This window comes from Vigna umbellata, chromosome 4 (assembly GCF_029865625.1).
Source record: "Vigna umbellata cultivar VRB3 chromosome 4, Vumbellata_1.0, whole genome shotgun sequence".
NCBI classification, from domain to species: Eukaryota; Viridiplantae; Streptophyta; class Magnoliopsida; order Fabales; family Fabaceae; genus Vigna; species Vigna umbellata.
The window spans coordinates 11375870-11494211 of record NC_142168.1 but is presented as its reverse complement, the minus strand read 5'-3'; the positions used below and the strand labels follow the sequence as shown (position 1 = coordinate 11494211).

General features: G+C 34.6%; 8 protein-coding genes and 3 pseudogenes across 16 annotated transcripts; 6 read left to right on the top strand and 5 right to left on the bottom strand.

The window, feature by feature from the left end:
• Positions 1-4366: 4366 nt before the first annotated feature.
• Positions 4367-5704, bottom strand: LOC124841559 (MYB-like transcription factor EOBI). Its single transcript, XM_047317849.2, has 3 exons — positions 5184-5704; positions 4958-5087; positions 4367-4865 (listed from the first exon to the last, which is right to left on the bottom strand). Exons 1-3 carry the CDS (start codon positions 5320-5322, stop codon positions 4382-4384), a joined length of 753 nt encoding a protein of 250 aa, XP_047173805.1. The 5' UTR covers positions 5323-5704; the 3' UTR covers positions 4367-4381.
• Positions 5705-12917: 7213 nt separating this feature from the next.
• Positions 12918-15502, top strand: LOC148199229 (hyoscyamine 6-beta-hydroxylase-like). Its single transcript, XM_088114074.1, has 4 exons — positions 12918-13156; positions 13474-13724; positions 14488-14806; positions 15013-15502. Exons 1-4 carry the CDS (start codon positions 12959-12961, stop codon positions 15244-15246), a joined length of 1002 nt encoding a protein of 333 aa, XP_087970200.1. The 5' UTR covers positions 12918-12958; the 3' UTR covers positions 15247-15502.
• Positions 15503-17856: 2354 nt separating this feature from the next.
• LOC148199228 (receptor-like protein kinase FERONIA) lies at positions 17857-19213 on the top strand. The gene is made up of 3 exons (XM_088112606.1): positions 17857-17933; positions 18384-18700; positions 18789-19213. The coding sequence occupies exons 1-3, from the start codon at positions 17857-17859 to the stop codon at positions 19211-19213; spliced, it is 819 nt and encodes a 272-aa protein (XP_087968732.1).
• Positions 19214-27508: 8295 nt separating this feature from the next.
• On the bottom strand, positions 27509-94418 carry LOC148199227 (importin beta-like SAD2). 7 transcript variants are annotated; one of them, XM_088111762.1, is made up of 17 exons: positions 94092-94418; positions 93565-93697; positions 93388-93475; positions 93023-93166; positions 92159-92321; positions 90451-90635; positions 90183-90356; positions 88029-88174; positions 87830-87953; positions 87581-87761; positions 86803-86962; positions 86674-86715; positions 86434-86567; positions 86124-86310; positions 78147-78283; positions 77973-78074; positions 77548-77886 (listed from the first exon to the last, which is right to left on the bottom strand). In XM_088111762.1, the coding sequence occupies exons 1-17, from the start codon at positions 94179-94181 to the stop codon at positions 77647-77649; spliced, it is 2430 nt and encodes an 809-aa protein (XP_087967888.1). In that variant the 5' UTR covers positions 94182-94418; the 3' UTR covers positions 77548-77646. The 7 variants fall into 7 exon arrangements, 5 of the variants coding, with proteins under 5 accessions (XP_087967890.1, XP_087967891.1, XP_087967888.1 ...); XR_015785615.1 differs by lacking the exons at positions 77548-77886; positions 77973-78074; positions 78147-78283 and adding exons at positions 79555-80072; positions 80165-81398 and having other exon boundaries at positions 94092-94412; XR_015785616.1 differs by lacking the exons at positions 77548-77886; positions 77973-78074; positions 78147-78283 and adding exons at positions 79559-80072; positions 80165-80510 and having other exon boundaries at positions 94092-94411.
• Positions 33213-35779, top strand: LOC124841557 (hyoscyamine 6-beta-hydroxylase-like). The gene is made up of 4 exons (XM_088114105.1): positions 33213-33451; positions 33764-34014; positions 34762-35083; positions 35290-35779. Exons 1-4 carry the CDS (start codon positions 33254-33256, stop codon positions 35521-35523), a joined length of 1005 nt encoding a protein of 334 aa, XP_087970231.1. The 5' UTR covers positions 33213-33253; the 3' UTR covers positions 35524-35779.
• On the top strand, positions 39434-41062 carry LOC124841549 (receptor-like protein kinase FERONIA). Its single transcript, XM_047317837.2, has 2 exons — positions 39434-40064; positions 40156-41062. Exons 1-2 carry the CDS (start codon positions 39458-39460, stop codon positions 40578-40580), a joined length of 1032 nt encoding a protein of 343 aa, XP_047173793.1. The 5' UTR covers positions 39434-39457; the 3' UTR covers positions 40581-41062.
• Positions 43029-57690, bottom strand: LOC124842466 (uncharacterized). 3 transcript variants are annotated; one of them, XR_015785614.1, is made up of 3 exons: positions 57543-57690; positions 43606-46910; positions 43029-43304 (listed from the first exon to the last, which is right to left on the bottom strand). XR_015785614.1 is itself a non-coding variant. In XM_088111761.1 (3 exons), the coding sequence occupies exon 1, from the start codon at positions 52209-52211 to the stop codon at positions 49143-49145; it is 3069 nt and encodes a 1022-aa protein (XP_087967887.1). In that variant the 5' UTR covers positions 52212-52558; the 3' UTR covers positions 43029-43304; positions 43606-43932; positions 44008-49142. The 3 variants fall into 3 exon arrangements, 2 of the variants coding, with proteins under 2 accessions (XP_087967887.1, XP_087967886.1); XM_088111761.1 differs by lacking the exon at positions 57543-57690 and having other exon boundaries at positions 43606-43932; positions 44008-52558; XM_088111760.1 differs by lacking the exon at positions 57543-57690 and having other exon boundaries at positions 43606-52558.
• LOC124830543 (putative late blight resistance protein homolog R1B-16) lies at positions 60006-65863 on the bottom strand (annotated as a pseudogene).
• On the top strand, positions 66347-67522 carry LOC124830542 (receptor-like protein kinase FERONIA; annotated as a pseudogene).
• A 3441-nt stretch (positions 94419-97859) lies between the features above and the next one.
• Positions 97860-99598, top strand: LOC124847046 (receptor-like protein kinase FERONIA). The gene is made up of 2 exons (XM_047324432.2): positions 97860-98741; positions 98823-99598. Exons 1-2 carry the CDS (start codon positions 98111-98113, stop codon positions 99362-99364), a joined length of 1173 nt encoding a protein of 390 aa, XP_047180388.2. The 5' UTR covers positions 97860-98110; the 3' UTR covers positions 99365-99598.
• A 7547-nt stretch (positions 99599-107145) lies between these two features.
• On the bottom strand, positions 107146-110217 carry LOC124847047 (protein DOWNY MILDEW RESISTANCE 6-like; annotated as a pseudogene).
• Between the last annotated feature and the right edge of the window lie 8125 nt (positions 110218-118342).

Sequence of the window (118342 nt, the reverse complement as noted above, 5' to 3'; positions counted from 1 at the left end):
ACAGAAGGGTGTTATTGGTTAGGTGTAATTTGATCTTGACATCTCTGTATTCATAACAAAAAGCCAACTAAAAGAACTCTTCCCTTCTTCATTTTTTCTTCTATGTTCCCAATACGAGACTTGAACTTCCTTTCCACGTTGGTATACTTTCTCTCCATGAAAATGGAACATGCTTATTTATAACCCTGCGTCAAACCATATAAGGAATTAACATCACTTTTTACTCAAAACCTTAAAACAATAGGTTAATGAGTTTTTCAGTTTTATAGTGTTTTACTTTCTTATTTCTATCCGGACTTGGATTCACACTTGCATTTTCAACACTTATATCTTAAAATGGAACTTAAGTAATTTTATATTGTTGCTTCGTTCTCATGAAATGCCCAGATAAAAATTAAATAGATGATTATTTCACAAAGGAAAGTAAATATAATATAACTTTTGTCATTCTTTTTTTATATACAATATTTTTTCTGTTCTTATCTCTATACATGAAAGAGTTGGATTAGGGTCGTGTAAGAATTGATAGATTCATAGGCTATTGCATTCCAAACAAGGAAGATAAACATGTTACATCTTGTTTTTGTTTTCGTGGCCGAAGAAATTGCTCCACTTTATTACTTTCTTTCTTCTTTGACAATGATTTGAAATTCAGGTACCGTTTTCGCATTTTGAGACCAATACAAAAGAAAAAAACAAACTCGTACGTTATTATATCATGCTACACGTGCTCATAAAATCAATTTATAAAATAAAAAAATTACATTTATTTATGTATTATAACTTTTTCTTATATCTAACTAATGTAAAATTTTAAAAAAATTTAATTCATTGTAGGAAGTATAAAAATATATTTAGTTCTTGAATTTAGGAATGATTTGGGAGTATGTAGTTATTGCATTAAAAAAAGGAATTTTGATAATATAAAAATGGTCTGATTGGATGTGCAACTGTAACGAAAGAAAGAAGAAGATGGATTGATTGTGATGAATTTGCAACGGTAAAGGAGAGTGGGGGAGAGTGAAGAAGAAGAGTAGTAGCAGGTGACAGAAAGTTGATTGATGGAAAAGCCTGGTACATGGCAACGACGTCGTACGTGATACGTGTCGTGAGGGGAGAAGAGGAGCACCGAGTCATGGGATTTTGTGTGGGTGAGCGTGAAGAAGACGCGTGCCGTGAAAAGAAAACCATTTCTGGACTTGCACATTCCATCACTAACACTCATTCCATCCAATCATCATCTTCAATCTCACTTCAATAAATAAATAAATAATAAACATTTCTATCTTTTACCTTCTTTTTAAATTCCAAAATGCCATTTCCATACCCTAAAACAGTATGCATTAAAGTGAACAGAAAACATTTAAAAAAGGAGAAAGGATTCATGTTAGAAAAGTGAAGTAAATAATATGATATAGATGATTATGCAGTAGTTTTTAGGATCAAAACATGGATGATATTACTAATGAAAGATGAAGAAGAAAAAAATTTAACTTGTGAAAATAAATAAGTTACTAAATTACATTAGATTAAATTTGTGTAGCAGTATGAGAGTAAGTGGGATATGATTAGACGGAACAAAGGAAAAGTTGAGATGCAGAAAAATGTATTGAGGTTCTCCAAGCGTGGCAAGGCATGACATTTTGGATCTGTGGTAGAGCTTTCTACAAATGCACCTAAAAATGTGGCTGAATTTGCTCAACTAAATCTCTGTCATGGATGTAACAGGTTCTTTTCTAAAAGATATATCAACAAAAGAATACTCTGTTCTCAAAGCTATTTATCCAAGTTAGCTTTGAATTAAAAGGAGGAATGAATAAATGATTGCTTGCAAAATTGGAATTGGTAAAAGCTTGTTGAAGGAGCGAGTGAAAGACTGAACCCAGAATGTGGCAGAGAATGGTTACGATCCAGTAGTCATTAAGGTGCATGCAGTAGAATTTTCAATTTTCATGCACTCGATTCTGAAAGATTGATCTAATAATGTGTACTTTGTATTAATTTCAGAAAGCATCTCGGAAACATCTTCCATTCACATGTTTTGGAATATAACATTTAACCATTTGGAAATGATGCTTGCTTCATTTTTGTAAAGTATTTGGTCTGAACTTGATTGAACAGCCTAGACTACAAAGCATCAAGCTATCACTCATTTTCGTAACGAATATATCATAGCTTATGGTCCCATTCCAAAAGCTTTCCATGCCTTTCGCACTTTGCCACCATTGTAATATAAAATGCAGAAAGACAAAAACATTATCCCTCTTTATTCTTTACAAAGATGGACGCATATATACCACCAAAAAACCATAGTTCAGCAAGTGCCCATGGAATATTGAACAAATTCTACCCTCTGGAAATGGATGATTAATGCTTCTGTTTTTCTTAAGAGAGAGGATACTGCTTTCTTCATCTTATGACGTGACATCAGAAAAGAGTTTATGTTTTATTATATGATGAAATTTATCCTCTTTTTTTTTTTTATCTGAATTCTTGAAGGTTGAAAGTACAAGTGACTGTAAGTCTCATATAAATTAAAAATTAAAAATAAATAAAATAATACATAAGGATGAAAATCCATTAATTCAGTTTATTACTGAATGAATTTAAATATACTTATAAAGCATTAAGTCAAATTTTATAATAGTTGAAAGTTACAAAAAAATCACTATTTTTCTTTCATGGAATATCATTTCTTGGGCCTTCCTGTTTTCTGAGAAGGGTGTTGCTCCCTCCACCACCACAGCCTTCTCCTTCCACCTCCCCTTTATTATTTTGCCCCTTAGTAAAATTTTATTTTTAGAATTATTGTTTTTTAATTTTACTCATTTATAACATATTTCACTGATAACCTACGTAGTTCCTTGTATGAGTAAAATATTTTTCTGCAAAGCTCGTGAAAAGAATTATCAAGCAATCTTCCTCTTGCTTTCGGTGCAGTACGTGGTGCAGTGCGTTTGTGGTGTAATGTGCTTGTCGTGGTTCCTCTCCAGGTACGTAGTCATAATCCTTCCAATAATCCTAAACCCTAAACCCTAAACCCTTCCAATAATCCTTCCAATAATCTTTCCAATAATCCTTTAACCCTAAAACGTAAAATGAAACGGATGTCGACATCCGTTTTGCCTTAAACGGATATTGACATCCGTTGAAGGATGTCATCCGTTTAAGCTTTGTTTTAATTTTATGTTTCTGTTATTATTTTATTAGATATTTTAATATTTTGATTTATTATTTTTGAATATCTTTTTAATGTATTTTAATAATGTATATTTATATTAATTTATATTTAAATATTAAAATATTAAAATATTAAAATAATAAAATAATAAAAATAAAAAATTTTAACTTTAAGGATATAATTGGAATTAAAGATAATTGGGGAGGTGGAGGGAGAAGGCTGTGGAGGTGGAGGGAGCAACACCCTTCTGAGAAAATTACAGGTATTCGATACACAGTTGGGCCATACGATGTGGCTGGCTATTTCGGACTGGGCTTCATCTTCTTTAGGAACGTGGGCTTCAAGGGTTGCTCGTGTTACGAAGGAGAACTTTAGCACTTTACTTCCATAAATTCTTCCGGCATCCTTTTAAATTCTTATATTTTAAATTGTGTAATTTAAAATATTTTAAAATTTTAAAATATATATTTTATTTTGTATTTCAGAATATATAATATAAAATATTATTTTTGTATTCTAAAAAATAAAATAAAATAAAATAAAATATATTTTGGATTGTATTGTATTTCAAATTATATACTTTGAAATGTATTTTTTGTTTTGTATTCTGAAATTTCATGTATTTTTAAAGCAGGTATATTCTAAAATATAAAATTTTGTGAGTAGTAACTATTTTACTAATGAGTAGTAACTGTTATACTAATATATTTTCATCAATGAGTAGTAACTATTATACTAATATATTTTCATAAAATTGAAAGTAAATAGTGAAAAATATCTGAAAATGAGATATTGTTGTTAAGGAAAAATGAAGTTATTAATGTATTTCTTACAGAATGTTAGAAAGAGTAGTGGTGGTATTATTTACAGTGAACTAACATTAAAAGACAACTTTTCACACTGCATGTATTTTTTTATTATTTTATATACTCATTCTTTAACAAATTTACTAATGTTTTTCTTGGCATTTTCTATCCATTGAATTTATTTATTTCTTCTCTTTCTAATATTTTACTCAAATTAAGTAAAATGCAAGTGATGGCAGGCAACCAGTGAGAGAGAAAATAATTAATCTTATTGTTAATTCCTTAATAACAAGTTTACCCTTCAAAGGATCCATTGAAGTAGGTGACATTCATCCAAAAAAAAGATACTAAGATGAGGTTATTTAATCAACAAGCTGCATAATCATACAAAAGTTCATCCAAATATATCATCAAAACAAACATGACTTTGCGTGGAATCCTCTCCAGCAGAAAATATGCCTTCATCTGGCATGACACATTTGCTAAACTGGTTAACATAATCTGCAAAACTCATCAGTGGTTCATCAAAGTCCCATAAACCAAACCATAAGCCATCATCCTCCGGCCACGTGGATGAGAAACCCTCGTGCATGGAAGGAACGGTATTATTGTATTGGTTATCTATTGTTGGGTTCATCAATCCAATTTCTTGTATCTTACTATTTTGTGTCTCAAACGATTTTGTTCCGTTCATGGTATCCTTGTGGCACATGATGCTTTTGAAATCACACTTCTCAGGTTGTTGTTGTTGTTGTTCCTTCTGTCGCCTTTGTAGCTTCTTGTGTTTGGATTTCTCCCTCTTCCCGAAGTGGGTTCTCCAGTAGTTCTTGATCTCGTTATCTGTTCTACCTGGCAAGTACTTTGCTATTGTAGACCACCTGTGTTATTTTGAAATTCCCATTAAAATAATAACGAGTTTGAGTATTTGAGAAAAAGGAGAATATATATATATATATGGTGTTCTAATTACTTGTTACCCAAAATTGCATGTAGTTCCATAATGGTTCCTTCCTCGAAAGGTGTTAATTGACCTTTCTTCAGACCAGGCTTCAAATAATTTACCCATCTTAACCTGCAGCTTTTGCCACTCCTATTTAATCCTAAAATTCAATTAAGTTATAAATGAATCAGGTGAAAAAAGGTAGAACGTGGTGCAAGTAATGATATATAAATGAAAGTGTAATAGTTAATTATACCTGTAAACTTTGCCACTGAACTCCACCTTCCTTCCCCATACAAGCTAACATATTCACTTAGCAACTTGTCTTCTTCACCAGTCCAAGGGCCTTTCTTCCACCCTTTTTCTCTAGCCAGGCAACCCATCATAGCTACCATTATTTCACACGATCCTACGTATACATCTGCGATTTCTATTACTGATATATGCTTCACTTTTATACCATATCGTAGCGGGCCATCTTAATAATTATCATTGAGAACTTTGGAATTGATTTTTCCTATTGTGATGTCAGCTTTTGAGTCTTAAACATGGTTGTTCACAGGTTCATACCTTCCCAGTGAGAATGGGGCAAGTGGATCAATGAAATCTTAAGCACAGAATATATATAATAATCAAGTACAAGTGTTCCAGCTAGCTAAAGTAGAATTCATCATATGCACAACATAATCTTTAATCAAGACAAAACAAATGAAATAAAAACAAACTGGAGTGCGTCGTGTTCCCTTGAAAGTGGCTTTTGATGCAATGCTACTCTAACAGGTGTATGATTGATTACCTGTTAATCCTTATTTAAGGATATAGATTACATGTAGATTGATTATTTATTTTGAAGACATGCTTTATTTTGTTTTGTTTTGGTTGTTTTTAGCAACCTTGTTGTTGTGTGCTTTAAAGTTGTTCAATGAAACTAACCAAAATTTTGAGCATAGGATTCCAATTAAGGTATAATGGGGAACATAAGTTTGTGAAAGGGCAAGTCAGTTAGGCAACACGTGGGCTGACTACTGTATTTAGTAGCATATTTGTTTAGTTCCTTAATCCATATGATAATGAAAGGAGTTTTGCGCGTAAATAGGTATTGATAGCAACTGAAACAATTGAAAAATGTAAAGGTGTTGGCGAAAAGACTGAAGGAAATTTCAAGATCTTCTAAAGTTTCTTAGATTTGATAGTGCTGAAAAGATAATGGAAAGATTAATGAATCTTGTTTGCTTAAGAATTTTACCACTTTTAAACTACACCATAACAGTGGCGTTTACGTGCACGTGTTATGAAAGAAAAGATTACGATCTTCTTCACAAAATCTAATTTGGAATGTTGATGCAATCTGACTTCAACGTTTTAACCATACAAATGTTTGGTCGAGTTTATTTAGTGATTTTTTATTCTGTAGGATGGTATGCCCACCCTTATGTACAGGGGTTCAGGATCTATACTCGGTGCTAAAGAAGAAAAAAAAGACATTTATCTTTCTGTGAAATTATATAAAAAAATTTAAAAATATTTTTAATCAATTTAATTGTAAATTAATTTTGATCAAATTTTTAAAATTAATTTTAAATTTATAATTTTGAAAATAACGTCAATAAGTTTTAAATTGATTTTTTAATTAAAATAATTTTGATGACAATATATTTTTCTAAAAATAATTAACACTAAATAAAATTTATATTTAATATTAGTTTGATTTGTGTCAGTTTTGGCTAATACTAATAACACTAACTACCTATTTGTGTAGAATTATCTCAAATAGGTCATCGTATTTTGTTTGATCCCAATTAGGTCCATTTCTCTATAAAATTGAATCAATTTTGATTTTGCCGTTAAATTCAGTGGACGACGTTAAAATTTGTGTGTCTTGGCTTGCTAACTGTGCAATTTTTAATGACGTGGCAAAGTTATGTGGAATTTAATTATTTTAAATTTTGAACTCCATGGATTGACCAACTAGCACCATGAGTAACCCCAAGCCACCGCCAACCTCGTCGTTGCACCACCCAAACTGCCCAATCCCCGACGCAGAACCAGCCACCACAATGTCTCAACCACCTAACACCAACATAGCGCCACAACATCAGCATCTCGCCGCCACAGCCTAACTGTCACCGTCGTCCAGCAAACCCAAATCGCGTCGCCCACGCTTACAATCAGCCACTAGAAACCAACCCCAAATCGCATCGTGATCTCCTCCATAGCCAACCCATAAACGCAAAGCTTCCTCCATTGACGTGCCATCACGAAGCTTCATCCATCACCACCTGCAAATCAGACGTAGAGAAACCTAACATAAAATCGCATTGCCAATAGCCAAGGCAAAACCACCATCTCCCTCGTGCTTTCATCAACCTGCAAAGAGGGAACCACAATTGCGAAAAGCGAAAACAGAGATCCTAACCAGCGTGTTTGTCCATTCTAGAATCATCAACCTATCTTCGTTCTTGCGCCTTGTTAGGAAGGTAGAGAAGAGAAATTGAACGAACTGTGTGACCGAGACTGAGTGAGTGCATGAATGAAGTGATCGACCGAATGGTGTGAGTGACCGAACAATGTGAGAGAAAGAACGAGTGAAAGACCGAACGGCTTGAGTTATATACTCATAACACGCCTCACCACCAACAACAATCCAAAACCTGCGAATCATTTCCAAAATCACAGAAACTATAGCGCCTTCATCTTCCATCAATCAATGCTTATTTCTGATTGCGTAAAATCCCAAATCGAACCTGTAAGAAGCACCAACATCCAACGCGCCACCATGGGAGGAATTTCTAGCGCCTTCGTTCTTCTTTGTGTGCGACGCGTCGCAAGCTCCTTTGCCTCATCTGCAGAACCCTAATTTGGGAGAAAGGGGGTTGCCACATGGCAGTCCCTCATCGGCTACGTCCATCTAGTCAAAGTTGGTCAATCCTAGTCATTTTAATCTTTTACTTTTTCATTTGTAAATTACACATTCATTAAAATTTGCGCAGTCAGCAAGCTAAGATACACAAATTTTAACGTCGTCCACTAAATTTAAAGACAAAGTAAAAATTGACTCAATTTTACAGAAAAAGATACTTAATTGGGATCAAACAAAATATGAGGACCTATTTGAGACGATTCTGCACAAATAAGGACCCCCGAAATAATTAAACAAAAAATAAAAGTTATTATACGACACCTTCATATTCAATAAATATAAATGAAAATAATTATAATTAATGGATGGAGAAGATAAACGTAGATGAATGTGTGTGACGGAGAAATTTGGAAAAGAAATGTGTATTAAAAATGAAGAGAAATATATGAATGAAGAAAATGTGAGAGAAATATATAAATGAAGAAAATGTGCATGCATGCAACAATAACATGTATATAAAGTGAGATTTTTTATACTTAGTAATAACTGATATGAAAATTGAAACTTTTATATCAAATTTGAACTAAATATAAATAAGATTAATAGTAGTTAAACAACATTAACCTTATTTATTAATATTTATTTTAGTAAGTGTTTGCTTAATCCACGTTAACTTTATTATTTTTAATTATTTGGTTAGTTACTAAGTTGATGTTAACTTGTTTATTTTATTATTTATTTAACATCTCTTTAACAGTTTATTATAAATGTTTTATTTTATCTCCATCTATGAAAGCTCAAGCAAGCTGATACAATATGCAATTCAAAAAATTTATTCAGAAAAATAGAGGGAACATGTATCTCATATGTAAAATGAGAGAAAAATACCATATAAATATTCTACCATAGTATTGAAGAATTAGTAAATTTTTCTTAAATTTTTTTAAAAAATTGTATTAAAAGGTCATATAGGGTCCCTGGTTAAGAGGAAAAGTAGATGTATAAATGTAATAGATGTAGATAAAAGCAATATTGTCTATGAATTATTTTTCTTGCTTGCAATCTCTCGTTTTCCATAGCAACCAAACCTTTCGTATTTTTCTCCCGGACTAAGGACCACCATCTCTAACATTCACGTCCCACGTGAAGATTCCACCTCATTATTCTAACAAATATAAATAGAAATAAAACAAATATAAAACATATTTTGGAAACTAAAATATCAAAAGTAAAAACATAAATCATTATAAATTGTATAAATTAAAAAAAAAACATTTAAATAATTAAATATGTGGTATACTAGCCTTCAACTGACCTACATATTTTTAGGTTAAACATGCATGTCGGAGACGATGCTTCTGATTCAACCTTTTTATTAAAAGAAGTTATTAAAGTGTGTATGAAAGCATTTTGTGATGTATAGGAATCTCCCAGGTCAAATTTTCACGCGTTTACTACATTCAATGATTCAGCACAACGTGGATGACTTGATGACTGTAAATTCATCTATTTCTTTATTTTTATGGTCTATTATTCTTTATGTTCAACCACATTATTAATTTATACACTATAATCTATCTACTTCTACCATGAATCTATACGCTAAGTGGGTCTATAGATTTGATCGTATAAATTTATTTTGCTAATGTGTAGTATATAAAGGGTTCATTTGGTTCACCATTAATTATGGTTTGTGAACTATACTAATACTAATTGGAAAATAAATTCAATAATGAAAGGTGAACTAATTTCAAAGTGCTAGTTGAGTTGAGAAAGATATGATGTTTCGTAGCATATCATAGCTGTAAGTGAAAGTTCTACTTAATTATCTTGAGTTGGAACAAATATATATATTTTTTTAAATTATTCTTTACTTCTTTCTCCTAAATAATTTTTTAGTTCCTTTCTCCTTTTGGAATAGAACATTATGGTTTAGATATTACTGCTGAAAATCAATAGAACATTAGGGTTTGGACGTTATGGTTAAAAATTCAAATATTAATCTAAGTTTTACATTAAATTTTTAATAAAAAAGTTAAACATCATATATAATAATAAAGATATTAGAAAGTGGTTTTAAGCCTAACTCAACCCCACAAAATCGGCTTATAAGGTTAGGTTTGCATGCCACTTATATATTATAATTTGACTTTATCTCTAGTTGATGTGGGACTTCAAACACACCCCTTCACGCCGAGATATAAACATCTTGAGCGTGATAGTAGAAATGGGTGGTCCGATAGTGGCCCAGCAATGGATGAAATAGAAATGTTCAAAAAATAAGAAATATCGTTAAGATATGCTCTAGCCATGACTCTGATATCACATTAAAAAGTGATTTTAAACCTAACTCAACCCCATAAAACCGGCTTGTAGGGTGAGGTTTGCATCCCTTGGAAGATAAGTTACAATGTATGAAATGTATATTTCTTAATCTTATAACAATACAATTTAGAAAGTTAATTATTATTTTCACATTTTGTTTGTTTTTTCTTCTCAATGACTTTTCAATCACGCTATATATATATATATATATATATATGGTTTGGATTTTGATAACACGTTTTGAAAAAGAATTAATTAATGAGTTTGTTCCTGATTCATAAATTAATAGAGGACCACACATTTTAAATGCATTTTAATGAAGTTAAATTTATGGAATTGACTACCTATGCATGCTAATTACGAATTGATTAATTTTAATTTTAAATGTTTTTGATGTAATGTGAAAAGCTAACCAAAGTCACATATTCAACATCCTACTTTTGTCCTTTGAAACATAAAAATATTGAAATAAGTTTTATTCCAACTAACATTTTTTATACTTTAAATAAAATTAAGGTAGAAGAAATTATGAAACCTAATTGATAGGCTTAATCGGTTAGTATATTGCACGGAAAGAGCCGCGTTAAAAGTTTTTGAAATTTAAATAAATGTTATATTGACTTATATAAAATCATTTACAATTTTCACTTATTTTTATTTACATTTAAAGAATTTTATAATTAAATAATTTCACCTATCTCACTTGATAGCATTTCATTTAATTACTACTTTGCTATAAGCTAAACTGAAAATTTCTTTTGACGATGACAAAAAGATAATTATAAGCTAGTTTATAAAAACATTATATAAAAAATAAATATATTTATATCATAAAAGTATGAAAACATTCAACATTTTATATGTACCTAACTAACTATAGGGTCCACATTAATTCCAGTATTAAATGTGCATTAAAAATAAATGGCATGTCAGATGAAGATTACTTTAAAACAGCTAAGTTAAAAAATTGCATTTATTTAGAAGCATAAGCAAAAAAGCATCCAAGTTCATGAACTGTTGCTCAAAATAGTATGAACAGCAACATGCTCTCTTTCAACCCATTCCCTCTGACTCATCATGTGACATTTTTCTTAGCTTTTCATCGAATTAATCTATAACTTTTCAACGATGAATTCAATTAAAAAGTGTCATAATTTATAATTAATTACCGACTTAAACATATAGTATTGTGTTCTAATCTAGCTGGCTGGGCTCCATATCCCAAAAAATAAAAAGAAAAATAATGACTGTTATATTTTTTTAATCAATATGTTCATGCATTAAAATAACTCTAATAAATAATTTTCTACAATTTAATTATATGAATTAACCTAATGTTCTTTCATGGTATCACAATATATATATATATATATATATATATATATATATATATATATATATATATATATATATAGAGAGAGAGAGAGAGAGAGAGAGAATTCATATATATTAAAAAGCATGATTAATGATAATTGAGCATCAGTTTTTTAATGTTTTTCTATAACCAAAACTGAATCTAAAATTATATAAATAAGTTAACATTTTTTTTCCATCATTGAAAAATATCAATTAACTTTAATGAGGATTAATATTCATAAAAATTGATTAACTGTACATTCGATTTGGTCGAACTTTAAAAAGAATGATGCAGATGAAAAATGGTTTTGTTATAATTATTTTTGTTTGCTTTTAAAATAATTTGCTAGAATAAATAAAAATAAGTTATTTTTTAAGGTTTCGTTTTTTATAAATAAAATAATTTTGATTTAATCACAAACAAAGTGCATTTGTTAATATTATTATAAAAAAATAAAATTTAATAATTCTTTTTTAAAAAATTTCTCAATTATTTAGTAATGAAAAAAATTAGTTTAGATTTTAGTTTTGAGAAAAAAAATTATATCTATATCATTTTAATATTTCGCACATAACATCAAATATGAATTTTTCGGTATTTTAATCTCAACATGAGAAATATTTCTTAACAGGAGATAAAAAAGAGAGAGTAAACATTTATAATTGCCTTTATTACCCTTGTATTTTATCATTAAAAAGGCGTATGTAATAGTTAAGTAGTAGTTGAATTAAACTACTTTTTAAAAAGTGATACCAATGGTTTTTTTTTAAATAGAACCAACAAAAAATAAATTTGCGTTGTATAAATTCTGATATAAATTATTTAAAATTAAAAATAAATATATTTTTCATTCTCAGACTATTTTTAAAAACTTTAGTTTCTCTAAATTAAACTATATATTTATCTATTTTGTCTGTATATTTTATGAAAATTATGCGAAACTTCATTTTCATCAAATGGTATTTGGAGTCCACACCTTAACTCTACATACTGTCATATTTTCATAAAATGGAGAGACATAACCAGGGACGAAATATAATTAAGTTTGAAAACAATTTATAGATAAAAGAAATATATATTTAACCCTTAAAATCAATATATATTTTCTGTCTTTATATGCTCACTTTTACTTTTTTTCTTTCTTTCTGGGATAATATATATATATATACTTCATAATTGCAACAAGTAACTATAATTTAATGAGTATGATTAAAATAGTATTATCTAATAATTATATATGGTGAGGTGTCAATATAAGTTTATGATCGTACACGAGTATTTTAGTAGACTAGAGAAGTCAAATTTGTGAATTCCGTAATACTAAATTCTCCATCACATGACACTTATACATTTATTAATTTGCTTACAAAGTCAAAAGTTCACTAATCAGAGTTCAGACATAGCTTTGTTATGTTTTCTTCTCTATATATATAATTATGAATTTATGTTATCAAACTTCATTAGGAGTAGAAGTTAATCAACAACATATATGGATCAGAAGCTTGTCTCAAGCTGGTTCCATCTTCATTCCTCAGTGCCCTTATCCTACGTGCAACCACCGGAAAGCCAACCTGGCATGGTTTTTGCTTCCGGCAACAAAATCCCGGTGGTAGATCTCGGGCTGCATGATCGTCATGAAATCTTGAAGCACATTTTGAAAGCCTCCGAGGAATATGGATTTTTCCAGGTTCTTTCCCATCAATTTTCTTTCCCTTTGTTGTAGTTAATTTCACTGCATATATATTGGCTTTCTGCATAATAGCAGTCATAGTAAAAATAAATTCCAGATAGCAAAGTGCTTCCATTTCTTTCTTGCACTAAAAAGAGAATGAAAAATCAATTTCATCGTCATTTTGATAAGCACTACAATGTTATTAGTTCTTGATATTACGATAGTGTCAGTGTTTAAACTTAGCTGTTTACAATAATTTTAGTCCAGAATATATGCTAATATTATGAATAGTCTTGTATATGTGTGGTTATGCATGAAAAACCGTGGTGTAGGTTATCAACCATGGAGTTTCGAAAGAGTTAATGGACGAGACACTGAATATTTTCAAGGAATTTCATGCCATGCCTGCTGAAGAAAAGATAAGGGAAAGCTCCAGAGATCCAAATGGAGGTTGCAGGCTCTACACAAGCCGTGAGATTAACAACAAAGATATCGTTCAGTTCTGGAGGGACACATTAAGACACTTGTGTCCATCTTCCCAAGATTCCATGCAATTTTTGCCTCAAAAACCTGCAAAATATCGGTAAAAGATCATCTTCATCTGATGTATTTTTTGAGTAAAAAATATTCAACACGAGCTATCGTTTCCTCTGCAACTTATTTAAATGAGTTCACGCAATCCAATTTAAGTGGCTTCATCTTTGAGTCTGCATTTATATAAACTATAAACCCTTCTGGACAATGGTAGATATACATATATATATACTATAAATTTCAGCTTGTGTCAGATGTTTTGACTGTGGAAGTTGATGTGTTCTCGGGTTGACAATGATGTCTTAGAAAATAACAAGTCACTATCAAGTTTTTATATTCCATAATTCCGTTTCATTCTTTGAATAATAATTGAATATAGTCCATAAATATTCTTTTAGATTATTCATTTTCTTCTATTTTTTTTAAATGGTCGATAATGAGATTTTAACCATTGCACTTGGTTTAATCTGAACCTTAATGAGTCATCATTGATTGTTCTGAAAGATGAATAGACATTATTTATACCACATGGGCAACTAAAGGTCTAATTAAGACCACTTCTTTCTTTACCATTAATTAAGTTTTCCTTCATTGGAAACCACTACTACTACCCAATGTTACTACTTTTGCATCTGGTCTTAATTATCACAAAGTCACAATTAACAGCACATATCCACCATGTAATCACGTTTAACATAAGTACCACTATAGCCGTCACTTCACAACGAACAAAACTCCAGCTCAATGTACAGGTTAGCACAATACAATTATTAAGCATACATGATTGTCGGTGATGATTCCTTTAATTGCAGTGAAGTTGTTGCAAAATACACACAAGAAATAAGAAGAATGGGACTAGAAATTCTGGAGCTGCTATGTGAAGGTTTAGGACTTGACCCAAAATACTGTAGTGGTGGACTCAGTGAGAGTCCATTACTGCTAGCTCATCACTACCCGCCATGCCCAGAACCAAGTTTAATGGGAGCTCCCAAGCACAGAGATCCTAACCTTGTCACCATTCTGCTTCAAGAAAAAGATATAAATTCACTTCAAGTCTTCAAGGATGGAGAATGGATAGTGGTTGAACCAATTCCTTATGCTTTTGTGGTTAACATTGGCCTTATGTTGCAGGTATATATATGTTTCTCCATTTATAAAAGTAGCTCAGAAATTTGACATTAATTAGCATAATATTTGTACACTTTTTTCTGACACATAAACTCAACACTAAAAGTTACTGAAATATATAGGTTGGTTTGATTCTTAATTCTGGGTCATGATGATATGGTTTTGCATGATGAAATTGAACTGAAATTCTGTGACTGATGAATGTGCAGGTGATCAGTAATGGAAGGTTAATCGGTGCCGAACACCGTGTGGTCACAAATTCAGAATTTGCAAGGACCACGGTTGCATATTTCATCCGTCCAACTAGCAAACAGATTATAGAACCTGCAAAGTCATTGATAAGTTCTGGTGCTGGACCCATCTACAGGTCCATTGCATTTGAAGAGTTCTTGAAAAATTTCATGATCAAGGGTGCTGACATTGAACAAGAATTGCTCTTGTAACCTAAACAGAAACCTATGCAGAACGCTGCACTGTAGACACATTAATGCCCCTTTCAAATTTCTTACAACCTTATCTTGTTTGCACATGATATAGTCTTCGGCGAATTATCTCAAGAATTGAATATGTTTTCAATATTAAAGTATTACTACTATTATTATTATTAAAGTGTTTGTTATGTAATTATGTACTATTAGAGACTAGCGGTATTGTACCTATTGTTCACAAGTTAATAAAGTTGAAAGCTTTATTTATTTATTACTACTCGCTTATTTATTTTCAAAATATAATTTATGAAACAAGCTATAGTTAGTTAAGTTTTTTTTTGTTAATGGAAAATGCTAGCCTCGATATTGTTTTTATTAATTAACTTTTTTCTGTGGACAAAATATATATGTATATATATTAACATATTTAGGATGTTCCAATCTGTGAACAAACTTTATTAATTAACAATCCAAAAATATAAAGGAATATTATTTTCTTATTACACTTTAAAATAAAATAAAAAAACCATGTAAGTAGAGTTGATATGTAAGAAAAAAAACAAAAATTTTGTTTAACAAGACACCTTTTTATTTAATTTAATGTGTTTTCAATTAACAAAGAATACCTGATTTTGTCCATCGTATTTTGTTTATTCAATTTACCTTGACACTTCTATATAACAAATATAATAAACAATACGAGACGAAATTCATATTAAAATTAAGAATACTTAGTTTTGTTATTTAGTTTCCCTCTCTCTTAGCCGTAACGGAAAACACGTCTTGATTGATTATAGTGCTCATATTTTACTAACTAAAATTCATTTTATGAAATTTCGTATGAATCTCGTCCAAAATGACACCTATCTATAATGAAAATACTAAACAACTCAAGATGAAATTTCTTATTGCAACACTTGCTTGGTTATTTAATTTCCTCTCTCTGTCTGACCATTCAAACTCTCCTTGATTAATATGTTATTAAGTATAACTTATATGGAGCAATTTCCTATGAAAAATCATGTACTAAATTTCACTTCTCAATGTATAAAACACTCAATCAATCTTATCTTATGATGTCAAATTCTGAATATATTTATCACATATAAGTGACATTATTAGTAAAATAAACAGTTAGTGGAAGACTTTTGCAATGACCGTGTAAGCAACTACAATTTTGCTATTTAAAATGGCCTCCACGTACGGTTGTTTTTATCTACTACTATTAAAACAAACCAACTACTAAAAAACTATCAATAGGAAAAATAGTTTAAGCAGATAGCTCCCTCATTTGGTAGTAGCTATACGAGACTATAGTCTCGTTGAACGATTTTTGGGGAAGATCTAAGTTTGTAAATTTTAATGATAATTTCGTTGAACGAGCTATTTGGTTACTAGACAAGTAGACCTTATATATGTATTCTTTTAGTATGTTTAATGTAAGATTATGTAATGTTAAAATAATAGTTGGTTTATGATTTTTATATAAGAATGATTGATAGATTTAGGTATAAATATGTATGCATGAAATTATGATGATGATGAACTTGTTAATGGATATGATGATTATACGTGTTTGGCGTAATTCCAGATATCTCATGGGTCGATTCTATGATGACGTTTCTTTAGTGTATGTATTGATATATAGATTCATTATTAAGAGTTATCTTGTTGCTCTAATAATCACTCAATCTCAAGTAGAGAATGGTGGGTATGTGGTGAGAGGTGCAGGTCCTAGTCTAGAGGCTTTAACTTGGCTAGAGATGCTAATGTACTAACCTTGTGTGTGGTAGGATAAAATTCATTGACAATGACTCTGTAGAGCAATAAAGACCACCATAAGTGCATAACTCATCAGATTTTGATATCAATACATGTATCCAGATAATTGAGTCTACTATGAGTCTTTATATATGATATGATTTCTTTATGAATGAGTGATGTATGATAATATCTCTATGTTTATTTTATGAAAACTCTTTTGCACATTAGTTTATCTTATTGTTTCTTTTGGTGTTTTTTATGTGTTTGTTTGTTCCTTTTGCGATGGTCACCTTATTAGTGTGAGCATATAAGGGGTAGGTGTTGAAGAATCTCTAGTGGAGGAGAAGGATGCTACAAAGTATTCTTTCTTGTAGTCTAGTAGTTTTTCTTAGTTGCTTTAGATATATTTTATTATTTCAGTTATTTTTTTAGATAATTGTATTAAAACCATATATTTATATGCTGAGACAATTTCTTTGTTTTATTAATCTTATAATGTCTTATTGTATCAATTGTAAGTTACTAAAATTGGAATGTTAAAAGAAAAACTATATAGATGACAATCGTATAGTATAACTTAAAAGTATAGTAAAATTTATAAAAGTATAAATTCAAATGTTAAGTATGTTTCTACTTGATGTTGTAAGCTTATTTAATATTTCTCCATGTCAAGTCTAAATTGTATAACTTTTGACTATATTGAGTATGAACAAGTGATCACGAGTTTCACCCAAATTTTGATGTATTTGATTCAAACAACGACACAAGAATAATAACATGTCTCACCTACAGTTTTTGTGTATTCTTGAACATATTGCAAGAACTCAACAATCCATTTTTCATAGTGTTCTCTAATACGACATGTATTCATCCACCTTCGATCCATGTACATTATTGGTAACAAACTCCATCATTCTCACATTTGTAATTATCATAAGGTGAGGTCCAACCCATTCAGAATTTTTTTTTTCATAATTCACTAACATGTACACGGGGAAATCTATCATCATAAATTTGATATAATTTCAACTGAATTTTGCATCGATCACTGAAATACACGAAATAAAAGTGGTCACTCATTATCAAAGTCAAGTATGCATCCATAAATGAAAAAACGGTATGAATCAAAATTGGACAATTCAAAATATAATACAAATAAGTAATCTTTAAAGTCTCAAACAAAAATTAAGATTCGCTCAAGGTCTACATCTAAAATTATGCATTAAATAATTAATAAATCTTAGCATAAACTAATAAATTAATTTCAATATATTTCCATGAATTTTAAAATAAAAAAAAATAAAATTCTTATTAAACACAACCAACCTAAACCCTTAATGATGAAAATTTCAAAAAATACATATACAAATCCATAAACACAATTAAAGGGACATTCAAGGATACTGCAACCACAAGAAAGAGAAGATTGTTGTGTACGAATACATGTCCAATGAATCTCTAGATCGACACCTACAACGTGGGGAGCTGTCATGGAAGCAAAGGTTGGAGATTTGCACAGGAGCAGCGCGTGGACTACACTACCTTCATGCAGGAGCTAAGCGCACCATCATCCACCGTATAGTCAAACCTCGAACCATCCTTTTGGACGACAACATGCACCCAAAACTCACAGGTTTCTGCATTAGCGTAAAGGGGTCACGATTGATGTCAAAACCAAAGCCAATTAAAGTTGATGTTGTGGCTGGTAAATTTTTGTTCTTTGCCTTATGAGCTTATAGTTACTTGCTAAAATGAACTTTTGTATTATATTAAGCTAATATTTTTACTTGCAGGTACTCCTGGATACATGGCTAGAGAGCTTTTCACTGACGATGCCATCACAGATAAATCTGATGTTTATTCTTTTGGTATGGTTCTGCTAGAAGTTGTGTGTGGAAGGAAATACATAACAATGCCAGCTGAAAGAGAATTTCTGGAGAAGCCTGTTGAGGAAAAAGTTGATGCGAGCATCAAGGGAAAGATTGCACCAAAGTGTTGGGAAGTCTTCATAGATATCACCAAAAGATGCGTGATGTATGAACCGGATGAGCGACCAACAATGGGTGAAGTAGAGGTACAACTAGAGTATGCTTTGTCGTTGCAGGAACAGGCTGATACAAATACTAATGGTGATTATACCTTATTTTCCACCACAGTTATTCACCCAGGAGCGGAACTGATAGACAGCACAGAAGACAGTGATACTGAAGAAATGTAACGTATTTGTAGATAATTAAACACTGCTATATAGAACAACACAAACGTATAGACAAGTTATGTTATTTAAGGTTTAAACATTTGAATAGTTAGATGGCTGCTGTGTGACTCAACATAAGCATAAAATATGTAGTTGATAAACTGTCGTGAGATTTATCTAATGTTATTATTATATACAGTCAACTTTATCCTCTCAAATTTTGTATATATTTTTGCACATCAGTGTGATCAGCGATCATTTGTATAATGTTATTGGAAAAACAACTGGTAGAAAAAATATTATAAGCCCATAACACCAACTACGACATTAATTAAAAAGCTCGATTAAAACTTTAAGTTGTAACGTACACGTTTAGAGGCAAGTTGATTTGGATGCATGTAATTTAACTAAACAAAGAACTATTCCTAATTAAATTTAAATATAATGAATAACTAAAAGCAATAAATGAGATTAAAGGATTTCTTTCTGTACCCTGTACTTCCAAACAAAAGAAACATTCATTGAATTGCGATGGGAATGTGGATATGAATTGAGTAAAGAAACATTCAAAAAAGATGATACAAAAAGAAAGATTATATGTAATCTTGAAACTACAAAAAAAAGAAAGAAATTACATGTAATCTTTCTTCAAAGATATCAAAGATTTTATTTTGAGCTCCGCCCTTTTTCCACAGACAGGTGATGGTCTTTTCAAAGACCTCAACCTTGACATCTTCAAGTGAATCTTTTTTATCCAACTGAAATTTTTCGAAATGCTCTATCAATGTTTTCTGTACACAAAAATATAAACAACTTTCAACGTTAAGAAATCAAAACTTTTTCAAAGTTAAAAAATCAAAACTTTTTTATAGGTTTCCCGTACCACTAGAGGAAAAATGACATTTTATAACGTACAAAAATGACTTTTTATAACGTAGTTATTGGGGACATAGTTCTGGGCGATATAGTAAGTCTGCGCATTAGTTTCTGAAGTCCGTCATAATATGCGCAGTGAGGTATAATCACGTAAAAAGCTGGATTAAAACTTTAAGTTGTAATTAGAGGCAAGTTGATTTGGATGCATGTAATTTAACTAAACAAAGAACTATTCCTAATTAAATTTAAATATAATGAATAACTAAAAGCAATAAATGAGATTAAAGGGTTTCTTTCTGTACCCTGTGCTTCCAAACAAAAGAAACATTCATTGAATTGCGATGGGAATGTGGATATGAATTGAGTAAAGAAACATTCAAAAAAGATGATACAAAAAAGAAAGATTATATGTAATCTTGAAACTACAAAAAAAAAATAAAGAAATTACATGTAATCTTTCTTCAAAGATATCAAAGATTTTATTTTGAGCTCCGCCCTTTTTCCACAGACAGGTGATGGTCTTTTCAAAGACCTCAACCTTGACATCTTCAAGTGAATCTTTTTTATCCAACTGAAATTTTTCGAAATGCTCTATCAATGTTCTCTGGACACAAAAATATAAACAAATTTCAACGTTAAGAAATCAAAACTTTTTCAAAGTTAAAAAATCAAAACTTTTTTATAGGTTTCCCGTACCACTAGTGGAAAAATGACATTTTATAACGTACAAAAATGACTTTTTATAACGTAGTTATTGGGGACATAGTTCTGGGCGATATAGTAAGTCTGCGCATTAGTTTCTGAAGTCCGTCATAATATGCGCAGGCAGGTATAATGACGTAAAAAGCTGGATTAATACTTTAAGTTGTAACGTACACGTTTAGAGGCAAGTTGATTTGGATGCATGTAATTTAACTAAACAAAGAACTATTCCTAATTAAATTTAAATATAATGAATAACTAAAAGCAATAAATGAGATTAAAGGGTTTCTTTCTGTACCCTGTGCTTCCAAACAAAAGAAACATTCATTGAATTGCGATGGGAATGTGGATATGAATTGAGTAAAGAAACATTCAAAAAAGATGATACAAAAAAGAAAGATTATATGTAATCTTGAAACTACAAAAAAAAAAAAGAAAGAAATTACATGTAATCTTTCTTCAAAGATATCAAAGATTTTATTTTGAGCTCCGCCCTTTTTCCACAGACAGGTGATGGTCTTTTCAAAGACCTCAACCTTGACATCTTCAAGTGAATCTTTTTTATCCAACTGAAATTTTTCGAAATGCTCTATCAATGTTCTCTGCACACAAAAATATAAACAAATTTCAACGTTAAGAAATCAAAACTTTTTCAAAGTTAAAAAATCAAAACTTTTTTATAGGTTTCCCGTACCACTAGTGGAAAAATGACATTTTATAACGTACAAAAATGACTTTTTATAACGTAGTTATTGAGGACATAGTTGTGGGCGATATAGTAAGTCTGCGCATTAGTTTCTGAAGTCCGTCATAATATGCGCAGGGAGGTATAATGACGTAAAAAGCTGGATTAAAACTTTAAGTTGTAACGTACACGTTTAGAGGCAAGTTGATTTGGATGCATGTAATTTAACTAAACAAAGAACTATTCCTAATTACATTTAAATATAATGAATAACTAAAAGCAATAAATGAGATTAAAGGGTTTCTTTCTGTACCCTGTGCTTCCAAACAAAAGAAACATTCATTGAATTGCGATGGGAATGTGGATATGAATTGAGTAAAGAAACATTCAAAAAAGATGATACAAAAAAGAAAGATTATATGTAATCTTGAAACTACAAAAAAAAAAAAAGAAAGAAATTACATGTAATCTTTCTTCAAAGATATCAAAGATTTTATTTTGAGTTCCGCCCTTTTTCCACAGACAGGTGATGGTCTTTTCAAAGACCTCAACCTTGACATCTTCAAGTGAATCTTTTTTATCCAACTGAAATTTTTCGAAATGCTCTATCAATGTTCTCTGCACACAAAAATATAAACAAATTTCAACGTTAAGAAATCAAAACTTTTTCAAAGTTAAAAAATCAAAACTTTTTTATAGGTTTCCCGTACCACTAGTGGAAAAATGACATTTTATAACGTACAAAAATGACTTTTTATAACGTAGTTATTGGGGACATAGTTCTGGGCGATATAGTAAGTCTGCGCATTAGTTTCTGAAGTCCGTCATAATATGCGCAGGGAGGTATAATGACGTAAAAAGCTGGATTAAAACTTTAAGTTGTAACGTACACGTTTAGAGGCAAGTTGATTTGGATGCATGTAATTTAACTAAACAAAGAACTATTCCTAATTACATTTAAATATAATGAATAACTAAAAGCAATAAATGAGATTAAAGGGTTTCTTTCTGTACCCTGTGCTTCCAAACAAAAGAAACATTCATTGAATTGCGATGGGAATGTGGATATGAATTGAGTAAAGAAACATTCAAAAAAGATGATACAAAAAAGAAAGATTATATGTAATCTTGAAACTACAAAAAAAAAAAAAGAAAGAAATTACATGTAATCTTTCTTCAAAGATATCAAAGATTTTATTTTGAGCTCCGCCCTTTTTCCACAGACAGGTGATGGTCTTTTCAAAGACCTCAACCTTGACATCTTCAAGTGAATCTTTTTTATCCAACTGAAATTTTTCGAAATGCTCTATCAATGTTCTCTGCACACAAAAATATAAACAAATTTCAACGTTAAGAAATCAAAACTTTTTCAAAGTTAAAAAATCAAAACTTTTTTATAGGTTTCCCGTACCACTAGTGGAAAAATGACATTTTATAACCTACAAAAATGACTTTTTATAACGTAGTTATTGGGGACATAGTTCTGGGCGATATAGTAAGTATGCGCATTAGTTTCTGAAGTCCGTCATAATATGCGCAGAGAGGTAGAATGACGTAAAAATCTGGATTAAAACTTTAAGTTGTAACGTACACGTTTAGAGGCAAGCTGATTTGGATGCATGTAATTTAACTAAACAAAGAACTATTCCTAATTAAATTTAAATATAATGAATAACTAAAAGCAATAAATGAGATTAAAGGGTTTCTTTCTGTACCCTGTGCTTCCAAACAAAAGAAACATTCATTGAATTGCGATGGGAATGTGGATATGAATTGAGTAAAGAAACATTCAAAAAAGATGATACAAAAAAGAAAGATTATATGTAATCTTGAAACTACAAAAAAAAAAGAAAGAAATTACATGTAATCTTTCTTCAAAGATATCAAAGATTTTATTTTGAGCTCCGCCCTTTTTCCACATACAGGTGATGGTCTTTTCAAAGACCTCAACCTTGACATCTTCAAGTGAATCTTTTTTATCCAACTGAAATTTTTCGAAATGCTCTATCAATGTTCTCTGTACACAAAAATATAAACAAATTTCAACGTTAAGAAATCAAACCTTTTTCAAAGTTAAAAAATCAAAACTTTTTTATAGGTTTCCCGTACCACTAGTGGAAAAATGACATTTTATAACGTACAAAAATGACTTTTTATAACGTAGTTATTGGGGACATAGTTCTGGGCGATATAGTAAGTCTGCGCATTAGTTTCTGAAGTCCGTCATAATATGCGCAGGGAGGTATAATGACGTAAAAAGCTGGATTAAAACTTTAAGTTGTAATTAGAGGCAAGTTGATTTGGATGCATGTAATTTAACTAAACAAAGAACTATTCCTAATTAAATTTAAATATAATGAATAACTAAAAGCAATAAATGAGATTAAAGGGTTTCTTTCTGTACCCTGTGCTTCCAAACAAAAGAAACATTCATTGAATTGCGATGGGAATGTGGATATGAATTGAGTAAAGAAACATTCAAAAAAGATGATACAAAAAAGAAAGATTATATGTAATCTTGAAACTACAAAAAAAAAAAAGAAATTACATGTAATCTTTCTTCAAAGATATCAAAGATTTTATTTTGAGCTCCGCCCTTTTTCCACAGACAGGTGATGGTCTTTTCAAAGACCTCAACCTTGACATCTTCAAGTGAATCTTTTTTATCCAACTGAAATTTTTCGAAATGCTCTATCAATGTTCTCTGTACACAAAAATATAAACAAATTTCAACGTTAAGAAATCAAAACTTTTTCAAAGTTAAAAAATCAAAACTTTTTTATAGGTTCCCCGTACCACTAGTGGAAAAATGACATTTTATAACGTACAAAAATGACTTTTTATAACGTAGTTATTGGGGACATAGTTCTGGGCGATATAGTAAGTCTGCGCATTAGTTTCTGAAGTCCGTCATAATATGCGCAGGGAGGTATAATGACGTAAAAAGCTGGATTAAAACTTTAAGTTGTAACGTACACGTTTAGAGGCAAGTTGATTTGGATGCATGTAATTTAACTAAACAAAGAACTATTCCTAATTAAATTTAAATATAATGAATAACTAAAAGCAATAAATGAGATTACAGGGTTTCTTTCTGTATCCTGTGCTTCCAAACAAAAGAAACATTCATTGAATTGCGATGGGAATGTGGATATGAATTGAGTAAAGAAACATTCAAAAAAGATGATACAAAAAAGAAAGATTATATGTAATCTTGAAACTACAAAAAAAAAAAGAAAGAAATTACATGTAATCTTTCTTCAAAGATATCAAAGATTTTATTTTGAGCTCCGCCCTTTTTCCACAGACAGGTGATGGTCTTTTCAAAGACCTCAACCTTGACATCTTCAAGTGAATCTTTTTTATCCAACTGAAATTTTTCGAAATGCTCTATCAATGTTCTCTGCACACAAAAATATAAACAAATTTCAACGTTAAGAAATCAAAACTTTTTCAAAGTTAAAAAATCAAAACTTTTTTATAGGTTTCCCGTACCACTAGTGGAAAAATGACATTTTATAACGTACAAAAATGACTTTTTATAACGTAGTTATTGGGGACATAGTTCTGGGCGATATAGTAAGTATGCGCATTAGTTTCTGAAGTCCGTCATAATATGCGCAGAGAGGTATAATGACGTAAAAATCTGGATTAAAACTTTAAGTTGTAACGTACACGTTTAGTGGCAAGCTGATTTGGATGCATGTAATTTAACTAAACAAAGAACTATTCCTAATTAAATTTAAATATAATGAATAACTAAAAGCAATAAATGAGATTAAAGGGTTTCTTTCTGTACCCTGTGCTTCCAAACAAAAGAAACATTCATTGAATTGCGATGGGAATGTGGATATGAATTGAGTAAAGAAACATTCAAAAAAGATGATACAAAAAAGAAAGATTATATGTAATCTTGAAACTACAAAAAAAAAAGAAAGAAATTACATGTAATCTTTCTTCAAAGATATCAAAGATTTTATTTTGAGCTCCGCCCTTTTTCCACATACAGGTGATGGTCTTTTCAAAGACCTCAACCTTGACATCTTCAAGTGAATCTTTTTTATCCAACTGAAATTTTTCGAAATGCTCTATCAATGTTCTCTGCACACAAAAATATAAACAAATTTCAACGTTAAGAAATCAAAACTTTTTCAAAGTTAAAAAATCAAAACTTTTTTATAGGTTTCCCGTACCACTAGTGGAAAAATGACATTTTATAACGTACAAAAATGACTTTTTATAACGTAGTTATTGGGGACATAGTTCTGGGCGATATAGTAAGTATGCGCATTAGTTTCTGAAGTCCGTCATAATATGCGCAGAGAGGTATAATGACGTAAAAATCTGGATTAAAACTTTAAGTTGTAACGTACACGTTTAGTGGCAAGCTGATTTGGATGCATGTAATTTAACTAAACAAAGAACTATTCCTAATTAAATTTAAATATAATGAATAACTAAAAGCAATAAATGAGATTAAAGGGTTTCTTTCTGTACCCTGTGCTTCCAAACAAAAGAAACATTCATTGAATTGCGATGGGAATGTGGATATGAATTGAGTAAAGAAACATTCAAAAAAGATGATACAAAAAAGAAAGATTATATGTAATCTTGAAACTACAAAAAAAAAGAAAGAAATTACATGTAATCTTTCTTCAAAGATATCAAAGATTTTATTTTGAGCTCCGCCCTTTTTCCACAGACAGGTGATGGTCTTTTCAAAGACCTCAACCTTGACATCTTCAAGTGAATCTTTTTTATCCAACTGAAATTTTTCGAAATGCTCTATCAATGTTCTCTGCACACAAAAATATAAACAAATTTCAACGTTAAGAAATCAAAACTTTTTCAAAGTTAAAAAATCAAAACTTTTTTATAGGTTTCCCGTACCACTAGTGGAAAAATGACATTTTATAACGTACAAAAATGACTTTTTATAACGTAGTTATTGGGGACATAGTTCTGGGCGATATAGTAAGTCTGCGCATTAGTTTCTGAAGTCCGTCATAATATGCGCAGAGAGGTATAATGACGTAAAAATCTGGATTAAAACTTTAAGTTGTAACGTACACGTTTAGAGGCAAGCTGATTTGGATGCATGTAATTTAACTAAACAAAGAACTATTCCTAATTAAATTTAAATATAATGAATAACTAAAAGCAATAAATGAGATTAAAGGGTTTCTTTCTGTACCCTGTGCTTCCAAACAAAAGAAACATTCATTGAATTGCGATGGGAATGTGGATATGAATTGAGTAAAGAAACATTCAAAAAAGATGATACAAAAAAGAAAGATTATATGTAATCTTGAAACTACAAAAAAAAATAAAGAAATTACATGTAATCTTTCTTCAAAGATATCAAAGATTTTATTTTGAGCTCCGCCCTTTTTCCACATACAGGTGATGGTCTTTTCAAAGACCTCAACCTTGACATCTTCAAGTGAATCTTTTTTATCCAACTGAAATTTTTCGAAACGCTCTATCAATGTTCTCTGTACACAAAAATATAAACAAATTTCAACGTTAAGAAATCAAAACTTTTTCAAAGTTAAAAAATCAAAACTTTTTTATAGGTTTCCCGTACCACTAGTGGAAAAATGACATTTTATAACGTACAAAAATGACTTTTTATAACGTAGTTATTGGGGACATAGTTCTGGGCGATATAGTAAGTCTGCGCATTAGTTTCTGAAGTCCGTCATAATATGCGCAGGGAGGTATAATGACGTAAAAAGCTGGATTAAAACTTTAAGTTGTAATTAGAGGCAAGTTGATTTGGATGCATGTAATTTAACTAAACAAAGAACTATTCCTAATTAAATTTAAATATAATGAATAACTAAAAGCAATAAATGAGATTAAAGGGTTTCTTTCTGTACCCTGTGCTTCCAAACAAAAGAAACATTCATTGAATTGCGATGGGAATGTGGATATGAATTGAGTAAAGAAACATTCAAAAAAGATGATACAAAAAAGAAAGATTATATGTAATCTTGAAACTACAAAAAAAAATAAAGAAATTACATGTAATCTTTCTTCAAAGATATCAAAGATTTTATTTTGAGCTCCGCCCTTTTTCCACAGACAGGTGATGGTCTTTTCAAAGACCTCAACCTTGACATCTTCAAGTGAATCTTTTTTATCCAACTGAAATTTTTCGAAATGCTCTATCAATGTTCTCTGTACACAAAAATATAAACAAATTTCAACGTTAAGAAATCAAAACTTTTTCAAAGTTAAAAAATCAAAACTTTTTTATAGGTTTCCCGTACCACTAGTGGAAAAATGACATTTTATAACGTACAAAAATGACTTTTTATAACGTAGTTATTGGGGACATAGTTCTGGGCGATATAGTAAGTCTGCGCATTAGTTTCTGAAGTCCGTCATAATATGCGCAGGGAGGTATAATGACGTAAAAAGCTGGATTAAAACTTTAAGTTGTAACGTACACGTTTAGAGGCAAGTTGATTTGGATGCATGTAATTTAACTAAACAAAGAACTATTCCTAATTAAATTTAAATATAATGAATAACTAAAAGCAATAAATGAGATTAAAGGGTTTCTTTCTGTACCCTGTGCTTCCAAACAAAAGAAACATTCATTGAATTGCGATGGGAATGTGGATATGAATTGAGTAAAGAAACATTCAAAAAAGATGATACAAAAAAGAAAGATTATATGTAATCTTGAAACTACAAAAAAAAAGAAAGAAATTACATGTAATCTTTCTTCAAAGATATCAAAGATTTTATTTTGAGCTCCGCCCTTTTTCCACAGACAGGTGATGGTCTTTTCAAAGACCTCAACCTTGACATCTTCAAGTGAATCTTTTTTATCCAACTGAAATTTTTCGAAACGCTCTATCAATGTTTTCTGTACACAAAAATATAAACAAATTTCAACGTTAAGAAATCAAAACTTTTTCAAAGTTAAAAAATCAAAACTTTTTTATAGGTTTCCCGTACCACTAGTGGAAAAATGACATTTTATAACGTACAAAAATGACTTTTTATAACGTAGTTATTGGGGACATAGTTCTGGGCGATATAGTAAGTCTGCGCATTAGTTTCTGAAGTCTGTCATAATATGCGCAGGGAGGTATAATGACGTAAAAAGCTGGATTAAAACTTTAAGTTGTAACGTACACTTTTAGAGGCAAGTTGATTTGGATGCATGTAATTTAACTAAACAAAGAACTATTCCTAATTAAATTTAAATATAATGAATAACTAAAAGCAATAAATGAGATTAAAGGGTTTCTTTTTGTACCCTGTGCTTCCAAACAAAAGAAACATTCATTGAATTGCGATGGGAATGTGGATATGAATTGAGTAAAGAAACATTCAAAAAAGATGATACAAAAAAGAAAGATTATATGTAATCTTGAAACTACAAAAAAAAATAAAGAAATTACATGTAATCTTTCTTCAAAGATATTATTTTGAGCGCCGCCCTTTTTCCAGAGACAGGTGATGGTCTTTTCAAAGACCTCAACCTTGAAGTGAATCTTTTTTATCCAACTGAAGTTTTTCGAAATGCTCTATTAATGTTCTCTGTACACAAAAATATAAACAAATTTCAACGTTAAGAAATCAAAATTTTTTCAAAGTTAAAAAATCAAAACTTTTTTATAGGTTTCCCGTACCACTGAAGTAGCGGGGAACTCGGCCGGGATGACAGCCCGGACCCTCCCTCCGCAGTGCGAGGCGCCAAAGCCGGAGGGCGGTCAGAGTCGAAAACGCCATCTCTAACATTCACGTCCCACGTGAAGATTCCACCTCATTATTCTAACAAATATAAATAAAAATAAAACAAATATAAAACATATTTTGGAAACTAAAATATCAAAAGTAAAAACATAAATCATTATAAATTGTATAAATTAAAAAAAAACATTTAAATAATTAAATATGTGGTATACTAGCCTTCAACTGACCTACATATTTTTAGGTTAAACATGCATGTCGGAGACGATGCTTCTGATTCAACCTTTTTATTAAAAGAAGTTATTAAAGTGTGTATGAAAGCATTTTGTGATGTATAGGAATCTCCCAGGTCAAATTTTCACGCGTTTACTACATTCAATGATTCAGCACAACGTGGATGACTTGATGACTGTAAATTCATCTATTTCTTTATTTTTATGGTCTATTATTCTTTATGTTCAACCACATTATTAATTTATACACTATAATCTATCTACTTCTACCATGAATCTATACGCTAAGTGGGTCTATAGATTTGATCGTATAAATTTATTTTGCTAATGTGTAGTATATAAAGGGTTCATTTGGTTCACCATTAATTATGGTTTGTGAACTATACTAATACTAATTGGAAAATAAATTCAATAATGAAAGGTGAACTAATTTCAAAGTGCTAGTTGAGTTGAGAAAGATATGATGTTTCGTAGCATATCATAGCTGTAAGTGAAAGTTCTACTTAATTATCTTGAGTTGGAACAAATATATATATTTTTTTAAATTATTCTTTACTTCTTTCTCCTAAATAATTTTTTAGTTCCTTTCTCCTTTTGGAATAGAACATTATGGTTTAGATATTACTGCTGAAAATCAATAGAACATTAGGGTTTGGACGTTATGGTTAAAAATTCAAATATTAATCTAAGTTTTACATTAAATTTTTAATAAAAAAGTTAAACATCATATATAATAATAAAGATATTAGAAAGTGGTTTTAAGCCTAACTCAACCCCACAAAATCGGCTTATAAGATTAGGTTTGCATCCCACTTATATATTATAATTTGGCTTTATCTCTAGTTGATGTGAGACTTCAAACACACCCCTTCACGCCGAGATATAAACATCTCAAGCGTGATAGTAGAAATGGGTGGTCCGATAGTGGTCCAATAACGAATGGAATAGAAATGTTCAAAAAATAAGAAATATCGTTAAGATAGACTCTAACCATGACTCTGATACCACATTAAAAAGTGATTTTAAACCTAACTCAACCCACAAAACCGGCTTGTAGGGTGAGGTTTGCATCCCACATGGAAGATAAACTACAATGTATGAAATGTATATTTCTTAATCTTATAACAATATAATTTAGAAAGTTAATTATTATTTTCACATTTTGTTTGTTTTTTCTTCTCAACGACTTTTCAATCACGCTATATATATATGGTTTGGATTTTGATAACACGTTTTGAAAAATAATTAATTAATGAGTTTGTTCCTGATTCATATATTAATAGAGGACCACACATTTTAAATACATTTTAATGAAGTTAAATTTATGGAATTGACTACCTATATATGCTAATTACGAATTGATTAATTTTAATTTTAAGTGTTTTTTATGTAATGTGAAAAGCTAAACAAAGTCACATATTCAACATCCTACTTTTGTCCTTTGAAACATAAAAATATTGAAATAAGTTTTATTCCAACTAACATTTTTTATACTTTAAATAAAATTAAGGTAGAAGAAATTATGAAACCTAATTGATAGGCTTAATCGGTTAGTATATTGCACGGAAAGAGCCGCGTTAAAAGTTTTGAAATTTAAATAAATGTTATATTGACTTATATAAAATCATTTACAATTTTCACTTATTTTTATTTACATTTAAATAATTTTATAATTAAATAATTTCACCATATCTCACTTGATAGCATTTCATTTAATTACTACTTTGCTATAAGCTAAACTGAAAATTTCTTTTGACGATGACAAAAAGATAATTATAAGCTAGTTTATAAAAACATTATATAAAAAATAAATATATTTATATCATAAAAGTATGAAAACATTCAACATTTTATATGTACCTAACTAACTATAGGGTCCACATTAATTCCAGTCTTAAATGTGCATTAAAAATAAATGGCATGTCAGATGAAGATTACTTGAAAACAGCTAAGTTAAAAAATTGCATTTATTTAGAAGCATAAGCAAAAAAGCATCCAAGTTCATGAACTGTTGCTCAAAATAGTATGAACAGCAACATGTTCTCTTTCAACCCATTCCCTCTGACTCATCATGTGACATTTTTTTAGCTTTTCATCGAATTAATCTATAACTTTTCAACGATGAATTCAATTAAAAAGTGTCATAATTTATAATTAATTACCGACTTAAACATATAGTATTGTGTTCTAATCTAGCTGGCTGGGCTCCATATCCCAAAAAATAAAAAGAAAAATAATGACTGTTATATCTTTTTAATCAATATGTTCATGCATTAAAATAACTCTAATAAATAATTTTCTACAATTTAATTAGATGAATTAACCTAATGTTCTTTCATGGTATCACAATATATATATATATATATATATATATATATATATATATATATAGAGAGAGAGAGAGAGAGAGAGAGAATTCATATATATTAAAAAGCATGATTAATGATAATTGAGCATCAGTTTTTTAATGTTTTTCTATAACCAAAACTGAATCTAAAATTATATAAATAAGTTAACATTTTTTTTCCATCATTGAAAAATATCAATTAACTTTAATGAGGATTAATATTCATAAAAATTGATTAACTGTACATTCGATTTGGTCGAACTTTAAAAAGAATGATGCAGATGAAAAATGGTTTTGTTATAATTATTTTTGTTTGCTTTTAAAATAATTTGCTAGAATAAATAAAAATAAGTTATTTTTTAAGGTTTCGTTTTTTTATAAATAAAATAATTTTGATTTAATCACAAACAAAGTGCATTTGTTAATATTATTATAAAAAATAAAATTTAATAATTCTTTTTTAAAAAATTACTCAATTATTTAGTAATGAAAAAAATTAGTTTAGATTTTAGTTCTGAGAAAAAAAAATTATATCTATATCATTTTAATATTTCGCACATAACATCACATATGAATTTTTCGGTATTTTAATCTCAACATGAGAAATATTTCTTAACAGGAGATAAAAAAGAGAGAGTAAACATTTATAATTGCCTTTATTACCCTTGTATTTTATCATTAAAAAGGCGTATGTAATAGTTAAGTAGTAGTTGAATTAAACTACTTTTTAAAAAGTGATACCAATGGTTTTTTTTTTAAATAGAACCAACAAAAAATAAATTTGCGTTGTATAAATTCTGATATAAATTATTTAAAATTAAAAATAAATATATTTTTCATTCTCAGACTATTTTTAAAAACTTTAGTTTCTCTAAATTAAACTATATATTTATCTATTTTGTCTGTATATTTTATGAAAATTATGCGAAACTTCATTTTCATCAAATGGTATTTGGAGTCCACACCTTAACTCTACATACGGTCATATTTTCATAAAATGGAGAGACATAACCAGGGACGAAATATAATTAAGTTTGAAAACAATTTATAGATAAAAGAAATATATATTTAACTCTTAAAATCAATATATATTTTCTGTCTATATATGCTCACTTTTACTTTTTTTTCTTTCTTTCTGGGATAATATACATATATATATATATATATATATACTTCATAATTGCAACAAGTAACTATAATTTAATGAGTATGATTAAAATAGTATTATCTAATAATTATCAAGTTGATGATATGGTGAGGTGGCAATATAAGTTTATGATCGTACACTAGTATTTTAGTAGACTAGAGAAGTCAAATTTGTGAATTCCGTAATACTAAATTCTCCATCACACATGACACTTATACATTTATTAATTTGCTTACAAAGTCAAAAGTTCACTAATCAGAGTTCAGACATAGCTTTGTTATGTTTTCTTCTCTATATATATAATTATGAATTTATGTTATCAAACTTCATTAGGAGTAGAAGTTAATCAACAACATATATGGATCAGAAGCTTGTCTCAAGCTGGTTCCATCTTCATTCCTCAGTGCCCTTATCCTACGTGCAACCACCGGAAAGCCAACCTGGCATGGTTTTTGCTTCCGGCAACAAAATCCCGGTGGTAGATCTCGGGCTGCATGATCGTCATGAAATCTTGAAGCACATTTTGAAAGCCTCCGAGGAATATGGATTTTTCCAGGTTCTTTCCCATCAATTTTCTTTCCCTTTGTTGTAGTTAATTTCACTGCATATATATTGGCTTTCTGCATAATAGCAGTCATAGTAAAAATAAATTCCAGATAGCAAAGTGCTTCCATTTCTTTCTTGCACTAAAAAGAGAATGAAAAATCAATTTCATCGTCATTAAGCACTACAATGTTATTAGTTCTTGATATTACGATAGTGTCAGTGTTTAAACTTAGCTGTTTACAATAATTTTAGTCCAGAATATATGCTAATATTATGATTAGTCTTGTATATGTGTGGTTATGCATGAAAAACCGTGGTGTAGGTTATCAACCATGGAGTTTCGAAAGAGTTAATGGACGAGACACTGAATATTTTCAAGGAATTTCATGCCATGCCTGCTGAAGAAAAGATAAGGGAAAGCTCCAGAGATCCAAATGGAGGTTGCAGGCTCTACACAAGCCGTGAGATTAACAACAAAGATATCGTTCAGTTCTGGAGGGACACATTAAGACACTTGTGTCCATCTTCCCAAGATTCCATGCAATTTTTGCCTCAAAAACCTGCAAAATATCGGTAAAAGATCACCTTCATCTGATGTATTTTTTGAGTAAATAATATTCAATACGAGCTATCGTTTCCTCTGCAACTTATTTAAATGAGTTCACGCAATCCAATTTAAGTGGCTTCATCTTTGAGTCTGCATTTATATAAACTATAAACCCTTCTTGACAATGGTAGATATACATATATATACTATAAATTTCAGCCTGTGTCAGATGTTTTGACTGTGGAAGTTGATGTGTTCTCGGGTTGACAATGATGTCTTAGAAAATAACAAGTCACTATCAAGTTCTTTGAATAATAATTGAATATAGTCCATAAATATTCTTTTAGATTATTCATTTTCTTCTATTTTTTTTAAATGGTTGACAATGAGATTTTAACCATTGCACTTGGTTTAATCTGAACCTTAATGAGTCATCATTGATTGTTCTGAAAGATGAATAGACATTATTTATACCACATGGGCAACTAAAGGTCTAATTAAGACCACTTCTTTCTTTACCATTAATTAAGTTTTCCTTCATTGGAAACCACTACTACTACCCAATGTTACTACTTTTGCATCTGGTCTTAATTATCACAAAGTCACAATTAACAGCACATATCCACCATGTAATCACGTTTAACATAAGTACCACTGTCATCAACACTATAGCCGTCACTTCACAACGAACAAAACTCCAGCTCAATATACAGGTTAGCACAATACAATTATTAAGCATACATGATTGTCGGTGATGATTCCTTTAATTGCAGTGAAGTTGTTGCAAAATACACACAAGAAATGAGAAGAATGGGACTAGAAATTTTGGAGCTGCTATGTGAAGGTTTAGGACTTGACCCAAAATACTGTAGTGGTGGACTTAGTGAGAGTCCATTACTGCTAGCTCATCACTACCCGCCATGCCCAGAACCAAGTTTAACCTTGGGAGCTCCCAAGCACAGAGATCCTAACCTTGTCACCATTCTGCTTCAAGAAAAAGATATAAATTCACTTCAAGTCTTCAAGGATGGAGAATGGATAGTGGTTGAACCAATTCCTTATGCTTTTGTGGTTAACATTGGCCTTATGTTGCAGGTATATATATGTTTCTCCATTTATAAAAGTAGCTCAGGAATTTGACATTAATTAGCATAATATTTGTACACTTTTTTCTGACACATAAACTCAGCACTAAAAGTTACTGAAATATATAGGTTGGTTTGATTCTTAATTCTGGGTCATGATGATATGGTTTTGCATGATGAAATTGAACTGAAATTCTGTGACTGATGAATGTGCAGGTGATCAGTAATGGAAGGTTAATCGGTGCCGAACACCGTGTGGTCACAAATTCAGAATTTGCAAGGACCACGGTTGCATATTTCATCCGTCCAACTAGCAAACAGATTATAGAACCTGCAAAGTCATTGATAAGTTCTGGTGCTGGACCCATCTACAGGTCCATTGCATTTGAAGAGTTCTTGAAAAATTTCATGATCAAGGGTGCTGACATTGAACAAGAATTGCTCTTGTAACCTAAACAGAAACCTATGCAGAACGCTGCACTGTAGACACATTAATGCCCCTTTCAAATTTCTTACAACCTTATCTTGTTTGCACATGATATAGTCTTCGGCGAATTATCTCAAGAATTGAATATGTTTTCAATATTAAAGTATTACTACTATTATTATTATTAAAGTGTTTGTTATGTAATTATGTACTATTAGAGACTAGCGGTATTGTACCTATTGTTCACAAGTTAATAAAGTTGAAAGCTTTATTTATTTATTACTACTCGCTTATTTATTTTCAAAATATAATTTATGAAACAAGCTATAGTTAGTTAAGTTTTTTTTTGTTAATGGAAAATGCTAGCCTCGATATTGTTTTTATTAATTAACTTTTTTGTGTGGACAAAATATATATGTATATATATTAACATATTTAGGATGTTCCAATCTGTGAACAAACTTTATTAATTAACAATCCAAAAATATAAAGGAATATTATTTTCTTATTACACTTTAAAATAAAATAAAAAAAACCATGTAAGTAGAGTTGATATGTAAGAAAAAAAACAAAAATTTTGTTTAACAAGACACCTTTTTATTTAATTTAATGTGTTTTCGATTAACAAAGAATACCTGATTTTGTCCATCGTATTTTGTTTATTCAATTTACCTTGACACTTCTATATAACAAATATAATAAACAATACGAGACGAAATTCATATTAAAATTAAGAATACTTAGTTTTGTTATTTAGTTTCCCTCTCTCTTAGCCGTAACGGAAAACACGTTTTGATTGATTATAGTGCTCATATTTTACTAACTACAATTCATTTTATGAAATTTCGTATGAATCTCGTCCAAAATGACACCTATCTATAATGAAAATACTAAACAACTCAAGATGAAATTTCTTATTGCAACACTTGCTTGGTTATTTAATTTCCTCTCTCTGTCTGACCATTCAAACTCTCCTTGATTAATATGTTATTAAGTATAACTTATATGGAGCAATTTCCTATGAAAAATCATGTACTAAATTTCACTTCTCAATGTATAAAACACTCAATCAATCTTATCTTATGATGTCAAATTCTGAATATATTTATCACATATAAGTGACATTATTAGTAAAATAAACAGTTAGTGGAAGACTTTTGCAATGACCGTGTAAGCAACTACAATTTTGCTATTTAAAATGGCCTCCACGTACGGTTGTTTTTATCTACTACTATTAAAACAAACCAACTACTAAAAAACTATCAATAGGAAAAATAGTTTAAGCAGATAGCTCCCTCATTTGGTAGTAGCTATACGAGACTATAGTCTCGTTGAACGATTTTTGGGGAAGATCTAAGTTTGTAAATTTTAATGATAATTTCGTTGAACGAGCTATTTGATTACTAGACAAGTAGACCTTATATATGTATTCTTTTAGTATGTTTAATGTAAGATTATGTAATGTTAAAATAATAGTTGGTTTATGATTTTTATATAAGAATGATTGATAGATTTAGGTATAAATATGTATGCATGAAATTATGATGATGATGAACTTGTTAATGGATATGATGATTATACGTGTTTGGCGTAATTCCAGATATCTCATGGGTCGATTCTATGATGACGTTTCTTTAGTGTATGTATTGATATATAGATTCATTATTAAGAGTTATCTTGTTGCTCTAATAATCACTCAATCTCAAGTAGAGAATGGTGGGTATGTGGTGAGAGGTGCAGGTCCTAGTCTAGAGGCTTTAACTTGGCTAGAGATGCTAATGTACTAACCTTGTGTGTGGTAGGATAAAATTCATTGACAATGACTCTGTAGAGCAATAAAGACCACCATAACTCATCAGATTTTGATATCAATACATGTATCCAGATAATTGAGTCTACTATGAGTCTTTATATATGATATGATTTCTTTATGAATGAGTGATGTATGATAATATCTCTATGTTTATTTTATGAAAACTCTTTTGCACATTAGTTTATCTTATTGTTTCTTTTGGTGTTTTTTATGTGTTTGTTTGTTCCTTTTGCGATGGTCACCTTGTTAGTGTGAGCATATAAGGGGTAGGTGTTGAAGAATCTCTAGTGGAGGAGAAGGATGCTACAAAGTATTCTTTCTTGTAGTCTAGTAGTTTTTCTTAGTTGCTTTAGATATATTTTATTATTTCAGTTATTTTTTTAGATAATTGTATTAAAACCATATATTTATATGCTGAGACAATTTCTTTGTTTTATTAATCTTATAATGTCTTATTGTATCAATTGTAAGTTACTAAAATTGGAATGTTAAAAAAAAAACTATATAGATGACAATCGTATAGTATAACTTAAAAGTATAGTAAAATTTATAAAAGTATAAATTCAAATGTTAAGTATGTTTCTACTTGATGTTGTAAGCTTATTTAATATTTCTCCATGTCAAGTCTAAATTGTATAACTTTTGACTATATTGAGTATGAACAAGTGATCACGAGTTTCACCCAAATTTTGATGTATTTGATTCAAACAACGACACAAGAATAATAACATGTCTCACCTACAGTTTTTGTGTATTTTTGAACATATTGCAAGAACTCAACAATCCATTTTTCATAGTGTTCTCTAATACGACATGTATTCATCCACCTTCGATCCATGTACATTATTGGTAACAAACTCCATCATTCTCACATTTGTAATTATCATAAGGTGAGGTCCAACCCATTCAGAATTTTTTTTTTCATAATTCACTAACATGTACACGGGGAAATCTATCATCATAAATTTGATATAATTTCAACTGAATTTTGCATCGATCACTGAAATACACGAAATAAAAGTGGTCACTCATTATCAAAGTCAAGTATGCATCCATAAATTAAAAAAATGGTATGAATCAAAATTGGACAATTCAAAATATAATACAAATAAGTAATCTTTAAAGTCTCAAACAAAAATTAAGATTCGCTCAAGGTCTACATCTAAAATTATGCATTAAATAATTAATAAATCTTAGCATAAACTAATAAATTAATTTCAATATATTTCCATGAATTTTAAAATAAAAAAAATAAAATTCTTATTAAACACAACCAACCTAAACCCTTAATGATGAAAATTTCAAAAAATACATATACAAATCCATAAACACAATTAAAGGGACATTCAAGGATACTCATGCCTCAGTTCTCCAAGAATAGTCATGGGTACCGTATATAGTAAGGTGTAAGTAACTGACCTCAATGCAAAAACTAAATAAATAGAGAGTTGCTTCAAGAGAAAACCACCATTGAAGATGAAAAAACCACTCGTTCTGAAATGCAATGCAGCCTTCCACAATGTAAGCCTCCATTGTCGAAGAATAAAAACTTATTCATAGAGAAAAGGAGGACTCAATTGGAATTTTAAAATCGATTTATATCATACTATAACAGTCAAAAGTAAAAGAAACTTTTTATGTCTAACTTTTATAAATTCAAACATAAATGTATGGGGATTTATGTTGAACCTATAAGGGTCAAACACAAAATGTTTTTTTTTGGCTGATATAGGTCATATGTAAATATTGTTCATTTATTTATTCATGTCAGACGTAAATGATAATGACTAGCTATTTGTGTTAATGCGTTCAAGTAATTATAAGAAAAAATATTTGATCAACATTTTGTTTCATTCTTATTTTGGTTGACTAAAATCCGAACTGGTAAACTCAATTAGTCGAATCCATCAGCCTCCAAGTTATGTTTTTAAACCTTTTTTCTGTAAACTAATTAATAATATTAGCAGTGAAGACTGGAGAAACAGCTGAAATGAAGATCAGAGTGTGAAATGTTAATTATAAATTAGAAATTATAGAGACCATGGTTAATTAGCTTAATGATGTAAGACTGAAGAGGAAAAGAGGTGAATGCTTATAGAAAGTGGAAAACAGAGGAAGAAGGGTGTCTCTCACAAATTGGAACAATGTTTATGAAATGTTTAGGCAACACAAGTTCTTCAAAGAAACAGTATCAAACAGTAATAGAAGAGTTGTGCCATCAGTTTTCTCTTGCAGAGATTAGAAAGTCAACCAACAACTTCGATAGAAAGAGACTAATTGGTCGTGGAGGATTTGGTGAAGTATATAAAGGCTATCTCCAACATTATGCTGCTTCTAATTACATAGTAGCAGTGAAACGGTTTTCTGTGGAACACAGTGAAGTGTTCAAGAATGAAATAGAGTTGCTCTGCCAGCTTCGTCACCCTAATTGTGTGTCTCTTATAGGATTCTGCAACCACAAGAAAGAGAAGATTGTTGTGTACGAATACATGTCCAATGAATCTCTAGATCGACACCTACAACGTGGGGAGCTGTCATGGAAGCAAAGGTTAGAGATTTGCACAGGAGCAGCGCGTGGACTACACTACCTTCATGCAGGAGCTAAGCGCACCATCATCCACCGTATAGTCAAACCTCGAACCATCCTTTTGGACGACAACATGCACCCAAAACTCACAGGTTTCTGCATTAGCGTAAAGGGGTCACGATTGATGTCAAAACCAAAGCCAATTAAAGTTGATGTTGTGGCTGGTAAATTTTTTTTCTTTGCTTTATGAGCTTAATTACTTGCTAAAATGAACTTTTGTTTTGTATTATATTAAGCTAATATTTTTACTTGCAGGTACTCCTGGATACATGGCTAGAGAGCTTTTCACTGACGATGCCATCACAGATAAATCTGATGTTTATTCTTTTGGTATGGTTCTGCTAGAAGTTGTGTGTGGAAGGAAATACATAACAATGCCAGCTGAAAGAGAATTTCTGGAGAAGCCTGTTGAGGAAAAAGTTGATGCGAGCATCAAGGGAAAGATTGCACCAAAGTGTTGGGAAGTCTTCATAGATATCACCAAAAGATGCGTGATGTATGAACCGGATGAGCGACCAACAATGGGTGAAGTAGAGGTACAACTAGAGTATGCTTTGTCGTTGCAGGAACAAGCTGATACAAATACTAATGGTGATTATACCTTATTTTCCACCACAGTTATTCACCCAGGAGCGGAACTGATAGACAGCACAGAAGACAGTGATACTGAAGAAATGTAACGTATTTGTAGATAATTAAACACTGCTATATAGAACAACACAAACGTATAGACAAGTTATGTTATTTAAGGTTTAAACATTTGAATAGTTAGATGGCTGCTGTGTGACTCAACATAAGCATAAAATATGTAGTTGATAAACTGTTGTGAGATTTATCTAATGTTATTATATGTATCAAGATTTCAGTTGTTAGATAGAAAAAAAAAAGCTTTAACAACTCACTCCCCTATCCCGACAGAAAAGTAGTTATGTTGGAAATCTATCTGACTTGTAAACTCTACTCTGCAACAGGTATTCCTCCAGTTTCTTCAAGCAGTCAAATATCTGTCTCAAGTATTACTGAAATGAACTATGTTGTAGTTAGCTTTAATTGCATATTCTTTAGCATCCTCTTAACATACAAAAAAAAAGTATATTGTGACATGTTTTCCAAATCTGCATGTCAAGACAAGGTTTTTCGGGCATATTTAAATTAGAAAAGTTTGAACAATAATTGTTTCCGTCAAGAATCGAATTTATCATTTGAACATAGACAGATTTGAATAAAAAGAAAACACGAGATGATTGCAGACAAAAACTTCTGAAAAAAAAAATAGTAATTAATGATTAATGAAGATAAAATGCTTATTGAATTGTCATTCATATACTTTAACATCTCCAACATTTGTTATTCCACCTATATCAGTATTTAAATTTATAATATACAGTCAACTTTATCCTCTCAAATTTTGTATATATTTTTGCACATCAGTGTGATCAGCGATTATTTGTATAATGTTATTGGAAAAACAACTGGTAGAAAAAATATTATAAGCCCATAACACCAACTACGACATTAATTAAAAAGCTGGATTAAAACTTTAAGTTGTAACGTACACGTTTAGAGGCAAGTTGATTTGGATGCATGTAATTTAACTAAACAAAGAACTATTCCTAATTAAATTTAAATATAATGAATAACTAAAAGCAATGTGCTTTCAAACAAAAGAAATATTCATTGAATTGCGATGGGAATGTGGATATGAATTGAGTTAAAGAAACATTCAAAAAAAGATGATACAAAAAAGAAAGATTATATGTAATCTTGAAACTACAAAAAAAAAAAGGAAAGAAATTACATGTAATCTTTCTTCAAAGATATCAAAGATTTTATTTTGAGCACCCCTTTTTCCACATACACAAGTAAAGGTGATGGTCTTTTCAAAGATCTCAACCTTGACATCTTCAAGTGAATCTTTTTTATCCAATTGAAGATTTTCGAAATGCTCTATCAATGTTTTCTGTACACAAAAATATAAACAAATTTCAACGTTAAGAAATCAAAACTTTTTCAAAGTTAAAAAATCAAAACTTTTTTATAGGTTTCCCGTACGTAGGAGCGGCGCTTTCCCCGCAATCGGAATTGGAACTCGGCCGGGATGACAGCCCGGACCCTCCCTCCGCAGCAGTGCGAGGCGCCGAAGCCGGAGGGCGGTCAGAGTCGAAAACGCCGCGGTGGAGGGAAGGGAAAGATATGATGGCGGAGTGCTCGTCAGAGTTTGAAACGTCGCGGTGGAGGAAAGGGAAAGAGAGGCTGGGCTGCCCGGCGGTAATGCTTCTTCGTTCAAAAATACATTTAGGAACTCCATAAAATCCTCCTCGCTTTCTGATTTGCTTTCTGATTGTGCCGATTCTTGAACTTTTTCTAGGACTTACCATTGGTGTGTTTTGCTTGAGAATGGAGTCGAGGAGGGAATAATTTAGTTTGTATATATATACAAAATATTTTGAATTTTTGGGTGTTAAATTGTTATTTGAAAAAATAAGATTGTTATTTTACCATAATACAATATTAAATTGTTATTTGAAAAAATAAGATTGTATGCTCGTGTTATTAAAAGTTATCAATAAACTTCAAAAGAAAAATTAGTTTAATTCAAGATTTTGTATATTCAAATCCAACTATACAAAAAATATATATCTAGATCATATTTATTAAAAAGAAACCAAACACTTGTTACATTCCTACCAACAATTCGAGTGACACCTAAATACATTATTATTATTATAATTAATTAACACTGTCAATGTAATTACCATTATAATTAATCACAACAAATATTATTACTACTTAATTTGTTTGAGGTTTTTTATTTATTTTTATCACTCTCACTGTTATTTTGATATTACCTTTATTATTATCTTTCATTAATTTTGTACTAGTACATTCAAGGGAAAAGACAGCGGTTATTTTCGCTTATAGACACCGGTTCTGTAACCGAGGGTAAAAAGTCTACCACTTTTTACCTCGGTTACAGAACTGAGACAAAAATGTATGTTTTTACCTCGGTTAAAATGCAACCGAGGCAGTATAGGGTATTTTTTTTACTTTTTTTTTGTGATTGGGTCTTATGCCTCGGTTTGGATTTGAACCGAGGCATTAGAATGATTTTCTTTTTGCAAATTCAATTCTACGACACCAACCATCCAACCATTTACTGCATGTAACAGAAAATTATTTTACAACTCATTATCAGAACAATTCATAAATAGAGTCTCTGAGAAAAAAATAGAATCTCTGAGAACAATTCTTTAAGTCACTATGTTTGTCAGGAATCTGCAGCATGAGAAAAAAAATAGAAGGCTTTGTGAATAAGAAGCAAGGCATAGAAATGGCGCTCACATGAATCCACAGTCTGCTTGGTATATGTTTCCAATAACTCTTTTGTGCTAAGTGGTGTGTACCTGAGAAGAACACCAAACACTAAAATTTATAACCCATTGATGAAAGTTACACACAAGTCACAGCATCAAACATTGAAGTGAATCCTTTGATATATAGTTTTGTATCCGTAAAAGCTGACTTAAGTTGTTAACATTTTTATTATATCCACAGCTGGAAAACATATTCCCAGAAATGATAACTGATTTATGTAAAACTGGAAACAAGATCTATATTTTAATGGACAAAAGATTCATATTGATCAGATAGATCTCAGTCATGAATATGTAATTCATGATGATAACATAAGGAGTAATAAATGACCTTGATATCCAAGGGAAACTTGGAGAGGGTATCAGTAAGAGCAGCATCAAGCATATCATAGGGATGCCCGTTGAAAATGTCGTGCAATCTATCTTCCCATCTATCAAGAACAGCAGAGCTCATATACGCAGCGTTAGGACCATCAACCAGCTCATCCGTCCTCCTGGGTTGATTTCTGTTGAATCACCAACAAGATATATTGATGTTCCTTGCAAGAATTGTGAAGATCCTGCAGCAAGTGATTCCCACGACTCCATGATGTCAGGCCATTTCAAATCCGGGTCCTGTTTCTTGCAGCTCAGGACAAGTTCGTCATCATCTATATACCTGTCCCAATCAGAAAAATCAACTAAGGCAAAAACTAGAAACATTTCTTTAGTACTTCCAAACACACAAACCAACCATATTGTTTCAGAGGATTTAATCCTATCAAAAAGAGGATTAGTTTCTATAAGTGTGATGGGAGCTCCTTGTCGCAACACTCTGATAGCTAAAGAAGTATTGTGTGTATCAACTGATATGTCTCTGGAGCTTCGAATATCCAAACCTCCTATTTTTAACTACACCTCTGCAGAACCATCGGAAAACTGCATTTTGAATTTGGTAACTGGCTAGTATCAAATATAACCAAACTCAAATGATGGGGATCTGTATTAGAACCCTAGGATCTGTTATCACTCCAACCGACCACCGCTTCCTCTTCACTCCAGAGGCAACGCACTCGCAGGCGAGGTGGAAGCTGCGCTCGCAACCGTCGCACACGACGAGGTTCTGGTGGCTCCCAGCGGCGGCGGGGCAGGGCTTAGAGCAAGCAGCGCAAGGAGCGAGGCCATCGCTTGGAGGGCAGCGGGGGCTCCTAGCGGCGGCCTAGGGTTTCAGCGGTCGGTGAGGACGACGTCGGTGACGGAGTCCGGTACGATTTCGACGAACAACGAGGAAGACCGGCGACGAGGCAGCGCGAGGCTTCTTCTTGAGCGAGAACACCGGCGGCGTGGTGGCGACTGAACGGCAGAGAGGTGGCGACAGAGACGGCTCTGTTTGGAGGGGGTTGGAGAACAACAGTGAGATGGAAGAGTTTGCGCGAGAAGAAGAGGAAGAAATCTGAAGGGTTACTTCGGAATATTAGAAGCTATAGTGTCTCGGTTACAAGCTTAACCGATGCCTAACCAATTAGAAAATAATTAAAAATGAAAAATATAATGGGAATTTTGTTACGTGGTAATATTTATGCCTTGGTTCTGATTGTGATCGAGGCAATATTTAATTTTCTTAACATTTGTCAGTGTATATTTAAGATAGCAGGATGAGTTGACAGTATATTATGCCTCCGTTATTGATTTAACCGTAGACTTTTTGAATTTCAGTTATTTTTAAACCGAAGCATATAACTTTCCCAAAACTACGAAAATGTCACCGCATTTTTATATATTTCGGTTTCAATAAAACCGAGCATATACAACGCGTTAAAAAAACCTTTTTTTACTAGCGTCACAACTATTATGACTATTATTATTGCAATTATTATCCTAATACCACAATTGATTAGGTCAGGTAATAAAAAACAAAACATATTTATTTTTATTCATATTTAGGACTTGTTAATACCCTTATTCAATAGTATCAAATCGGGTTCGTAAGGTTTGTTTAAATAATACCTAACAAACATTGACTAAATAAACATAACTTAGTATTTTAAAATACACTAAGAGGTAGAACGTTTCACATGTCACTGTACCAGTCATGTGTGTTTGATTTAGTTACGGAGGTAAATGATTATATTGTATAATTTTAATTTTTAAATAATTATAGTAACAAATTATGCTCACTGTAAGACCGTGAAATTAGTTGAAATTAAGATACTAGATATTTTTGAAATAAAATAATTTTATGTATAAATACTACAGTAAAATGCTATAGTAAAATACGTATAGTGCTACAGTAAAATATATATAGTATTACAGTAAAAATATCTCGTGAATCATGAGCTGCTAAGCTACAGGGAAAATGACTAAAATTCCCCTAAAAGTGGGTTGTCAATCAATGCATTGGAGTCAAAAAATCATTTTCCTCAGAGATAGGTGTTGTTAAAGTCTACAAAATTACCGTACATGGCAGTTTCTGATTGGTTGACAAGTAAAAGCCTTTTACACTGTCAGGGCATGCACTATTCTTACTTTTAGAACACAGGGTTAATGTGGTATTTTTTGGGTTCACTAAGTGCTTGTTTTGTAACAATGTAGAAATCTAAATTGACTGTATGTTCACGGTGAAATCAACATAAAAACAACTATTTGTTGCTTCAGAAAACCAATGAGTGCAAATCAACATGTTACCAATTACCAAACACACTATAAGTAGTTGGAGCCAAAAAGAATAAAGCACAGAAGGGTGCTTTTTTTCTTTGTTACATCCTCTTTAACATGCCAAACAGTTCCTTAGATGCATTCTAGGTCTGCGAGATGATCATTCTCATACCATGTATAATTTTTTATTGTGCCTTGGTAGCAACGTGTTGTCTTCTGTGTGAGTCAGTGTTGTCCTCTGGTAAATTTTCTATGTGAGTCAGTGTTGTCTTTTTCTGTCCTTACCATGTATGTTCTAGTTGTTTGCCTCCTCATGTTAACATTGATGTTTTTATTCATTTAATTTTTTTTTTGTGTATCACAGATGGACCTTACACTCTATGACATAAAGGAGTCATCCTCTGGTCAATGTGTTCCGTGTGATCAACAGTTCTGCAAAGAGGTAAATGGAGGTCTTCTCTCCGGATGCACTACTAATATTACCTGTCCATATCTGGAGATATATGGTGATGGGAGCTCAACTGCTGGTGACTTCGTAAAGGATATTGTACTTTACGAGCAAGTGTCTGGGGACCTTAAAACTGATTCAGCTAATGGAAGTATTATATTTGGGTGAGTTTTCATGTGGCAGTAATGCATGGTATTACTTTTAATCTGTTGCTGCTATTGGATATTAATTTCTCATAAGTAATGAACTCAAACCACGCATGCGTGTTTATAGTAATTTAACCTGATGCTTTAGTTGCAAACCTGAAATACCATAATTTCTCATATATAGATATTATCTTAACATAAAGTGGATGCACTGGCCTGTGTGCAGGTATTACATTTCAAAGTGTTGAGTTTGATTTTTTGTTTCACTACAAATTTGGTCTAAGCCCTCACCAAAGCCAAAATTGATGTTGGTGCCTGGGAAAATACTTGGCTTTGGTTATAATTTTCAGTTGAGAAGATTAATAGTGAGAACAATGATGACGTTTGTACTTTTTGCAGTGTTCCAACCTGGAATTTACTGTAAGTTTATTAGGTAAGTTGTGTTATGTGAACCTTAGACTGAAAATAAATTTATGCAAAAGAGTATTGAATAATTCAGCAATTTGTCCTGTCATTGATGTATCATCAGAAACTATTTTTGTGGATTATAATTTACTGTATTTTATCCTTTTTAGGTTTGGGAAATGCTAAACTTGAATTTACTATCTTTAACTGCTACATTTTCAGTTTTATCAAACATACTGTAAATAAAATGGTTTAGTAAATACCGAGGCTTTGAATAGAACACCTAAATATGTGGGACAGTCCTAGAAGTGCCTTTTCTAATACCACCTGGATGTGATTCTGGAGGCACTTAGGTTGTAATGGCTTCCTGGTGATTATTATTATGTTGGATGATTTAATGTTGTGGTGCTATTTATAATTAAAATGAATACTTTGTAGGTGTGGTGCTAGACAATCTGGAGATCTAAGTTCTTCAAATGAAGAAGCACTTGACGGAATACTTGGATTTGGAAAAGCTAATTCTTCAATGATTTCACAACTTGCTTCTTCTGGCAAAGTGAAAAAGATGTTTGCTCATTGTTTAAATGGAGTAAATGGAGGTGGTATTTTTGCTATTGGGCATGTTGTGCAACCTAAAGTGAAGATGACTCCATTATTACCAGACCAGTATGCCATTCATTTAATACATATCGGAATTAGATTACTTTTTCTTATGTTGTTATTAATAACTCTTTTGGGGATTAATTCTTTAGTTTTCTTATCATGTTTTTTGTTAGTGTCCATCCACATTATATTTTTTGCAGATATTGTAGTATGTTTTCTGATGACAGAACACCGTTTTTTTATCTTTAATTTGGGCTAATTTAACCCTAAATCTAGCTCATGAGGCAAGGATTTCCCAAACCTTTATAAGCTCTACTTTAGCCATATCTACAGTTGTGGAATCTCAATAGCTTCCATTGATTGTCACACACAAATAGTTTCTAATTCACATTTTGGCTTGTTGATTATTATCATTATTGGTTTATATTGCCTAAGATTTTTTAATCATACAAAAAGTCCTCCCAATTGTACTTAATAAAGTTTACTTTCTCGAAAACTTAAATTCCATGTGTATAGTGACTATGCAATTTCTTTTACACAACTAAGCCAGATCCTTCACATGAGTTCTGTGTTACCATAGAACCTATATGATGCGTTTGAATCACTAAACCTTGCATCTTTCTCTTTTCCGTTAGTCTTGTTTGATTTTAGCTGTCTTATCACGTGAACAACATTTATCTATAATCTAGCTTGTCCCCTCTAGATGGTGATTAGAGACTTCTGGTAAAGACATTGGTGACATCTCTCAACATCTACACTCTAAATGGTGTTTGTAGGCTTTTTCGTTTAAAAGATTATTTGATGTCTGACACTAAAGGTATCATGGGTACTTAGTATGTAAAACTGTAATTTGAATGTGAAATGAATCTGATTTTAGTTGATCATGGCTGTTAGATTTTCTAATGGTGCAAAAGGAAGTGAAGTTTCATTGTTTTTCAGCAGCTTTCTATTATAAAAGCCATAACATTCTTCCCCCATATTCTAAGCAGAAAACTAGACATCTTTGATAAACGTTCATGTCCATGCTTGATATGCTGGACTTTGCTCAATTTCTTTATGAACAGATAGTTATGTTTACTATTATTAGAATTGACATCTGATGGGCTGAATCAACCTTCGAAGCTTGCCCAAGTCATTATAACTAGTATTTAAGCCATAAATGTAGGTACTGTTTGGCCCAACTTTTCTTTTGGCTTTCCTTCCCCTTTAAAGGAAAAGTTTTGCCAAACACAAGCTCTTAAAAAGATGAGGACCTTAATTTTAATAAAGGAAAAGGGAGGAAAAATAGCTTTTAAAAAAAATGCTAAGTACAGTAGTTTTTACTAATGAGCTGCATTCCTTAGTCTCCTTCAATTCTTCCTGAACTAATTGATGATGTGGAACAATGAACCAAATCTTTTTGCTTAGGAGTTTTTAAGATATGACTACCAAACATCTTCTACTTTTTTAAACTTCTTATTTTTAGCTTTAACTTTAGAGTAGCTTGTAAGTAAATAGTAAGCCGGGTCAAACATAACCTTAACTAATGGGATCTTATAAATTTTATACTTATTGTCTCTCTTCTAAGATATTGGTTTACAGAAATCTATATTTTGAGAAAATATGACATTTAAACATTTGTTTTAGGCCACACTACAGTGTCAATTTGCGCAGGACCGGTCTTACCCTCTCGGCCAATTTGGGAATAAACCGCGACAGGGCGGTGAGGCGTCCGATGAGCCTTTGGACCTCCTTAAGGGTGGTCGGGTTTTGCATCTGCAGTATCGCCTCGCATTTGTCCGGATTAGCCTCGATTCCCCGGGACGTCAACATGAAGCCCAGGAACTTTCCGGCGGCGACCCCAAATGTGCATTTGGCGGGGTTTAAACGCATGCCGAACTTCCTTACTTGGCGAAACACCTCTTCCAGGTCCTTGATGTGCCCATGTTCATCCGAGGATCGGACGACCATGTCGTCCACATATACGTCCATGCACCGGCCTATCTGCTCCCGGAAGATCTTGTCCATTAAGCGTTGGTATGTCGCCCCTGCGTTCTTCAGGCCGAACGGCATCACTTCATAACAGAAGTTAGCCTTCTCTGTGATGAACGCCGTCTTTTCGACGTCCGGCCCATACATGGGTATCTGGTTATATCCGGAGTACGCATATAGGAAGCTTAACACTCGATGTCCGAAGGCGCCGTCCACCAAGGCATCTATGCTGGGTAGGGGATGGGAGTCCTTCGGGCACGCTTTATTCAAGTCAGTATAGTCGGTGCACATGCGCCACTTCCCACTTGCTTTCTTCACCATTACCACGTTGGCTAACCACGTAGTATAAGTGACTTCTCGGACAAAACCAGCTTCCTTCAACTTTCTCACTTCCTCTTGAACAACTTCTCGTTTTTCTTCGCCCATCCTTCGCTTCTTCTGAGCGACCGGACGGGCGTCTTTAAAAAGCGAGAGTTTATGGCACATGACCGCGGGATGGATTCCGGGCATGTCGACCGTCGTCCAGGCAAATAAATCCATGTTCTTCCATAGGAGTGCCCTCAACTCCTTCTCCAATCCAGGGTTCAGCTCCCTGGCGATGACGATCGTCTGGGTGGGATCCCTTCCTATCAAGACAGGTTGGGTTTCTCCCATTGGTTCTAGGCGGTCTTCCGTGTTCGTCCTGGGATTGAGGTCCGCCATGGCCACCTCAGAACCGACCGCCCTTCGCTTCGTTTGCCGGGTATGCAACTTTAAACCCACAGCATAGCACTCTCGGGCCGTCTTCTGGTCCGCCCGGACCGTGCATATAATTCCCTTCTTGGAGGGGTATTTCATCGTGAGGTGGGGCGTAGAGACGATCGCTCCGAACGCGTTCAAGCATGGCCGTCTGAGCAATACATTATACGAGGTGTTTGCCTCAACCAGCAGATACCGAACCCTCTTCTCCTCGCTAGAGCGGCCGGTCCCCAACCTTGTCCTCAACTCCACATACCCCCTAGTATCGACCCTTTCTCCTGCAAATCCCACAATCTGCCCATCATAGGGGACGATAACATCTTCTGAGATGTCCATCTGCAGGAAGGTTTTCCAGTACAGGATGTTGACTGAACTTCCCTGGTCAACCAGGACTTTGCTGACTCCATAACGTGCGATCTCGGCGGTTATGACCATCGGATCGTCCTGGTCGGGGTCAGGCGCGTGGAAATCTTCGTCTGAGAAGGTGATGGGTGGCATGGTGCGACGTGGTTTGTCCACCAGGTGTACAGATTGGAGGGTTCGTATGTGGCGTTTACGAGCGGAGGACGACGATCCTCCCCCCGCGAACCCTCCAGAAATTGTGTTGATGTGCCCCCGCAGGGGGCGTTCTCGACTTCGGCTGCGGCTTCGGCTATGTCGCCGCTCTGAGTGAGGTCGCTCGGTCCTTGATTTCCTCGGCCTGTCCGAACGGTAACCCGATCGTTGTGCAGGTCGTTCTGCCGGTTGTGGAGGACGCTCATCGCGTACGTACTTCTTGAGCTTTCCCGCCCGGATGAGTTCCTCTATTTTATCCTTGAGGGTCACACACTCCTCGGTGGTGTGACCCATATTTTTGTGGTAAGCGCAGTGCTTGCTCCCGTCTGCACCCTTCGGGGTTGGGCGCCTCTCCGGCTCCGGGATCAAATCTGCACTCAGCACTTCCCGAAGGATTTTCTCCCTTGGGACGTTCAGGGGGGTGTATTGCTGGAAGCGGGGTCCTCTTCTCTGCTCCTTATGTCTTGGGCCAGACGGTTTTCCTGCTGAGGCACCGGGCTTACCGCCGTCCGCCCTTTCCCCCCTCGTCTCCTGGTTCTCCCTCTTATAGGAGAGCTTCATCTCCTCTACCCTTATTTCATCTGCCGCCCGCTCTCTCAACTCTTCCATCGTCTTAGGCGCTCGTCTGCAGACGCTATCTTTGAACGGTCCCGGCTTGAGGGCCAGTAGAATGTAGTGGAGGGCGAGCTCTGGTGTCAGGCTCTTTACCCGCCGGACGGTTTTCTGGTATCTATCCATGAACGCCCATAGCGTTTCTTCCTTCCCCTGCTTGAGGGTAACCAATTCGAATACGGTCAAGTCTTGGGTACTATTGGCCGCGAATTGTTTAATGAACAGCTGTTTCAGTCCAGCGAAATTCTCTATGGAATTAGGAGGGAGGGTGTTAAACCATTCCAATGCTTCGTCCTCCAATGAAAGCGAGAACGCTCGACACCAAATGGCATCATTGCCCGTTCGGAATGCCATTGCATTCGAGAATGTCTTGATATGGGCCTCGGGGTCCGTCGTGCCATTATACATTTTAAATTGTGGAGCCACAAATTGTTCCGAGATTTGGACATCCATTATGTTTTGGGTGAAGGGAAGTAACAAAGTGGATGAGGGCTCCGATTTCACCACCATTCGTCTATCCTCGGCAGCGCTCTCTGCATGCACCGATTTAGCTTTACTTCCCTCCGCCTCTGACCCGGTAGGCCTCCAAGTTTTATCACACTCGGTATCTTGAGGCGTACGTTCTTCCGCCGTCGCCTTTCCTTTATCCGCTCGCTCCTCTCCTTCATCTTCCCTTCCAACCTCCTGGGCTATCCGGGCTTCACAGTCGGCCTTCACCGCCGCCAACTCGTCCTCATGTCGTTGCTGCATTTCATCCATTTTTTGCTGTAAAACTCTGATCATCTCCACAGGGTCGTCCATGCTCATGTTTCTCGTGGTCACCATTGGGTTTTTAAAATCACACGGCCCCACGGTGGGCGCCAAATGTTTCGGATGTGTAGGGCTGTGCTATTCCAAATCTCCGAGTTCTCCTGCTATCTTGCTCCTGTGGCTAATCTTCTCTTCAAGTCTTAGTTTCCTTCTTGATCCTGAGGGGGGGAGACTTGCAAAAGATTCTCCGATGCCAAAGTCAGTTTCAGAGCGATGGCTTTTCTCAGGGATAGTAATAAATATGCATTTAATGTCCCCTTTCTACCACTCACCCTGGACTTGTATTTATAGTTTTCGCTATGGGCTTAGGATTAGTGAAAAGTTAATCACGGCCCATGACAGCCCAACAGCTTCTAAACTCTACTTACCTTAAACCGAGTCGATTTTCATTAAGCCAAGATGATTAGTAGCATGGTCGGCCATTGTCACGGGATCTACTCATTGGGCGGCCGGCCTTGGGATGTGTTATTCATCCTGCGCGACATGGGCGCCCGTCCTGTCGTACTCAATCCTCCCTATTAGTCATTGGTGATGTAATCTCACAGGTTTCAAGTGTTGAAAAGGCGGACGGTCCTATGACTTGGATGGTGAAATGGGCGGACGGTCATATACCGCTTTGACGACGAGTGTTGAAATGGGCGTCCGCCCCCGACTAGTACACTCTGCTACCTATATTATCATCTGGAAAGGCTCCTTTTATGTCATCCCAAACTCGTGTTTCCCATATGTCATCAAGCACTATCAAATATGTCTTCCCCTTCAACCCTTTGACTACCTCCTTCTTCAAATCCTCCTCGCTTAAATTTTCAAATCCAGAAAGATTTAAGCTCCTCAGGAGACTTTGAAAAAGCTCCTTGGGCCTGTAATCGTTAGACACGTTACCCCATGCACGACAAGGAAATATCCTCTTCACATTGTCCTTGTTATAGATCTTACGGGCAAGAGTGGTTTTACCCAATCCTCCCATTCCGACTATAGAAGCAACATTAAGACGCACATCGTCTTTCTGGAGCTGTTGAATGACAATGTCGCTCTCATTCACTAAGCCCACAACATCTTCTTCCTCCACATCCATCCTCCTTTTGCGGCGCCATTCTGTTGAAACTGCTTCTTCGCTTTGGAATTCACCTTCTTTGATGCCATACCTCTCCTGGTTTTTATAAATCTCATCGATACGACTCTTGATCTTCTCTATCTCAGCATCGACTTCATGGGGCCTTTTATTCCTAACATTACTCTCCCCCTCAAAATCAACCTTGTCCTCAAGGTTGAAGTTAGGGAACTGTTATTTGCCGTAATGCTCCTCTTCCCTTCCCAGGTGATGCCCTCCAATTCAAGTCTGGAGGCTTGGGTGGTGGCAAATCCTCCTCCAATATCTTCCATTCTTCCTGGATTCTATCAACTTCCAACATTCTGCTCCTCGAATCCTCCACCGATGTCTTCCATTCTTCCTGCTCAATCTCCATGCTCAACTGCCACCAATCTACTTTCATTTTTCCCAGGGATGCCAAACAGGTAGCTCCTAAATTCCCATCCAAACCTCCCGACTCAAAGAGATAAAGTTTGTCTCTGATTTCTAATCCCTTCATCTCAACAATATATTCATTTCCAGTGCTCAATATGTCCATTTTGCTAACAGACTCACGTAGTCCACTCATCATCGCCCCCCAAACAGTATCCCAATCAGTCACCACATATGTAACATGATCTGGAACTGAATCCTGCCCAAAAAATTTTCGGAGAACCTTAATTGCATGTTTGAGATGACCCGAAGAGCTCCAGCTTTGACCATCTATGGCTACTTTACCAACTTCTAATGCAATAAGGGCAGGAACCCCAACTGCGTTCCTAACATTACAAAACATAAAGTAGTGACCAGTGTTTCTCCTCGCATTTGTTGCTGCCAAGTAGTCCCCAGCATAATCCCAAACTTCACTAGGAAATTCCAGAACCACTGTATTTAGAGTTCCATAACTAAAACGCTTCCCCGAAAAACATTTCCATTGTGGCAAAGGTGGGTACCACTGTATAGTTCCAGCCTTCAAACTGCCCAGTAAAACAGTAACAAGAACAGAATCACCAAAGAAATCGTTGTTATTTGCTGTAGAAACTTTGATTTTATAATTTTGACCAGGCTCCTTGATATCATTTGACACATTTGTTACAATGTGGTTCAAGGGAATTGTGATTCTTTCTCCCAGATACTCAACAACGAAACTGTGACCCCTTATAATCATACCATGATCTCCTCCAAAACTCCTATACACTTTATCGTGATTCCCATCGGAAAGAGAAACATTATTAAGTGAAGCAGCACAATCATGCTCCAAGTGAGTGTAGTGCCAATCCCTAACCCTCCTCACCTGAGAGCTCAAAATATCCTCATCAAGCTTTCTTTCCACCGAACTGTCCCTTTCGGAATTAAATGGTCTATTTGCCGAATTGTTTTGTTTGGTTTCTTTGTCATTGCGAAGGCAATCACTGTTCATCATTGTCGACCCAAGATTGAACGGATCACCAATCAACGAATAAGTATCTGATCTTCGCTCAATAGCCCCCACAGCCTCAACACCATTTATAATGCCAGCTCCAAGATCGACAGAAACAGAAAATGAGTGATCTGGTTTTCCCGATGCTTGTGGCACCGAATTTCCCAACTCCTGGAAGTCCTTGTTGACGCTTCCCTCCTGTCGCTCCGCTGCCAGCTCCTCACAAACGGTGTCTCGATTCAGTTCGCCGAACCTCCGCGTCAGCGCTTCCGTGAATATCTTCCAATTTGGATGTCGGGTTTTCTTCCGCCAGAAACGAATCCAATAGTAGCTCGCGCCTCTCTCCATACAGGTATATACCAACTTCATCTTCTTCCTCTCCGTCAAGTTCTGTAGATCGAAAAATTTCTCTGCCTTCGCGATCCAGCCCATGGGGTCCACTCCTTCGAATGTTGGGAGTTCAATGCGCTTCATCCCGCTACGTTGCACGTCTCCTCTGTCCTCTTCCGCTTCGTCCTCCGACTTCTCTGGTGGTCGCCGTTTGCGTTCAGCGTTGACGGAATCGCGACTCCCTTCGGAGCTCCGACGCTGGTTCCTTCTTCTCCCACGGTCGCGATTAATGTTTCGTCTTCCACGGTCACGATTTGCTTTTCGAGCCATTCCCCTCCACTCCGCTTGAATATCCTCCAACGTCGCCTCCATGGAATCAAATCTTCCTTCCCACTTTTACAACGAGTTTTTCTTTGAGGTGGAATAACCGACACAGTTTGTTTCTACGTTTGTGTTTGGCGATGTTGAGAATGTAAGTGTCCACCACATCTTCTGCTTTGTGGGCGACATCTCTTATTTGCGTCACCACTTCTTTCACCACTGCATCTTTGTACTTCCCCTCTGAGCTCTTGATGAAGATATCCATGAACTTCAATTCATTACTCAAGGACTTTATTTTCTCTTCCACACCAGAAAGGAGCTTTATTTCACTTTCAAGTAGTTGTGACAACCTCTGCACCAGGAAGCCAACAACACTGTCTTCCATTTTTGTTATCTCTGTATCTAAGTACGAGCATTCGTCAATTTACAACAGGGAGTAATAAGTAATATCCAGTTTTTACATTTATGAAAAACATTCTTATTCTCAATATGTGGGTTTGTGATTTATACCTTTGAAACTATCTCTTTAACATGCAAAGAGAGAAGACGAAAAATACAATAATGATGAATTCTTGATCACTATGTTTCGTAGACTCATTGTTTAGGTTATCCAGAGTTATTTGAAAACTTGATTTTGCCTTATTTTGTTTAATCTTATATTAAATTATACAAATTTAAATAAAGCTTGGTTAATAACGAAATCAACAACATCTTTACCAAATTATAAACTATTTAACATAATTGTTACTTTTAGACATGAAAAAAGAACTTAAGGAAACGCCATAATATTAAAGTATAATATTTTTCCTATGATGTAACGTTTAAACTGTGATTATCATGCCAGTTTATTTAAAATCCATTTTACAGTACACCTTTTAAGAAGGGGTGTCAATGTATCTTTCAATAAGTTTGGTCATTCATTAATTTTTTTTATTTGCTTTCATACAATAGCAGTAAATTATAAAAGTAAAAAATATAATAGTAATAATACTTACAAAAATTTTAATATTTACATACACACTTGAATTAGTTTATCTATTATATTTTTAAGGATATTATGACTATTGCATAACTTTTAAAAATAAGATATTATACACAAAAAATTATCTATTTTACTATTACAATTAATTAAACATCTCAACCATAGGTATAAACAACCTTAATAAAAGGAAAAGTTATTTAAATTGTGATGTCTAAGTCACTTTCTTTTATTAGGGAATAATTGGATCACTTTGTAAGTTAGTTTCAACTAAAAAGCTACTTGAATTATCATATCCTATAGTCCAAAAGATATAATTTTTCTCTCATGTTTTACTCTTCTTAATTACTACCAAACAAAATTTTAACAAATTGTTTAACATTGTTTTCTACTCACAGATCTTGTGATTATCATATATATATATATATATATATATATATATATATATATATATATATATATATATATATATATATATATATATATATATATAAGGGTTAAATATGTTTTTAGTCCATAAATTATTGGTCGTTTCTGGTTTTCGTCCCTCTTTCAAAATAAGGTACAATTTGGTTCTCATTCTTTTCGAAACATTCGTTTTAGTCCTCGAAAACTAAGACCGTTAAGTCCTCATTTAGTCAACAAAATAATGACTAAAACCAAAGTTTTGAGGACTAAAACAAACTTTTCGAAAAGAATGAGGACCAAATTGTACCTTATTTTGAAAGAGGGACGAAAATCAGAAACGACCAATAGTTTAGGGACTAAAAACATATTTAACCCTATATATAACACTACAAAAAAAAATTAAATGATGTTTATTTTTATATAATTGAAGGTTAAAATCCTTATTAAGCCATTTACCCTAATTAAAATTTTTGGCAGACAAATCATTCGTTAAAAATGCATTTTCTAATGTTTTTCCTAACTTCTAGAATCACTAACTAATATTTACTTTTAGTTTCACTAATCTATACAATTCATATCTCAAATTTGTAATGTAATCTTTTGAGTGATTTGGTCCATAATCTAAAAATTGTTCCTTCACAAGTAAACATATACTTTTGTTTACACAACAATTTTGTTCACACAACTTTTACAGTTTTCATCATTCTCAAACATTAGTTTAGTTCTTAAATCATTACTTTATGATGAACTTTACAAATCATTACTTATATAAAATGAGCTCATAATAGCATATTAGATATGAAATAACAGTGAACTTACCTCTTAGATACAGTGGTCGAGTTTCACCTTCTTCACTTTTTGTGCATAAACATAGCTCTACCTCCTTTGCCGATTCAAGTAACATTAGGGCAACAAAACTCAAGTTACGTAATGGTATAATAAATTTTTATATATGCATGTCATACCTACCTACCTTAAAATTTGTTTTCTTCTAGCAAACTTCAAACTCCATATCCTTCCAAAGATTCGAATATTATGGATGTGCCTACAAAATATACCACATAATAATCATACTTTAAAGTCACCATAGATTTAAAAGTTTCACAATAACATAATACAAGTCGACGCAACATAAACCTGATTCCAAATCATACGCCAAACAAATCTCACTTCCAGTTCTCGTGTTCTTACGGATTAAAATGGAAAATGTGAACAAAATTAATGCAGAACTGAAGAACAAACATGTATAAATAGAGAAGGAAGTGATTCTTACTTGTGGTGGAGATATGCTTACATGTTATGTTAAAGAAACATAACTTAATAATTAGGCAATTCCTTTTCTACATGTTGCAAATAACTTTAGGGAAGTATATTAGCCTTTATTAATATTGCATCAAAATGATTTTATTTTATTTTTGGATTTAAATGTGATTAAATTCATATCTATTTAATTTAGATAATATTAGTACTAAAGTTGAAGCTATCTTATTTAATAGGTTTAATTAAATTTTAAGTATATTATAAATTTAAATATTTTTAATTATATTAGAAAAAATATCTTACTAGATATTCATTATAGTTTTTTTAGTTGGGAGAGACACCTACAAGTTATCTACTCTAACATTTGCAAAAGGAATTACCTAATAGTTAATTCTCAGAAGTAGAAAAAGAAATACCAAATACATGTAACAACTACATAATCACTTATTAGGTTATTCGTTTTGTAACGACATATTTTCCTCGACAATCAAAGTGAGTAAAACAATTAGAAGAAAATTTACTTTTAAAATAAAACTATTTTATGGTTAATTTAATTAGATTTCAATAAAAATATAAACAATTTTTAGTTATGAAGTGTTTTAAGAATGATTTATATCACTACAAAAATATATTTCACATTATTTTTGTCGTTGACAATATTTTTGTAATGATAAATCTTACTTGGAGTTTGGCATTTGCCAATATTTATGTCTTTTTAAGACTGGTTTTAAAACGCATATTATTATTATTACATTTTGATTTTGCTAATTTATTATGTATCCTAAATAGACAACTTACGTTGTAAAATATAAAAATCATATGTTAATATAACGATTTAAAGAGAAAAGCAAACGGAGAGGAAAAGGAATAAAAGTGTTAAAAGATAGAATATTTAGAGCTGAAATTGGAAGTTAAGGATAAAATATTTAAACATAGAAAGAAGAGGAGGGAAGGATATCTTAGAGTTTAAATATAGAATATATGAAGAAGTATAAAAATACCTTATGTAGGATTTATGGTGGTAGAGCTAGGAATAAGAACAAGCTCATAGGAAGATGAATTGGCTGAATAATTGTCTACTTGAAATCGAAATATCTGTTATCCCCTGAACAAATATGTTGGAACCACCTTCTCTAACAATCTTTTCTTCAGTTTTTCTAGTTCACTAAAATACAATTTTCTAATCAACTTGACATATGGATTAATACACCGGATAGTGTTAGATACTAATAATACTTATCAACTAACCAAAAAAAATTAATTTTATTGCTCTAGTTATTCACATAATATATTCTTTTAAAACATACATAAACATACATGTAATGGTTAATCAAGATATAATATGGTCAGATTATCAATAGTAATGATTCATTAAATTTCTAATGCAAATTAAAGTTGAATTAGGTTGTTATTAGGTCAGCTAAATATAAAGGATCATTACAACTACTATAAAGACTCAATATAACTTCGAACACCATGCATACAATATATATTTTTAATCATCCGAAACGGTTATTTACTAACTTAAGTATTAGAGTAATGTTTTCTGCAAGTATCCTTTTACATATTTTGGATGAAGAGAACAAAATGTAGTCAAGCTTCCCAACAACTCGGCCTTAGTAGCTCATTTGATCCTGTGTAGTCATTTATAGTGTTCGGCCAAATCTACTACAATGCTACTCAACCATCTTCAATATTGAATTTGACCTTATGACCCCACGCCCCAAAACAGCTACATAATAGAAACCATGCCTATAGCTACGTTGGAGGCTATTATAATCATATGAAGCAAATAAAACCCACTCATCATATTTAAAAAAAAAAAAACGAATTTTGTCTTCAATGATTCAACAACTGACTCAATCTCCAGAGCACGAATATTATTAAGTGTGACATGGAATCCATACAATGTTGTCTGATATATAGAAACAAATCTAAGTCACGGATTATTTTTTAAAATATAGAGTTAAAATGTAGTCTCACCAATCCTGAATATATTTTTTTCAGAAACTGTTCTCAAACTAAAAAGAAACCAAAGAGATATATCAGATAAATGAATGAGAAAAGGTCATCAAAGCACTGTAACAGACATAATAAGAACCAAAAAACACTATAAAGAAAACAACATAAATAAACATGTAAACGAGGTGACATTGGGGTCTAACTTCATATCACATATGATTAACAACGAGAGATTATGAGCTTACAAGCAGTCGTCAATTTCACATGTTGAAGGTTGTTCGCCAATGTTTCAGAGGGCAACAGAGCATGCTCTTGTCGTAAGGTAGCTAAGGACCAGAGTCGTTGAGGAAGATCGTTCAAGTATTTACAGGCTTCAATGAGAAGATGTTGAAGATTTGGCATTGCACATTCGTCTAATCTCCAGCTTCTCACTTTCATTCCTCTCATCTCAAGCACTTGAAGTTGTGGGAACTCTCCTGCACCAAAACCTCAGAGCATTGCCTTCCTATTTTCAAAATTTGAAGGTTGGTAAGCCATCGTACAGTACTGAACAAAGAGAAGTCAGTGCCCACACGTATTTGTTTCCAGGTTATCTTGGTGAGATGATATGGAAAGTCATTTTTGTGAGGTGGAAGTTCTAGAAAGTCAATTATTTTTAGGCTATGGAGATTGCTTAGGTGTTGCAGGCTTGGTAACCTTACAGTTGGTAATTGTTCGTGGGAAGGACGATGAAATGGATAGTGCAAAACAAGCTTTCTCAATCTTGGAAATATGTCATCGATAAGCATGTCCCTGTTCAGCATGAACACCATTCGTCTGTCAAAAGCCCTTAACCAGAGTTTGAAGATTCACCTTTCTCTCTCTATCTCTGGTACCTCATCTCCCCCTCTCAAATAAACATGTCTCAGTCGCTTTAGCTTCCAAATTTCACTCGAGACAGTCTCTTTGTATCTTACATCTAGCGTTTCTAAATTCCTAAGGTTTCCTATTGAAGCTGGAATCTTTATATGGATCATCGTCTTAAAAGTATCATGTAGTGAATAATTCATTGATCCTTTGGATTTTGAGTATATCACACGAGCATTCTTGATACCCTTTGGAATTCCACGTGGGTACATAACTTCGGAAAAGAAGAACAAGGAACGAGTGTATGATCGACTAAATTTGTTTGTACAAATATTAGACCTTTCTTTACATTGCAAGGACAGTCTGCGAGCATTGCTCAAAGGTAGAGTATCGATGCTTACCTCAGTGCAAATCTTCAAAAACTTATGGGATTTGCTCTCTATTATGCAGAGATCACGGATATGAGAAATAGAGAAGATTGGGAGAGAATATCCCTTGTGTGTTGCATACACATAGGGTAATTTATTTATATTGTAAGATATGGGCCAATGCCCTTAATACATAATAGACTAAGCCCAAATAACAGAAACACACATCTTAACATCTAACACTCCCCCTCAAGCTGGAGCATATAAATCATATGTTCCAAGCTTGTTACAAAGATAATCAATTCTAGGTCCTCGTAAGGACTTAGTGAATATGTCTGCCAACTGGTTGCTTGAGTTAACAAACTCAGTCTTGATATCTCCGGATATGATTTTTTCTCGAATGAAATGACAATCAACTTCAATGTGTTTGGTTCTCTCATGGAAGACAGGGTTAGAGCTAATATGGAGAGCAGCTTGATTATCACATATAAGTATCATGTGAGTGACATCTCCAAATTTCAATTCACTAAGCAATTGTTTAAGCCACACAAGCTCGCAAGTAGCTGATGCCATAGCTTTATATTCTGCTTCTGCACTAGACCTTGCCACAACACTTTGCTTCTTACTTTTCCAAGATATCAGGTTGCTACCAATAGAGACACAATATCCAGAAGTAGACCTCCTATCAGAAGGGGAACCAGCCCAATCAGCATCTGAATAACAAACAATTTTTGTATCGTTGTTAGGGCCATATAGCAAACCTTTTCCAGGTGATCTTTTAATATACTTCAGTATGCGAACAACTGCATCCCAATGGTCTTCACATGGGGAGTTTAGAAATTGACTCACCACACTAACTGCGAAAGAAATGTCAGGACGCGTAACAGTAAGATAGTTTAATTTACCAACTAGTCTTCTGTACTGTTCAGGATCTGAGAAAGGCTCCCCCTGATTTGGTAGGAGTTTGATGTTAGGGTCCATAGGTGTCTCAACAGATTTACAGTTCATTAACCCTGTTTCCTCCAAGATGTCTAACGCATACTTCCTCTGAGATATGACAATACCATCATTGGATTGTGCTACTTCAATACCCAAAAAGTACCGGAGTTTGCCAAGATCTTTGGTTTGAAAATGATGACAAAGGTGTTGTTTCATCTGAGAGATGCCAAGATAGTCGCTTCCTGTGAGAACAATATCATCAACATACACTATTAAGTAGATACATCCAGCACTCGAGTGGCGATAGAACACTGAATGATCCGCTTCACTGCGAGACATACCAAATTGTTGAACAACACAACTGAATTTACCAAACCAAGCCCGAGGAGACTGTTTTAGGCCATATAAGGATTTGCGAAGACGACATACCAATCCAGATGACTCCCCCTGAGCAACAAAGCCAGGCGGTTGCTCCATATAAATTTCTTCATGCAAATCACCATTGAGGAAAGCATTTTTGACATCAAGTTGGTAAAGAGGCCATTGGCGAAGAGCGGCCATGGCAATGAAGAGGCGAACAGAGGTCATTTTTGCCACTGGAGAAAAAGTATCACCATAATCCAAACCAAAAATCTGTGTGTAGCCTTTGGCAACCAGTCGAGCTTTCAGACGATCAATCGTGCCATCAGGACCAACCTTGATAGCATACACCCACCTGCAACCAACAACAGACTTTCCAGATGGTAATTGGACCAGCTCCCAAGTTCCACTTTCCTGTAAAGCACTTAATTCATCCATCATAGCTTGACGCCAACCAGGATGAGTTAAGGCATCACTCACAGATTTGGGAATTGACACAGAAGAAATGGATGAGAGACAAGTATAAAAAGATGGAGATAATCTGTTGTAATTAAGAACAGTATAATGGGGTGAAGGGTTACGGGTAGAGCGTATACCTTTACGGAGGGCAATAGGCAAGTCAGACTCAGTTGCTGGAGCCGGAGGAGACACATGAGGCGGCACCGGAAGTGAGTCATGAGGGAGACGATTACGGCGACTATAAACCTGAAGGGGTGGAGGTGAAGGATGATCCTGTGGTGAAGGAGAGTCTAAAGAAGGAGAAGACAAAATGGGTGGAGCATCACCAGGAGGATCACATATAAGAGGAATATCAACAGTAACAGGGAGAGGTACAGAACTAGAAGATAGATGTGAAAAGTAAAAAGAAGACTCATCAAAAGTGACATCAGCAGAGATAAAATGACGATTGAGGGAAGGGGAAAAACACTTATAGCCCTTTTGTGACCGTGGAAATCCTAAGAAGACACATTTGTGAGACCTAGGAGATAACTTATCAAGACCAGGACTAAAATCATGAACAAAACATGTAGACCCAAAAACTCGAAGAGGTAATGGATGCAGAGGGTCTTGAGGAAATAAGATAGAATGAGGGATTTTGTTATCTAGGACGGAAGATGGCATGCGGTTGATAAGATAACATGCTGTGAGAACTGCATCACCCCAAAAGATCAGAATTTGCCATTGCTACAGGTCGAGGAGGACGTCCATGGAGAGCATAACATCTATCAATTTTGTGGCCTAACTTGCCACAATGGTCACATTTTGGACGTCCTTTACTTGGCTTGCGAGACCGACTTCGATCATCACGTTGAGCAGCCATAACAGAGGAATCATCAGTATGAGGGGATGTCTCAGTGACTGGTTTGCTCGGTATACGCAAAAGAGCAGAACAAGTAGAAGTAAAGTTGGGTATGACAGGAGAACCCAAAATCTGATCACGGACATGAGAAACATCATCAGAGAGTCCGTATAATGCCAACAACATGAAGAACTTTGATCGCTGTTCCAATTCTTCAGCAGGAGTGGAAGCAGGAGGTAATATATCATTAAAGTCATGAAGAAGGGCATGAATTTTACCCAAATATTCTGCCATAGGACCAGGATTGCGCGGACCAATAACAGTTAATAGGTCCTGACAAACACCATAAAGACGCTGAGTGTCATTGGTGTATAACAACTTCGCTTGTGCCCATACTTCTGAACATGTTTCATAGGATCGAAACATTTGTTTCAGTGAGGAGTGAATGGTGGACTTTATAACAATGCACAACTGAGCATCAATTTTCATCCAGCGGGAAGTGTCATCTATGGGAGCAGTAGTCACATTTTGAGTAAGATGATCTAAGTACCCTTGACTCTTCAACCAAAGTTTGATGTCGGACGCCCATGTTGCATAATTTGTGCCATCTAACTTGTCAATGGACAAGTGTACATTCACATAATTGGTATATATTGAAGGATCAGAAGATGAGCCACCAATAGAGGTGTTTGTAGACGAGGAAGACGCCATAGGGAAGGAGAAACCCTAAAAATTCAAAGTGCTCCGATTGACGCAACGACCACAGATCCAGAAAGAGGGCGAGGAGGCGATCACGGCGGTGCTGATCGGCGGCGGAAAGCTCCAGCGACGCGCCGGCACGCGCGGCGGCAGCGGCGGCAGCGGATACTCTTGCGGCGGCGCGTGGAGGCGCGTGGGAGGTCCGTTCGCCGCGATCTTCGTACGACGGTGGTCGCCCGGCCGAGACGATTCCGATGGTGTGGTCGCCGGTCGATTCTGGAACTCCGGCGACGGCGGCGGCGGCGGCAGCGGCGACAGCGACGGCGGCAGCGACAGCGGCAGTGAGGGGTGCCGGAGACCGTGGAGTTGACTGGAACTATTCCTGTGCTCTAGATACCATATGAGAAATAGAGAAGATTGGGAGAGAATATCCCTTGTGTGTTGCATACACATAGGGTAATTTATTTATATTGTAAGATATGGGCCAATGCCCTTAATACATAATAGACTAAGCCCAAATAACAGAAACACACATCTTAACATCTAACAACGGAAAAGATCATGAATCCGACATGTCTTGACACCACCGTCACTTCTCCTGGTTGCCACTTGCACCATGCTGCGATCCACCAGCTCATCCAAGTAGTAGTCACCAAAATCCTCCAGCTCTGCTGTACTCGGGGCTCCTGTTTCTGGTTGAAGCCTTCAGCTGTTCATAGCTGGATCAATTGCCTTGCACTGATCTCGTAGTCTTCCGAATAGATTCCAAAATACAGAAAGCATGGCTTTAATCTTGGAGGCAAGCTGTCATAGCTAAGCTTCAATATATGCATCACTTGAGTCATGTCTTCTGTGAGATGCTAACTCACTTCCTTCATCCTCTTCCACTCTCTTTCGGACTTCTCCTTCCTGGCAACAAGTCCTGCCAAAACAACTATGGCAAGTGGTAAACCCCCACAATTCTCAACAATGGATCTACCCAGAGGCTCTAGATTAGAAGGGCACTCCTCACCTCGAAACACTTTCTTCGAGAAGAGTTCCCAACTCTCGTGTTTATCGAGGAGGGGAAGGTAGTAGGGGGAAGTTGTTCCTGTATAGTGTGCCACCTCCTTGTCACGACTTGTTATTAGTATTCTGCTACCTGTTTGGTGATCTGGGAAAGCACCTTTGACCTTGTCCCATTGTTGGGTTTCCCATATGTCGTCAAGCACTACCAGGTACTTCTTTCCCTTCAACACTTCTGCTACCCTCTTCTTCAGTTCTTCCTCACTCAATTCTTCACCTCCATCCGTTGTTTTCTTGAACAAATCATTATATTCAGACGCAGACAGCAAACACTTCAGAAGGCTCAGGAAAAGCTCCCTAGGCCTATAATCATTGGACGGTTTTTGCACCAAACTAGCCATATACCCTCTTTATTACCAAAATGGGCAAATTTTGACCAAAGTGAAGTCGGGGGCCAAAAGGACTTCAATTGAAGAAGTCGTGCCCCTGACCAGGTTGAAGTCGTGCACCCTGTTCCATAATAAATGATTGAGAAAGAACTTACTTAAAAGAATTCAGGATTTTATGGTGCAAACACAGCATCATTAATTAAAGCGTGGAGGAACCTACTAAGAAGTTGTCTATGTCCACCTAATTAATACTCCATAAAAAGTCGTCCTAATTGACCGTTTGATATGAGTATGTGTGTGGCCAATCAATGCAGGGATAAGGAAGCAATTTCGTGGAAGAAAAGGTGCTACACATTTTGATATGCTCTTTCTCACGAAACATGGCAACGCGTATAAATGAAGAAAAAAGAGGACAGACTTAGCTGTGGAACAATGTTTCTGAAATGTTTTGGTGACACGAGTTCATCTCGGTGACAATATGCACATTTTGGAACTATGTTTCTCAGTTGTTTGGGTATGTCCTGTTGGAAGCCCACATCGAATACAGACTCATCTCTGAGACAGTTTTTAACAGTGATACAAGAGCTGTGCCATCAATTTTCTCTCGCCGATCTAAGAAAAGCCACCAATAACTTCGATCTAAACAGAGTAATAGGAAATGGAATGTTCAGTGAAGTATATAAAGGCTATCTACAGCATAATGGTGCTTCTGATTAAGCGGTCGCAATAAAGCGATTTAACGATCAAGGATGCGAAGCGTTTAACAAGGAAATAGAATTGTTATGCCAGCTTCGTCACCCCAGATGTGTGTCTCTCAGGATTCTGCAACCACGAAAATGAGAAGATTCTTGTATACGAGTACATGTCCAATGGGTCTCTAGATCAACACCTGCAAGATGCTGAACTATCATGGAAGAAGAGGCTACGGATATGTATAGGAGTAGCAAGTGGACTACACTACCTTCACACTGGAGCCAAGCGTTCCATCTTTCACTGTACACTCGGTCCTAGTAGCATCCTTTTGGATGACCACATGGAGCCAAAACTCTCTGGTTTTGGTGTTAGCGTGCAGGGATCACGCTTTAAGTCAAAGTAGAAACAAATCAATGTAGAGCATGCTATAGGTAATTTTTGTTTTGTTTTACGAGCAATGAATTTATTTTTGTGGGTTAAACTAAGCTAATAATTTTTCTTATAGGTTCTTGGATCTATATGGCCACAGAGTATGTCATGGATGGTACCATCACAGATAAATGGGATGTTTTCTCCTTTGGTTTGGTTCTACTGGTAGTGGTGTGCAGGAGGACGTATCATTTAATAACCCTCTCTGAGAAAGAACTTCTGGAGAATCCTGTTGAGGAGAAAATTGATCCTATTATCAAAGGAAAGATTGCACCAGATTGTTGGCAAGTGTTTGTAGATGTCATGGTGAATTGCTTGAAGTATGAAGCAGATGAGCGACCTACAATGGGTGAAATCGAGGTGCAACTTGAGCACGCTCTGTCGATGCAGGAACAAGCAGATATCACAAACTCCAACCGCGATTATATATTATTGTCCAAAACTATTATTCCCATGCAAGTGAAACAGAATGTGTTGTGAGAAGAGAAGTTCGTGAAATTTAATTTGGTGGCTACTTTGTTATATAGGTTTAGTGGTTAAAAGAAGAGATTATTTTAAGGTTACTCTTGTTTTTTCTCTTTTTTTAATACAATATGTTTTTTTTTCGCCAGAAAGAAGGATATTCTAGTTTTTCTTTTTTCTTTTAACAAAGTTACATTATTAATTATTGTCTCTTTCTTTCTTTTTCATTTTTTAATTTTAATTATTGTCTGTTTTATATTTTATTTATCCTTTATATTAGTTATATTACTATATATGATAGTCAAGAAATGTAAGAGACTAGGTCCACCAGAATAAAGTTAGAATAATATTTTTAGTAAAAAATAGTTACATTAAGCTGAAATTAGCTCAGAATTTAGATACTTATGTAGCTTCCAACATTTTTTATTTTAACAGAAGCTGTCACAATAATCGTGTGCTAGATACTAGTAAAGATAGAAACTCCTTGCATTTTCAGGCTATAAATTGTTCTCTCTGCATAACAATAACATAAACTCCTTGCATTTTCAGGCTATAAAGTGTTGGAGAATTTATATTTCACACAATCCAATCTCTTGTTCAGTTGACATCCCAACTATATATAAGGTCATTAGCCAGAACACTAAAAGACAAGCAGAAAAATTTTACTTCATTCCAGAAAAGTTCCTCAATCTTACGAAGGGTTCAAAATACAAGTAGGCCACAAGCCATGGAAGTGTAATATGCTCACTACATTCACAAGCATGGACATCGCAAACATAGACTTTAGTCTTTCGAGTGCGATATAAATTTGTATAGTCTTTCGAGTGTTTGATCCGACAAGCTCTTTAACTAAGAGCAATTACAAATCCTTGGATTCATTAATGGTGTAAATTAGGTTCTTAAGTCGTTTATCAATGACTTGAAGATCTTCTCATAACTCGGCTGACAGACATTGTCTCTTCATTTCTGTCGATTGATTTGTCACGGTCTCCATTCGAGTTATGTACTCGACTACTCGTTTTCTCTCTTTTATCTTCAAAGTTTTCAAACTCGCTTATGAGAGTTTGAAGTTGGACTTGCTTAATATGGTCATCCCTCTGTATGTCTTCTCCAAGATATCACACACTTCTCTTGAAGATGTAGCTTTTGCTATCTTCTCAAAGCCGAACTTGTCCACAACTATGTACAATATGTACAAATCCAATTTGTCCTTTCCTCGCATTTTCTCATAGAAATATGGGCAATCGTCTGTTCTTCATCTTCCGCCAATTCTTGGTACTCATTCTAAACAACATTCCACACGTTTTGATATCCAATAAGAGTCTTTATCTACAGACTTCAGTTATCATAGTTGACTTTCTTCGTCAACTACGACATGAACATATCGTTTACAAGATTAGCTATCTCACTATCTCTTCCTCAAACACTCAAGCAAACTTGCTCTCTATTTTTTCACTCAGTTACTCAGGAACAAATACCAATTTGTTGGGAAATAATGTCAGATACGTATAATCTAAATTGTAACTTTGTGTATTTTCTTTGAATTCTATAGGCTATTATATTGTTGTGAACACTAATTAAATAATATTGACCAACACTAACCGAATAATACTAATTGAGTATATTATACAAAAAAACTAAACAACTACCAAACAACAAAAACTAGAAACGGAATTGCAAATAAACCTTGATATTTAATTTTATCCTAACAGACCCACTGTTAGGCTACGAGGTTGGCCTGCTTGTTTTTTTTTTTTGTCATTTAATATCATATGTAAATGGGCTGGAATTTTTTATTTTTTACATGAAAACAAGCTAACGTCAAACTGGCAGGCTTATTTCAAGCTGAAAGGGTTGAAACGAGTTGTTTTCTAATTGTTTTAAGGTTTAATATATTATTTGGTCTCTAGTTTTGAACATTTTATTCAAAGTTGTCTTATCTTTTAAAAAAATTTAGTAATATATCTCGTTAAAAACAATTCAAAATGGTCATTTTGGTTTAGGACGTTAAAAACATAACGGTGTAATTATCTTGTGACGACGAAAACTGAATGATGTGTACAGTTTTTGATTGTATAGCAAGTGAGGTCAATAACATTGGCAAGGTATGTGAAAATGTTAAAAAATTGAAGTTATTAAATAAAGAAAAGGGTTAGAATTTGTGCAAAGAATTTTAATCTGTCGGGCCCTTTTTACCGTCACTAACTATATCACCAGGTGAATCTACCTAATTTTTCTACGGCCATATTGGGTTGGATGAATTTCTCTATAAACATTTCTAGAAATAAAAGTCTTTGAACTTTTCCAACTGCTTATTCTCATTTTGACTAAGTCAGACTTTCATATGCAGGTCCCAGTCTTTGAACTAGAGCAAACAATATCTGAAATGAATGCTTGGTGAGAAATGAACACAGCCTTGTTAAAAACTTTAGGGGATCTTATTTTGGCGAGCCAACCCTAATATTCTTCTTGTCAGGCCTCGAAAAAAAAAAAAAAAAAAAAAAAAAAAAAAAAAAAAAACGAGCGTTCGGTGGAGTCTACGTGGCGAGCGCAGAACGAGCCACCTCAGCGACGCACATGGGCGACAGCAGCGCCTGACATCCACTAACGGACGCCAGTTGTCGCACGGTATGGGCAGTATGGAATCTGAAGTGGAAAACACGTGGCGACCGCAGATTGGACGTCCGGCTTGGGCAATCAGAACCGGTAGTGGAAACTGGTAGTGGAATGCACGTGTCCGCCTGGGAGTGGACGACCGTTCGGTATGGGCTGTCAGAAAACCAGAGGTGGAAAGCATGTGTCTGCCAGGCTGTAAACGTGCGTTCGACAGGCAGTGGGAGGCAAAATCTGAGAGTTTCAGAACTTATTCTCCACTCTCTGCGCACACCCTCATTCTCGTTTCTGAAGAGAACCATCCTCTCCTTCTCTCTAAGTTCTCTGAACCTTCTCTCTAAGGAAACCATTGTTTAATCTCCTCCGTTGAGTATTCCAGCACCGTAGAAGGACGCTCGGCGTCAAGAGCTTCTAGAGGAACCGTTCGGTTGGCGAAGCTGGACTGGTAAGACCATTCCCCGCTCTCTGTCGTTCGTTTTCCATGCATGCAAACTCAGTTCTGAGTTCGTACGTTCGTCATCCTTCTTAGAAATGATTAGATCTGTTTTGGTGTCGGGGCTCGTTCATTGTAGTTTGGTTTAACAAGCGTTGACGAGCGGGGGAAACTGTAGTGGAGAAGAGTGTTGTGCGTCTGTGGACGTTCGGTCATCTAAGAGGTAAGGGAAGCTTATTTAATTTAACTGGTTTGATGTATGTTGTGTGAACGTTCGTTATTTAGCTGCATGAAAATAATGCATGATGGATGATATGAGTGAATGGTATGAACGTTCGTTATTTGATTGTATGAGTATAATGCATGATATTTGATTTACTGAAGTACATGAACGTTCGTTATTTTGGTGAAATGAGATATATGAATTTACATGAGATGATTTGTATGAAATGTGGAAGCTGATGTTGATATGAACATATGAAACTATGAGATTTGCATGTTGAAAAATGAACTGGAATGTAAAAGGATTAAACAAGAGTTCTCGTGATAACATACGTTCGTGCTGAACGGTCTTTAACCGTTCGGTTTCCTTATTTAACATGGTCAAAATGGGACTCGTTCATTTGGAAAGATCCCTTGTTGAGGACGAGCGTCCTTGTGCTAAAATACTTTCCTTGAGCGTTCGACCAAGCACTGTTGTATCTGGTATGTTTGATAAACTCCATTCTTTCGTAAATATATATATATATATATATATATATATATATATATATATGAATAGTATATTTCCCGTTCGTAAACACTATCTTAACAGCCCTTAGAATATTTCTCGAAATCTATTATTTTAAGGTTATTAACGTTCGGTCTCACACTAAACGATCGTCCTAAAGGGTGCTCGGTTTTATACTGAGCTCGTCCCAAAAGGGTGCTCGGTATTATACTGAGCGCTCGTCCTAAAGAGTGCTCGGTTTTATACTGAGCGCTCGTCCTAAAAAGGGGCTCGGTCTTATATTGAGCGCTCGCTCAAAATAGTGCTCTATTTTATACTGAGCGCTCGCTCAAAATGGTGCTCGGTCTGATACTGAGCGCTTGTACTCATCCTTATAAAATTAGTCATATCGAAATAGCGTACGTCCAACTTTAGATTTGCTACGTTCGGTCATTGACTGGAAGTGGATTTCAGTATGAGAATTTTTATAAAAACGTTTCTTTGAAGTCTTGAAATGTTCGCGTTCGATGTATTCGGCCTAGGGCCTCTACCCTTAAATTATTCCCGGAATATTCACGAGTGTCAGTTCCTTAAACTGATTCTCAAGGTAAATAACGTTCGTCCAATGAACAGTATATTATTCAGCTCATCCCGTACGTAACTGAAATTCTGACGTTCGTACTCTGATCCGAACGAGCGTCTTTCGGTCTCGTTCACAGCGTTCGTCCTCGGTCTTATTGGGGGCAGAAAGTTCGATTTTTGATGGTCTTCGAAGTAATGATGAAAATGAATATAAAATGATAAATGATAAATGTTGAGGAATATATGAGATGGAAAGAAAGTTGTGACTTTTGAACGAGCGTTCCGGGTAGGAACGACTCATAAATGAATATGGAATGATGAATAGTGAATGATTGAGAATTTATGAGATAGAATGAAAGTTATGATTATTGAACGAGCGTTCCGGGTAGGAACGACTCAGATGAATGTTGGAATTTGTAAAGTATGACTGTGGGAAGTTAATGCTGCCTGTTCGATCCTGATGTTCCGTGAGTGATCGTCCTCAAGTAGAGGGCGCACGTCATGCGTGGGAACGGCAGGAGGTCCTCGTCCTTAGGGGTACTTTGGACGGATGGATTAACCTCGGGTGGCAACTGATGAGGATGCCAGTTATCACACCACCCGGGTGCATGAACGCCTGTAACTACGCAGAATTCATACAGTCCGGACGGTCAGTCGTGTATTGAGCGTTATGTTTGCGTGCGTTGAAATGTGCATGTATGATAAATTGTTTACGTGAATTATATGTTGATGCATGAGTTAAATTACATAAGCTTACCCTGCGTTTTTCCTTGTGTTGTCTCGTTTTGTACGTTCGTCCTGTCGTTGCAATGATCATCCGTGTGGATGTGAGCAGAGGGAGACGAGCGTTTGGAAGAAGCACTGGACGAAGAGAATCTGGTCGAAGTTGAAGTGAAGACCGAGCAGTGAGACGCTCGGCTAGTAGTGTTGGTGTTTGATAGAGTGGTCGTTCGACCACCTTATGCTTTTATTTTGATTATGAGCGACCGTTCGGTAATTTCCGTGTAAGCCGTTCGGTCAGTTTTAGTGTACGCTCGGTTCTTAAATTCGTAAACTCTTCTGAAAGGACGTTCGTCCTTGTACGTTCGTTCATTAGTGGAAAGACTGTACTTTTGCGCGTTCGTTCTCTATTGATGTAACTGTACTCAAGGACGTTCGTCCTTGAGCGTTCGTTCGTTTCGTTTCAAGTTGGAAAACTGTAATGAATTATTAAATGTGATTTTCTAATTCTATGGTTTAAATACTGTATTTTTGGGATGTCACACTTCTCAAGCCAAACGAATGAGTAGCATAGTTCGTCCTAAGTAGTGTTCGGTCTTATACCGAACGCTCGTCCTTACCTTTGATTTCTAAATGCACGTAAATAGCGTTCGTCCAAATATTTAGTAAATGTATATTATCGCGTTCGGTCATTGACTGGCAGTCGATCCCTTTAAACGAATGGTTCTCAGTATAATTAAGGCTTAATTACCTACTTAGTTCCCATCTTAGGAGGTAATTTTCTGTTTAGTACCCGGTTTTAAAAATGTAGGCATTTGGTACCTATGTTTTGAAATTTGTATCAATTCAATCCTATCCAGTTAACGGCGTTATAATTGATGCGAGAAATTAAGGACGTTAATGAAGATGCATTCAAACATTTGATAGCTATTCCACCCAGGCTATCATTAACGTCCTTAATTTCTCGCATCAATTATAACGCCGTTAACTGGATAGGATTGAATTGATACAAATTTCAAAACATAGGTACCAAATACCTACATTTTTAAAACTGGGTACTAAACAGAAAATTACCTCCTAACATAGGGACTAAGTAGGTAATTAAGCCTATAATTAATTACTCGTCTTGTTGTATCTTTATCCAATTGGATTCGGCCTAGAGTCTTGGTACTTAAATTATTCTGAATATTGATTGTATCACTCTAGAGTCAGTTCATTCAACTGATTCGAGTAGCAATGACGTTCGTCAAATAATCATGTGTCGACTTATTCTGATTGGCAACGAGTCCTTCTAAATCTCGTCTTTAACGTTCGTTCTCATCCTTCAGAGGACTGAACGTTCGTTATTTTAGGTATTTGAAACTAAAGATGAAAATGATAATAAAGTATAAAGTTTTAAAAGGTGAACATTATATTGATTGGATGTACGATTATGGATTTTGGACGAGCGTTCCAGGGAGGAACGACTCATATATTGAATATGGAATTTTGGTAAAGTATGACTGTGGTTATGCTAATGCTGGCAGTCCATCCTCATGTTCCGTGAGTACTCATCCTCACGTAGAGGGGGTAGGTCATGTGTGGGAACGGCAGGAGGTCCTAGTCCTTAGGGGTACTTTGGATAGGGCTAACCTCGAGTGGCAGCTGTTGAGTGTATCCCAGTTACTACATCACTCGGGTGCAAGGACGCCTGTAGCTACACAGATTCATACAGTCCGGACGGTCTGTCTAGTACTATATATTTCTCATGATGTTATATGCTAAGTTACATGTTGTGTGAATTGAAATGTTAAATGTATATGTTGATGTATGAATTAAATTACATAAGCTTACCCTTTCGTTTTTCCTTGTGTTGTCTATTGTCTATGTACGTTCGTCCTGTCGTTGCAATGATCATCCGTGTGGATGTGAGCAGAAGGCGAGGCCACTTTGGAGGATATTATTGAAGAAGAAAATCTGGTTGAAGTGGAAGTAAAAGCCGAGCCTTAGAACGCTCGTTCATGTTAGAAGTTTAGATGTTAGCTTTTATTTTGACGTTCGGTTAATTGTTTTTGTAAAACCGTTCGTCCCAAACTTATAGTATTTCTGCATTACTGTATGGAATTCTGTAATTAAAGCTTTTTGGCTTTTGAATCCTATCTTTATTGTAAGACTGCATTATGTGACTGTTAATTGTAATTAATTCTGATTTATGGTTATAACTGTATTTTGGGATGTTACAGTTTGTATTGAAATCGACGATGATGGTGATGAAGTCCAACCTGAGGTCGTCCCATTGGTTATCCCCCCATTGCGCAGTTTTGGTGGGGATCCAAGGACCACTGTTGATGTAGACCAATTGTATAGAGTAGTAAGCGTCAGAGAGATCACTATATACAGGTATTTGGTGTGAATTGTAGCTGTGGTTGGCCAATCTGTTTTCAATGTGATTGACTAATATTTATATGTTTAGGGTTGCAAGCGAGATAATTGGGCAAACCTTGAGCACGACTTCATTTTACACTTTGGCCCTGATGAAATACATTGATAACATGGTTAGTATTCTTACATTTCTTTGTGTTTGATGTTGTAGTTGATGTTAGTAAAGTGGAATTTTTTGATTGTGTAGGTGGTGTTATTTGCTTGTACCATGTTTATGTACTTTGAGAAAAGGTTGTGCGGTGTTGTTAAGAGGATTCATTTTAGTCCATTATACTCGGTAAATAAAATTTGATATTGTATTTTTGATGAAGATGAATAAAGTTTTTTTGATTGATTTTTGATTGATGATTTTGAAATTGTCCACAGCACCATATTCTTACAGATTATAGGAAACGTCCCCAAAATCGTCATGTATTCACGCTTCATAACTATAACAGTTATCTTCGTTGCGATCATTTTGGACTTAACAGCTGACTTTGTGAGTAACCTTTAATGTGCAATATTTATGTAGTTTTGGGTCGGAAATGCGTTATTGATATTTTTTTGACTGTTTGTAGTTGTTTATGCCATTTGTCCACGATGATCACTGGTGGTGTTATTCAATGAAATTGAGTTCATTAGAGATATTTGTGATTGACTCATTGGGTAAGGGGATCAGAGACCGGAAAAGGATAGACACAGTTGTTGTAAGATTCTACACTTTTCATTGTTGATGACCCTGTGATTGTTAGATTACACCGTATTGTTGAAGCTTTTTTTGTAATTGTTTACTTCTAGGCTGAAAATATGGCACTGTTTTTTTGCCTGTTGATGAATAGACCGGAAGGTAGTATTGCTCCTTTGACTGTTAAACAAGCAAATATCTCATCCCAACCAAACTTGTAAGTTTTTTGAATTGTACTGCTGTATTATATTGTGTTGTGTTCAATAAATGTTGATCATTAATTTAATGTGGTGGCTATATTATTTAAGGCATGATTGTGGAGTGATAATGTTGAAAGCAATGGAAATTTGGGATGGAGATGACAAATACAACGGAAAAAGCATGCCTCAATATACAACCGTAAGTAGCAATTGTGTTTGTTAAGATTATCACATGTGTTGGTTTGTAATGGGGAAGTTGTTGGTTTCAGGAGGACCTGCTTGGGATCAGAAAGTAGTATGTATGTGACTGGATCCTGGACAACGAGAACATAAGACGAATGGAAGCCATAGAGCTATATGGCATTTTTTAGGATTGGTTACCCATGAAAAAATTTGTTCTTGTAACACAACATGTTTATATATGTACATAATGGAAGTTGATAATGTAGACATTGTTTATGTAATAAGATTATTGGTTGGAATTTGAATTCAATTGTTTTGACGTTGTGTTTGTTTTAAGGAATAAATGTTTTATTGAAAAAATGACGCACCTTTGTAATAAGTATTTGAATAGTAAGCGAAGGTTTAATAAGTGAAATTAAGGGTGGTTATTGCAAGGGAGTTGACGAAGTTCTGAGTTCGGGTGGTGAAAAAAGGAAATTATAATCGTTCACACTGGGTTAGTAAAGAGTTACGGGACAATACTGTGTGTTTTGTACACAAAAGAGGGTGTTGTAATCGTTTACAGACCCCTTGTAAACGATTACGCGAGAGAAAATCCATATTTGTACAGAAAGTTCAACTGAACAGCATCACGTGGGTGACCAGTGACAAAACCAGTATTTTTGAGTGACATCTGCACATGTGTCTGTGAAGGTGGAGGTGTTTGAGTGTTGGTAGATGGTGGGGGGTGATGTTAGGTGACCCCAAGATGTGTGGAAGAACCCAATCTGAGTGGGGGGAGCAATGTGTGCAAGGGTTGAGTGATGCTGCTCAAAATACACTGCTGTAATCGTTTACACCCCCCTGGTAAACGATTACGCGAGAGAAAATCCATATTTGTACAGAAAGTTCAACTCAGGTAGTCAGTCAGCATCACGTGGGTGACTAGTGACCAAACCAGTATTTTTCAGTGACATCTGCACATGTGTCTGTGAAGGTGGAGGTGTTTGAGTGTTGGTAGATGGTGGGGGGTGATATTAGGTGACCCCAAGATGTGTGGAAGAACCCAATCTGAGTGGGGGAGCAATGTGTGCAAGGGCTGAGTGATGCTGCTCAAAATACATTGCTGTAATCGTTTACACCCCCCTGGTAAACGATTACGCGAGAGAAAATCCATATTTGTACACAAAGTTCAACTCAGGTAGTCAGTCAGGATAACGTGGGTGACCAGTGACCAAACCAGTATTTTTCAGTGACATCTGCACATGTGTCTGTGAAGGTGTAGGTGTTTGAGTGTTGGTAGATGGTGGGGGGTGATGTTAGGTGACCCCAAGCAATGTGGAAGAACCCAATCTGAGTGGGGGGAGCAATGTGTGCAAGGGCTGAGTGATGCTGCTCAAAATACACTGCTGTAATCGTTTACAGACCCCTTGTAAACGATTACGCGAGAGAAAATCCATATTTGTACAGAAAGTTCAACTGAGGTAGTCAGTCAGGATAACGTGGGTGACCCCCAAGCATTTTATAACAAAATTAACTTCAAAACATTTGTATAACACAATCAACCACATCATAGAACAAGATTAATAGTTCTTAAGGTACACATGATTCACAACAATAATACATTGCAGGTTTTCAATATTACAGTTATACATTACATAGTTATAATCGTCTTAAAATATTAATATGACAGTTATCCAAAGCCCACTACTGGTTGTCTGGTTGTTTGGACGTTGATGGTTGGTCAGCTGGAAGTACAAATTTGCGGAGGATGTCATCCACATTGAGTTTCTTCTCTGCCCACATAGGGAGTCGAATGACAGGTTTTGGGGTGTCCTTAACGAGGTCAATTGTTGGAGGACAAACATTAGCTAGAAAAACCTTCACTATAGAGCGATGCGTAATATTGAGGTAGTAGTTTTGCGGACATGTAGAGAAAGGGTGGACCTAAATGTACACACCAAATTAGTGATAGGAACATTGAAAGACAAACAAGATAATTATGCAATTTAAGTACAAAATGGAAAGGTTACAAGATTGAGTAGCATAACAGAACCAACTCCGATATTGTCTGCAATTTGAGGATCTTCAAGAACTTTCTTGTGCAAGGAAACCTTCATCGTGGCAGTTGGGTCCTTCAAACATATAATAAGTTATGAATCTACAATAACATGAACTGTTGTTCAATAAAGGAAAGGCAATAATACCTTAACAGTCAACTGCATATCTACCAACCCATTTGGCTTGCACTCTTTCAATATGCAAGCAACAAATGGAAGGACCTCTAGTGATTTTGCGTCTTGGAGGGAGTTGACGTTTTCGAATTTGCCATCCGTGACCAGACCTCCAATGACAACAAGTATATGAAAACAGATTAGAACGGGTGAAAGTAATAATTATGTTTGAACCGTGTATTTCATTGACTGTACCGTGATGTTACATTGGACATTGGTGGTACTAGTACATAGGAAGGTTAGAAGAACTGAATCTTACGGGTTTTCAGTTAAAATAACAGTTTAACAGCCTAAAAATTCAAAATATTTTGTATATATATACAAACTAAATTCTTCCCTTCTCGACTCCATTCTCAAGCAAAACACACTCAATGGTAAAAAGTCCTAGAAAAAAGTCAAGGATGGGCACAATCAGAAAGGGAATCAAAAAGCGAGAATATTATGGAGTTCTTAAATGTAATTTTGAACGAAGAAGCATCACTGCCGGGGAGCCCAGCCTCTCTTTCCATTTCCTCCACCGCGACGTTTTCAACTCTAACGAGCTCTCCGCCATGAGCATCTCTTTCCCTTCCCTCCACCGCGGCGTTTCCGACTCTGACCGCCCTCCGGCTTCGGCGCCTCGCACTGCTGCGGAGGGAGGGTCCGGGCTGTCATCCCGGCCGAGTTCCAATTCCGATTGCGGGGAAAGCGCCGCTCCTTCAGTGGTACGGGAAACTTATAAAAAAGTTTTGATTTTTTAACGTTGAAAAAGTTTTGATTTTTTAACGTTGAAATTTGTTTATATTTTTGTGTACAGAGAACATTGATAGATCGCTTCGAAAGACTTCAGTTGGATGATAAAAAAGATTATCTTGAAGATGTCAAGGTTGAGGTCTTTGAAAAGACCATCACCTTGACTTGTGTGTGGAAAAAGCGCGGAGCTCAAAATAAAGTCTTTTATAAGTTTCAAGAAATATTACATATAATCTCTTTTTTTTTAGTTTCAAGAAAGATTACATATAATCTCTCTCTTTATTGTAGTTTCAAGAAAGATTACATATAATCTCTTTCTTTTTTGTATCATCTTTTTTGAATGTTTCTTTACTCAATTTATATCCACATTCCCATCGCAATTCAATGAATGTTTCTTTTGTTTGGAAGCACAGGGTACAGAAAAAAACCCTTTAATCTCATTTATTGCTTTTAGTTATTCATTATATTTAAATTTAATTAGGAATAGTTCTTTGTTTAGTTAAATTACATGCATCATGCAGAACTTATTTTAGTGAATCTTATAATACATGACTTTGAGTTCTGATCAATATGCAAAAGAGTAGTTCGAATTCAGACGTTGAAATTGAAATAAATAATTTACTTCAATTTCAACGTCTGAATTCGAACTACTCTTTTGCATATTGATCAGAACTCAAAGTCATGTATTATAAGATTCACTAAAATAAGTTCTGCATGATGCATGTAATTTAACTAAACAAAGAACTATTCCTAATTAAATTTAAATATAATGAATAACTAAAAGCAATAAATGAGATTAAAGGGTTTTTTTCTGTACCCTGTGCTTCCAAACAAAAGAAACATTCATTGAATTGCGATGGGAATGTGGATATAAATTGAGTAAAGAAACATTCAAAAAAGATGATACAAAAAAGAAAGAGATTATATGTAATCTTTCTTGAAACTACAATAAAGAGAGAGATTATATGTAATCTTTCTTGAAACTAAAAAAAAAGAGATTATATGTAATATTTCTTGAAACTTATAAAAGACTTTATTTTGAGCTCCGCGCTTTTTCCACACACAAGTCAAGGTGATGGTCTTTTCAAAGACCTCAACCTTGACATCTTCAAGATAATCTTTTTTATCATCCAACTGAAGTCTTTCGAAGCGATCTATCAATGTTCTCTGTACACAAAAATATAAACAAATTTCAACGTTAAAAAATCAAAACTTTTTCAACGTTAAAAAATCAAAACTTTTTTATAAGTTTCCCGTACCACTGAAGGAGCGGCGCTTTCCCCGCAATCGGAATTGGAACTCGGCCGGGATGACAGCCCGGACCCTCCCTCCGCAGCAGTGCGAGGCGCCGAAGCCGGAGGGCGGTCAGAGTCGGAAACGCCGCGGTGGAGGGAAGGGAAAGAGATGCTCATGGCGGAGAGCTCGTTAGAGTTGAAAACGTCGCGGTGGAGGAAATGGAAAGAGAGGCTGGGCTCCCCGGCAGTGATGCTTCTTCGTTCAAAATTACATTTAAGAACTCCATAATATTCTCGCTTTTTGATTCCCTTTCTGATTGTGCCCATCCTTGACTTTTTTCTAGGACTTTTTACCATTGAGTGTGTTTTGCTTGAGAATGGAGTCGAGAAGGGAAGAATTTAGTTTGTATATATATACAAAATATTTTGAATTTTTAGGCTGTTAAACTGTTATTTTAACTGAAAACCCGTAAGATTCAGTTCTTCTAACCTTCCTATGTACTAGTACCACCAATGTCCAATGTAACATCACGGTACAGTCAATGAAATACACGGTTCAAACATAATTATTACTTTCACCAGTTCTAATATGTTTTCATATATTTTTTGTCATTGGAGGTCTGGTCACGGATGGCAAATTCGAAAACGTCAACTCCCTCCAAGACACAAAATCACTAAACGTCAACTTCCATTGAAAGAGTGCAAGCCAAATGGGTTGGGAGATATGCAGTTGAATGTTAAGGTATTATTGCCTTTCCTTTATTGAACAACAGTACATGTTATTGTAGATTCATAACTTATTATATGTTTGAAGGACCCAACAGTGCATCGATGAAGGCTTCCTTGCACAAGAAAGTTCTTGAAGATCTTCAAATTGCAGACAATATCAGAGTTGGTTCTGTTATGGTACTCAATCTTGTAACCCTTCCATTTTGTACTTAAATTGCATAATTATCTTGTTTGTCTTTCAATGTTCCTATCACTAATTTGGTGTGTACATTTAGGTCCACCCTTTCGCTACATCTCCGCAAAACTACTACCTCAATATTACGCATCGCCCTATAGTGAAGGTTTTTCCAGCTAATGTTTGTTCTCCAACAATTGACCTCGTTAAGGACACCCCAAAACCTGTCATTCGACTCCCTATGTGGACAGAGAAGAAACTCAATGTGGATGACATCCTCCGCAAATTTGTACCTCCAGCTGACCAACCATCAACGTCCAAACAACCAGACAAACAGTAGTGGGCTTTGGATAACTGTCATATTAATATTTTAAGACGATTATAACTATGTAATGGATAACTGTAATATTGAAAACCTGCAATGTATTATTGTTGTGAATCATGTGTACCTTAAGAACTATTAATCTTGTTTTATGATGTGGTTGATTGTGTTATACAAATGTTTTGAAGTTAATTCTGTTATAAAATGCTTGGGGGTTGTAAGAACCTAGTTAAACGTATCCTAGTCAGCTACCTGTATCAGCAAAATATTTCCCTGACCCCACCTGTCAAATCCCATTAATTTTCCAGACATACTACACTGAAACATTAAAAACCCACTTAGAAATCCTTGCACCGAAAACCCCACCTGTTAAGCCATAATCATTACATCAAACCCTGCCCAGTTGCATTTAAAACCCACTTACATACTCTCTACAACTCACGCCAAGTGTCACCAGGAAAGAATTGAAGTCAGTAATGGGGGGTGCAGGTGTCGACAGGAGAGACGGAAGTTCGTGTGGGCGTGGGGAGAACAAAATAGATTTTCTGAAAAACCCTTCCACTCTCCTGCACGCATCTTCTTCCCCTCCAAACTCAGACTCCATTTTTCTCCATCTTCTCTCTAGGAACCCCCACCTTCTCTCTACTGTAACTCACACACTTCTTCTCCGATCACGTTTCAGAACCGTAGGAACGATCCCTGAGACGTGAGCGTCATTTTGGACTGAACAGATTGAGAATCTGAGCTGGTAAGTTCTCGTCTCTAACCGTTCGTCTATTAGGTTTCATGCGAAACCAGGTTCTGGTTGCATGCATGGGTTATATGTCTGAGTTGTTTCTGATTTGTGATGTTTAGATTAAGTGAAAGTTATTAAGTGAATCGGAGGATAGAACGTTGTAAGAGGACGAACCAAACCCTTGCATTAGGACATTTCACTCATAGATCCGGGTAAGGGAAGCTTATGGATTTAATTCTACATTGTTGTATGTTTGCTGAAAACGAATGTCTGTTGATGAATGAATGAATGTATGTATGCAGTATGAGTATGAATGCATGATGAATGATGGTTGAGATGTATGAATATGAACATGGATAGTTATGGTGTATGAAATAAATCTGTATGATGATGTTGAATATGAATTATTAGAATGAATGTTATAAAGTTTATAAATTGTTAATATGAAGTATAAAGTATGAACTGATATGTTGAAATCTGGGATCTGTAATAGATGAAAAATCTGAATGTAAATTACTCCCTATGATAAAATACGTTCGTCATCGTACGGTCTTATACCGTTCGGTTTCCTAGTAAATGACTTAGAATGGAATTCTTTCATTCGGAAAGAAATCTGATCGAGAACGAGCGTCCTCTTGTGAAATACTATGTTTGAGCGCTCGGCTCATCATAGTGGCACCGTATACTTTAAATTAAATAATAGTATTTTATACTCTTATACTTTAAGATAAGTAGCGCTCGGTCTTATACCAAGCGTTCGTCCTAAATAGCGCTCGGTCTTATACCAAGCGTTTGTCCTAAATAGCGCTCGGTCTTATACCAAGCGTTCGTCCTAAATATCGCTCGGTCTTATAGCAAGCGTTCGTCCTAAGTAGCGCTCGGTCTTGTACCAAGCGTTCGTCATAATTGGTGCTCGGTCATCTACCTAGCGTTCGTCATAAGTGGTGCTCGGTCTTATACCAAGCGCTCGTATTATTGAATACCCACTTTGATAAATAGCGTTCGTTCAAGTATTATAATATTCACCTTTCCTCACGTTCGTTCAATTACTGGCATCGGTCTTCCATATGCGAATTACTACAAAGATAGTTCTAAATATTTTTGACTCTCCTTCTTTCATTAGATCTGGTCTAAGGTCTTTATGATGAAATTTTCTCTAAGTACCAGTGTACCTCCAAAAGGGTTAGTTCATTTAACTGACCGACTAGATAGTAACGTTCGCTATAGACTTCTTCGTTCATTCATTACCTTTCTTTGGACGTTCGTCCTAGTTCTGTAGAGGACTGAACGTTCGTCATTTTATGCTCTTACATCTAAAGATGAAAATGATGATAAATTATAAGGACTTGAAGTGTGAATACTATATTGAGTGATTATACGATTATGGATTTTGGACGAGCGTTCCAGGGAGGAACGACTCATATATATTGAACTATTGGATTGGTAAAGTATGACTGTGGTTATTGCTAATGCTGGCAGTCCATCCTGATATTCCGTGATACTCATCCTCACGTATAGGAGAGTAGTCATGCGTGGGAATGGCAGGAGGTCCTAGTCCTTAGGGGTACTTTGGATAGGATTAACCTCGAGTGGCAGCTGTTGAGTGTATCCCAGTTACTACACCACTCGGGTGCAAGGACGCCTGTAGCTACACAGATTCATACAGTCCGGACGGTCTGTCTAGTACTATATATTTATTATGCTGTTATATGTTAAGTTACATGTTGTGTGAATTGAAATGTTAAGTGTATATGTTGATGTATGAATTAAATTACATAAGCTTACCCTTTCGTTTTCCTTGTGTTGTCTATTGTCTATGTACGTTCGTCCTGTCTTGCAATGATCATCCGTGTGGATGTGAGCAGAAGGCGAGGCCACTTTGGAGGACGTGATTGAAGAAGAGAATCTGGTTGAAGTGGAAGTCAAGGCCGAGCCTTAGACCGCTCGTTTAGATTAGAAGTTTAGATGTTAGCTTTCATTCTGACGTTCGGTTATTAATTTTGTAAAACCGTTCGTCCCAGCTTCTATTATTCTGATAGTACTGTATTAAATTCTGGGGTTAAATATGTTTTTAGTCCCTAAACTACTGGCCGTTTCTGGTTTTCGTCCCTCTTTCAAAGTAAGGTACAATTTGGTCCTCATTCTTTCCGAAAACGTTCGTTTTAGTCCTCGAAAACTAACAGCGTTTAAAAATTTGGTCCTCATTTAGCAACAAAATGAGGACTAAAACCAAAATTCCGAGGACTAAAACGAACGTTTCGAAAAGAATGAGGACCAAATTGTACCTTACTTTGAAAGAGGGACGAAAACCAGAAACGACCAATAGTTTAGGGACTAAAAACATATTTAACCCTAAATTCTGTAACTGAAGCGTTTTGGCTTTTGAACTTTAATCTTAGTGTAAAGACTGCATTGTTTTACTGTTAAATGTAATTAATTCTGATTTATGGTAATTACTATATTTTGGGATGTTACAGGGGTCACCCACGTTATCCTGACTGACTACCTCAGTTGAATTTTCTGTACAAATATGGATTTTTTCTCGCGTAATCGTTTACAAGGGGTCTGTAAACGATTTTTTCGTTCCAATTTGGCTGATTTGTGCGAACTTTCAGAAGAAATACCGAACGTTCAGAATTTGTCCGACCACTATTTGGTCGAACACTGTTTGGACGAGCGCGCGTTTCTGCAGAATTCTGCAGAATCGCATCAGGTTTCCCAGAAACCCAGAAACCTCAAGTTTTCATCCCCAAATTCCCATATTTGCATCAAATACAGTATATTTAAACAATCAAACAAAAGATCTAGCTCCCCTTACCTCTTGAAGACTTCTTTGGATCTTTCTCCCAAAAGATTTGCAGTTCTTGATCTCCTTCCAACTCCAAAAGCTCTCCACTTCTCCTCTCCCAGATTTGCAATCCAAGACCTCCTTGCACTTCAGCAGCTCCAAACTTCACCCTTTCACCGATTTGCAGCAAGCTCTCCACCCTTCCAGAAAATCAGAACCAAATCTTCCTCTCAGTATTTTTAAAAGCCAGCATTCCTTCCCTTGAGTGCTCTTTAGACGGTGCAAATTGAAGAAAAAGGGCCCTCTCAGTGCTGCTCTCCATTAGCAATTTAATAGAAACCCACTTCTGATATTGGGAGATCCACTTCTGATAGTGGGACGGCTGGTGCTTTGATAACAGTTGAAAAACTGTTATTTTCATGCTTAAAATTGACATAAAAAGCAACCTTTACACTTAGAAACTAGCTTGAAATCATGCTTTTATTTATATTTTCATAAATAAGAGAGCTGGACAGGTTTATGCTTGATTTCAGTGTTTTTGTGCAGGTTTTAAGGTGAATTTAGTGAAAGAAGTGAAGAAGGAGAGAGATGGAATCAGAAAAGACATTAAAAAGTGCAAAAGGAGAAGCTGAAGTTACCGCTCAGCGGCAGTTTACCGCTGAGCGGCACTCAGGAAGTCACGGGAGGTCCGCTAAGGGGCAAAATGGCCGCTGAGGGGAAGAAACTACTCACGCACTCACCGCTGAGCGGTACTTTACCGCTGAGCGGCACACTTATGGGCTTGGGCCTAGATTTTCTGTAATTTTAGAATAGTATATAAACTTTAGGACGTCCTAGGGTTTGTATCTTTGGCAGAAACGAAGCAAACACTCTCTCTTCCACCCCTTTGAAGGAGGATCTTGGATGCTCAGGCTACCTCTTCACCTTTCTAGGGTTTTATCTTTCATTCTTTCATTATTGTTCATCTAGGTTCACCATAAATATGGTGAACTAAAGCTTGTATGTTTGTTGGGAATCAATGTAATCTTTTGAAGCTCTCATATATGGAATTTGTGCTTGCATCTTAATCTAAGACTTATGCTTTCTTGTTCAAGCAGGATATTCTCTTCTCCAAAACTTTTGTAACACTTAATGAGAAGAAGTGTATATACACATAAAAAACACAAAATAACATTGGAGAAAAATGTAGGACAAAGATTGTCACGAGAGAGAGGGCAGCATGGGGATAGGTACCTTGATCATTAGTTGTCAACATTCTGCGAATTATAGGAAGCAAAGTTGGCTCAATTTGAACAAAAAGGTGAGGAAGCCTGCTCACTGATTCAAGTACTGTACTAATAGCACGTAAACAACCTACAACAGCCAGAGCACCTGGATCATCAGCTTCTGCAGTGTTCATACACCTCCAAAATGCAGCAGCCTGTTATTTAAAATAAAACGTTATTTTGACATTACCTCTAGAAATTATTAAAAATTAAAAATTTCTAGAAATTGTTAAAAATTAATAATTTCTAGAAAATTGTGAAAGGAAAAGAAATATTACCAAATTTTGGCACAACCCAAGTGCATAAGGGGTCATCTCTTCCCCAAACTTGTCCACAATAGTAGTCTCCAATGTGAACACAAGGTCCTCATTCTCAACCTCATTCATAAGTTTGAAAAACTCTGGAGAGAAATCTGGAGAGAAACAAAATTTCGCAATGTAAAATTTCACTTGGTTAAAACTTACTCCGAAAGTCAAATAATAATTCTGGAGAGAAACAAAATTCTCACACCCTCATACCATCCAGGAGTTGAGGAAGAATGGGACGAATTTCATTCAAATCTGCACAAACATGTCATGAGAAAAATAAGCATATAGAAAAAAAATATTCATAATAATTACAAAAAATAGTGAGAATGTAAAAACCACCTTTACAAGCTTCAATAAAAGAGCGCAAAGCAAAAAAGGAATCAACACGCACAGGAAGTTCTGAATCCTGCATTCTGGATACCACACACTGCAAAGCCTTCCGGAAATTGTTCTGATCTGAAAAGTTAATATGGGCATACTGTCCAGCAACCCATGCTGCCTGTTTTTCAAACAAAATTAAATTGTACTTTACACAATAACTCCATAATCTGAATAAGTTTTAGAATAACTTAAACGAAATCAAATAAACCTATGCATTTGCAAATAATGCTTCATTTATTTAGTTTAGAACACCGTGAATGAAAGCCGAAAACCCTTTCCAACCGTGGTAAGGATGATAATTGGGCCATTAAACAAATATGCCCGTTGTGTGATCCTTTTGCATCCATATAAAGCACTCAACACTGCATAAGATCAGATCTACTGATTATACGAAGCATAAGTTGAGATACTTAGAAGTATGGATCCTGTTATTGTAACTTTGGAAGCAGATCTAGAAAACATTCGGGACTAATCAGATATTATCTTCCTCTTACAATCCCACATGAAGCTCAAGACCCTTGAGAGCATTGTATCCTTTTTTGGTGGAGGGTAACAGTATGTAAATATGAATAGAAGAAGAATGTTAGTCAAGTATACTTAAATTCGTTTTCATTGCTGTTGAGTACCTGGTTATATATAAAGCTCAGTTGTATTTTAGAAGACTGGAATGGTAAAGGTCCTACATCACATGGCAATATATGGAGATAAAAATAACAACTATAATAGGAAATCGTACCTTAGCCCTAAGGTGGCCAACAGGACTGCTGAACTCGGGAAAGACATGTTGCACTAAAATTCGCTCGAGTTCAGACTTGTACGGCTCAGTCTGCTTCAATTTGTCACAGAGTGCCCCAATAGCAAGGAGGGCACCATCTTTCTGTCTGTAGGGCTTGTACTCTGCAGAAGCTTCATCATACCTAATGCACAGCAAATCATAAATATTGCACCCAATTATAGATTATTCATTGTAACAGTAAACCATTACCTTCTGAAAATTTCAACAATAAATTGAATAAATTTTTGAAGATTTTCTTTCCCCCGTTTCCGAACCAATTCACTCACAAAATCCATGGAAGCCTTCCTAGGACTATACAAATCTTCAATAATATCTGTAACAAAGAATTAGAAGCTATAAGAAATTCCAGTGCATATTGAAATACTGTTTCCATACCAGGGCAACTTACCATAGCCTTTCCTTACATACTCATGAGGATCTTCATCCCAAAGCTTTTGATCATTATCATTAAAGCACATAAGGGGGAACACTATTTCAAAAAGAAGGACATCAAGCCGTGGTTGCAGCAGAGTATACATACCATTCCTTGAGATACTGCATGTGATGCCAAAATTACAGAGAAATAATTAGTATGTGCTATCTAGTGGCACCAAATATAGCACTCAACAACTCATGATTTCTATCCAAATAGACAATAACAACTTTCTTCCTGGTCTGATTTGACATTCGGGAATGAGAAAGATACATTCATAAAGAACCAATGACCAAAGATGCTCTATCCCAATGTCAAGCATCTACTCCTCCTTTAGCTTATTGAAAATCTAATAAAGCACATGAGCACCTCATATAATCGGAAGTCTAACGGCTTTCACAGTGTTTAAATATTTTTTTTTAAAACCAGACCTCTGATGTTTACTAGGCTCATGTTATAGGAGTTTTTGAAAAAGTTCACCGAAATCCTCAATTTATGATGAGTAGCAACTGTGGAATAATGTATTAACTTACCAACCACATGCTTATAATTGCAGATAAAATATCAGTTGATATTTGAGAAAAAATAGGATATAATGCAGAACACAGAAATCACACAAATATAATGCACCTGTCTTTGTAGAGACAAAAAGTCTTCAATAACCACAAACTTCAAAATAACGACACATCCTATGTACACCCCCACTATTGTCGCCAGCCATCAGTTATTTTCTATGAGTAAAGGTCATTGAGGCAGTTTTTACAGATTTATGTGGGACAGTTGTTTAACAGTCTTGTGTGGCAATCTTCCTCCTCCTCCCTCCCCATCCTCTGCTGCTTCCCCCAAAACCTAAAAGAACCTTGATGACTCCAACTTCTTGCTGTGTGTATTAAACCGCAATGTCTTCCAACACTTTGTATCGATCCATTGTTTCCTCTTTGTTTTGTTACCGAAGCTGATCATGATGCTGGAAAAATCAATCCCACCTATAGCACTTAACAGCAAGATCAAATGGTGTTGGCGCACTCTAACCAACATTATCACACTCGTTTCTTTCTATAGTCTTAGGTAGCATTAATTCTTATCAAGTTTGGGATAAAGTTCCTGCTTATTTTCAAAAACAAATGTGTAGTCCTCAACAACTTTGCAATGAACTTCAATCCAAAAATCTTATCCTTGAAGATTGGTTGATAACAGAGTTTCTTCTTGGTGTTAATGCGTTAATTGGTTGTCCCACTTCCACTCTCACCAAGAATACATAAATGCTATTTTAAGGATTGCCTCAAGACTATGATTGTGTCATTTTTGTCATTGAAAGTAAGTTTGAACTGCTACTAATTGAAGAAATTTAAGCTTTACTTCTTGTGCATTGTCTACAAAAGTTTTGAAATAAAGTTCCGGCAGATGCAGCCCATCTAAACCTAATTTAAGGTTTGTTGTCCAAACAAATTTACAAAACGAAGAGAGCTATACTGTTTTTCTATCAAAAACTGCACAAAACCAGGAAACTAAAGCACTTGTTACTGCCTTTCATGACTCCTCCTAAATTCATGGTTGACTTTAGATATCAAGGACGTGGATGATACTATGGAGCCCGCTTTGCCAATATTCAGTGTCACGTGTGCCTTAAATAATAATGCTTTTTGCTATCATATGTTAGTTACATCAAAGTTATCAAACTAAGGCAAACTCTATTCAAGTTTTACAAAGGCTTGGAACCAGAACCATCAAGAAAATCTCAGTTTTCTTTAACATAATGGTTCTTATAATTTTCTCAGTAGCAGCATTCCCTAAGCCAAGAGCTCTTTAAATTATGGATAATACATAAAACCACCTGCCATTTGTTGAATTTCAACTTTTTTATTGGAAGAATGGGGGCAGCAATCTAGACCCCTAGATCAAAAAAGCTCAAATATCACGAACCAACAATCCTAAAAGCTAATCCTGTTAGGTGGAGAGACCATAATGGTTTTTATATTGCATCTCCAAACCAAGTCAAAAAGAAAATGCATTTACTAAATGATGTGTGGCATTAATCAGAATTAAAGGCACGCAGTTAATTAAAGTAGACTAGAATACGAATATATAATATGATTCACGGTGAAAAATTAGACTGCAAAGGATACCCACCTGTTGGTTAGATATTCAAGAATCAAGTTGATAACTCTGTCGGGTAAATAGCCCCCTACTCTAACAACATTTAATAGATTTAAATGGCGCTCTAAGATTTTCCCAGCGTAATGCTTCTGAAACATTTGGGCAAAGCCTCTGTTTTCAGGGTTTTGAAGCTTCAAGTCTCCAAGACTGTCATGTGGTAATTTAAAAAACCATAGAAATTCAGAATAAGTCACACAGCAAAAACTCTTTTATATATAAATCAATCTACACCTAAACATACCGAGTGTAGAGCCTATCTAGAATGTGAACTGTCCATTTCTTGACCTTCCACCAACCCCATGATTTTCTAAGATCAGGATCAACAGGCTGACCTTCAGAGGGTACAGGTCTCTCCAATATATTTAAAAAAAGCATCATCCAAGCATTGAAGATATTTTGATCAAACAACAGCTTAGGAGTCTCCAACTGAATAAATTCAACAAAATCCATAATTTCACATGTCAACTATCAGAAATTTGAGGTGAGAAGCATCAAAACAAATGAGGTGGCCGAAAAAGTTATCTCAAAATGTAAAAGATGCTCTCCTTTATTTCATTTTATCCCCAGCGACCAGATCAACCAAAAAAAATGAAACAAAGATTTATTGAGATACAAACACATAAATAAAGACTTCCTAGACAAGGGTTCGCATGGACTGTAGTGTTGACTATTTTTGTTCTTCTAACTTTTGATCACATTAACTCCACCTCATATTTGACGTGAGAGGAAAACATGATACTAGAGATATAACAATCCCACAATAACTTTTTATTCTTTGCTTATTTAAATTTAATGGCAATATAAACCCAATGGCAAGGGATGAAAAGATACTAAAATACAGTGGACAATTAAGCGTCATTTTCTTAAAAGGCATAACCCCAAAGTAACAGAAGGGTGTCATGTATTTCAATTAATATTTAACAAAATGGTATCATTGCTCTTTGTAAAAGAAAGGCAGCGCATCAATTGTAATTAACATTTGATTAACTGCAGTTAGTTTATCAGTAAGGTTAAAGGGGATAACTCATAAAAAGGTAGGACGACTAAGAGAAGGATATCATGAATCATGAAGTTAAAGTTGAGCCCAACTTCTAAGATGGCTTAGCCACTTGCATTAGCCATGCTCCGTGCCATTAACCTTAGGCAAGAGGGGGTTATTGGAAAGTCACCTTAATTGCAGTTGCCTTTGTTAAAACCTCTTTTGGAGGTTGCTATAGTTGGTTGAGGTCTCAAGGGTAGTCTTTAATTCTACATCAGATAAAGCTATGTTTTAAATAGAGCTTACAAATTTTGGCAGAACTCACATCCAAGTCGATTTTCTAAATTGAGTTTAAGCTGAAATTCGAAGACTATGATTAGGCTTTTTCTAAACTATTACTTTTGTTTTAGGTAAACTCTAAAAGTCCAATACAATCTAAAGGATGTACTTGAGAATTAAACTGTAAAATAATTCTAGAGGGCTTAATTGATCCCTCTCACAATCTTCTATTTATATAAATAAATTGATACAAAAGTACATGATAAATAGGGTAACCCTAGATACAATATAATCATGATAAATAGGGTAATCCTAGACACAATATAATCATGATAAAATAGGATAAATATCCTAACAGATGTGATCGGAAAAGAGTTATATTTAAATTATGCACACTAACTTCAATGGCACAAGGGAGTTGCTTCTCCTTTCACTGCTTTGAAATATGCAAACTTATGCCTGAACACTTCCAGACATTAATCCAAACACACTTACTCCCTCAAATTTGACAGCCCTGACCACCTTGGGCTAAAATAGAATGTATTGTACACCCTAATTAATAATAATCACAGATTTTACATAATGGCTATCAATAGAAGTAACATGAATCTGAACAAGGTTTGATCTACAGCATAATGCATAAAATAAACTTGTTAATTTAAGAATACATGTGAGGACAGAGAGAGCGTACAAAAATGGAGGACCAGAATATTTTACAGATACGCTTGATTAGATCAGCTACTTCAAGTGATGGATTAACAATCTGGACAAGCCCATTAAATATATTGAGAAGATGAGGAAATGTCTCGTCAACAATGCGATAAGCTAGGATCCTTTCCTCGACGGACTTGAAACTGAAAAGAAAATATAAAAGAGCGTATGAACCTAACACATACTAGACTAATGAATCTGGACCACTATTTAAGGATCACAGGGTACTTTTGAAAATATGAGCTCTTGCAAAATCATAAATGTAAATACTTTGAAATGGAAATTATTTTAACCACGTTACAGCATATTTATTAGCTTTGCCAGTAAATATTCTCCATTGTGAAACCTGCATACTCAACTTTAGCAGGGTCTCCCCTCCAACAAGTTTTTTGAAATGGAAACTTCAATTCTTATTAATGTACATAGAAAAATAATCATACTGGCCAAAACACATGGAATGAGGTTTGTCCCTTCCATTTGAAACATTGTAAACTCTAGTCTTTTCTATTTTCCTTTCCAGACTTAATGAAAGGTCTCAAATTTGTGGTGATATCTTAATCCTCATTCATTTTCTTCAACACCTCAAAATGATCACGAAATTAACATTCAAAAAATAATTATTGCTAATCATTTCTTTGTTAATTTTTCTTTTGGTACTGGAAAAGCAGACAACTATTTAGCCGACATGCAAAACAAGTGTATTTTCATATAGTATGGAAGTACAATTATTAATAATAACAGACAAAGTACCAAATAGTGAGAAAATATCACCAACAGAACTGGGTAAGAACATCAACCTGGTTCTTCCAGTTAAGGTATAATAGATATGAAGTCACAAACTTACTCGAACTTTCTTGAAAGAATCTGGAGCACAAACACATTGACTTGTTGATCCTGTAAGTTATGCTTCACCCAATCAAGAAGACGTGGCCACTGATCAGGATAATCACAACGTATAACTGTTTTAAGGCACTCGCCAAGCTGTACCCTTTAGACGTAAGGAACGCCAAGTCAAGACAACGGAGAATTGTAAAAAAAAAACACAAACAAAACGTTTTTTAGAAGAGAAAGAAATATGGCACATAATTTAAATCCTCATTAGTTGTCATCACCCACAAGGTAAAGAGAGACATGACAGCAAGAAAACAACCCATCAAAATATACAAGAATAGCCACCAGATACGACGTACCAAAGGTGAACAATCATACCTCAACAGAGGAGGAACATGGGTTACAACGACCAGAATGTGATCTCTCACCACATCTTTATCACTCTGTGAAATCTGCTGCTGCGTTTCTACATAAGCAACCCACAAAAATAAAGAATGCGATAAGCAAAAATCCCATTTCATTATCTAATTTGCACCAATGATAAAAAGTGCATACCATCAAGAGGAGACCAATTTTTCGCAATAAAGTTTTTGAAATGAATACTAGCCACTTGTCGTACACCTATGTCAACGTTGTTGTCAACAATGATTTGCAACAGCCTCACAAGATGCTGAGGCGTATACTGAAACTGTATGCAAATTCAACAACAAGCATATAAAAGTTAAAAGAAGTCAACAAACTGCAACATTGACACATTCAATTACAACCGCAAACCGGGACGCCCATGCCAACAGACAACAAAGTCCGATGTTTTTCACTACATAAACAAGGTCGTGACTAAAAAAGATCATCAAGAAACACAGCCAAATTTAAATTTATCAAATCAAAGCGCTGCTAGATTCAATTAACAACCGTACACCAAAATTCAATCAACAACCGACGACCCAAGAAGACACTAAAAGAATCACCACGTTTCACAACTATCCGTACTTCTTAAGCACTAACCGGAAGTGAATCAAGTAAATACAAAGCAATGAAAACTCTGATCAGGGAGAAAATTAAGGAATCGGAAGGAGTCGCACCTGATTCAAGCTCTCCTCAGCAGCTTTCCGTTCATCTGAATTGGGACTGAGAGCGCCTTGGAGTATAACAGCGAGACTGGGAAGATCCATGAACCGAAAACTCGATCAAAAAACCTCCGCTACCAACTCCGATCAGCGCGCAATCTAACAATTCCGAAACCGATTACAAGTTCAGATATAAACCCTAGAAATAGGGTCCTCTTGGGTTTAGAGCGCGAGCGATAGGCGAGCGCAACGAGAATCGAACAGAGTAAGTGGCTTCCGATTTGTGTTTTGTTATCACCGTATACTATTTATGAGTGTGATAGCATGTCAATGCTCTCTATTTATAATTTGTTTCATGCAACTCGCACCGAGATAAACCTAATAAAATATCAACACAGTGTCAACATGTTTAGGTAAGTAAATATCGCCAGAAAGAAGGATATTCTAGTTTTTCTTTTTTTTTTTTAACAAAGTTACATTATTAATTATTGTCTTTTTCTTTCTTTTTTCATTTTTTTATTTTAATTATTGTCTGTTTTATATTTTATTTATCCTTTATATTAGTTATATTACTATATATGATAGTCAAGAAATGTAAGAGACTAGGTTCACCAGAATAAGGTTAGAATAATATTTTTAGTAAAAAATAGTTACATTAAGCTGAAATTAGCTCAGAATTTAGATACTTGTGTAGCTTCCAACATTTTTTATTTTAACAGAAGCTGTCATAATAATCGTGTGCTAGAAACTGGTAAAGATAGAAACTCCTTGCATTTTCAGGCTATAAATTGTTCTCTCTGCATAACAATAACATAAACTCCTTGCATTTTCAGGCTATAAAGTGTTGGAGATTTATATTTCACACAATCCAATCTCTTGTCAGTTGATTTCACATCCCAACTATATATAAGGTCATTAGCCAGAACACTAAAAGACAAGCAGAAAAATTTTACTTCATTCCAGAAAAGTTCCTCAATCTTACGAAGGGTTCAAAATACAAGTAGGCCACAAGCCATGGAAGTGTAATATACTCACTACATTCACAAGCATGGACATTGCAAACATAGACTTTAGTCTTTCGAGTGCGATATAAATTTGTATAGTCTTTCGAGTGTTTGACCCGACAAGCTCTTTAACTAAGAGCAATTACAAATCCTTGGATTCATTAATGGTGTAAATTATGTTCTTAAGTCGTTTGTGAATTACCTCAATATCTTCTCATAACTCGGCTGACAGACATTATCTCTCCATTTCTGCCGAGTTGATTTGTCACGGTCTCCATCCGAGTTATGTACTCGACTACTCGTTTTCTCTCTTTCATCTTCAAAGTTTTCAAACTCGTCTATGAGAGTTTGAAGTCGGATTTGCTTAATATGATCATCCCTTTGTATGTCTTCTCTAGGATATCCCACGCTTCTCTTGAAGATGTAGCTTTTGCTATCTTCTCAAAGCCGAACTTGTCCACAGCTATGTACAATACGTACAAATCCAATTTGTCCTTTACTCGCATTTTCTCATAGCAATATGGGCAATCGTCTCTTCTTCATCTTCCGCCAGTTCTTAGTACTCATTCTCAACAACATTCCACACGTTTTGGTATCCAAGAAGAGTCTTCATCTGCAGACTTCAGTTATCATAGCTGGCTTTCTTCGTCAACTGCGACATGAACATACTGTTTACAAGATTGGCTATCTCACTATCTCTTCCTCAAACACTCAAGCAAACTTGCTCTCTATTTTTTCACTCAGACACTCAGGAACAAATACCAATTTGTTGGGAAATAATTTCAAACACATATAATCTAAATTGTAACTTTGTGTATTTTCATTGAATTGTATAGGCTATTATATGGTTGTGAACACTAACTAAATAATATTGACCAACACTAATCGAATAATACTAATTGAGTATATTATACAAAAAAACTAAACAACTACCAAACAACTAAAACTAGAAACGGAATTGCAAATAAACCTTGATATTTAATTTTATCCTAACAGGCCCACTGTTAGGCTACGAGGTTGGCATGGTTGTTTTTTTTGTCATCCAAAGTTTAATATCATATGAAAATGGGCTGAATTTTTTATTTTTTACATGAAAACGAGCTAACGACAAACTAGCAGGCTTATTTCAAGCTGAAAGGGCTGAAACGAGTTGTTTTCTAATTGTTTCAAGGCTTAATACATCATTTGGTTCCTAGTTTTGGACTTTTTGTTCAAAGTCGTCCTACCTTTTAAAAAAATTAAGTAACATATCTCGTTAAAAACGATTCAAAATGGTCATTTTGACTTACGGCGTTAAAAACATAACGGTGCAATTGCCTCCGTGGCAAAAACTGAATGATGTGTACAATTTTTGATTGTGTGACAATGTGAGGTGAATTGAGTTGGCAAGGTATGTGGAAATGTTAAAAAGTTGAAGTTATTAAGTAAAAGAAAAGGGTTAGAATTTGTGCAAAATCATGTGTAAAATCAGAAGCCCCAATTGTAATTTTCAAAATTAGAATCTCAATTCACAATTCACAAAATCATGTGCAAAATCAAAAACCCTAATTGCCAATTTGCAATTCACAAAAAATCAGAAACTCCATCTCTCTCCCAACATTTCAGCAACCATCACCCCATCGTTGTCTTCTTGTTCACCTCAAACACCCACAACCAGAAAAAACTCATTCAAAGAGGAGGAAGAAAGTTGAACAATAATTGAGAAAAAGGGTCAGTGGTAACGTTGGTGGAGCTCATGGCCAACGACGTGCCTTGGAAAAGATGCAGCAATGTCGACGATCACGTCCGGCTCCGACGTTAACGGCGAGGCGAGAAAAGTGTAGTCGTGGGTGAAGGTGGTGTTGTAGTGACCTCACACAAAGAAGATGGAGGTGGGTGCGGTAGGTTTTCTTCTCTCTTTTGTTGTGGTTGAATTGAAAATCGAATGAAGAAAGAGAGATTATGAATGCTAAAACGGGTTGCTGGCAGGCGGGATTCTTCCAATTGCATCTTCAACGAACCATGAACCCAAATTGAAGATTACTTTCACCAAATTCTTGAACCCCAAATCGCGAATGAATTCTAACCTAATTGAAGATCACTTTTATTTAACCCTTAGTTAAACTTTTTCCACAGTCATTCAATTTTATTTTTAAAATTTACACCTTAATATATATCAAACGTGTCACGTATTACAAAATTGTACACATCATTCACTTTTGGCCACTAAGGCAATTGCACTGTTATGTTTTTAACTTTGTAAGTTAAAAGGACCATTTTGAAAAGTTTTTAACAAAACATGGAACCTTACTAAACATTTTTAAAAGGTAGGACAACTTTGAGCAAAAAGTCCAAAACTAAGAAGCAAATGATGTATTAAACCTTGTTTCAAATATTGGTTGAGTTGTATCAAACTTTGGTCGAGTTCTATCGGACCTTGACCTAGATTTCGACTGGATTATTGGATTGTGTTAATATGAAATGTTACAAGTTCCAATTTTTTTTAATTTAGTCGATTGACGGACTGACTCGAATGACCTGCAGGAATGGTATGCCGAACCAGGCTAACTAGGTTGGTTTAGGTTTCCGAGTTAAAAAGTTTATCCTGCCTTTTTTTTGCCGAATTGAGAGGCTAATCCGTCGAGCCCTTTTTACCATCACTAACTATATCACTAGGTGAATCTACCTAATTTTTCTACGGCCATATTGGGTTGGATGAATTTCTCTGTAAACATTTCTAGAAATAAAAGTCTTTGAACTTTTCCAACTGCTTATTCTCATTTTGACTATGCTTATTCTCATTTTGACTAAGTCAGACTTTCATATGCAGGTCCCAGTCTTTGAACTAGAGCAAACAATATCTGAAATGAATGCTTGGTGAGAAATGAACACAGCCTTGTTAAAAACTTTAGGGGATCTTATTTTGGCGAGATTCCAACCCAACCCTATTATTCTTCTCAAGCCAAACGAATGAGGAGTAGCATAGTTCAATGTCTATGGTAAGTGACAAGTGAAAACTACTTAAGCAAGCAGGTGTCACAAATTGGAACTATGTTTCTGAATTGTTTGGGCATGTGCTGTTCGAAGCCCACAACAAATACAAATTCATCTCGGAGACAGTTTCCATCGTTAATAGAAGAACTGTGCCATCAATTTTCTCTCATCGATCTCAGGAAAGCCACCGATAACTTTGATACAAACAGAGTAATAGGACGTGGATTATTTAGTGAAGTATATAAAGGCTGTTTACAGCATAATGGGGTTTCTGATTACACGGTCGCAATAAAGCGATTTAAGGATCAAGGATGGGAAGCGTTCAACACGGAAATAGAATTGTTATGTCAGCTTCATCACCCCAGATGTGTGTCTCTTATAGGATTCTGCAACCACGAAAATGAGAAGATTCTTGTATACGAGTACATGTCCAATGGATCTCTAGACGAACAACTACAAGATGGTAAACTATCATGGAAGAAGAGGCTAGAAATTTGCATAGGAGTAGCACGTGGGCTACACTACATTCACACCGGAGCTAAACGTACCATCTTTCACTGCATCCTAGGTCCTAATACCATCCTTTTGGATGACCACATGGAGCCAAAACTCTCTGGTTTTGGTGTTAGCCTGCAGGGATCACGTTTTATGTCAAAGCAGAAGCAAATCAATGTAGAGCATGTTATGGGTAATTTTTATTCTGTTGTATGAGCTTTCTCATTGCAATGAATTTTCGTGGGTCAAACTAAGTTAATACTCTTTCTCATAGGTACTTGGGGCTTCATGGCTGCGCTGGTCAACGATGGTACCATCACAGCTAAATGGGATGTTTTCTCATTTGGTTTGGTTCTACTCGATGTTGTGTGCAGGAGAACCCTGGCTGAAAAAGAATTTCCGGAGAACCACCTTATTGAGGAGAAAATTGATCCGATTCTCAAAGGAAATATTGCACCAGATTGTTGGCAAGTGTTTGTTGATGTCATGGTAAATTGCTTGAAGTATGAACCAGCTGAGCGACCTACAATGGGTGAAGTAGAGGTGCAACTTGAGCACGCTCTATCGATGCAGGAACAAGCAGATATCACAAACTCCAACTGTGATTATACCTTATTGTCCAAAACCATTATTCCACTTGAAGTGGAACTGGTGGGTCTATTGACGTTTCTCAAAGGAAAGATTGCACCAGATTGTTGGCAAGTCATGATAAATTGCTTGACGTATGAACCAGATGAGCGACCTATGGTGGGTCTATTGAGGAGGAAGTTCCTGTGGATTACAGGAACACCAATAACACCTGAGTCAACTATATAAGGGATCAACACCACTCTTTATCAAAAACATTAAGACAATGGGTTAATGGGTTTTTTATTTTTATATACTGCTCTACTTTCTCATTTCTATCCAATGTAGGACTTAGACTCACACTTGTATTCCAACAAAAACAGTACGTGATACTTGAGAAATGTAAGTGACAAGATCACCGAAATTAAGGTTTCTGTTTTTGTTGAAAAAAGTTATAGTAAGCTGAAACTATTTTAGCATTTAGATACTAGTGTGGCTTCTGTTCTGATACATGCTTCCAACTTTTTTAATTATATGTAGTTTTGTTACACTTCCAAAATTCTTAACAACAATGTATGAAGATGTATTGTATATATAAATCACGGTACACTTCTAGTAGCCTTCCATTACAAAAAATACAAAAACCTAAGTATTGAAGTAGGAAAAAGCAGAAGCATCAAAGTAGAAAGTATGAGTAAAGGACTATGATATGTTAACAACTTTTTGAATAGACTATGTGTCATTATTTTTTTGGTTCGTATATTTAAAACAGATTAATGTCAAAAAGTTGTTAAAAAAAAGTTGTTAACATATCATGATTCGAGAGATAAAAGGGACTGAGGGAGGCCTAAGAGATAGATGCTACAAAGGAACAACGTTGAGATAGAGAGATGGGTGGTAGACAGTGATTCTTCTGAACTAAGTATTGAGATATTTGTAGCATTTGTTGCGACCCCTGTTTCTAACATTTTGATTTTAGTATAGAAGTTGCAAATGTCATTTTTTTCCCCTAAGACAGAAACTACATTGATGGACAAATTTGTAAGCACCAAAATATGATGTCACAAACTTGTTTCACAATCGGCAAGTATGACCGAATCGTTCAAGTAATAAAACTTGGTAAGACCAAGTATCGTTCTTCCCAAAGGACTCACGGCCTAGTTTAGTTATGTGATTTCTTGATTAGCTAAGACTTAAGAAAACAATGATTGAAATTTTAATATGCAAGACGAAAATAAACATGTATGCATGAATTGATCAATGGCAAAGACATAAGATAAACACTTTCAATGGATTAAATGAATGAATATGTTGTTGGGGGTCAATTTCATCTCATCCACTCTCATATATTTTAGGAATTCAACATTCAAATCATCATTGTTAATGCCACTCACTAATGTACCATTCTAGATGGCTTCTCCCTAATCAAATAGTTCATACAATTCCTAGCATTCCTAATGATTAGTTCATTACCGCAGGAGCTTAAGGCAACCAATATAATGTTGTCAGTAAAATATTGGGAGAAATTCCCCGGATCTAGATTTCCCCGTACGTGTCCGTATCAACAAAACCAATAATCATGCATTAGAATGAGTTAAACAATGCAAGCATTGAGCAAAGAGGAAAAACCCTAACTAATGATGAAAAGAAAGCATATGTCTTAATTCAAAGATGTATTCAACAAATCCATATATGAGAGCTTCAAGAGATTACATTGATTCCCCAACAAACATACAAGGTTTAGTTCACCATATTCATGGTGAACCTAGATGAATAACAATGAAAGTATGAAAGAATAAACCCAATAAAGGTGAAGAGGTAGCCTGAGCATCCAAGATCCTCCTTCAAAGGGGTGAAAGAGAGAGTGTTTGCCTCGTTTCTGCCAAAGATCCTAACTATAGGACGTGCAAGCCCTTATATACTAATCTAGAGTTACAAAAGATTACAAAAGCCCAAGCCCAAAAAGTGCCGCTCAGCGCCATTTACCGCTCAGCGGTGGTTACGCGTCTTCTTTCTTCCCCTCAGCGGCCATTTGCCCCTCAGCGGTTCCAACGCCACCTCTTGAGTGCCGCTCAGCGGTAGTTTGCCGCTGAGCGGTGCCTTCGACTTCTCTTTTTGCACTCTTTCTTGTCTTTTCTAATGTCCTCTCTCTCATTCTTCACTTCTTTCACCAAATTCACCTCAAAACCTGCACAAAAACACTCAAATCAAGCATAAACCTGTCCAGCTCTCTTATTTCTGAAAATATAAACAAAATGCATGATTTCAAGCTAGTTTCTAAGTCTAAAGGTTGCTTTTAGTATCACTTTTAAGCATGAAAATAACAGTTTTTCAACTGTTATCACAACCCCAAACTTAGAACTTTGCTTGTCCTCAAGCAAACAAAATGTAACTCCATCTCCAACCAATTCATATGATGATTCACTCATTCAAAATCCTATTTTCAAGATAAGTAAAAACTTCACTCAAACTTATGACCGAGAGTTAATTCAAGATGTGCACATGCTTTAGTGTTCACAAAGTCATTTAAGTTCCAACAAATGCTATTTTTCATGAATGATCAATCAATTAAGCATAGATGTTCATGTGCTTATGGAATCTTTCCTCACTAGGTAAAGTGTTTCACTCAACACACAAGTGTATAAGAGGTAAAGTGTTTCACTCATTCACTCCACTATCACAATGTCACATGAATCAACTTTGCCTTTCATTTAACCACAATCAAATACATTCACAAGCATGCATCATCACAAGGACTTTTCAATGGCTTATAATGTGGCTGGGCTAACAAGAAAATTGGTTTTTCTGGATCACAAAATCCTTGAGTTAAGAGAGTCATAACAACACAATCTTCTTATTCATTCCCAACTTTCTTTTGCCTTTGCTTTTGCATTTGCATTGAGCTTTGCTTCTTTTTCTTTTCTTTTCTTTGCATATTCTTACTTTTTAGCTGTTAGCTCAATGCTTTTTCCTTTTTCATGTTTCCCCAATAACCCCAAACTTGAACATTTAACAATACCACACAAGATCTTCTACTTAACTCAAGGTAAAGATTTTCAATCAAGGGTGTTCAGTGTATATTTAAGGCTAAGGGTTCAAAGGATAGAACACAACGTGTTCTCTTTTAGAAGGCTAACTTTATGAATTTGGCCAATAAAAAGGGTTTCAAAAACACGGCCTTTGATCATATGATGCAAAACAAGCAATTGATTCAATCATAGAAAACCTGGGCAAAGTCATTCATGCTTTCAAAGTAATAGCATTCAACAATAACAACTCTGGAGCTCAAAACCTCACATATAAGCTCATTCACATTTGACATGCACATCCTGCTTAATTTCACAATCACAATCATGATATTATGCATTTGTTCACAAAGCTTGTGAATCACCTGTATAAGCATTTTAATGTGCACATCATCTCAACATCAATCAATCAATAAGCATCATCAAGCATTACTTATCACACAATCACAGTTAATAGCAAACCATCATAACAAACCAGGTGTTCAATAGAGTACATCAAACCCTAATCTAAAAACAAAAACAAATAAGTTCAGAAAACTTAAACCACACAAAGCATAAGTCCTGCTCTAGTTATGATAGCATTCATCAGTAAATGCTATCTCAACTCCTCCTCAATCTGAGCTGTCCTCTGTATCCTCCTTCTTCTTGGATCTTATAGTCTTGATTCTTTTTGCCCGATGAGGAGGCCATCCCTGCATCAAACATAATTCACAAAACCAAAAGATACATTGTTAAGCATTAGTAAACCATAATGAAGAAATCAGCCCCTTCAATGATGCTCTCTCCCAACCCCAAACTTAGATGGAAAACTAGTGAGCAAGTGAGTGGAAGAGAAATTTTCTTAAGAGGGAAGAGTAAAAAGATGTGGAAAACCTAAGAGAAGGTATGTGGGAGTGTTTGTGCAGAGAAGAGCTTGAAAGAATATAAAAACGCGCAGCTTAGGGTTTAAAAATACCCCAATGGGCTCGGGTTCCGCTAAGGGGAACTTAAGCCCATCTGCGATAGTACCGCTCAGCGGTAATTGCCGCTCAGCGGCACTTTCGTGATGTGCCCTTCTCCTTCTTTTCTTGACCTACGTGCCTTCCTAGCATACCCCTCATAGGTTCCCTGCAATTCAATGTTAAAAATGCTTATGCAAACCCTAACTAAAATAAACAAACAAAAACAATCAATCAACTGGGTTGCCTCCCAGGTAGCGCTTGTTTAACGTCACGAGCCTGACCCAAAATCCACCAACACCCATCAGTAGGTGTTTCAAACTTACCAGCACCCATCAGTAGGTGCAAAATCTTCTCACCAACACCCATCAGTAGGTGTTACAAACTTAGTATCCTTCAGTAGATACTTAATCACCTAGCATCCTTCAGTAGATGCTAGATCCAACAAAATAATGTCCAGAATAATGTTCACAAATTATAAATTACAAAACCAAATCAAAAGTTTGTAAATCCACTAGGTTGCCTCCCAGCAAGCGCTTCTTTTAACGTCACTAGCTTGACCCAATAAAGCTCATGTTCCTTCTTCTTTTTCTTCTTCTTTCTACTGAACTTCTTTAGAAATTTGATCAAACCAGGAACCTGTTGCAGTGTCTCAATCATAGGAACTTTAATCTCCAATTTCTTGAAGATTTCCATAAAGCACTTGAATTTCTTTTCCTTCCTATGATTCTTCTTTAGATGAGGATGTGATTTTTCATGTGATTTCTTCTTCTTTCCTCTCATCTTCTTTTTCTTCCTTTTTCTCTCCCTAAATTTTCTCTTTTTCTCTTCTTTTATTTTTTTCTTCCTTTCTCTTTTTCTCCTCAACTTCTTTATCTTCACACAAATTTTCTTTCTCTCTTTTCTCTCAACCAATTCTTTTTCTTTTTCTTCATCTTTATCTTTCTCACTCAACTCTTCTTTCTCTTTTCTCTCTACCCTTTCCTCATCTCCCTCTAATTTTTCCTCATCAAGAATCTTGTCACTTTCAGTGATAATGACTTGCCCTTCCTCCTTAAGGTTAACATCAGTATTAACATCATCATTTAATATCTGACTAATGTGACGAAGTTGCATCTCCATTCTTTTACATGATTCTTCAATGCTTTTCTGAGTAGAGTCGGAATTTTTCAAAAATCGTTGAAGGGTGTCCTCCAACCTATCCAAACTTCCTGATAGAAAGGGTTGTTGCTGCCATTGTTGTTGTGGTTGGTTCTCAAATTGTCCAGCAGCTTGCCAAAATTGGCTTTGATCCATGCTTGAGTGAGGTTCCCACCATTGGTTGAGATTACTTTGGTAGAATTGAGTGCCCCTATAATTAAACTCTTGACCAAATTGCATTCTGCAGACATTAGGCACAAAACCCTAAAAACAATTGTTAGCACAAAAAGATAGAGAAAAGAAAATAAAGATTGAAAAGATATAAGAAGATAAGAGATTTAGAAGATAGAATCAAATAAAATAAAATAAAACCTAATCTAAAAAATAAAATCTAATCTAAAAGATAAAATAAAATAAAATCTAACCTAACCTAAAAGATAGAATAAGAATAAAATAAAATCTAACCTAAAAAGATAAAAAGATAAAATCTAATAAAATAAAATAAAATCTAATCTAAAAAAATAAAAATAAAATCTAACCTAAAAAAAAAATCTAATCTAATCTAACCTAAAATAAAATCAAATCAAATAAAAACCGAAAAATAAAAAAACAGAAAATAAAAATAGAAAACAGAAAAACAGAAAACAGAAAAATAAAATAAAATCAAATAAAATACAAACTGAAAAATATAAACAGAAAAATAAAATAAAATTAAAAAAATTCGAAATTTAAATTAAAAATAAAAAAATAAGTCAAAGATAATCAATAATCACACAAATTAACCAGTTAAACCACGAGTCCCCGGCAACGGCGCCAAAAACTTGATGGACAAATTTGTAAGCACCAAAATATGATGTCACAAACTTGTTTCACAATCGGCAAGTATGACCGAATCGTTCAAGTAATAAAACTTGGTAAGACCAAGTATCGTTCTTCCCAAAGGACTCACGGCCTAGTTTAGTTATGTGATTTCTTGATTAGCTAAGACTTAAGAAAACAATGATTGAAATTTTAATATGCAAGACGAAAATAAACATGTATGCATGAATTGATCAATGGCAAAGACATAAGATAAACACTTTCAATGGATTAAATGAATGAATATGTTGTTGGGGGTCAATTTCATCTCATCCACTCTCATATATTTTAGGAATTCAACATTCAAATCATCATTGTTAATGCCACTCACTAATGTACCATTCTAGATGGCTTCTCCCTAATCAAATAGTTCATACAATTCCTAGCATTCCTAATGATTAGTTCATTACCGCAGGAGCTTAAGGCAACCAATATAATGTTGTCAGTAAAATATTGGGAGAAATTCCCCGGATCTAGATTTCCCCGTACGTGTCCGTATCAACAAAACCAATAATCATGCATTAGAATGAGTTAAACAATGCAAGCATTGAGCAAAGAGGAAAAACCCTAACTAATGATGAAAAGAAAGCATATGTCTTAATTCAAAGATGTATTCAACAAATCCATATATGAGAGCTTCAAGAGATTACATTGATTCCCCAACAAACATACAAGGTTTAGTTCACCATATTCATGGTGAACCTAGATGAATAACAATGAAAGTATGAAAGAATAAACCCAATAAAGGTGAAGAGGTAGCCTGAGCATCCAAGATCCTCCTTCAAAGGGGTGAAAGAGAGAGTGTTTGCCTCGTTTCTGCCAAAGATCCTAACTATAGGACGTGCAAGCCCTTATATACTAATCTAGAGTTACAAAAGATTACAAAAGCCCAAGCCCAAAAAGTGCCGCTCAGCGCCATTTACCGCTCAGCGGTGGTTACGCGTCTTCTTTCTTCCCCTCAGCGGCCATTTGCCCCTCAGCGGTTCCAACGCCACCTCTTGAGTGCCGCTCAGCGGTAGTTTGCCGCTGAGCGGTGCCTTCGACTTCTCTTTTTGCACTCTTTCTTGTCTTTTCTAATGTCCTCTCTCTCATTCTTCACTTCTTTCACCAAATTCACCTCAAAACCTGCACAAAAACACTCAAATCAAGCATAAACCTGTCCAGCTCTCTTATTTCTGAAAATATAAACAAAATGCATGATTTCAAGCTAGTTTCTAAGTCTAAAGGTTGCTTTTAGTATCACTTTTAAGCATGAAAATAACAGTTTTTCAACTGTTATCATACATCCATCTTAATAATATCTTATTAATCGAGAAATGGAGGAATGTCAGAAATGCTGAGAAGGGAGATATGTGAGATTTCTCTATTCTTTATTTCTAAGATTTGGTATTTTGATGAGTATCTGTATTTTCCCATTGCTGTTTTATGTCAGTTTCTGCATTGCTTGTTACAAAACAAAATGGCCAACTTATTATAGCAAAACTATAGAACTCCTCTTCTTAATTCTCTAACTTGTCCTCGGTTATCACATTAATGGAATAGTGAAGCAAAAGGGAAGACAAATGAAAATTTACAGTAAGAAACTTCGGAGTTCTTGAGTGTCAGAGAATTTGTATTCTACACAATCCAAACACTTACTCTGTTGATTTCACAAAATGGATCTCTCAAATTACATGCCAACAAAATAAATAAGTAGTAATAAGTAGCAACTTGAATGTACATGTCAAACCAGAGTCTTTATTCATTGAAAAAAAAATCTAAAAGGATCTGAACAGCACTGAAAATAATTATTATACCTTATTGAACTTAAGCCTGTCTGCCATTGCATCAGTAGTAGGATTATTATCTGAGATTTCTCTGTTATTTATTTCTTAGATTTGGTAGCATCCTTTTGATGAGATTCGGTATATTCTCCTTACTGTTTTACATCAGTTTTTCGCTGCTTGTAACACCACAAATGGCATTCTTATTATAGTCAAAAGAAAAAATAGCTAATTCTGTAACCTCTTCTTTATAATGACATGAGTTCAATTAACAGCAAGAAACTTCTGAGTAAGAGTTGGAGAATTTATATTTTACACAAACCAATCTCTTGCTCAGTTAATTTCACATTCTCAATATATATGAGGTCATTAGCCAGAACACTAACAGTAAACAGAAGTTTGAATTCAATACAGAAGAGTTCCTCAATCTTAAGAGTACGAAAGATTGAAAATACAAGTAGACCACAAGCCATTGAAGTGTAATATGTTCACTACATTCACAAGCTTCGACATTGCAAACATAAACTTTATTCTTTCAAGTGAGACATAACTTTATATAGTCGTTTTAAAAGTTTTGCATTACTTTTCCATATTAATTTTGGAAATTTACTGTCCGCAATTGTTCTTCAAATTGAAAGCCTTTGGTCAGAAAGTTTGCAGTCATCTCTCCAAATGTCATAGATCTGAACATTGGAGGAGAAGTTGGACTTATCAGAGGCTTAGCAGGTTCTACAAGGGATTCTTTTGTTGGGTTAACGAAGTAGGCAACGCTGTGTCTCCCACTGCTTGAATTTGTGATAACCCGGTGTTTTAGCTGCAATGAGTCTTCCATTGCTAATAATCTATATGTAGCAATCATAGAAATTTGAACTTTGTCATGCAAAACTTATCATCAAGATTAGCTTCCGGTGATCAAACTAATCATTGTAAGGATTTTAATAATAATCCATCTATTGTTCGACAGAATCTATTGTACGCATGGATGGAATAAGACAAAGGATTAGAATATAATCCGTTAAGTATCTTTTTAATCCTTAAACTTTAAAATTTGAATTTGTTTGAAACTTTGATACTAGTTTTAAAACTTTAAATTTGAATATAATCTTTCTAATTCAACTAAATTAAATTTTTTAACGTGTTAAACGATATTTTAGATTAACATTTTAGAATTATTTATACTATTTGATTATTCCAGTTATAAATCTGAAACATTTGTTTAAGACGAAAAAAATGCGTTAAGATAAAATATCTATATTCATTTTAAATTTTAGAGACTAAAATGTATCAAAATATATATGAAAAGAACCAATTTGAATTTCACGTCCTATGTTTAGAAACCACACACATATTAACCCTAATACAACTCTTTAAAAAAAATGCAATGTGAAAATAAACACTCATTCATTCAGGCTCAATTGGAACCTTCTAATTTATAAGAACATCTATGATAAATTAGTTTATCTTTTTAATTTTCCAATTAATTGTGTTTCTTTTTACTATAAATATTTTTGGGATAATCTTTTTCAGTCTTTTTAGTAAAAAAAAGAAGAAAAAAATTACCTGTAACACAATCCCAATGTTTACCACAAAGGCATTGGGAATTGGGTCAACGGAAATCCATTCCCCATGTTTGAAGACCTGAAGTGCAGTGAGATCCCTAGTTGTTGAAGCAGAATGGTAATAAGGTTAGGATCTTTGTGAATGGATGTTCCTAAGGTTAAACTTGGTTGAGGACAAGGAGGGTAGTAATGAGACAACACTACAGGCTCTTCACTAAGTCCTCCACACAAATATTCTCTGTTAAGTCCTAATCCTTCACTAAACAGCTCCAAGATTTTCACTCCCACTTTCCTTACTTCTTCTGTGTATTTCCCTACAACTTCACTGAAACTTCACAAAATCAGACTTACTTCCTCGAACAACTGCAACAGGAATGCAATCAGTAATTTATAACAATTTATAATATTAATTTATAGTTCACTATTTCAGAAATGATGAAAAAACTTCACTTATTCTAAGAATTTATGTATATGATTCTTTAGAACATTATTGTACTTGTTTGTTGCAGTATCTAACGTAATAAAACGAGTTGTTCAATCCATTTTCACACCATTATTTACCAAAAAAAAACAGTGTGGGACCAGAATTGACATATTCATTAAAGGTTTTTAAATTTGTTTATTTATATAAGGAATAAAATTTAAAACTGAATATTACATAGCATACTTACTTTTTATAGAACATAAAATAAGGGTCAACTCATCTAAGTCCATATTAACGTATTAAAGTGATTATGACAGTTACTGTTTGTGAATTGAATTATCTATAACGACACTCTTATTCATTATTTTTAACATATCAGGTGATTATATATGTATAAAAATAACATGATCATGCAACTATCATTAACTCGCCGGTTGCTTTAACATCCTATTCCATTAAGAAATCCACAAGTTTGTAGGAAAATCGGTATTATAAGGCTAACCAGCACATCATCTACCATCGACTAAAAAGATAGAATGAAAATTTCAACGATGAAACGTGCACGTTTAAGTGAAAACAAGAAGAAGAAACAAAGCAAAAATGAATTAATTTACCGATATCCATGTGGTTTATCTGGCCAATATTTCATGAATTCTCCCATAGGTTGACATGGGTGTGTTAACGAGTCTTTCCAATACTTAACAACATCTTTGGTGGCTCTTCCGCTACTTGTGTAGAGCTTGCACCTTCCATTTGGATCCTTAGAGCTTTCCTTTATCTTCACATCCTCAGGCATGGCATGGAAGTCTTTGAAAATATTCAGTGTAGCATCCAATACATCCTTGGAAACTCCATGGTTGATAACCTACCTTGTTTTTCACAGTTTCAGATTAACCAAATATACATATATGTTAAAAGAGACGATTTTAAACTTAACTCAATCCAGTAAAATCAAGACCATCACGTAAGACTACAAAATGGGTAGTGTTTCACATAAGAAATAGTTATATCACACAACACCACAGATACATGCATGATATAATTTCTAACTGGTATGTACATTTTGCAAGAAATGAGAGATTCCAAGTCTACAGGCACGTGTGTGCAACCAATATCCATGATTATGGGAAACACGTGTGATGAATAAGAAGAAAGTGAAGGAAAGGAAATTAGTGCATAAAGAATATATGAACCTGGAAAAAGCCATAATCCTGTGAGGACTTTAAGATATTCCTTATGATATCAGGCCGATGATGTCCTCCAAGATCAATAACTGGAACTAACTTTCCAGAGGCGAAAACAGCATTATCAGGTCTTCTTTCTGGTGGTTGCACATATGATGATGGCACCGAAGAATGAAGATTGTACCAGCTAGACACCAGCTTCTCGGCCATGATATGTTATGACAGCATGAGTGGCACTGATGCTCTTACGAACTATATATAATAGCAGAAAAATGCTAAATGATTACACACAGATTTATAGGAAGAAAGAAGAATTAAACTTTTGTCGTCAATTCAACTTTTAAGTTTTGTTTGGATGGAAAGAGAATAGAAAAGAAACGAAACGAAAAGAAGAATATCATAAAAAGTTTAATGGTTTGAATGTGATGAAAATAAAAAAGAAATAAATGAATTTTTTAATTATGTTTAGATTAATATGATAATAGACCTTTTTTACGTTAATATAATTATTAAATAATTTAATTTGTTTATTATTTTAATATTTTTAAAATGTATTTATTTGATTATAATAAAAAAACATAAATATATTAATGATTATAAATTAAAATAAAGGTTTAAATGCTTAATTTGTTTATATTTTTATTGTTATGTACATAAATTTAATACACATGTGTATCTCATTCCATTAATTTTGCAAAAACACGAAATTAATATGTAGTAACATAAAAAAAAAACTCTACGTTTTCTTCTCTATTGTGATCTCTTTCTCTGGCTCATGAGGTAAAGAACAGAAAGTAACAATTGGTAATTTCTTGATGTTAATGTTTAATATACATTTTATTAATATTTAAAATAAAATCTTCAAAAATGGATGACCTCTGTTTCAGAAGTATTTATTATTATTATTATTAATGAAATTTTAGTTTGAATAATAAATATTTGTTATGTGGGTTGAATTTATAATCAATTTTCTAATGTGAAAGGTTCCTCTTATAATAATGAATTATGTGATTCTTCAATCATTATATATATATATATATATATATATATATATATATATATTGTTAAGGTAAGATAAATATGGGTAGCATGTTTTGGTGTGTCGCTCTCTTGAACTGAACTCAATTATGTGAAAACCAAAGCAAGTGATGACAAGTAGTTTCTGAGATGTTTGGTGATATTGTAACATGATTTGGACATGATAATAAGCACACCCTTCAACCATGCGCAACCACACACTTTCTTTCTTTCGCACAAAAGACACTGTTTTGATGTTTAAAATGTTTTCATTTTTTTCATGAGTGTAGCAATCAAACTAACATACTCTATGTTAAACTTTCATTCCCTGCTACAAGAAAAAGAGGTATTACTCCATTCTATATGGCTATGCACTCATCAATTTTTATTCTTGTGTTTATTTTTGGTTTATATGTATTACTATATGTTCTATTGGAGCTTGTTACGTAAAAAAAAAGTGTGATTTATGGAACTATGAAGGATAAGAGCAGAAATCATATACAAAATCTTAATTTTAAAGTATGACTTCCAAAGAGACACTAAAACGTGAACAATATAAAAAAACAACTTTAATTTATTATTATTAATATTTTTAGTTAGGCTTAATAACCTATTTTGTTCCAGTTTTGCTGAATAATGTCAACTCAGTCCCTCGTTTTAAAAGTGTTTGAAATTGATCCTCACTTATTAAATTTTGCGTCAACGTCGTTCCTTCCGTTTAATAGAAACAAATGGCGTTAATGGATTGATGATCTGGTAGCAGATAGTACTTACGTGTCATTATTTAGTTATGTGTGTGCTGACGTGTTATTTAATCAGAGGTTGAGGTGGATATTAACTAATTGAGTGTTGAAATTTGGGAAAATTTGAGTTAGGAAACCACCACCGTCAGACCCAAATGCTGACAGAAACCAATCACTCAAAGATGCGAGCTCACAAAACTCAAACTCAGATCAACACGAAGAGTCAAAACCCCAGACCCAAATTCAAAATCGAAGACCTCACCTTCTCAATTCGCAAAACAGAAAAGAGGATCAGAAGCTCCAATTCAAGCCTTGAATCAACATAGAAGAAATAGAATCTTAACCCAAGAGAGAAATCAAGAAAGAAACCCAAAATTTGAAAGCCCTAACCTCCAAATTCCCAATTTAAGAAACCTTAAATTCAATCCCAATTCGAAATCCCCATTTCAAACCCTGGCTCAAAACAAAACGAGACCAAAACCTACAACGAAGAGACAACAACCCACATTCCCAAATTAGAAACAAGGTCAGGAACCCTAAATTGCAAGAATGGGATTGCGATTCACTTCGATGTTGTCGCCGATACCCCTTGCAACGGGTCGCTGCTGCCGTCGCCAGTCACCATCAAACAAAGACCCTCATCGCGTCGTCGCCTCCCCAAACAGCCAAGATCACAGTTCTTCTCTCAACGTCACACTACAAGTCGTCGGACAGGATTTCGCACTACTAAGCCACAAATCGAAAACCCTCTTCTCCAAGGTTGGATTATTCGCGAGTAATGCACAGAGACATGAGGAACGAAACTGATTGGGGTTTGCTTGCTCGAGATAAATGGCAGAGAGAATAAATTGAGAAGAGAACCTCTAAATATGGTTTGTTGAGAGGAACCAGCCATAAGGAAAATAAATTGGTACTTCCCCTCTTTAACAAGGCCAAACTAGAACTACTAGGAAATGGGAAGATTCAAACATACACATTTACATTGTTCCAACTAAACTTGTACGTGAGATTAGCTAGCCCAAATATATTCTATTTCTGTGTCAAAACAAGTTCACCTAGATTTGTAGGAGAAAGAAAGAGCAGTGTAAGACTAATAATAGCACATGTGGAAAACACACCCTAGAAAAAAATGAAATTGAACGAAGCGTAAGACTAATAACCTCTAAAGTTGGTCTGAAATGTCCTCCCCCATGCCTAATAGTGTATCAACCTTTTCAAGCCTTTGTTAAATTTGAACGAAGCATTCTTTCATTTTGTGTAGTTGTGTTTACATACCTATAGTTTTGGTCTAGTGACAAGAAAACTAGGCTCTAGATATCACTAATGTAGGATATTGATTGAAAGAGAAAAAAACAGAAAAGAAAGAGGGAATAAGAGCAAAACACAGGATATAAAGAGGGAGATGAGAGAACCAAAAGATAAAAAGAATTATGCCCTACATTTATATTCTCATCATTCTTGTTTTCCTAAAATACAATAATAAAAAATCATCCATGAACATCTAGAGAGAGAAATATAGCTATGATAGTTGATATAATGTGATAGGAAAAAAAGGTGGATAGAAATAATTAGTGTTAATGAGATGTTTGTTATATAGAAATGTTTTTATCTGTGAAGCACAAACACCACAGACATTGCAACACTTCAATAAGGCTTGTTCCAATTCAATGCTTCTCTCCTATAAAATTCTTAAGTCATTCCTTACAATGTACATGTAGCTTGTGAGTTATTTTTGCGTATACAAATTCTTATTATTTTGTACCAAGACTTGCACAGTTGTCATTGCATCAGTTCATGGAGGGTGCATGTGAGTCAATAGTTTCAAATCCTAATATCTTTTGAGATGTTCAGGATTTGTTATGTCTCTTTTTACAGTCAGTTTTTTTTTCTTGATCCTTCTCTACTTGAGAATCCATCGAACTTCCTTGTTTTCTTTTTCTCTCACTGACCTTATTTCTTAAATGGGTGTTTGTCTCTGTCTCCTAGAGATAGAGATTGTTTTCACTTTTTGAAGGACCTGACCATACTTCCCTTCCCCTCTCAATCACTCAAGACAAGAAAGTATGTAACCAAGTCAAGTAAAAGGAAATTGAATTCTCACCAACTGTCCAACCAATTAACCCTGCCTCACCACTCTTATTCTTGCGTTAGCACTTGAAATAAGGTTCTCTAAGACTTAAAATAATTCAAATATCTATCTAATGACTACTACATCAAAAGACACATTGCACTATTACAAGCATTCACTCAAAACACGCATTAGAGTTCACAACCCTGTGCCAGCTTCCAATTCATGCTTGAATAAAGAAAACAATCAATATAATGGATATACATTGAGCACCCAATGTTCACCACTGCTCAACCCAACTTTCTTTCTAAAAAACAGTTATAACAATCAAAAATTACACGCACTTTACAAGGTTAGCTATAAGACTGAAACATAAATCAAATGCACATATTAGTGGTGCATAATTTTCCCTTAACTAGCCTCCACGATATAGGGATTCTCGAACCCTCCCTTCACAAGAGCTTCCCTACACCAAGGCAACACCAAAGAATGCACCAATGCCCTTCCACCAGCCTTCAACAAAAAACCCTCAACCGGAGGACCAACCCTTCAAGAAAAACCTTAAACGCACGCCAAAAGAATTGACCTGCATCATAAACAACAACCCATTAACAACAACAGAGATTTGACATGCACGAAAGGGATGATTCACCCTACCTCCACAACGGCCTCCCTACACCACAGCAGCCAAAGAATGTGTAGGAATCGTCGTCCACTAAGAGTCTTCAACCATAATCCCCCAACTGCAACACCAATCGCCTTTGCTCATGACATCAACGTCCTCATCACAACGTCAATGGCCCACGCACCTCACCTCACAATGATGCACCTTCGCCAAAGAAAAACGCGAGAGCAGCTTTGCCTGGGAAGAACCACGACCAGCTTTGGGAGGGAGGAAAGAGCAAATAGGTTTTTTGGACGGGACAAAGTGATTTCACGACAGGAAAATCCCAAATTTTTATCTCAATTTATCGAGCTACTTACTGACGGCCTAAGGTCCTTTGGTAGTTAAAATCACCAAAGCATTACCAACGACCCCCTTCCGTAAAAGTCTATCGGTAAGCAAAAAGAATTAACTTGACCCGTTTTTTCACAACTTGGGACCGTTTCCAATTTTTTAAAAAGGTATGACCACTTTGAACATTCCCCCTTTCAAGACAGCAAAAAAGGTATCAAGCCTTTTTTTATATGGGTTGGAGTATCCATGCTACAGAAAGAAAAAAGCATATATATATATATATATATATATATATATATATATATATATATATATGTATCTATATATATATATATATAGATACATATATATCTATATATATAAATATATATATATATATATATATAGATACATATATATCTATATATATATTTATATATATAGATATATATAAATATATATATAGATATATATGTATCTATATATATATATATATATATATATATATATATATATATATATATGGGGTTTGCTAATGTGTGTATGTCTGTTTTTCAGTTGGTACATTTTAGCAATGTGTACCGAGTTTTAGTAGACAAAAATACCTTTATATATCACGGATTCTAAGTTTTAAGGTTAACAGTATTTTAATATTTTTTATTCTCAAAACTAAAAAAAAAAAAGAAACCCCCCAAACCCTTACTGACCTCTTTCATTCCTCTCAACCCTTTCTCTTTCATCTCTCTCACTCCAACTTTTCCTCTGTCATCCTACTGTAGCCCCAATTGAAAAAATCAGAAACACTTGTCGTTAAACAATTTGCATTTATAAAGAGTTGAGTCATTGACATATTCACCTTCAGGCAAAGGTTCATTCAAGATCTCTTCAATTTCACCATCTTCACTAACCTCTCTAATTTCATCATTTGCATATGTTGAATCATCATCTCCAAAAAAACCCTCCAAGCCAATTACCAATTCCTTCGAATGTCATTATGCTTATGAAAAATAGATAAAATTATACACGACAAAAATTATAAAATGAAAACTCATTTTAAAATCATTTTTGTAAGAATTTGTTTAACAACGAGTGTTTCTAATTTTTTCCAGACCAATTCCTAATTTCTTTGATATCATTATGCTTATGAAAATTAGATAAGACAAAAATTATAAAATAAAAACTCATTATAAAATCATTTTTTGTAAGAAATTGTTTAACAACGAATATTTCTGATTTTTTCCAAGTCAATTACCAATTCTTTTATGCTTGTGAAAATTGGATAAAATTAGATAAGACAAAAATTATAAAATGAAAACTTATTATAAAATCATTTTTTCAAGATTGTTTAAGAGTTCTTGTTTCTGATGTTTTTCATTTGTGGCTACCATAGCATGACAGAGAAAATGTTAGAGTAAGAGAGATGAAAGAGAAAGGGTTGAGAGGAATGAGGGAGGTGAGCAAGGGTTTGAGAGTTTCTTTCTTTTTTTCTTTAGTTTTGAGAATGAAAATTATTAAAATACCCTTAACCTTAAAACTTAAAATCCATGATATATAAGTATATTTTTGTCTACTAAAATCCGGTACAAATTGCTAAAATGTATCAACTGAAAAACAAGCGTAAGCGCGTTAGCAAACCCATATATATATATCATGGGTTTGCTAACGCGCTTACGCCTGCCTGTTTTTCAGTTGATACATTTTAGCAATGTGTACCGGATTTTAGTAGACAAAAATATACTTATATATCATGGATTCTAAGTTTTAAGGTTAAGGGTATTTTAATAATTTTCATTCTCAAAACTTTAAAAAAAAAAAAAAGAAACCCCCGAAACCCTTACTCACCTCTCTCATTCCTCTCAACCCTTTCTCTTTCATCTCTCACTCCAATCTTTTCTTTGTCATCCCTACTGTAGCCGCAATTGAAAAAATCAGAAACACTTGTCGTTAAACAATCTTACAAAAAAGCGATTTTATAATGAGTTTTCATCTTATAATTTTTGTCTTATCTAATTTTATCCAATTTTCACAAGCATAAAGGAATTGGTAATTGACCTGAAAAAAATCAGAAATACTCGTTGTTAAACAATTTCTTACAAAAAATGATTTTATAATGAGTTTTTATTTTATAATTTTTGTCTTATCTAATTTTATCTAATTTTCACAAGCATAATGACATCAAAGGAATTGGTAATTGGCCTGGAAAAAAATCAGAAACACTCGTTGTTAAACAATTTCTTACAAAAAATGACTTTATAACGAGTTTTCATTTTATAAATTTTTGTCGTATATAATTTTATCTAATTTTCACAAGCATAATGACATCCAAAAGAATTGGTAATCTGAAGGGTTTTCTTAGAGATGATGATTCAACCTATGTGTTAATCTCTTTGGCAAGTGCACCAAATCGTTCAAGTAATAAACCGTGGTAAGACCAGGTATCATTTTTCCAAGAGACTCGTAATACTAGAAAATTGTGCGATTAACAACTCATCTAGACTCAAGAACAACTCATCATTTAAGAATATGTGCAAAAAGATAAATTCACAAGTAATTACAAGGTTGGACTTTGGTATTGAAGGCACTTGGAAATGGAAAAGACTAGAAATGGTATGAAATGACATTGTTAAGGTTAGTTTTTACCAATGCACTCTTGTGTATAACCAATTTCATCTCCTCTCTATCAATTTACTAAAGTCAATCCACTAAAACACTCTAGCCCTAATCCCTTAGGTGAAAGAGCCTAGGTTTTCCTTATCAAACTCCAATCCCTTGGACAATCTAACAAGCAAACCCGCATTAAGAACTAGGATCTAAGACAACATGTGAATCATATCCCATCCCTGGCTCAATGACCCACAAGGACTCTTGTTTCAGTTCAAGATTTCATATCCCATTCCTGGCTCAATGAAACCCCAAAATCAAGTCATGAACGTCCCCATTACATGCAAGCTTTAAGATCAGAAACAAGAATACTAGTAATAGATAGAAAAGGCATTTATAAATACGAAACAATCATTCATTACACAAGAGTTCATAAGCTACATCTAACCCTAACAAGATGAATCTGGTTCTCCATTTCATGGAGAACCCTAAAGCTTACAAACATGGAAGATGGAAGAAGAAGGAGACCCAAAGGAAGAGGAGGAGATGTTCCCACAAGCTCCTCGCGCCCTCCATGAGCTCTAGACGTGAAATCGCACCTCCAAAGAACCAAAGACCCGTTTTCTTTCTGCCTCGTGAGTATACATACTGCCCGAATTCTCGCTTAAGCTAAATTATTCTCGCTTAAGCGAGAATTCTTCTTGGAGAAGATAGTCATTCTCGCTTAAGCTAAATTATTCTCGCTTAAGCGAAAATGACTGTTAAATCAATGACTTCCTGGATCACTGAGGCTCTTCAATGTAATGGAGGATCTTCCTAACATCAAATATATTAAAGAAAACAAGGGATTAGAGTATTATTTACGTAATGTAGCCCAAAATATAGATAAATACTAAAACTAAATAAAAGAGAGGATTTAAGCAAGTAATAAGCTAAACAATAGTTGATTTTGCTACTAAAATGATGCTT

Bases quoted from the DNA above. Each gene is read 5' to 3' on its own strand.
- LOC124842466 (XM_088111760.1), bottom strand. From the start codon at position 52,211: ATGGTGACCACGAGAAACATGAGCATGGACGACCCTGTGGAGATGATC.
- LOC124841549 (XM_047317837.2), top strand. From the start codon at position 39,458: ATGTTTATGAAATGTTTAGGCAACACAAGTTCTTCAAAGAAACAGTAT. The intron at 40,065-40,155 runs GTAAATTTTTTT...TTTTACTTGCAG, and splicing joins TAAAGTTGATGTTGTGGCTG to GTACTCCTGGATACATGGCT.
- LOC148199228 (XM_088112606.1), top strand. From the start codon at position 17,857: ATGTATTCATCCACCTTCGATCCATGTACATTATTGGTAACAAACTCC. The intron at 17,934-18,383 runs GTGAGGTCCAAC...ACACAATTAAAG, and splicing joins ACATTTGTAATTATCATAAG to GGACATTCAAGGATACTGCA. The intron at 18,701-18,788 runs GTAAATTTTTGT...TTTTACTTGCAG, and splicing joins TAAAGTTGATGTTGTGGCTG to GTACTCCTGGATACATGGCT.
- LOC124841559 (XM_047317849.2), bottom strand. From the start codon at position 5,322: ATGGTAGCTATGATGGGTTGCCTGGCTAGAGAAAAAGGGTGGAAGAAA. The intron at 5,088-5,183 runs GTATAATTAACT...ATTGAATTTTAG, and splicing joins TTCAGTGGCAAAGTTTACAG to GATTAAATAGGAGTGGCAAA. The intron at 4,866-4,957 runs GTAATTAGAACA...AAAATAACACAG, and splicing joins CATGCAATTTTGGGTAACAA to GTGGTCTACAATAGCAAAGT.
- LOC148199229 (XM_088114074.1), top strand. From the start codon at position 12,959: ATGGATCAGAAGCTTGTCTCAAGCTGGTTCCATCTTCATTCCTCAGTG. The intron at 13,157-13,473 runs GTTCTTTCCCAT...ACCGTGGTGTAG, and splicing joins AGGAATATGGATTTTTCCAG to GTTATCAACCATGGAGTTTC. The intron at 14,807-15,012 runs GTATATATATGT...ATGAATGTGCAG, and splicing joins ACATTGGCCTTATGTTGCAG to GTGATCAGTAATGGAAGGTT.
- LOC124847046 (XM_047324432.2), top strand. From the start codon at position 98,111: ATGTTTCTGAATTGTTTGGGCATGTGCTGTTCGAAGCCCACAACAAAT. The intron at 98,742-98,822 runs GTAATTTTTATT...TCTTTCTCATAG, and splicing joins CAATGTAGAGCATGTTATGG to GTACTTGGGGCTTCATGGCT.
- LOC124841557 (XM_088114105.1), top strand. From the start codon at position 33,254: ATGGATCAGAAGCTTGTCTCAAGCTGGTTCCATCTTCATTCCTCAGTG. The intron at 33,452-33,763 runs GTTCTTTCCCAT...ACCGTGGTGTAG, and splicing joins AGGAATATGGATTTTTCCAG to GTTATCAACCATGGAGTTTC. The intron at 34,015-34,761 runs GTAAAAGATCAC...CTTTAATTGCAG, and splicing joins CAAAAACCTGCAAAATATCG to TGAAGTTGTTGCAAAATACA.
- LOC148199227 (XM_088111762.1), bottom strand. From the start codon at position 94,181: ATGGATCTTCCCAGTCTCGCTGTTATACTCCAAGGCGCTCTCAGTCCC. The intron at 86,311-86,433 runs GTAATATTTCTT...TTTAAATAACAG, and splicing joins TTGGGTTGTGCCAAAATTTG to GCTGCTGCATTTTGGAGGTG. The intron at 77,887-77,972 runs GTAACCTTTCCA...GTGTACATTTAG, and splicing joins CTGTTATGCTACTCAATCTT to GTCCACCCTTTCTCTACATG.